This window comes from Melopsittacus undulatus, chromosome 7, assembly GCF_012275295.1.
Source record: "Melopsittacus undulatus isolate bMelUnd1 chromosome 7, bMelUnd1.mat.Z, whole genome shotgun sequence".
Classification (NCBI taxonomy): domain Eukaryota; kingdom Metazoa; phylum Chordata; class Aves; order Psittaciformes; family Psittaculidae; genus Melopsittacus; species Melopsittacus undulatus.
The window spans coordinates 30314940-30459118 of NC_047533.1; positions in this window are offsets into that span (position 1 = coordinate 30314940).

Genomic DNA, 144179 nt, shown 5'->3' on the forward strand with positions numbered 1-144179 from the left:
GCCTGGAGAAGGCTCAGGAGCGACCTTATAGCAGCCATCCAGTACCTAACGGGGCCTGTAAGAAAGCTAGAGAGGGCATTTTTACAAGGACATGTAGGGATAGGACAAGGCGGGATGATTTTAAATTGAAAGAGGGGAGATTTGGATTAGATATTAAGAAAAAAATCTTCTCTGTGAGAGTGCTGAGACACTGGAACATGTTGCCCAGAGGGGTTGTAGATGCGTGATCCCTGGAAGTGTTCAAGGCAACCTGGTCAAGTGGAAGGTGTCCCTGCCCATGGCAGGGGGGCTGGAACTAGATGATCTTCAAGGTCCCTTACAACCCAAACCATTTTATGTAAGTTAAAACCTATACTGATTTTAAAAAGCCATTGTGCCATGTACCTGCTGGACCAGGTCAATTGCATTGCTTCTGTTAAATATGAAGTTAGCGAGATTTTCTCCTTTCTTGAATCCAACTCAAAATACCCTATGAACTATTTTGAGCAGATGACCTACATAACTGAGAAGTACAAGTATCATCAACAACGATTCTGAAGAGCAAACACAGCAAAAATAGTTCAATAATCTGGATTTTCAACCCTGTTTATGGTACAAAGGACCATGTATTTAGAAAACACAAATTCAGATTAATTGGTTTGTATGTGTTTCCACTAAATGCACATAATTACAATTCGGAAAGTGAGTTTTCAGTAGTAGCGGCCTCCATTTACCAACATAATTTGTCTGTTCAAGGCTTGTAGGAGTAGGAAGATGGAACCCATAAATTCCAGACAATGCTGCCCAGATGAACTGAAGAGGACTGATAAAACAGAGAAATATGGCTAACAGCCAGATTTTTATACCTGAGGCATTCTACTGCTTGCGGCACTGATTTTAGACATATCACCAATGTACTTCTGCTGATATAACTGCACTGATTTAACAAAGTACTGCTAATTTAGAATTGCAGAAAGCTACTATTCTTATAGTACTTTTCAAGCAGTGCAAATACACAGGGGTTAAACCACACAATCCTACTTAACATGTTACCTAGAAATATAAGAAGAGAGGTACAGACAGAACACTTCTTTAAGCAAAAGTTGTTGAACACCACAAGCTTGCTTTGACTTACTCAGTACCTCTATAAATCTGGCTTAGTGTGATTAGCTGCAGTAATACTCCTAACCCAAAATAAAGCCTCACATTTTGCGTCTCTCACTGCTGTGCCTTCACCAACAGTCCTTCTTTCCTGTGACTAGCAACAAAACCCAGTGCTCACGGATAGCAACCTCACAACATCTTTCTTCACAAAGAAGGGCGGTTGCTGTGGAACAGGGAATTAACATGTAATATTTTAGAATTAGCAAAGGAGCTGATGGCTTAGTAGATAAATGTCAGTCATCATTCTTGGACTGATGTAATTCTGGGTTTACAAATGACATTATTATACATGGCTGCAGCCAAAAGTACAACAGGGTATTAAGTAGGTTTCTGTAAGCTCTTTAGATGTACAGAGTAGTTCAAAATAAAGAATGGTACAACTTCCAAGCCATGTTATCCAGGTTTCTTTTGAAGGAAAAGAGAAGGAAATGAGAGTGCCTTATGGAGAGACCCTGGAACTTCCATGTCAAAGTGAGAAAAGAATCTATTTTTAACTGGGTGAACTTTTTTTTAATTATTTAATTCCTTATTTTTGTCCTTTGGATTTCTAGCTCCTTAGAGGACATTGAAACAGCTATGCTGGACATGATAAAGTTTATATAAAATAACGTGAGGAAAACTGATTTCACAGGAAAAGTCTCTTGTCACATTTCCACCATAATACTTTAAAAAGAAACTTGTTCATGGGCTAAGCAGGAACCTGTGAAGGCAAAAATTAACCTCCAAATATTTAAGGGACATAGTAAGAAAGCATGACTGGGACACCCAAATATGTCTTAACATTAGACTCTGGAAGGTTCTTGCATGTGTTATGCATTGCCTCCAAGTCTCACATTCAGACCTATAGAAACAATCTAGCTTACAGCAGCATCACACACTAACTTCTTCCATTTCAGAAAGACATGTAAATCTCTAACATCTATTTTTTTCAAAGTGCAGAATACAGTGGCAGAGGAAAACACAGCAATATTTATCCCAAAAGTCAGGGAGAACAGGAAGATAAACTGCTTTTTTCTCTTTAACCAAGCCTTCAGATTTTGATGTATTTTCCATTTAAAGAGTGTTGAGCTTAGCAAAGCTGTAATGTACAATGTCAAAAAGCTCGGCCACAGGTTAGTACTGTTTCTTGGTAGTGATAGTACAAGAATGATTTCGAAAATGTACAGCAAGAGCACTGCCATTGTCTTGACCTTTATTCTGTGTCTGCTGAACAACTATATCTCATATATAGAACTCTTCCAGCCTCCTGAACTATGTCTAGTCCTTATATGTACTGGGAGATGGAGAGGAGACCTCACAGTAAGAACACAGAGAAAAGGAACTTGCATGTATATTACTCTAAAACTGTTTCAGTTTGACCTTTCATGAAGAATGGTTTAAAGGCTGAATTCTCTGACTGGGAATGCAAAAGTTCATTGTCTTTATTGAGTATTGCTGATAGGGCACTAGTAAACCATGACTGTTTCTTGGAAGTACATCGGTAGCGAAGAGCAGGAGAGAGCAGGTTTTACATTAAAAAGACAAATCCATTAGTATCCACACTAAGATGTCCAGTGTCCCAAGCAGAGACATGAATAAATGAAGCAGAATATGTTGGATGTAATAGAGTACTATACTTTTCATTATGGAATGACTAACTTAAAACAGAAATATAACCACCTACTAAGTCTCATCAAAGTCCTCCCACACCACACCAAGTATGTGAGTTTCCCTGGCTCCTTCTTTTAAAAGGAAAATAAATGAAAATATTGCAGAACTCCTCTGGGCATTAGTTCTCCCATTATTATCCACATTTTTAACATCTACAAATTATTAACATTTAAATAGGAAGTGATTTACATGTTGAAGACTACAAAATTACTGAGTCTATCTCTTGTTTAAACTCTTGTGGTTTCCTTGTTTGAATTTCTTTATCAAATAATTCATAAACTACATAAATTGCATTGGAAGACTATTATCACAAAACCTCATCTGTGACCAACTTCATGTGGATGTTGAGTAAGTAGGTTTATATCACCAGGAAACATAAAACCATAAACAGACTATAAATATCCTTTCATGAACTGAATAAAGAAATTCAGCTAATGTTTACAAGATGAATCAGAAGTACTGTACAGTGTTGTCGAGGTTTAAACCAAATCCGCACAGTTCGCTCACTCACTCCTCCCCTTGCTCCCCCAACTCCCGGAGAGTTAGAAAGGAGAATCCAAAGAATGTAGCCCCCACGGATTGAGATAAGAACTGTTTAATTGCTAAGGTATAACACAAATCACTACTGGTACTACTACTACAAATAATAATGATAAAGCAAACAACAAGTGAAGTGAATACAGCACCTCACCAGCCACCGACCCATAACTCACTCCACCCTGCCCGGCCGAGCACCGAGTGATACCTCCTCCATCCCCCCAGAGCTCCAGCCCTTCTGGGTCTCTCTTGGTTACATCCTGGGTATGACGTGCTATGGTATGGAATACCTCTCTGGCTAGCGTGGGTCAGGTGTCCTGTCTCTCCTTCCTCCCAGCCTCCCCTCCTCCCTGGCAGAGCATGAGCTCAGAAAAGGCCTTGGACAAACCAAACATTTGAGCAGTAATTCAAAACATGCTCGCTATCAGCAACCATTCTCAGCCCGAAAGTCAAAACACAGAACTGCACCAGCTACCAAGAAGGAGAAAAATGCTACGGCTCAAACCAGGACAAGTGTTTAACTTTTTTTGCATATTAAAAGTTATAATTTCTAGACGCTTAAACACATTATTAAAAGTAACATCCTGGGATTGTTTCTCACTGAACCAGCATCTTCAAGTAATAAGAAATGGTTTCTAGGTTATTTTTCATTCCATCGTGCTAATCATCTAACTGTTATATGTTCCATTAAAAAACAACTTTCTTCCAGAAAAGTATAAGTGTTTTACAGACTACAGGAGTATATATCTCCCACAATCTAATTCTGTACACAAATTGTGGTTACTAAACAACATAAGAGAAATGGTTTTAGTATATGTTAAAGGAACTGTATGCCAAACAACTGGACAGATGTGAAGGTCAAAACCTGTGACAACCTATCCAGTGTCAATGAAAATCATAAGTCAACAACTGTACCGCAAACACAAATGTCTTTCCACCCTTCTTTCTGAACTAAACTGAGATATTTTCAAGTAATTAAATACAAACGGTTCAAGTTCTGAATACATTAAATGCAAAGTAAATTATCATATTTTATACACATGTTCAAATTGCAAAGCCCTATAAAATATATAATACTCGCAAAGCCATAGTTTCATGTATGTCCAAAATGTAGGTATAGACAAACATATATACTTTAGGTAACAGAAAGTGCTTCACAGCACTAAACCCAAGAGTACAGTGCAACTAGGATAGTGCTATTAAATCTGTGTTTTCAGTACTACTCCTTTAAAACAAAAGCCCCACAGGCTTGTGAATTAAAAAGTCAGGGGAAAGTTCTTCTATGCATCTGAGACAGAAGAGACAGATCAAAGGAAAATCAGAACAGCTCAAAATCTCTGGAAGAGTAGTCTGTGTTTTCAGTCCTGATCTGTTTCATCAGAAATTCGTGCATGGACTAGTAAGCGGAAGCACACCTACCTTCATTAGCAGGTGTTGCACACATGATACGTGTTCAGTTTTTCATAAAATAACCTTTAAAAATCTACATTCATTGTATATATTATATATATAATTCAGAATTCCTTACATACAGTGCAGCAACTAACACAAAGATTTGACATTTAGATTTAATGCCTGATCTGAGATGTATAAAAGCCTTATATTACATATTTTCAATATCATTATTACATATTATTATTAGAGCTAGCACATTCTTTCTAGTAGTATTATTAAGAAAATTATCATTATTCTTTTTTATTCTTTTTAGCGTGTATTTGTCATAATGGACAAAACCCAGTATCATGAAGGACAGTGTCCATCCCATTTCCAAAATTCTTGGCAAGTGATTCTATGACACCCTGCTGCCTTAACTGACATTCTCCATACGAGCCTTCTGGGCAGTATAATGTGGAAGAGAGCTCACTCGACACCTCAGGACCTACAGCTGCCTGCTCACTGCACACAGCTGGCAAGGGACTGTGTTGGCTATGGGGAAAAGGAATAAAACACTGAAATTACTTCCACGCTCTGAGGGTAGGTAGAAATCAACAAAAGCTGTTCACGACTTAAAGCAATGTTGAAGCTGCTCTTTATTGAACCCAAGTCCAGCAAAGTCACCAGCTTGGAACTGCTTTAATCCCCAAGAGCTTTCCGCTCTCCCTCCCCTCCCCCTTGTATTCTTACTGGTGGGGAATTGACTGGGCTGTTCACACCGGGTAAAAAAAACAAAATTGCAGGTGCAAGATGTTGGGCTGTTTTGCATCACTGTTTGGCACAAGGAGTCCAGTTCTGGTTGGGAATCCTCCAGGCTGCCGCGGGCCGGGGCGAGAGGTTCGGGGCTGGGGCAAGCGGCAGTTCTCTCATGTCCCCTACTCCCTGCCCCCGTTTCAAATCACTCCCCAGCAGCAACGCGTCAAGAAAGCACCTGGGAAAGCCGGAGAAAACGTCGTACCAAAGTGGCTCGTCCCAGAAAGCTACCCAGATCCTAACAGCATCTGAAAAAATGCCTCTTTTTGAAGCTCTTGTGAGGGGAAAGGGAAGAGGCGGGAAGGATGAAAGTGCTGATGCTTAGGAGCAGTGCCACTTCTCAACTATGCTGCACTGCTCAAGGTCGCTCAGCCTGTACACACCGCAAACATTAGTCTTAATTGCCGCGCAAATGACTACGAGATGAACGGAAGCTTCTTCTCCTACCCCGCTCGCAGCGGGACGTGTCTCCTGGGTTGTAAGAACAATTCACGTGCTGTCCCCTTTTAGCATAAGCATGTTTTCTTTAAAGACCCTTTAAAAAATATCCGTTATATAAAACTTTTCCCCTCCCCCTAATTGGAAGACTCGGCTCCCGTCTTTCCCATACCAGCCGTCTCATGTAAACCCTGGAAAGGCTGGGAAAGGAGGGAGAGGACTCCCGGCTCAAGCAGGCAGGTGTGCTACGTGACCGTGCTTGAAGCGCTGTGAAATCAGCCGTTCTCAGGCAAGAGATTGTTTTATTACCTTCTCCGTCCTGCGCTTCCTTCACGTCAAATACTCAGGGGTATACTTCTGGTGTGCTTTTCCTTAGGGAATTTACAGCGGTTACGAGTGAGACTGGGGGGTGAATCTGGTGTCTCACAGACAACTATGCTGAAGTACTTTAAGATTTGGCTCGGCAGAGCAGGAAAGGAGCCCACGGCAGCACTTCAAGGCTCACCGGAGTTTGCCTCCCCAGTTGAGAGCGCTCCTCAGCCACGGAGAAGCCAGCGCCACGGCTGGGTGGGTGGCCAGGGGATGGCTGGGCTTGAGGCGGGGAGGAAGACTTCCCCTTGCTCTCCCATCGCTTCCTCAGCCCGTGACGAGGTGCGCGTGTCCCCCCGCCCAACCGGCTCGTGCTCGGCCGTCGCTCCCCTCCCGCCTGGCGGTCCCGCTGCTCCCAAGCTCCCTCCCTCTCCTCCGCTTCACCCCCTATAGATGGATAGAGATATTTATGCTATTAGTAGTATTATTTGAGCCGAATTCCGCTCCGGGCTGGTGGGGGGTTTAACAGCAGGTGTGGCAGGCTCTCCATCTGCGCAAAGGAGCATGCTCAGCGCTCTCAGGCATGCTCCTTCAGCGGGGAGGGAGCCAGAGCTGGGCCGGGGTGAGTGAGGGGGGAATCCTCACACTCACACCATCCTAATGCAAAGTTTTATTGTTCAAGCGGCCCCTGATCCCCCCACCCCCCCCCACCCCTTCCAAGAGGAGGGGACCCTGGCGCCGCGCCGAGGGCGAGAGGGGAAGGATGTTCCCCCTCGCTCCCGGCGGGGTGGGAAGGAGGAGGAGGAGGAAGAGGAGATGCCCAGGCGAGAAAGGCTTCAGAGCCAACTTCTGCCGGGAAACCCGCAGGTCTGCTGCCGCCTCCTCCCGGGGCGAGACCACTGCTGCGCCTTGACACTGCTCCCAGCTTTGATGCAACGCTAAGAGCACCACGGGCAGCACCAGCACCATCATCACGACCATTATCACCGTTATTATTATGAATATTATGACAGTGCTTTGGGCCGAGGAGTGGGAAACAGCACTCGGCTCTGGCAGATGCCCTCCGGCGCTCCCTTCCCCCAACCCCTGCCCGCGTCCGCAAGAGCCCCGCGCACCGCTCCGCGCCTCCCCGCGCAGCCCCCGCCCAAGCAGCGGCGGAGAAGACAGGAGGGGGTCCAACCCAAATAGTAACGACGGCACCCGGCGGGTAGCCTACCTTGAGCTCCTCCGTGTCCAGGTTTGCTGATATGTCCATAGAGCGAAACTGAGCGGAGGGGAAACTAGGGAAGTTGTGCCCCACAAAATAAATAAAGTAGAGGAAAAAGAGGAAAAAAAAAAACCAAAAGACAAACCCCACCACACAGCACCAGACGCAGGCGGCAATCTAGTCTCTCAGTTTCCAGCCTAAACTCAGCCTTGTCCTCCAAACCCTAGCAGCTGCTCTCAGTCTCATTCTCCGCGATCACGCCTCCACCGGTTTAAATAAATAAATAAATAAATGAAATAAATAAATAAATTTCACTCTTTTTTTAATGGATTTTTGTTTGCTTGTTGGTTGGTTTTTTGTTGGGTTCTTGTTTTTTGTTTTTTGTTTTTTTTTTTTTTTTAATAAAAGACCTCCCTTAAGGATTCAATCTCCAGGTGATCTCCGGCGAAAGGGATTCGCGTCCTCAGGCAGCGGGAGGAGGAGACAGAAAAAAAAAAATCCGCTCAGTTTAAAGATTATTTTTTCTTCTGCAATAAGCTCAGAAACCGGCGAATCGCTGCATCCCGAGGAAAAATCCTGTTTCTCCGGACAGCATCATGCAGCAGATTTCGAGCGAATGTGTTCAAAATGAAGAGAATAGCCTGTGATAAAAGCCTTTCTCCGTCATGCCTACTCTGGTAGCTAATTTAGCACCCTGTGAGTGCAAGACATTAGCGATGAACAATTTTGCTGGCAAGATAACAAAATCCCCCAACTCCTGCATAGACTCGGAAATTCTTTGTAGCTAAAGGTATTTCCTCAATAATAACACTAGGGAAAAAATATAGGAAAGTCTGTAGGGGATGGTCTTCTTTGAAGGTTATGCTAAGAGTTGGGAGGAAAACAGGAGGTGGATCTGTTTGCAGAAGAGAGGCAGAAATTCCCCCCTTCGCTCCTGTTTTACTGTCCTTCGCCGCCAGGTGACTGACTTCCCTCCTCACGGCCCGCTAGAAGGGGATTTCTCCAGCTCTCCAAAAGCAACATTTGCCTTTCTGAGCAGCCCAGCCCCCTGAGCTTAACGTCGGCGGCTGGCAGCACCTCCCCGAGGGCGGGCACGGACACGGACCCACCCGCGCACTCCCCGCGCTCGCCAAATGGCTCCTCTCGCTAGTCACACGTGTTCTGAATAACAGCCACGCTCACCGGCGTAAAACCCACCACTGCCTTCCCACCACTCCCTCTAAAAACCGTGCGTGTGTGTGTGTGTGTGTGTGTGTGTATGTGTAAAAAATATATATTTTTTATATATAATTTTTATATAAAAATATATACACACACTGTGTGTGTGTGCAGGTGTGCCTAAACAAGGTGATGTGAAACTTCATCTTCATCTCTGGCTGTAAGTGCACGGGTGTTATGCAGCTGTTGAGTATATCATTAATGTGCTGCAGCTTTGTTGGAGCAGCATTTCTGATGGCACATGGATTAAGTCTTGAGTCTCTCTCAGGGTGTTACTTTACTAATCTCCTTTTTTGAAGGATTCACTGTCTTGCGGCTCTCGCATCACTCCAGAGAGGATCAAAATTAGATTTAAAAATTCAAATTCCTCCCCACTGAAATACTGATTTTATCACAGTCCTTTATCATAAATCTGTCAGTTGCAGTTTTGGAGAGCAAGGTTGTGATTTTTGTTCCCCTGCTATCAGTCTTTTGGGGGCCTTATTTATTTAACTCCATGAATGACAAATTCAGAACTCTCACTTTCTGCTTCTATCACCTCCTTTCTACACTGCTTTAAATAGAAATGGTATTCCTGATAATTTGACATATGTAGACAGATCTAATATTCCAAAGTGGATACTCTGTTTCCAGTTCAATATAGATTTGCTTGGAGCTTCCAAAACTTCAAGGTTAACATAAGCTTGAGGGCTGAGTGATGCCCAGTGGTAGACATTTCTGAAGACTGAATATAGCCCTCATCTAGAAAACTAAAGATGTGATGCAGGCACAGGCAAAAGACAATTCTCTTCTTAGCACAAATTGTATATGACTTCCAGATCCATTGTGAATGTACTTTAAGTATCATTATTATCATTAATCTAGAGCTGAAATTTATAAAGATTAAAGACGTGGCCTGGTGTTCCCATGTGAGCCAACACACTTGTGTCCAAATAAAAGAAGGGCAAAGTGGATACTAAATCTAATTGCTGTAAGACCTATAGAAATTTGTGGTTTGGTTTTTTTTCCCTGACAAAAAAAACACCACCCTACCCCATTCATCCCCCAAACAAAAAACCTGGAGAGACTTCTAAGAGACCAATCTGAAGGAAAACATCTCAGAATGCACTTCTAGGGTCCCCCAAATGTGCCAATATGCAGTACTGGGAAGAGGAGAGTGTGACACCAAGCAGGGCACATAGTCTGTGAGTACCTTGGTGCCCTGGCTGGTGCCAATGGATAATCAGAAGGCTCCTGATCCACTTCATACATCCACAAGTGTTTACATGTGATCAATAGACCAACAAGCAACTGCACAAAATGCAGCTTTATAAAAACTGAGGGCCTGCAGCACTGTGACCTTTATCCTGTCTTGTTGCTGATGCACCGCAAGACTTTCTTGGATGCCTAACTCCTTAGTTTGTTTTCGTATTGGTACCAAGTGTGCTGGGATGAGATATATTTGAGAATCCTCTACTGAATTTTGCTGATAGTGGTCAAGAGTTCAGGGGAGAGACAAGGGAAGTTGACAGGACAATCATATAAGCCTCATTTCCTTAGAAAACAATACAAAACAAATTGATTTTGACAGTTACTTTAATAACACTTTAAAATACATTTCACTTTTCATAGGTAATATAATCTAACAAGCGGCTTTTTGTTGCTAAGACAGGCAGTCCAAAGTTAATTAATACCAGACTTCTAGTTGCTTCAAATATCTAAGTTTTTATATCTTGCGTATAAACTGTAAGACCTCTCTTTTCCCATTGCAGGGCCCTAATTCAGATGACACCCCTGACATTTTCATCCTCATTATTCATATATGGTCCTATGTCTTAGTCATTGCACACAATGCGAAATTATTATTTTCCTTAAAGAGGGCTTTCTGTTTCATTTAGCACAGTTAACAACTGTATTCTGCATAAGTGTCAACACAAAATTTTACTATACGGGCAAATATTATTATTAGCATTAATAGAGGGGAAAACTGAAACCAAGCCAAGAGGCTAGATTCAAAGAGGAACCAGTAAATTCTGAAGCAAATCAGAGCCTAAGCTCTAAAAATGAGGCCTGAGCCTGGTGCTTGCATAAATGAGTGTGTGGAAATGAAGAACACAAAGCAAGCAGCTGCCTGCAAACTCACCAAGCTCGGACTTTGACCTTAGGCCTTTTGTGCAGCAGGTCAACAGGTGAAAGACCAGCGAAAGAATTGGGTTATTTTGTATACATCCAACTGCTTTAGCTACTGTATCACTTATATTCATGTATTCATCTTCTTCATTCAACTGCTAAGCCTTCCAGCTTTTCTTTTTTTATTTCAACTAACAAACCACTGTACAAATGTCATTCACTGCCTAGTGCTAGATCTTTCTCAGTCTTCCTATGCCAGGCATTTCTGGTAAGCATAATTGAGGATTATACGTAGGTTATAATTAAAGGTTGTATTGTCAGGATTTAATGAAAGACTCTGTGAGAGGATAATCCTGGAAAAAATAAACATCCTTAAAAAAGCTAAGTGCTTAATTTTGAAGTACTTGAAGAGGTTAAAGTCAAGTTTGGGTTATTTTTTTGGTATTTAGTCTTCTGAGATATTTTTTGGTTGCTTGCTGGCCTCTCTCCCTCTTCCCCCTTTTATTGAGGCTAAAAAGACTTGCTTTCCACAGATTCTTGCTGTACATTTTCGTAGCAGAGTTGACCCCAAAGTACAAGAGCAGGATAGAGAGCAGATACTGGACTTTGCTACAGTCACCCAGGTTAGAGCAGGATTTTATCCAATACAGAAAATTTGCCTCCACGACTTGAAAAAATTTAATTCTGCAGTTATAATAAGACTGCATGCAGACAACAGGGGAGCATATTTTTCTAAGTAAGGTCTGCAAACACATCTTTGTAATCATAAGGTATTAGCAAACTAATGTAAGTACTGCAGCCAACTCCCCCTATGATACTTCAAAATGGTGAACAAGTGCAGCTCAAACCTATGCTGGGAGCAGTGAGAATGTACAACTTTTCAGCAACAAATCATGCTTTTAAACAGGCACAGTAGTTCCAGTAGATAGCTCTCATGGTTCCTTTATTTTTCCGGAGATGCCAAGATGGGCGTATGTCCCATACAATATGGCACAGAGTGCTTTGTCCTCTAGTCTGCCCATTCATCTTACCTTTGATGGTGGCTTTTTCTCAGATTGAGGGGTTTCCAAGATAAGGTTGCCTAGAAGACCTTCTTGGGTGGGTTTGTATTCTCCAAGTACAGATAATTTACCAGGTTCTTTTAAGCTCTTGGTATAGCCCATGAGGGGAGGTAAACACGTCTAAAAGCTGACTTATTTCATAGAGGTCTGAATCATCTCTGTAAGTAACTCTTTCCTTCTGACTGTACAGGGAGTTCCTGAAGTTCAGTGGCTGAATCTGGGACCACATGCTCAGTAACTTAATACAGATATGATTGAACTCAAGCCAGCGTTACACATATATATCTGGAAAAAGATGTCAATCATAATGAAAACATGGAAAATGATGGATTCATTCATAGTGAAGCCACAGGTGTTAGGCTTTGTCATTTCACATCCTTTTAAAATAGAGAGGACAATTTTCCTAACATACTGTTAGTAAGAAAGAAGAATAATTCAAAAGCCGATACAGTGGTTTTGATATATTTCATAGATATTTTCCATTCTAAAAAAAACCTCCAAACCCACAGATCCAACATCTAAAGCTTAGGATACAGACTTCAGCACCAACTATGAGAACATATGAGTACTACTATAGCTCTTAAGCAGAATTACTACATTTTTTCCCAAGATGTAAGAGAAACCTGTATACCTGAAAATGTTTTATACTGCTCTACAATGTGTAATTTATTTTTTTTTATTAGTGAATGTTAGGCTAACATAGGTATATGTATGTTACATTATAATTATCTCTTAGTAAGAGTAGAGTAGCATAAAATTGGAGATTTTTGGGCTGAAGTTAATAAAATACCAAACCGTATAGTAATCCAAATTGTAGCCTACCAGTCTGGATATTCAAAAAGGCAACACTGTTCACACTTCCAGTTTACAGAGTGCAACATCTCTGTAGCTCAAAGGACTTAAGGTATTCTAGCAGTTTATAATCCATATGCATAATTCTTTTTAATGTATATGGATTCCTGAATAACTGAACTTCCTGGCAAAATTACTTATGTATATCTGGGAAGTAATGTGAGCATTTTAAGTAAATAAGCAAATAGATAATTATGTTGAGAAATCTGTAAACCTCTAGTTATTGTTAAAATAAATGTAATGAACCAGAAAAAAAAATCACACTTTGTATAGGAAAAAACACTCATTTTCTAGTGCACCTCTTAGAGAAGCTGGTCATTGGCATAGGAAAGATATAATTTCAGAGTATGTTCAGTTTTAGCAGGAAGTAAATGCTTTTTACAACAATGGTATTTATACTTAAGCTCTCGAGGACAGAGACCTTTTCTTTTTAATATCTAGCAAGTACCATGCAAAGATACATGTATACATTAATATTTAATATACAAATATTAATAATACCTCCAAGTGAGGAGCATACTTTCTCACAAAATCATATTAGATTACAGCTCTCAATGTAAATATAGCATTCTTACAATTATAACTAGAGCTATTCCACAGTAATACCAAGAAAGACCTGAGTGCTGTGTGTTTGCAATCAGTACATATTTGTAAATCAGATTTCTGAGGGTATGAGATTTGTGTGGTTTGAGATTTGTGTGTGTTTATACGTGTGTATGGACATCTCTCTGAGCCCCATTGGTAACCTTTGAACCTAATAATCAACTTCAACCTGCATTAAGAGAGGTCTTAAATAGATCCTCCCACCTATTTGTGAAAGTAAACAATAGTGTACAGGAGAGAACAAAGACCAGGCTAATACCTTCACTCCAGGGGGGATTGCAGAGGAAATTCGATGTACCTTAGTAGGTATCTAAAAATCTGCAGGAAAATAGGTAAGTTTAAAAAGCTTTAATCATGTATTTATCAGGCATGAGAGAGTCCCTATTCAGTCAAGCTTAGTGCCCTTTGCTGATCCTCTTGTGTCTAGCAATGAAAAATTCTTGACAAAAAATTATTTTGCAGTTATGTTTATCTCCTCAGTGGATTCTGTGCTGTCTAATTAGGGGTGAGCAACCTTAGTACAATTCAGTTAAAATGTCAATCAGCCATAAGGCAAATCTAATGGAAAACAGGCTTTATTAGGAGCAGTGCTCAGACAACTTCTTTCTATACAATTTTTTAATTATATTGCTATACTTACTACGTTTATATATGAAATTCCCATTGTATAACATTAATATATACATATATTCTATTGTATCTATCTCAATGTTTTCAACAGCCCTACTTCTATCACTACAGATTGTGAACAATAGCATGTTAATTGTATTAGAGAATGTTCGAATCTGGTTCTGTTTCTTATTAAAACAAAAACAAGGCATCCAAACCAAACCAATAAACAAAAACCTCATAACAACAACAACAACTAAAGAAGAAAAAGTAGCATCTCTGTTACTGACCTGAATGCAGCTGGCTACATACTGTAGTCCTATGAAATGGCAAACAGCCTGGAGTTCCCATACAAATCTTTTTGGACAATAGGAAAAGCACATAGCTCATTCATTTCTTTTAATATACTAGGTTATGGGTCTAAGTTACTGCAGGATGCATATTCCAGCATACTGTTTGAACTTAGTACTTGAACTCTGGGTTTGCTGAAATGATGTATTCACATAATCATATCCAGAAATCTTGGTCATTTTTTTCTTATTCCTTTACATACAGAGTAAAGTATAGAAAAAAAAAACAGATTCTATACATTTCAGGCAGCATTTGCAAATAAATTAAATGTAGGAACGCAGCATTATTTCTGGTCAGAGTCACCCTGCATTTAGGAAAATATTTAAGTGCAGAAGCATTGTCCATAACTGGCACAATGCGCTGCTTTTTGGAAGAGGTATCATTAAGTAACAGCAGTTCATCAGGAAGGCTGCTGCTAGCCCTTCCAGTGCATAACTTATTCCTCTTTTCAGTGCTGTGCATATTTGAGGGCATCAGCAAGTCTTAGTGATGGAGGGAGACACTTTTTGGTTTGAGAAATTAAATCTGGAAAGAAGCCATTTTGCTCAATTTCTGTGAGGCATTGCTCTTAACGTAAGCATTAAGGAAACACTGCAGTTTCACCATTCCTTTCAGAGTCATGCACACACTGAAAATTTCTTGAACACCTAGAGACAGATGAAGGTTCCCATACTCATCTTAATTTACGATTTATGTTCAGTAAACCTGCAACAGACAGCGACTGGATTGTTCTGAGGGTTTTAGTTCACTGTGGACTCTGCTTCCTCAGTCCACCAGCTCAAATCCTACCTAGACTTAATTAATGGCTATTGATGACTCTTTAGAGAGGTACATGCTAGGCACTAATAAGCACATAACAACTACAGAGCTGACCATTACTACCTACTACTACCATACATCTAATTGCACCAAGGAGGCTGCTGTCTCAGAAAAGCAACATACACAAGTTATGACTGAGTAGCACAGCTCATTTCAGACTTTTCCCCTTTTGTACTCAAATGATATAAAATCTTAATGATCAAAAGATCTGTCTTAAGATAAACTAAAGGGATATAAGATGCCAAGAGAGTTCAGGAAAACAGTACACAGCAACTCTTATAGCAGTCTGATGTTTGTTCACAGCATGTATAAGTTTTAGAGGATCAGGGTTTAGATGAGTTGAACTAATAGGCAGAAATAAAGGAATTTTAGGTGGTGAAAGAGCAAAACTACAATGTCTATGTACTTGTTAAGAACTTTCTCCATAACTGTTAAGGCAGCACTTTCCATAAATGGAGAAAGGCTTAATTTTCAGCTTATTTTTAATACTTATTGTGTGTTCTCTCCCCTCCAATAAAAGGAAAAGCAGATAATCAATATTGCTGATTATAAAAATAGGAGGTTTATGATTGAAGATGAAATGTGATGAGTTAACCTTTTCAAGAAGGCTGTGTTTAAATAAATTATTAGCATCTGTTCTTTTATCTGCTTTTTATGAGCCATTCGTTCAGGTCCTAATATATAGAGTGTGCATCGGGTTATCTCTGACAGCCAAGATTGATAGTAGTACTTGTTCATTCTTTAAAGAGTACAAAGCTTGATTGTGAAAGTTAAATCCAGGAATGACAGAATATTAACTGTGCTACTAACTTCTCAACTGATGCTAATATTTTTCCATAATCCTAGCCTACTTTTTCTCACTGCTTTTCCAAAGGATTAATCTTGCCTCTTTGTGTGAAGAATATTGGCAGAAGCTCAGATTTGCAGGAAACAAAATTGTGAGGCATTTCCAAAGGAAGGTATTGTGCTAAGGAACAGAACTTAACCCCAACCACCAAACAAAACCCTTTTGCAATTCAAGATGCACCTTGTCTAAACTATGTATCCAAATGATCTCTCTACAGATTTTTTTAAATCCTTCTACTGCACTCACATTTTTTGCTACTCCTTTTTATTGCATCATATTTAAATTCAGTGCTCTAAATCCAAGGAATATATTTTTTAATTTTTTAGAATGACTAAACAAATAATAATAGTACTAAGAATACACCAGCGCTCTGAAATATATTCTGCCTTTATGCTAGTACTGAAATGTGTTACAAGCAAATGTGAAATGATCTTCTTCTTTGATATTCATACAACACAAATACATGGCACCTTCATGAGTTCCTCCGTCTGAAACACTAAAGGTGCTCACTGGAACAACTTTAAATATTTCTAATGATGTCAACGGTTCCAGCTATTTTGTTATGAAACTTTGGCCTTCTTGACAGCTGTAAGAGCAGCATCCAGCCTGTATTTTGTCAGCATCCCACCAGATGACCTGCCACCAGTGCTTGAGTGGCTTAGCACCATATTTTTCCTGTTTGCACTAGTAAAATGTGCTGTTCAATAAGTCCAGTTGAAGATAAATGTTAATCATCTAAAGATAACTCATATGAAGATAATTTGCTTATCTTTTTTTTCATGTAACTACAGATGGAGCAAAAATGTAGAAGGAGGTTATTTTTATGTATAATACACATATGTCTTCTGGAGCTATGCCAGTGAACATGTGATCTCACACATAGCTAGGGCTCCTGTGCACAAACTGATGATGAAAACGTGGTTGTACTTAAGGTAGTGAGGAATGAGTAAAGTACAGAGATGCTCACTAGGAGCAGAAAAAGAATAATTCTTCTAATTGTTGAAGTTTATGTTAAACAAAGCCAGATGCCAGCAACTTCTTTAGCTTTATGTTGATTGGCACTAAGAACATGAAGGGACATTTGATCATAACTTCATGTCCACTTTCTACTGACTTTAAAAAAAAGGCTAAAAATACTAAGAGTCTGATTATCATGAAAATTCATTTTTGCTTATTGAAAAAGATAATAATCACTGTCAATATGTTCAGATTGTAATTATGTGTTACATAACTGAAATGTGAGAAAATAGTTCTTTTTCAGGGTCTCTTTTTCCATTTTGAGGTGGAAATATAAAAAAGGTTATTTTGTGTCATTACTATTTTTCAATATTTGAGGCAGTACTTTTCTAACAATTGTCAGATATCAGATGAAAATCAAAACACTCGTCTCAGAGAAACACAAAAGCATTTTATTTATGTTCTGTTACACTTCATTCTTCTTGCCAGATTTCAATATTTTGCTAATAGATCTCTATGTTAGATGACTAAGCTATTAAGTTACTCATAACAATACATGGTGAGTCAGCATATGTGATTTCCAACCTGTTCTATATTTTATAACTTGGACTCTAGATTTAAGCTCACACAGGACAAAAGGCAAAACAACAGCAGTTTGAACTGCACAGGTTTTTTCCAAGATGTTAAAACCTTTTGGTTAGTTTTGAGATAGACAGGTAAGATAATTCTCCCGGAAAGGGGACACAGTTAGCATGTGCCACCATAACCTCCTTTACAGGAAAGATACTGTCCCATCTTTCAGTTATTTCTAGCTATTCTCACATGAGAAATCTTGCAGCAGATGTTCAGGGTAGAAGTCCAGCTTTAAAAGAAAGAGGAAGAAAAAGAAATATTCAGACAGTATCTTGTTTTTTTCTTGCTAAAAGCAGGAGTATTTCCAATTTTCAGGGTCCTTTCAGAAGATGAAGGAAATAAAGCAGCAGAAGCATAGCGGTGCCAAATTACAAAGAACTGGCTGTACAGGCAATCCCATTCTTCACTCCCTCTGCAGCTGAGAGGTTATGCCATTTGCCCTTTCAGCCTACTGAGCATTGTGCTGTTCAAAAGACTCAAATTTGGAGTCCTTTTTCATCAGAGCAGATGCAAACCAGCACTATATGCTGGTATTTGCTAGCATCTAATATTTGGGGCATTCCAGGATCAAAAGCTGCCCCTCTCTTATGGGGCATGTGGGCTTTTTCATTTTTCACTGGAAAAAAGGAAATACAAAACAACTTTTCTATACTGGGACATTGAAGGATTAGGTGACTGTGGCTGTCATGTCTAATAGATTGGTTCATCATCCTAGATCATAGATACTTGTTCTATAATGAAAATATAAGCACTTTTATATGACATGGGTAAAGAGAGCCATGCATTGAATGGGATAAAGTGAAATGGCAGCAACACATTTATGGGAACTCACAGGTTGCTGCTAGTGTATCATGCCTCTCTAAAACAGCATGGAAAACTCTTGTCCTGGGTTCAACAGTAGCAGTCATTTTTCTCCTTCTTAGTAGCTGGTGCAGCACTGTGTTTTGACTTTCAGCCTGGGAACAGTACTGATAACACCAATGTTTTCAGTTGGTGCTAAGTCATGTTTAGTCTGACCAAGGACTCTGTGAGTCTCATGCTCTGCCAGGGAGGAGGGGAAGCCAGGAGGAAGCAGGGACAGGACACCTGACCCAAACTAGCCAAAGAGGTATTCCATACCACAGCACATCATACCCAGTATATAAACTGGGGGCAGTTACCCAGAAGGGCTAGATCACTGCTTGATTGGGCTGGGTATTGGTCAGTGGGTGGTGAGCAGTTGTATTCTCTTTCCTTGTTATTACTGGTGATAACAGTAGTGATTTGTGTTATACCTTAGTTAGTGGACTGTTTTTATCTCAACCCGTGGAAGTTACTTTCCCTTGATTCTCCTCCCCATCCCTCTGGGAGCAGAGGGGGGGGGGGGGGAAGAAGGGTGGGGAGTGGACCAGCAGGCTTAAACCATGACAACTTTATAGACTTTGATTGGAGCAAACAATGATTAAAAGCCTGACAATGTATCAAGAAAATAAGGAGATTTTTAAAACCTCCACTTTTAATGTATGTTCAATACTAAAGAAGTTTCTTAGGGAACTGAGGAGGATGGCAGTTGGATGTGCCTTTAAAAGGAGTATGTGCAAAATGAAATTGTTGTCAAAGAAATACCTTAGTATGCTTTTATTGAAGTAAAATGTGTGTTCGCCTGTGTCCAAGATGCTGATTTCATTGCCTTCTCTGATGCTCTTTCACCTGCAAGAGACCTTTGCAAGGGAGGGATACCATCTCCCCCACCTCCAGAAAATAGAGGGGGGTGGTTCCTACATTTTGATATTCCAGGAAATGTGGTGTAAAGTGGCCATTTTGCATCTGCTCTGGTTGTTTGTAAATAACTGAATTTAAAGTGAGGGGTACTCAGGATAAGGGTGGTGTCTGCATTGCATGTTGAGTCCAAGAGATGTGTTTTCATTAACAAAGAGCCTTTAGATAAGATTCTCTAAAAAAGCTGCTTTTGTAAAATGGAGAGTGCTAGAAAGTGTGTGTCACTGCCACTGTCACCTAATAGAGGTTACGTACTGATAGAAGGAACAAGGGAGCTGGCAGAAGCCTGTCTCTCCCTGTCAGTTCCAGGCTGCAGGCTTTTATGTTCATTTGTAATGCAATCAATAAGGAATAGCTTAAATTGGGCTCTGGAAGCTTGATTTTATAGTTTGCTAAATTTCTCTTTTAAATCTGTTTAAAATAAAAGAGAAGTTTCTATGGAAACCTTCCCTTTTATTCAGAGAAAATATCTCCAAGTCTCCCAGGCACTGTCTGCCTCACACAACCAGAGCTGGCTGGATCCATGCCAAGAGCCACCACGCTCTTCCAAACCTGCAGTGCCGACGCAGCACCGGGCAGCGTGGCAAGCACCTGCTGCCGCCTTGTGGTACCAATTAATGTAGCCTCTTCCATCACCTACCATAGACCAGGAGGTGATGCCCCATATTCATATTCTTACAGGTCCCAAACCAGTTGGCAACAAAGGGAGTTCCTTGCTGGCCTGGGAAGCACCAGCATTGAGCTGGATGTATCCTTGCTGCCATGCAACACTTCCAGGAGGACAGGTGCCCAGGCTGAGTGTGCTTGTGGCTCTAGGTAGTGGGAGATGCTGGCCACTTAAATCTTGCTAGGAGGGTAGGTGTCCTCCAGGCTTCCAGGACTTGAAATTGTTTGTCCAGATAATTATTTAGATAGGGGGAACACCAAAAACCAAAACCCAAACAGCTTTCCTGAGATAACCTCTGTTTCTAAATTAAGAAGTCTTAGGGTCTTTTTCCCAAGTAATGAAAAAATATCTGTTGAGATCAAAGACAAAATAAAACCTGAATTAATTACTTTGTTTTTAAAATATTGTTATTCATTATTGTCATTAGCATCCGCTGATAAGGAGTTTTTCTTCTTTTCCCTGAACTCAGAGAACTTAGGGCAGTTAGTTTGTTTGGAGGTCTGAAAAGCTCTTTCTTCCTAAGCTTATCTCCCCTCTCAGTTTGTGATATTCTGAGGGTTGGGTTTTTATGCCTATTGATGCAAACTTTATGCATTGCTGCTATGCTCAAGATCTTTCTTCAGCCTGCACTCCCATCATACTGCCTCTGGCCAGACTTTCACATTGTTGTCCAACCCAGGAACTGGTTTGAACTACCTGACAGAAATTAGGCTTTAAGAGTTTTTTAAACCAATCTTGAACTTACTGTGACTGTGTACTCATCAGCTTCACCCACTGTTCATTCAGTCTGAGCCATAACCATTATATATGGAGAAAAAAAAAAGCTACAAAAATCTGTTCCGAAAGAATCTATACCAGTTGTTACCTTAAAACTATAGTGGAATATTTGTAGAAAGACAAAAAGATAAACCATGGTTGCTCATAACTTTGATAAAATTTGTCAAAGGTAACGAGCTGTATAACTATGCACAATATTTTAGAATTGTGCTGCATTCAATTTCATGTAATTTATTTTCAGCACAGTGCATCATTACATGAGCTATTGAATAAAGAAAATAATTCAGTTTTGCACCCTTTTATTTTTAAAGTCAGGAGTAAAACATGTTTGATTAGAGACATGCATACGATACGATACATATAACACATACAATGATGAAAAGATATGCATTAATACCAGTATTTTTCTAAACTTTATTTCCCTAGGGAAAACAGAGTTGGTAGCTCAATATATACATCCTTGACTTGCCTGGATGACCACCCTTCATCTCTTAGGTGAATACTGCCAAGAGAAAAGTTCCTGTGCACATTCTTTATCCATTCCTGTGCAAGTCAACTGCCCTAAATTAACAAAAATGAAGTATTTATCTACATGAGGAAAGGATTTTTTATTATTATTTCAGTTTTAGGCTTTATGTAATGATTCTTGAATAAAAGAGCTCAGAAAATCATCTGATTACCATGGGATTTTTTCTTAATCCCTCCGATGAACTCTGCATTTGTTCTGAAGCTCACTGTAAGGTAGCTAGCATAAGGATGATATAAAACAAGACTGTTCAACATTTGTGACAACTATAGCCGGATTTTATTATCGCAAGTTGCTCATGGACCAGAGAACAAACAAACTTTATAATGTGATGAGTCATTTGGGGGATAGATTCAACCTTTGTGCCAGGAATTGGACAGCAACATTGCAATACATTAAGGGCTCCATTACACTGTACCATGTGAACAATAGCTGGAAGTTGGAGTATTCTTTATGCATTTAGTAAAATATGTAGTAGTTGTTTCTGCATAAACACAAACAAAATTAAGGAAAGAAGTGGCAAACATTAAATCATTATTATTAGCACATAGTCTGTTATTTTTGCCTGTCCTATTCATGCATACCTGTCTAATGACTTTGTGATTAAAGCTGCCAGAAATAATGTTCTTTAACCTCACTGTCATCAAAATTCACTCAAATTGTGTCATTTTTATTAAAGATTATTTTAATTTTTCTGTAAGAGAAAAAAATTCCCATTAGATAATGGTCAAAACTGAAAAAGAAATTGCTATGCTTATCAATCCCACATCACAGGTATGTTTAATTAGTTCTTGTCCTTTAGAGTCCCTAGATGAAAGATCAAAACAATCAATTTCATAGTTCAAAGCCAAGATACAGCACTGGGATTTGCCAGGGTAAGTAAACTGCTCAAGAATACATGTATGATGATACAGAGAGCTGGTTATCACCTGAATGCAGGAAGTTTCAGAACACTCTTTATCTCATTCAAATGTCCTTACAGCTTTATATTCACTCCAAACAACAGAAATGCCTTAAGACTCACTGGAATACTGTATCACAGGGCTTGTGATAACTCCTGCATTTCTCATGTATAACAGCACTTTTTCATTGGTTCCCCATATCAGTGAGAGCAGAAAAACGAGGAGGAGGGAAACCTCTCTGGACTTCTTTTACTTCAAGTACATGTGAAATTCATACAGAAATGCTGCAGCATCTTTGCAGAGGAAAGCACTCAAAAAACTTGGGCTCTGCTTCCTTAGCCTTTACCTTCAGTCTCCTGCTTGGAATCTTCTAGCTGCTCATTCCTCTGTTGTTAAAGAAATGAAGGGAGGGTTCAACTTCTGCAAGCAAAAGGCTTTAATTTTTACTAAGTGACTTTGGTTACCACAAAAAGTAGAGTTTGATGGACATAGATGTGAAGATTGTTGACCACAAAAAGAAAGCAGATTTGCTTCATATCCAGTGATAAGGCTTTCATTTGCTTTGCCCTTTTCTTCAGCAACAAAATTGCGACAATGCAGAGGGATGACAATTTGCAAATCCTACTGCAGGCTAAGGCATGAAGATGGACACTCCCCTATGTTACCATTACTCTTTTCTGAATCTCCTCTTCAAGCTTTTAACTGTACTTTTGTATGAGTCCTTTGCTTTACATTGGGCAACTTCTGCAGGTTTTCCTACCCAGAGAAACCCTCAGATCTTCCTACCTTATTTTATAGGCATCTCCCCAGCACCCAACTCGGCTTTTGGCCCTTCAAAATACTTTCTGTTCTGCCCTTCTGGCTTTGCAAATCACGACCTCTGTTTGATTAGACAACACTTGTTATAGAAAATATCATGTCCCAGCTGTAATCCCATTGTAAGGGCATTTTACAAAATATGTGTCTTTCTTATGTATATACAGCTAATGGATAATGGCCCATTATCAAGAACCTGTGACTTTGTTCATAGGTTTTCTTCCAGTAGTGAAAGTCAGTTATTGTTGTTAACACACAATTTTCTGGAGCATTTACATAGAAGCAATTAAGGCCATATTCATATAGGCAATTATTGTACCTAATGGGTACATAATAGGTATTTAATAGACATTTAGGCACCTATTATGCTCCCCTGTTCAAAAGAGCAAAACTATCAGGTACTTTACCCAGACCAAATAGAGGAATTGTCATGATGACTAGGACTAACATACATCAGGATCTTCATTATTATGGGCTCAAATTCATTGTTCTGGACAAAAGCACACAGGATTTCTTCTGTGCTTCTTCTGAAGTGGTTCTTTTCAAAGCAGATCTAGAGGAATTTGTGCAAAGTCCTGGACTTGGTCCCTGTATGACAGGACCTGATGTAAGGAGCAAGTAACTTATCACAGTATGTCACTAGTTTCTTTGAGTAGATTGAAAAAATCAAGTTTTTTCCCCTAACATTGCAGCAATCATGCACCTCATTTATCTTAAGACAGTTTATCAGAAAACTTTCTTCAAGGACATTACCTTGTGAAAAGTCTTTTAGAAACAAAACTCAGACAAGAATATATTGCTATTATTCTGATAATAACCTGAATCAAAAGAAAGACATAGTTGGTCCACATAAAAAGACACCATAATCCTATCCCTGCTACCAGTTTTCTTGCTCGATGATGTAAGCCAACTAAGTGACCCTGAGGGAGATTCAGTTTAAGCAGAGCAATTTTAAATAAATTGCTAACAAAATCCTATTATACTTTCAAGAATTTATTTTCTTAAAAGAAAATTATTATGCTGCTTCTAGCTCCTATAGAATTCAAACTGAATACAGGGAAAATGCTCTTAGCTTGGAGTTTTTTGTACCTTACTGGTGTTCCCAATATTGCTATCTAAACTCAAAGTACAGGTCTGTGGTTTATAACAAGAAGTTTTTTGTTTAATTTAAAATATGAAATGTGATGTGAAAATTATTGAAACTTCTTTTTATTAAACACTTTTAAATTTACAGTCTGAAAAGAAAAATGTAAAAGCTATTAAAAGCAGAGTTGTAAAAACTTTTAGAGTAACCTTTTTTTCTTTAATATACAAAATAGTTCACAAGTAGAAACTGCTTTGGTAGCTAGTAGAAAATATGCACTTCTTTATAACAGAAATAGATTACAAGATTAATTAGTCACATTCCCAATGCATTCATGCCTAAAACATTTTAAAACTTGAACAGATTTTACCTCTGGAACAACACAGGGAGCTGCTCACTCTCTTGCATCCTCCCAACCTGCCTGGTCATGCAGATTTAAAGTAGCTGCCAGGAAATGGGCTGCCATCCAGGGAGCTAAACAGAAGCCTTTACACTGGAGAGCAAATATGCCACAGGTCCTTGGCAACGGTCAAATAGCTTGAAGGAAGCATTTTCATTGGCAAAAAAAAAAATACAACAAACAAACCAATCAACCCAAAATAAAAGGAACAAGCCCCCAACAGTCCAAAGAGTGTCTTTTAAAGATGCAAAGTCAAAACAAAAGAAAACAAACCCAGAAGCTAAAGAAATAAATCTCCCACCCTCCCCAGATTAATTATCATCAAGCTCAGGCAAGGAGTTGGTCACTTTCAGTTCACAGGTGAAAATTCAGGCTCCCCCCTCTCTGTGCTTTCTCTGGCAGGTACTATGTGATGCCTGGCAGCAGCAGTACCTGTGTTCTCACACTGCCTTTTCTGGAACTAGGAAACAGCTACAATGATTTTTCTTGGAAAACGTGCTGTACTAATCCCAGCCATGGGATCAGGCTCATTACGAATGGAATGGAGGTAACCTTTTGCTTAAGCTATGTCAAAAACAACCTCTGTGTGGTTTTCAAGTACATCATCCTTACAGAAAACCATAGTTCTGATGATAAAATATTTAAACCCAGCTCTCAGAGGACCTCTAACTCTGCCTGTGGAACCCCACAAAAGCTCTCAGACATTTTACAGCTTTTGCTAAACCTCCACAGAACTGTTTTTTACTGTTTTTTGGTTGTGAAACTCTACACCATTCTTTTTTAGTTGATGCAAGCTCAGTCCTGATAGCAGAATGCATGATTTTAAATTGAAAGGTGAAGAAGAAAGTCTGAGCTTTTAATGTTCTGGTAACAACTCTGATTTGGCAGCTTGCAAACCAAATACTGGAAGCCAGGAGATAAAGCAGATCATAACAAAGCCCAACAACCTAAACTTTAAGCAGAAACAACACGTTTCCAGAACTGTTTCTATTTTATTCCTTCTGACCTCTTTTTTGACTAGAGAGAAAGATGCACAGACTCAGGTTAGAAGAGTCGCACCCCCCGGAGAGCCAGGCAGTTCATGCATCATTGCAGTGAGGAAAGCAGAGCTCATGAACTTCTTTGTCTACTTCATATTTAGGTAGCAGAGAGTAACTCTCGAGTCTTAGTCAACTGAAGTTGAAAGTATTTTTAAACAACTCCTAACTTCATACATCCTTGATTTGTTTCTGGATTCTGGTCACACCCAAAGTACTTTTAAAAGTCAAAGGTATACTGATGCAGAAACTAAAAAGTAGAATTCATATTGCATGTTTAGTAGATGAAAGTAGTTGTTTCTGTTATTCAGTTTGTCCAAGGAGAAATGCTGTGGCATGGTCCCCAGGAAACATAACCTCATATCTTTTTACCACATTCCTAATGGTCTCATAATTACAATAATCAAAATAATCACGTATTTTGATATTAATAAAAGGTGTGCTGGTAGGCCTTTCAGTGGCAATCCTATTAAGCTATCCTCATCTTACCTGGGGTTATACTTTCCATTTATGTATGTGTACTAAGTAAATTGCAGTCTCAATTGAATATGCTACAATCCTTAAATAATACTGTTTTTCATTTAAACTTATAATCATTGAATGATTCAGGTTGGAAGGAACCTGATGATCACCTCGTTCCAAACCCTGCTGCCATGGGCAGGGACACCTCGCACTTGACCATGTTGCCCGAGGTTCTGACCAGCCTGGCCTTGACACTACCAGGAATGGAGCATTTACCATTTCTTTGGACAACCCACACCAGTGCCTCACCAGTAAAGATACTGATCATTTACCCAGGATGATGCATATAAATAAATAAATAAATAGAAATTAAATCCTGCCAAATCATCCGGCTTTATTGCCTTAGTAGAAATTTCAGAAAGCTCCTCTGATTTTTTTTTTGCAAAAATTGCTGTTCATAAAAGATAGAACTGTAAGCTTGCTCTGTGTCTACATCTACAGTATTTGATATTGAAAGGGTTTAGGAGTAGAAGCTGGTATCTGTGGGACTGAAGCGTAAAAGAGGATGTGGGCCTGATGCATACAAAAGGAGGCAGTGTGGGTTAAAAATCTACTTGACAAATACATGGTAAAAATAAATACAAAGACTTCTGCTCAGGAAATCCAAGATCCGCAGATTGCTGGGAGTATGGGAAAGAACCATTGCATGTTGGCCCTGTTCTTTTGTTTGCTTGTTTGTTTGTTTCTTTGTTTTTCTCCAGGTGCGCACTGTTGGGCTATGTGGTAATTTGAAAACTAGATATATGAGAAAGAACAGCTACAGAAGTAAAATGCTAATGACCAGGTTGGATGAAGCCTTGGGTGATATGGTTTAGAGGTGTCCCTGCCCATGGCAGGGAGGTTGGAACTAGATGATCTTGAGGTCCTTTCCAACCCTAACTATTCTATGATTCTATGACAGAATGAAGACTGTTTAAGACTATATATTATCCTGCACATTGCTTATCAAAACTCCTCTTAAAACGTGAAGAAGCAATCAAGCAAGTAATTTATTGTACTAAAACAGCAAAAGAAGCTTTCAGAAATGAAAAGAATTTCTGCAAAAATTAAAATCATGTCCAAGAAAAAGAAAGATATAAAATAACATGAAAATCTTTATTCACTAACTCATATCTTGCGGGGGGGTTGGACTAGATGATCTTTTGAGGTCCCTTCCAACCCTTGGGATTCTGTGATTCTGTGATTTATTTTGCTAAGTGTAAAACCCTTATAATAAAGGGCAAAAGAGATTTGAAGGAACAAGTTGTTAACTGCATAAAAGTTACCAAGGGAAAATATCTTTTTAAAATTCATCAGAAATAAAAATCCAATCAGAAATAAAGTTTAATTGTCTACTGAAATATACTGACTGATCTTGAGAAAGACAAGACCATAGTATAAAAGTTAAATTAATTCTATTCATTAATACACAAAGAATGAGGGGAAGGAGGGAGAAACTGTCGCATATTCAAGCATCAGATGTCAGAATAATTCAATAGAGTACATTGTAGCAATGCATCAATACAATACATTTGTTATCTAGGAGAACAAAAGAAATTCAAATATTAAATTGCTGAAATACTGACTATGGTAAGCAATCTGTCAGTCAAATCAGCTTCACTGAAGGGCAGCAAGAGATATCCAGATATTCCTAGACAAAATCAGTGCATGACTTCAAAACTGAGATTATCAATAAATCCTATGAGAAAGTTAGACTTACGAGATCGTAAAGTAACTATACTGCATTGGGAAATGTCAGTAGGCTTTATACAAAGGCAATGTGATTTGGAACATAGTTTTTGTTTTACGTATCTGCTGGAGTCCTTTGATGAAGTCAGTGGTGTGGGTAAAAAATACATTTAGAATAGTATGCTAAAATCTACAGCTGACTGTGAAGACCTGAAGAAATATCTTGTGATATTAACTCTGTAAATGGAAGTGAAATGGCAAATAAAATTCAATGTCAATGAATACAAAATAATGTGTTTGTTGGGAAAAGCACAATAACCCTCCTATAGACACACAATAATGAGCTCCACAAAATCTTGTAGTCATTATGAGTAGATTTCTAAAAGCATCAGCTGAATGTTCAGAAGCAGTTACAGTGGTAAATAGAACTTAGGAAATATTAAGGAAGTAATAAAGAACAGAAATTTTCATTATGATACTATATAATGCCTGGTGAGTCTATGATTTGACTTGTGGGTGTAATTCTGATCAGCACAATTAAAAAAATGCAGCAGAACTGCAGTTTCAGTTTCAGAGGTGGAAGATAAGTCAGATCAGAAATATGGAGATTAAAAAAAAACTTTACTTTGGAAAAGAGATGACTGGTAGGAGGATAGGATTACGTAAAATCTTAAACAGCCCAGATAATACAACCAAGGAAAGTTTACCCTTTATATCTCATCACAAAATTGTCAGGGAACAGGCTTAAAACAAATTAAAGAGAAAATCTCATTCATTCATAGTAACTAAAGACAATTAAGTCACAATTACCACAAAACGACAGAGCTCAAAAATAAGTCTAAAAAAGGAATTAAGGAATTAATGTATGATAAGTTTATCAATAATCAATAAAAGCAAAGACCATGATTAAAAAGTTTTTAAATTGCTGGTTACCAACAACTGGGTGACTGGACCAGGAGAGGTGCAACTTCCTTTATACTTGCACTCTTTTTATAATTTCTCTTGAATTGTTCACTACACGTCACTTCTGAGACTGTGTGAGGTTGGCCAGGTTTGATACAAGAGTGATTCTTACTGGCATTTGTATTGTCTTTTTTTGAGCTGTGTCCAAACCCATACTTTTTGGTGAGTAAATATATTCTACTCATCATATTAAAGATGTGTCGATAGACAGGAATCTGCAAAAGTGCTGTAGTAATTGACCACAACAGTTCTTCCTGACTTAACATTTAAGAATCTTCCCTGTCTTTTCTATAACCACTCACAAGACTCCAAGATGCAAGTTTTCCTACTGTAAAAAGCATCCAATTTGGTCTGTGTTTTTTTAGAAAATAAACTTGTAAGACAGAAAGCTATGTAATTCATTTAAATAGGGCTTTTGTGAAGCATCTGAAAGAGAATTTGTTTTGACAGATAATTTACCAATCACATTATCTAAAGCCTATCCTATTCCTTGCTGAATTTTGTTTCTGATATGGTGGGAAATAAGCCACTGAAAAAGCATACCCTTCATTTGTCCTATTGAACTTATTAAATAAATAAGAATGTATTGAAATAATATGAATTTAACTAACCTGGAAAAATTTCATCCTGTAACAAAAACTTGCATAAATTCTTATAAAGTAATATTCTATGTTAATGAAAGAAGGGTTTTCTGTATATGATTTTTTTCTCAGACTTTTTGTATTGTATCAGATTGAGTTACTAAATGGCTGTCACACTCTGTCTTAGAGATAGCTTTATTTTAGTGATGAGCATTTAGTTTCTGAGCTGGATGATGCCTTCCAAAACACAGACGTGTGACTACACACTGGGAGAAAAGGAGGTTCTTATCAAATATGTTGCTGTATCTCCATGTTTAAATTATGAGTAATTTCAAAGAAACATAAAAATATGGCTAATGAAACTTAAAGGTCACACACAAATAGTGGGGAAAAATAAACTTCATTGGTGATGACAAAAAATTGCAAAAAATTACTTGATCATTTGCTAAGCTGGGTACTAGCAAAGAAAATGTATTTTAATCCCACCAAGCATGTGGCTGCATATCAAGAACAGAGGAGCAAAATAATTCTTTGCAGAGCAATGACTGTACCCTAGGGATCAGTGAAAAAAAATATTTTGGGACATAGCAAGAAGGAAGGAGGAAATAACATTACTTACACAGGAAGCAACTATGCATGCTCCCGCTCCCTAAACAGGTGAATGTGATCTTTGACTGATATAGGAGGACTTCAAAACTAGAGAGATTTTTATACTAGCATAGCAATTATTGGAACCATCCCATGTTATATTTTAGTAACAACTTTAATGTTAAACAAAGGTCCACATTTTTTAGTCTTCATAGACAGATTGGATGGTACAAGATTGTGCTGTCTCAGCCAGAAACAAATTATGGGTGTGTATAATTCTTCTGTTAAATTCATATTTTACATAAATCTATACAGAAACTGTCATTTTTTAGAGATCATATGCATAGAACCTATCAAATAATTTGACATGGATATTTATAAAGAATTTATAAATACATTATCTCCTCTTGTTTTTATAATATGTATAACCTGTATAGATTGTTTCTATCATGCTACGAAATGGTAAAATCCTACTGAAATACAGAAATATACATTTCTGGGACTTTCAATATTTAAAAAGTAATTTTATGCTATTAAAAGGAAGTGTCAGGAATCCTTTATGAATTGAATAACATATTAAACCAGTTTTTCCTAGTTTTCATTGCTTTGATATTGCACTGCCTCACATGTCTATACATTTTTCCTTCCCTATGTCAATCATCACCAGAACTTACTGATACTGATGAAATGAATACACTGCTGCAAACTCTCCTCTGGTGGAGTCCCATCAGTGATAGCTGTTGATTAAGAAGTGTGTGTTGTGACAACTGCAGCAGTATCACATAGCCACATTTCCTTCTTTTTGCTTTTTGCTTGGGCTCAACTGCTCTTCAAACCAGCTTTCTTATCATAACTGAAAGATTTCAATTTTTTCTAAAACAAAACTAGCAATTCAACCAATTTGACTTCTAAAACAGTCTCATATCCTCATTGTTTTTGGATCATGAAGGCTTCCAGATGTAAAAATCTCCAATTCTTGTGAGAAAAAATGAACTCTTTAAGTTATTGGTATCCCCGTAGACTTTTGAGTCTACAAAATGACAGTATAATGTACAGTGTCTGAATTTAGCATCTGAATATCATAAATCATAGCTACCTAAAGTGTGTTTGAGACTTTATTTGCTGAAGCTCTGAAGAGAGCTGATTCTGCAGAGCTAGATATTATACACAATAGAGAGATTCATAGGATAATCATCTGTAGTGCAGGAAAATATCTGTTCATTACTGTCTTTATGTATATGCTCACAATCACAAGCTCAACTGCTATTATATGAAATACATTCTTGGTTTGATCAAAATAAAGAGATAAAAAAATGGTAAAAACACTTCAGCACCAATTTGTATGACCACTTGTTATTTATCAAATTAAAATCATGTTCATTTTTCCTTGCTGCTCCCCACTAAGGCAGCAATGCTGAGGCAGCATCAGTAGAGTCTTTAACAAACCTTTCTCTGGAGCCACATACGATATTGAGTCTTGCTCATTGTTTTGCAAGTATTGGGAAAAGGTAATCTACCACCATCTGAATACTATATGCTGATATCCGTCTACTCAGTTCTCTTTTTACTTATTTCCCTGTGCTCATTTCATGTCTCTTACTAAATAAAATAAAGTTTCTGAATAAACATCAGTGGACTACAGGATTTTCTATGGTCAGAAATTAAACATATTTTACTCATTATGTTGAGTGTATTTCCTTAAAATGTTTTTAAGTTCAAAGAACAAACTAAGATCTCATTCTGATACCTTTAGTGTTTACTAATTTATATTTGCACTTTAAAACTACAAGTATAGGAAAACCATTAAGGACAAACCCTTCAAGTTTCCAGGGCTAATTTTGAGACTTTCCCTGATTAATTGAAAAAGTGCAGGTAATAACTTTGGGGTTCTTTGTGGATCTCCACAACAGATTAAATTTAAATATTAGAATAAATATATAAACATAAACGTAAATAGCAACAATAACAATAGTAAGAGTTATAATGTTTGGATTATCATTCTTTATACAATTCGACTGGTTGTTAAAGGTAAATCATGGGAAACAATTATGATTGCAATGTCAATAAGCAGTCAAAAGCCAAGAAGCTGGCTGAAGCTGTAATGTTTCAGTATAGGTATAGGAAGAAAATATTTGCATTGTGTATGTTGATACAGCATTGTATATCTCTCCAAGGTTAAGTAGGAAAGATTAGATTTCTGGGTTGCCTGGATACACTATGATTTTGCTCAATGATGATGCAATGAATCCAGATTAGTATGGAAAAAGAATCAGGAAAGTATATGTTCCATTTCTGAAATACTGGTCAAGTAAGCATACCCCTGCTTGCCTTCATTAGTTCCAGGCTTAACACCAACACAAGATTTACTTCCCTTTCAATGCTATTTTTATTTATGTTTTTTTTCCAGCTTGTCTCTTTCTATTTACAGTCAGTAAAGCTTAGCTGCAAAGACTCTAGTAGTTCCCCTTATACACCTACCTATCTGGGTGAAGGTTTTAATGAAGCTGTATGACAGATTAAACACATATTCCTGATTCAGTTTAAGCGAGTTACCTAATCCAACCCCATTACAGCAGTTCAAGAAAATTATATTTTCAGAAATAAAAACAAATTACCTTTCCCATTCATTTTTGGGTGTGGATGCACCATATAAATGGCTGTGTGTCCACAGGTTAGGAGATTATACAGCACCTGCCACGTGGCTTGGCAGGGTGATTTTCTAAAGGTGACAGGAAGAGCTGACCACCAACTGGAAAACCTCAAAAACCAATTTCACAGGAAATTTGCAGAGCCTAATTCTCAGGATCTGATCACAAAACATATGCCTAAATCCCATGCACAGCAAGATCTGGCAGGTATTCTCAAGTGTAATAGCCACCAAATAGCACACAAAGTAGTTGTACAGTAGACTTCATTAAGGTGCACAGTAGGTTCTTTCAGAAAGTGGCAGCCGGACAGGCCACTGCTGATACTACCACTGTTTTATCTAATTATATCATTCACTCAATCTGGGAAGACCACAATTCATTCGCTTCACCTGTCAGGAGGGATTAAAATTCACACTTTATGCCTCTTCTGCAGGTGCTTCTTCATGACTATTTTATTTTGTATTTGTGGTGTGCTTCTGAAGAGCCCTTCCTTGTATCTCCATTTAGTGTCCTTTGGCTAGCATTGTATTTCCAGTTGTCCTAAAGTGTGTTTTCTTATACACTTTTGGGTGGTGATAAGCCAGAAACTATTCCAGGAGCACCCCTGTGAATCTGAAAAACATGTACATGTCAGCCCTTAGCACTGTTTGCTCTATTCACATCTACTGCTACTGGGATGTATTGCTTAGTGTAGCCTGAGAGGTTGGCAGGCAAATCCTTACACATGACATGAAATCTTTTAATGTCACAGCAAAGAATTCAGAATTTATTTCACTGGGGAATCACAAGTGTGCATACACAAGATTGTGAGATAATGGTTCTTGTACTTCAAATAAAGCTGTGATCTGAGCACCTATTCCTTTCTATAAGAACTGTCTGTCTGTTTTCATAGTGTTAATTGTAAAAAAAGTGCTGGGTTAACCTCTGAATACTTTCTGTTTGACTAGCATCTGCCATGATCATGGACTTTCATGTAGACTGTAGTTTTGTACCTCTGTATCAGCTAAACAGCATCAGCATCAGGATCTCTAATCATGCCTCTTTAAGTCAGATATGATTATTACAGAATGTAAGACACAAACCAGTAATAAGGTTATTGTAATGATTTGAGGAGTGATGATAAGCATTTCCAGACTATTTGCAGGAACATGCATTCACTTCCAATGCAGTAGGATAGTTTGAATTTTCTTCTCTTTTTTATCCAGAGTTTCTCTTTCTAAATGTAAAAAAAAAAAAATAGATTACTCAAAATTTAAAATATGAATTCTATTCATGTGAGAATAGAATAGACTTTGTGATTTCTTAAAGTGAGAATAGAGTATTTCAGTTGGAAGGGACCTACAGCAATCACCTAGTCCAACTGCCTGACCAGTTCAGTGTTAACCAAAAGTTAAACCATGTTGTTAAGTCAATGTCCAAATGCCTCTTAAACACTGACAAGCTTGGGGCATCAACCACCTCTCTTCCTAGGAAGCCTGTTCCACTGTTTGACCACCCTCTCAGTAAGAAATGTTTCTTAATGTCCAGCCTAAACCTCCCCTGGTGCAGCTTTGAACCATTTCCATATCCTATCAGTGGATACCAGGGAGAAGAAACCAGTGCTTCGCCTCCTCAGGAAGCTGTAGAGAGCAATGAGGTCACCCCTCAGACTCCTTTTCTCCAAACTAGAAAAGCCGAGTCCTTAGCCACTCTTCATAGGACATTCTTTCCAGTTCTTTCACCATCTTTGTTGCCCTCCTCTGGACACATTCAAGGATATTCAACATCCTTCTTAAATTGTGGGCTGCAGAACTACGCAGAGTATTCAAGGTGAGGCTGCACCAATACTGAATACAGCAGGATAATCACCTCTATAATGGCCTTTTAAGGAGGTAATAACTTCTCAGACTACTATCTACATTATAGGACTTATCTGCCCTGACCTATTTCAATGACTGACATTCAAGTAAAATATGCAGTAAAAATTAATTTAATAGAGGTTGTAGATAATCATAAATAGCAAATTTGAAAAAAAAATGTGACAGATAAGAAATAGGACAGGCACATTGTCAATCTGCTAAATGCATTTTGCTGTTGTGCAAGCTCTCAGCATCCAAGAAATATATCTATTCACTGCTGCAAAAATTAATAACTTGGCTTGCAACATCTTTCTACATTAAGAAAATACTACTACTCAGTATGGCTTTTTTATTTAATTACAGTCAGATCACTGAAAAATAGACTGAAAAGGCACAGGTATAAAGCTTTTTTGCTATGTTTACTCTTTGCAATACAGAGTTACTGCCTAGGATTAACTGATGATTAATTAATGAATCAATATTTCATCCAGACTGTTCTTGCATCTTTACAATGGGAGGAGTAATGAAGTTCTGATACAGCAATTGGAACAGCTAATCACTGTGTTTTTCAAAGCACTGGTTCAAATATTCCTTGCATAGTTATACGAATATAGTAAGTTGGAAACAGTAATGAGTATTTATAACTAAAATATCATATTAAACCATTATACTGACATTCTGTGAGAGAAGGATGATCAGCTCAGTGCCAGACCTGAGAAAAGTAACCCATCTGAAATAGAAATGGCAGGAACTCTGGAAACACTCTTCCTACTTGATGCTTTGCTTTCTAAAAGTAAATCGACATCAACTGATGTGATCTAAATCCACTTATACATAGTCTTCATGGTTGACCAATCCAGCATACTGTAAGCTTTTGTACTACAGCCTACTTGACAGAATAAGAGTTACTTCTGAGATTGCTGGTTTACATGTGCAGAATCACTCTCAATACTGCAGTCCCTTAGGAAAAAGCTTTTATCCCATCAGAGACTTCAGTTCCAGCCTTAAAAGTAGTTATCCATACATATGTATCTACATCTGCTTATGAGTAAAACAAGACCTCTTATCTCCACAATGTGCAAATATTGAAATTAAATGCATTATTTAAACCAAATATTAAATTAACTGTGTTTAATTTCATGGTTGTGTATATTAAATTATTAAACATTTAATCTTCTTCACGAAAGTCAGAGAGGCATACTGTCACTTTCTCCAGTAAAGTAAACTGAAAATATAAGACTTTAAATTGAATTTAGAATTTTTAAAGAAAACCTAGCTTCTAGATCGTGACAAAACCCCAGTGATTGATCAAAAAATTTTGCATGAAATTGTACAGTTCAATGAAGATGCAGATTTACTATAAATTATAAGTACTAAATTTTCTTGCAACTGAACTATGCCTGCCTCCCCAAAACACCATCTAAGTTAAATGCTAGTTTAAAAAATGGTGTAACAAAGCAGTAATATTTTCATTGGCTATTCTATTACCATGTTAGTTGGAGAATGTAAATAAGAGAAGTCAGAAGTCACTATCATTTTATCTATGTAACACCAGGGAATTCCAAGGGATGGAGACTTTCAGGACCTAGTTAATTATTGTATTATACCTTATATCCAGAAAAATAATCTATTAAGAAAGCATTAATGGAGTAAAGTGTAACATCCAATAATCCAAAAAAGGTGGACTTGTAAATCTTAGGCATATTGTTTTTCTGCACATGCATCAATTTAATAATTACTCCATGCACTTGAGTTAAAGGAGAATCTGTAATACACTGAAGGATTTTTAAAAAATGCAAATACTCCCCCTTAATAAGCTACAGTGCTTGACAGGTCTCTGGAACTACTTAGAGTGTAAGAGATGCTGGGCTACACACAGCTAATGGAAACCAGTGGGGTTTAGGGTTAGGTTATTCAGACCAGGCAAATAAAAGTAGACCCTTTAGACTACAAACAGTGGTCCAGACCAGAAGCCCTCAGGAGATGAGAGCAAACCTGATTGCACATACCTAGTTGCAGTGTGAGATGAATTCTTCCTGGTCTTCCTAGATCTGCTAGCTTGCCTAAAATTATGATTGCTGAACATCTTCTAATGTTCTAAAACTTGTTTTAAACTTCATAGCTGACAGTGGCTTATGTGTAATATTTCATGCTTTTTACTGTTCAGTAAGGATACCTTTAAAGAGCAGTGGAATATTCTCTACCTTCCCCTATTTCTTCCTTTTCCCTTTGTCTCTTTTCTCTTCTCTTCCTTTTTCTCACCTTCATTTTGAGAAGTGAAAGAAGGAGAGCTAAGCCAAGGAACTGAAGCTTTCACTTTGCCCTGAAGCCAGGGAGATTTATGGTCATCCCAATCTCCATTGGTAATGAGCTTCCAAACCCAGGTGCTGCTGCTGAGCAAGACACCTTCTGCTCTTATGGGCTCTGCTCTCATGATTGACAGCTTCATCGCTCCTACGGAAAGCAGCTGTCAGGGAATAGCTTTCTTGCAAAAATACCAACAACCCCCAAAACAACCAGACAAATAAAAATGTACTCTTCAGCACATCTAGAGGTAACACCTTGGATAGCTTAACATGTATTTGAGCAGAATAGAAACGAGTGTGTGTTCTTTTAGAACATTTGTCCTGAAAGTCATATGATAGAAATAAATGGGGAGCTTTTTGTGTGCCTTTTTTTTTTTTTTTTAATCAATGAAATATGCTGTTATGAGCTGGAAGAAATACATACTTATGTGGGCCAAATCCTTGACTAAGAAGATGCTATTTTTACATCCTCATTTCCTGAGTGCAGCTGCACGTCCAAGCCAAAAGTGGGAAGCCTGAAAAAAAAGTCCAGGGTTCAGTTCCTTAATCCACATTTAAAAGACTAATAAAGAGCCATTTAGAGGGTTTGTCTGCAACTTTGAGTTAATGGAAGTGTTCTAGGTTTGTGACTCTGAATACTCTTTCAGGCACCCAAACTTGTTCCTGAGAACAAACAGTGAGAAACCTCCCTCAAAACCATTGTTTAGATGTGAATTTCTTTAGATGTTTTGTTGGGGTTTTTTTACATTATGGAAGTTGCTTCAATTTATCACTGAAAGACTACATAAGATTTAGGGGTTTTTTACATAACTTTTGCCTATTGGCACATTACAGCCAAACAAACTAAAGATTGAACTGAACAACACCCCTTCCCAATCTTTACTGCTGCAAATAGCTAATGAAAATGTTTGCTGTGCTTCATTTTTCATAACTTCTGTTATTTCAAACAAATCACTTAGTGTTTTCAAGGTTATTTATCTTTGATTAACCATTTTTGTCATGTTTTGTACAGAAATTTTTAATGCTAAATTCCCAATGCCTTCACACCCTTTACTATTTCAAATTATTATTTCAAGCCTTTGCATGGCAGACACGGACCCCAGCTGCTTAGCTGTAGACAGTATTTTCTCCAGCAGCAGCAGGAGCAGCTGCTGGCTGCTTGGCAGGCTCAGCAGCCAGCTGCAGGGCCAGGGCTGCCAGCACCACTGGGGCTGCGATGCAGCAGCAATGCACATGTGGGCTGCTGCCACGCCGCCAGGCTCCTATAGTCCTCATGCTTCAGCAGAAGACTTTGTGCACTTCCCTCTTTTTCAGCGCAAGAGTCCTCAGCAAGCCGCTAGATGACTTTTTGTAACTGGTGCAATTAAAATAGGGTCACTGCCAGGTCTTCGTAATTCCCTTCCAGAGTCTCAACCTTAAAGACTCACCCTCGTTGAATGTTAAACTTTCTTTGCTTGCTAGGCAGGCAAGCATAAGCAGGCTGTATGGTAAGCCAGAAAACCCTGTTGTTTATGTGCACTCTCACTCATAACCCATGTATTTGTGACTATGTTTTCAATGATGCCTCGAGGAGCCGGGATGCCTGCGATTCACTGCCACCTGGAGGAGGAGTTCAAGTTAAGCTGGAAGAACATCTCTACCTTCATTTGTGTTTTAACTTCAGAATGGCTTTCAGATTTCATTTGACACACTTAACAGACAAATTAGACTGGAAGCTGAGTTTAAATATCCATAAAGGTGTACGCATGCATGTGTGTGCGTGTTTAAATCATAATTTATTAAAGCAAAAAAAAAGAATTGATAAAAATAAAATATGACTTCTCAGTAAACCATGTCCACATTGATTTATTCCCTTAATCATGTAGTGCAACCACAGCTGGAATTCTTTATTTCTCCACTTCACTAATTTTAAAATGGGCCTATCTATTTTGTTATTATGAGTAATATTCATGTGATATGTAACAGCTTTAACGTTTTATAAACTGTGCTGTATTTCTGTTTACTTAGTCTTTTGCAAATTCAAGTAGTTTTGGCAAACACTAAAGCTCTGTTTTGTCTTTAGGATTTTGAATATTCAGATCGTGAAAAAGTCCAATAGTGTTTTCTAGGATGATAACAGGCATTTCAAGAAAAAATATTTTCTTAGCATTCCTACATTTTTCTATTTACTGTTTTCTCATATTCATCTTCCCCTCGTTCTCTGTCCTTAGTTCTTATAATTTGTGTTTATTTTGGGGAATTATGAACACTTGCAATTTTCTCTTAGCTGGTGTGTCATAAGGGAAGAAGGACCCAAGAGTTACATTTAAGGTTAGTTGAATCTCTTCTGCCTAATTGTGGCAAATAGTGGAAGGACTAACTGTTCCTACTCACCTGGAACTTGGGGGCTGACCTTGCACCCTTCCTTCCTCTGGGAACAATGATCTATGGCATGTTTTAAGCAGATATCCTCATATTGAATCATGCCTGAAGAAAGCCATAGCACAAAGTGCCTTCACACAAAGTTAAATATATCCTCATAGAATGGTTTGGGTCTGAAAGGACCTTAAAGATGATCTAGTTCCACTGCTCCCCTTTCCCCCTCCACCCCCATCCCCTCCAGAGACAGACACCTTTCTCCAAACCAGGGTGCTCAAAGCACCATGCAACCTATGCTTCAGTGAAGGAGCCTCCAATTACTTCCCTTTACTCACTTGCTAATAGAGAGATTGTACATCAAACAGCTGAAAACATGAAGAGTCTGGAGAACTTCTGGAGGTCAGACTTTGTATCAGTATGTGTGATAATGGTAGGAACTGAGGAGGGAAGAGGTGAGGCTTTTTCTTTTTTCTTTTTTTTGGGGGGGAAGGGAGCATGTATGGAATGTTATTTCCTAAGTGGAATGTTGTTGCCTAAAGCTAAATTTAGCAGAATATGAGACTTAGTTGCTCTTTGGAAAATTTCTAAGGGATCTCAGCTAAACACAGGCAGTTCTTTGGCTTAACAAATTTTCATCTTCATGGGAAGACATTGCTAAAGTATGCAGGCAGGGACCCTGGTCTGAGGTTTGCTGGACAGAAACTAAGAGACAATTAGCAGAAATTATGGACATAATATAACAAACAAAAAAAGGGAGAAGCTGACAAAAGTTATCAATGGTGCTGTGAGGATTACCGGCTTCAGACTGTTCAGTGGGAGTTATATGAGAAATGGCCAGTCATTGCAGATAATTAGAAAGGAGCAGTGAGGACCTTGTGTTGCCAGCAGTCCCTAGGTAAGTAAGTGTATTAGTAATACCAATCAGTATTGTCAAGATAACCATATGAGCGACATCAGTAAGTTGTGGTAATAGAGTTGATATTGCTGAGGGAACAGTAGCAGAAATACCAGACTTTGATACAAATGTAACAAAAGCCAGTAGGAAAAAAGGGATTATGGTTGGCTTTTTACTTGGATGGATTCAAGAACAGAGAAAGGGGAGGAGGTCAAGGTGTTTTGGGGGAGGAACAAGAACTGGAAAATGGAGAAAAGGGAGGACAGAAGGGTCTGGTCTTGTGTAGCTGATTGTAAGAATGCCTTTATTAACACTTCTTTGTGCCTAAGGCTATAAATAACCTATACATGTGTGTTTGTGCACTTACATCATGTAAATATAAAGTTAACTCATCTCTTCTTTCCCCTAAAGGTTTTCAATGTAATAAGACAGCAGAAGAAGATGATTTAAAATCTAGGAGGAGGAAGCACACTCCACAAAGTCTTGAGAATGCAAAACTGGATTGCATTTTATAGGTTTGATAGACAGCATGTCTCCTGATAAAACAGCAGCTGTAAGACAGACTGATTTATAAACAGGAGAATTAGAAATCCAAGTTTGCCAAAATGGAGGTGGTTAGACAGCATTAATAGTTGATGTTAGGCCTCACATCTTGGAGATAAGTTTTATAGAGTACTTCAACTTTTTATTGACCTTATTTATTTATGGTATAAGATATATCTTATTGCATATAAGATGAATAAGATGAATAATACGATGAACCTATCAGTGGAAAGGGCATTTTTTTAACGTCATGTTAAAAAAATTTTCATTTTCTTTTGAACACAAGTACCTCATAGGAAGTATTTAGCTGTTATTTCCATTGCATGTGTTTCCTGACATAGGCCTAAAATTAGTTTCTTTGAAAGCATTGTCTAAATTTAAATTTGTTATTGTCATGAGAAGTCTTAAAATACAAATAATTTAAAAAGGGATTTGAAAATATTTAAGACTTCTAAATACTGTTGATATCAAGGAGTAGCAAACTGCTTCCTCTAATCTTTAAGCCCCTAATGTTTGGTTGTTTTATTTAACTTTTCCATTACTTATTTTCTTAATGTGAGTTGAAATAACATTATATCTACTTGAAAAATCTGTACCTGTAATAGCTGTGTTAGTGTTTTTTATACCCAAGACCTGGGTGTCTTGGATATAAAGCATGTAAAGCACTTCTCAGATTTGAGGGCTATGTTTCTGTTAACCACAAGTAGAAATATAGCTAGTTGTCTCATTCAATTTGTATGTGATATTCTTTTCACAGTGAAGAGCCCTTACAAAATGTAGCACATTATTTACAACTGTTTGTTAGTCTCTGGTTACAAATGTCTCATGGCTGGGATCAGAACAAACAATGAAGGTCAGGACTAGAATACATTCATGTTTAAGAATGCAATACAAAGCTTGAACTTTCATGTGCGGGAGGGGGTGCCTCTGAAGTCTCTATCTTAGCATTGTACATTACTTTAAGAGTCTTGTCTTACAGACAATATTTTGTAAACAGCAAAATATTTCTTTCTGTGTTACCTTCTCTAGAGTGACAGGCAACATGGTTTTATGGAGGTGAATTCTGGCCTGGAATTCAAGCTATTGAGGCAACTGTCTGCCATTTGAGACCACAAGGATTCAAAGATGTGGATTGTTATGTAAATAGTTAATATTTCTAGGAAACTGAAACTTCCTCCAGTTTATATAGAGAAGGAAACATCCCAACATTTTTCAGATGAGGAACACAAATAAACCACTTTTGTTTGTATGTATATAAATAAAAATATAGAAAATGCATAAACTAAGACAATGCAATGGTAAATTACAAACTTTATGACCACCATCAAAACATCTATTCTTTTAATTTCTCAGTTACAAACTTGAAGTTTTTATCTATGTAAAAGGCAAAGTCCTGGAAATAAATATACATACAACTTTACTGAGATAAGTAAACCAATCTACTATGATGGAACTCATTAAAACAAAAAAAAAAGGTACATTTTAGTATGTTCAGTTTTCTTATCCCGTAAGAGACTGATTTTTCAAACTTTCACAGAGGTTAGAGGTTTCATGATCAGAATCCAAAACAACCACTCTGGCCATAACTGTAACAAACTGCTGGTTGGTGGAGAAACACAGAGAGAGGGAAGAAAAATATGGAAGACTTTCAGGAGGAATTGATTGTTACAAAAAAATATATTTTAAAAATGTGTTTGTGGAATAGAACCCAAGTATAATGTACCAGGGGACAAGTATATATGAAAAAATGCAAGCACAAGAATCCTTAAAGCATTTTGCTGTTCAACACACTTTAAAAGGGATAATACGCAGAAGTCTAGGTAACATTGCAAATCTAACTTTAAATTGATTAAATTCTTGTTTCAGGTAACTGGTTTACGTAGTCGTTTTTGGAAAAGAGAAGTGTGCCTAGCTTCCAGGAAAAAGTCCTTAAAAAATATGAGAATTTCTGAAAGTGATACATGTGTTTATATTTCCAAACTTAAATGTGTTCTCTGAAGCACAGAGACCACAGGGAGGACCAGACTTCTAAGACAGATTTCTGACCAACTAGAGTTTTATTATTTACTTTAGTGCAATTTTTGAGTTCTGTAGCAAAGAAGGCAGTGCCTTCATGGGGCACCATCTAATATAGACTATTTCTTCTAGGAAGTTTCTCTTGCCTTTAGCAGTGTGCAAATGGAATTTTTTTAAACAAATAAAATGAGTGCAAGCTAGATTGTAATCCTTTTATTGAATTTCTAGATAAATGTTTTCTGTATTTCCATTACAAAAAAAAAATCTATATGATGTATAACAAACCTCTTCCTTTTTGCAAAGTAGAAGCATAATTTGTCAGGTTCTTACTCATGTCAGTTCTCAGTAATTCCAATTAAATAACATAGCACTATTCCCATGTGTAAGGCTTTGTCCTGTTGTCAGAAGACTGAATCCATAGTTATATAAATACACTTGAAAAGAGGATATTTTTCCCCTTAATTTGATTATGCTCTACACTCTGCTTTTTGTTGTTTACAAATGCCATCAGTCAGTAAATTTTGTCATTAATTTTATACACATAGCTATATATGTTAATTCAAATATATGTTAATTAAAATACTTCTTGAAGCCACATCTGGCTAGCTCCAGTGTCTCAGCCACTGGACATTAACTGTAAGGAATGTAAATTAGATCATAGAAGAGCAAAGAAAAGTAAAATGCAGAAATGAACAGAACAGCATTCTGCCTCAAAAAATTACCTGAAGGGGTTTTTTTTCCTACTGAGGTAAATTATAAATGTTTGGACCTGTTAATAATGTTCAAGTGAACTGCTAAAATATGAAAACTGAGAATGCTTAATTTATTCTATTTGTATGTGCACAGATATTTAAAAATAATATGCCATTTCCCAGTAAGCATTGGTTGACTGCCTATTTATTGATATTTCTTTTGGAAGGTAATGGAAATTCTCTTTTGCTTATGCAGCCAGAGCTAATCAGTTTTTTATTCTCTATCAGAGATATTTTTTAAAATTCCACATGTAATATTTCAAATATAATACTTTTAGGATATGTTTTATTGGTTTATGAGAAAGGATTATAAGACAGTTATCAACTATAGAAGAATCAGTGACCCAGAAGACTCTCTTTGTCTTGTGCATCTTGATAAACATACCAGTCAGATTACAAGAAGTCTGGTTCCATATACTTAAAATCTTGCTAGTTAAATAAGCACTCTTCACAGAGTTTAGTATTTTTCTCAGTTTTTCAGTATGCAAACATTGAATGCCATCCTGCTGTTCTTATTCTCAGAAACAGTTTCTGTTTCATCAAGCACACAAAAGGATCCCAGCCTAGCAATATACCCTCAAGTGCCTAGTTTCATTTTCTGAGAAGTTCTATTGATTTCAGTGAATGATTTGGATATATAAAATGACTCTCAAGCTCAAGTACCTGTAGAAACTGCGATCTAGGGAAAGAATCATAGCTTAAGAACATTTCCTACACTGCCCCTGTAGTTAAATTCTATACATAATTTAACATATTCTACTAGTACAGCCCATATTAGTTAGTTTCAATTAGCTTCTCTATTATATCTAGCATCAATCTAGATATACACAGTTATATATCTTAAATGTATAGTATATTATAGTATCAGAGCATAACTCACATGGGAAGGGTCTTTTGAAAGTCCCTAGTCCAACCTCTTGCTAAGGAAGCAGGGCTAGCTATCACATCAGTTCAGGTTCCTCAGGGCTTTATCCAGTCTTAGTCTTGAAAACCTCCAAAAATGGAGCCTGCCCAACCTCTCTTGGTGACCTGACCAATTTTCTGCATGGGGAAAGCATTCTTCTTTACATACAGCCTGAACCTCTTATTTCAGTTTATACCCATTTTTCCTCATCCATACACCACCCATGAAGACTGGCTTCATCTTCTCAATGACCTTACTGAAGGACCTTGGGGGGCTGCTGTTAGCTCCCACACAGTAAAAACTCCTCCAAGCTGCTCAGAGGGCTAGTGACAATTTGCTTGCTGTCCCCTAGACTTGCATCTTTTTTGTACTGGAGGGTCCGAAGCTGGGGGTAATGTTCTGATTGTGATCTGAGTGCTGCCTGAAGGGGGATAATCCCTTTCCTTGACTGATTGGCTATGACCCTGATAATGGAGTCCAGGACGTTGGTGGCCTTCTATACTGCTTGGGCACTGCCTGTCAGCACCCCCACAGTCTCTTCCACAGAGCTGCTGCAGCCCAGCAGTTCCCAGTCTGTGTCATTGCAGGGGTCTTTACAGGTGCACGACTTTGCTCTCCGAATTTCCTAAGGGTGCTGTTGGCCCATACCTCCAGCCTGTCTGGGTCTTCTGGATGGCAGCCCTGCACACAGGCATATAAGCTGGTGCCCCATGGCAGTGTCATCTGCATATCTTAGAAACATAGGAGTCATGGATGCATTTAGGTTGGAAAAGACCTTTAAGATCATCAAGGCCAACCGTAAAGCTAATACTGTCAAGTCCACCACTAAATGATGTCCCTAAGTGTCACATCTACATGTCTTTTAAATACCTCCACGTGTGGATGTATTTGTGTGTAGAAGTGTATATACATGCACATATTCATACTTACACATATTATAGTTTATCCACCAGTCTATCAGGCATAATGTCCTGTACATAACATTTAAAAAATAACTGTGCATTTTTCAGGCCTGATTAAGATGTGCTTAAACTTCTGTTGAAGTGTAGCAGTGCTAAAGTAAATTAGACCTCAAAGTGAATAAGAACCATGTTTCAAAATTCACATGCAAGTCCATATCGTTAATAGTCTTCTCTAAATGTTTTCTTTTCACCTCTATGCCTTGTATGGAATTTTACTTCAAAAAATGGTGGGTTTGTCAGAGTTGGTGGAATGATAATTAGCTCATCTTTGAAGAGGAAAAAATTAAACCTATGAAACAGCAAAACACAATCATATCTATCAGAGATAAGTAGGTATTTCTTATCTATAGGAGTCTTTATGTCAAATCATTTTTTTCTGAAAGTTCATATATCCGTATAGTTTTAACCCACAAGCAATCATTAAGTTTAATGGGCTACCAGTGTCCCACTAGGAGAAGCCTTTACAGAACATTCCCAACATGAATTTCTGTGGAGGATCATGAAACATGTACTGCCCTGTAGAAGACAAATCATAAGTGGAGGTTTTCACTCTTCATAGAAGATCTCTAGCAGTACAGTGAACAAAGACTCACTTTAAACAGCTTCCAGCAGAGTTGAGCTTCTCATGCTACCTTACACATTCATCCTGATTTAAAAAACACTTCCTTACAATCTGTCCTCAAATCCTTTAGAAATTTCCAAGAGCCCTTATAGGTTAATTGTATTCAGGGATTTAAAGCTGTCCTATAGTCTTCTTCATGTAGATAGATGCAATTATACTTACTTATTTTATTTATCTTCTAGAAGCATATTTTTCATATTTGATCACATTCTAAACTCTCTCTGTCCTCTCTTATGTTCAGTGATTTTAAGAAAGGAAAAGATTTCTTGTAATTCTAGCTAACTGCTGCAAAGTTGTCTTAAGGCTTCTTATCATCAGCAGATGACCTGGATTTTCAACAATTCTGCATGGATTTTCTTCCATCAAGGAACTGCTTGTTTTGTTTTCTTGGTATCTCCGAACAATGCTGAGTAGAAAACAAAATGAGATACTTGTTTTCCTCTTTCTTTTTCCCCTCAGCTGACTGTCAAATCATGGCTCATGTTACTTACGTGGCAGTTTCTTACTCTGTACAACCCAGAGGAAAATAAAGAGGGGACAAAGATTTTTCTGGAGCTTGGAGATGGAGTCTGTACAATGAAAACAGACTTTCCTTCAGATAAAGAGTCAAGAAGAAAGGTTATAAATGTGGTCTTAAAGACTATTATGTAGAGTTACTAAATGTGCAAAGCAACATTTAGGGATTTGCCTCCTAATAGAGATGGGTCTGCTAACCTATTCCACAAGCAAATTAGAAGCAGTCAGCTATTGACCAAAGGAATGTTCCACCAGCTGTAGGGATCACAAACAGCTCCTGAGCATTTTAAAAATGAAAATTATAAAGTCAGTCATTCCAAGTTCTGAAGAGTGTCGATAACTTGTAGCACATGTTGTAATCACGTTATGGAAACTAGCAAATCAGCTTTGAATACAGATCAGAAGATTCTTTGTGTAACTGTATGTTTTATGTTCTGGTGGAAACTTATATTTAGTGTAAAGAGCAATAATGCCATAGATCTTATTAAAGCTACTCTTTAAAACAGGTTGAAAATAATCTAAATGGTACACAGAATTTTTTTGCTGTTCCTTGATATTAGTTTCTTATTTAGCAAAAAGAACACATGATATTCAATCTTTAAAGAATATAAGAACTATAAGTGTCAGCATGTTAAATGCAGGAATACAAAACCTCTAGAAAACAAGCAATTCTGGCCTGTATTTCAGTAAAGAGTTAAACACTGATGAAGAGGACAGAATTACAAAATTAAAGTTGGGTTTGTGTTTTTATGTTTCTCCATACTGCATTTAAAATGTACATCCAGCTGCTTCATTTTTTACCACTTTCCCACATCTCTCTACTTGCACAATTTAACATAATTCTGTTCTTTTAAAAAGTTTTCTTCACTTTTCCATGTAATTTCTGGATTTTTCCTCAAGCTTTTCATATCAAGCTGCAGTTTGTGGAATACTTGATTTGCTGTAGCACTTTCCAAATCTATTACTTTATGTTTTAGTTCTTTCTTCATGACTTCACTCTTTGTGCCTAATCAGTCTATCAGATCATCATAGGTATTTTTAGACAGCTGGTATCTAGGCACCCTATTACTATTAAAGATATTAGAAAATTGCTTTAAAATAATGCTATATAAAAATAAATGTTCATCAGGAGGAGTTTTGCTACAGAGATACAAGAAGTGCTGACAAAGGGCTGGTCATTCCAGCTCCTCAGCACTACAAACCAGCTGGACAAATAGCCTCACAATTTAGTGAAGCAGAAAATCAGGCATAATTCCATGTTTTATGTGATGCCTCTTATATACAAACAGTGATAACAGGCATTTTCCATCAGTGAGTCCAATAAGGCACACAGAGGTAATAATAGCCTGAGCAGATATTTGGAAGGTGTATGGGGAGAATCTGATCATCCACAATTATGAAGTTTGTCAATGAGGATGAGACATGGTTTCATTTTCTCACCTGTGCCATGTCTCTCCTAGGAGAAAACTTTTGCCACATCTTGCTCACATGACTAACACGGTAACACCCTTTCCAGTATGGAGAAAGCTGAGTACAGCCTGACAATGCACACGTGGGTGACAAGGTCTAGTGTGAGGTGTCCCTGTCCATGGCAGGGAGGTTGGAACTAGATGATTTTAAGGTCCTTTCCAAACAAAATCATTCTATGATTCTATGATACAGTGCTGTCATAGCTCCACAAGAGTAGTAGATGGTGTTACACTACATGGAGAAGCCCTCATTTGCATATCATTATTATCACCAGCTTTCCCATGCAGAGTGATGAAAAGTATTTATAATTTATCACCAAAGCAACTGACTGCCTTGCACAAAATCGATCCTGATCCTTCCTTTTGCTACTAGGACTGCAGCTGTAAAACTTCCTGATACTCTTCAACTTACCAGGCCTCAGGAAGGATGGGACTTCTTTCATGATTTTGCTACTTGTAAGTACTTCATGAGAATATTACAACCCACCCTCTTGCTGCTTTGTCTCTGAGATGAACTAAGAGAAGTTCCTGTGGTGATGCTAGACAGATTTCTTTTCTAAACCTGAGTTAACTACTGCTTCTCATCTCCACTTTTCCACCCTGCAAGAGATTAAATGGAAAAAGGCATCATGGGTTTGTGATATCAGTGAGTAATTGTTTCCTGATAAAATAGCACTCAACAGCCTGCCAGTGCTGATTGGAGGCCAAGAGAGATAATCTGGCAGCCCTTTTTGGTTAGGATAACTCTGCTGCTGCTGCTTCCTATATATTTATTTCATCAGAGATGCAGGCAAAGAGTTACAATCCAAGTGTAAAATCAGACCCACAAACCCTCAGTCGGAGGGGGAGTGTGAGTTCAAGAGGACCTGAAGCACCTCAAAACACTATCAGTTCATCCAGTTCAATCACAAGGAAGATAACATCTGGCAGGATGAGGTTCCCAACACCACGTCAAGTTATATTTTGACCACAGACGCACTCACACAAAAAATTGATTCAAACAACTTAAAGCAAATGTCACTGTCAGCTCCTTACAGGTTTTAAAAGTCTCTGAAATCTCACTACAACATATCTTGTTATATTCTCAAATTGAAGTAGAGAAAAAAAAAAAGCTTATCTTCCTTTTTCTGCTCTTATTTGATTTTCCATCTTTGAATGAAATTGTTATTGAACTGAATTAGCTGGAAACAGAAACAAAGAATATATTCTTTCTGTACCTGAAGAAGAAACATCTGACAAAAAAAGGATTAGTACTCCAATAAAATAATTCCAAATATTAAGCTAATAATTTCTATTTAATTGACATTAGCATGTAGAGGAAATACTTCCTGATTGCTCTTTTTTTAATTTAAAAGACAATTTAATCTAAGTTTAGAATTTTATCTGCCTCCCACTTTTTTTTTACTATCTATTCATTTTTACATTTGTATATATTTATTAAAACTTCCTTGTTGTATTTATTAAAACTTCCTTCCTTGTAATTTTTGCTGTTTTTTTTTTTATTAGGAGTTTGGTTTCTGTTTTGTTTTGGGGTTATACTTCCATATTGCTATTTCCCCGTTTGTTGCACCCTGAAACACCACCAGAATTAAACTTGAAACTTATAATCTAAATTTGCCCTTTTAAATATAATAGAGCCATGGACCATTGTCAGGTCTTCTGTGCAAGCGGTCTTGAATGGCTGAATTAATGGTATATTGAACTTTTCCCTATCCTTCTATAGGCCCCATTCAGTGCCCATGTGCTCCTAAAGGAGACTGTCTGTTCACTCTGGGGTGGATATTTTCAGTACAGAGTGCCTGACATGAATATGCCATCTGTGTTGCAGCACCACAGGGTGATATTTACCTACACCATAGTATTTTCCGGGCTATGGTGGAAGGCCATGTAGGAGACTTGAGGCTGCAGTGTCTGCTGGGATAGTACAGAAGACTCTAGTCTAAAAGGTGACAAACTTGGTTATGCCTTGCCATAATTTCTTTTGGAAAATAATGTTTTGGATTCAGGAAGTATGTTTAATAACAAAAAGAGTGAGCAGCCAGTGGTCCCATGCTTTGGCTTGCTCTCTGACATTGCTTTATTTAACAGTTTTAAATGTAACTCTTTGGTAACAAGGGCATACTCTGAAATAATGCTCTTTAACAACTATGTGATGTGCAGGAAAGATAATCAATGACTTTCTGATTTCTGACCTCCTTGAATAGGTAAGTTTGGATTGGCACTGATCAGTGTGTTCCTTATGTTGACATAATCTGATTGAGCCAACAACCCTGAACTGGCTGATGCTGTGAGTATGTGGTGGTGATCACTGTTAGCCCTTTGAATTCTCCCATCTTGAGCGAATTCTCCCATCTTGAGCATATTTCTGCCTCATTCATCATGCAGAATATTTGTTTTTGCCCTGGTTTTGGCAGATACTTTTCAGACTTGGTATAGGTTATTAACATTAATGACTAATGTTGCACTGATATAGAAAGTGTTATGTCTCACTGTGTCTTGCAATAGTGTGTGCAGTATTTCAAGTATTTCAAGTACATAGTACACTAGTTGAGAATTGGCTGGCTGTGAGTCAGCTTCAAATGCTCAAAGTGTGCCCAAAGATCTTACAATGCTCTCCTTGTTCAGATGTGGGATTTAGGCACTCCATGCCTTGTCAAATGTCTCATAGAAATTCTGATCTACTAGTGCTTGTTCTTTAGAGTTCATTTAATTAATTCTGTCACCCCCTGTGATTTCACAATCTAAAACAATCCACATACTGTTGCTGTTGTTTTTAGGCTGATACAGAAATTGGTCTGTCTATCACCCAGCAATTCTGTACTTGCCTAAAGATAAAGGCAAATCTGGCAAATAATCCATATACACACTTGTTTTTTTTAAATGAGGTTACACTAAACATGCCTAAGACATGCCTAAACTGCCAGCTCTACAGATCACTTTCATATAACAGAAGTTACACAAACTGCCCTTTTCTGCTTGTATCATGTCCTTCTGCTTGCAAAAATAAAAGCATTTGTGTTTTTGCTTCTTGATCCTTTCTAGTTTTTATTAAAGCATATAAATTTTGGAGATCTAAAGCTAAAACTAATCCCATCCATAATGGTTGCTCAACTTGTTCTGCTCTCAGTAATGGACTGCATTAGTTTGCTTAGATTTTTTAATCAGGTAAGTCAATCACTGTGCGGGAAGGTACAAAACCAAGTGAATAGAAACACAAGATATGATGGCAAAGAAAATACTTTTTGTACACGCATAGAAAGAACAAAACATAGTCAGCAGAAAAGCCTTGGAAGGCTACATACAAGCGAATGGTTATGGAACCCAACATGCTTCTTTAGGAAAGGGCTAAATACAACTTTGTAATATTGGGAAATTTTAATATGCCAGAGGGAAAGCACTCATCTTTCCTCATGTGCATATTACTTAGGAATAACCTCTATAAAATGTGTACAAGCCCCTTTGGTGATTAGTACTGAAAAGAACAGGAGAGGAAGAGGTACCTTTTAGTGGCAGCAGGAAAGCTCTCTGATATAATACTGTCATGGGTTCAGCAGTAGCTCATGCTCTGCCAGGGAGGAGGGAGAGATAGGGCACCTGGTCTGGGCTAGTCGGGGAGGTATTCCATACCACAGCACGTCCTGCTCGGGGAGGGGACTGGAAGCTGGCCGGAAGGGAAGGGGTTAACACTCCGGGCTGGGCTCGGAGAGGGAACTGTAAGCTGGCCGGGAGGGGAGGGGTGAGCTCTCTCTTCCAGGCTGGGCTCCTGTCGGCGGGTGGTATTGTATTCTCTCTCCCTGTTTATTTCCTCTAACATTGATTTGTTAGTGGTAGCAGTAGTGATTTGTGTTATACCTTAATTGCTGGACTGAATTTAACTCAATCCGTGGGAGCTGTATTCCTCCGGCTCTCCTTCCCACCCCTCCGGGAGTGGGAAGGTGGGGGGGGGGGGGGGGGGGGGGGGGAGTGAGGGAACTGTGCAGATTTAGTTTAAACCACGACAAATACAAACCCAGATCCATTATTTAGGCATCTCTATTAGATGTAAACAATGAGGCTTGTAAAACTGTTATAAAAGGCTGTAGTTGCACTGAAACAGATCATTTTATCCATCCACTGGGAAAGTCTCATCAGCATATATTAAGTTTCTCTTTGTGCTGTTTCAATTATACTACATTTGATTTCCCCTTTTCTCAGTAAACTGTACTTTCAAATTTAGGGCTATATTAGCATCCTCTTCAGCTAACATTTAAGTATGTTTTAAAAGTAGATTCCTCCCTTTACGCTTTTGTTTTCTGCCAGTTGTTTGTGAACAACAATTACTTTGCTCAATCACATCCTTATTTATTATCTCCACCTTTCTCCCTAACAACTAAGAGGGCTCACAGAAGCTACATAAGGTCATAGTAGACATGAAGAAGCTACAAAAGGCTGTAATGGGCAAGTGTTGGTGGACAGTACTGAAATACCAAGGTGTCAAAGATTACCTGCAAAATGAGGCAGATTGGTAAATGCAGGGATAAGAAAAATCAGGGATAATGGAGAATTAACCTTGAAGTCATAGGCTGTACCTTGGGGCACAGAAGTAAAAGAAAGGTGTGCTCTTATAATATCTCAGGTGGTTCAACAAGTGTGTTTCTTATACAGCCTTATAAAAAGATGTTGGCTACATCACAGCATTAAGAGAGAAACACTGAATTTCAAATATGCAGAGTAAGTTTGTGCAGGTTTTCTCATTATAAAGGATATTAAGTTTGGGACTGTCAGAAGGAGTGAGTTCTCTGATCCAGATGCTTTTTAGTTGAGCTTCTGAGGTTGAAGGTTTTTATAAAGACAGTGAATGGCTGCAGACCTGAATGCAATCTTAACATTTAGAGTCTTTCAATATGCGTGCTAAGTGTTTGGCCAGCAAACTCTTTTCATTGTTTTATTCTTTCTTGCACAGACCATAGAAGAAATGATTCTGGCATTGCTGGAAAATTTCAATCTTTGCAATTTTAAAAGCTGGATACTAAAGTAAGGCATATATCAACCTACATTGTAATTATTTTGTCATGACTATATATTTTGCTTAGCCTTTTAAGAAACATTATAACTTTATCTTGTATCCTTGTTAATGCAGTTCCATTAAGTTTTGCATTTTCTTACTTCCTAGATTCTGTTAGAATCTCTTTCTTAGCTCATTTATTACACCACTGGGGCCAGGTGATATACATTTGCATTTAAGAATAAAAGACTTAAGTTTGGTAGTATGTATCATCCCACAGAGAATGAATCTGGACACATACATCCATGCATGAGTGCATGAACATGCTTATTGCCTTGATTAAATACTGTACACAGTAATGTGATAGGAAATTCAACTTCAGAATCTCATGCGCTGTATTGTTCAATACTGATAATATGTATTCAGATTCACTACTATGAAATAATTCATGCAATTGAGTCAAAAGCTCATGTTCTAAAGTTAATTTAGACTAGGTTAAAATATGAATTGTTACATTTCTATTTCCTCTCTGATGTACTTAATTCACCAATTTTTCAAGCAAAAGTTACATGCATGTCATTAAGGCTTCTGAATATATGCTTCTTTTCAAGATGCCTATGAACTCTCAGAAACTGCTGGAAAATGGGTATAGAACAGCTTCAGAAGAAGCTCAAAACATCGAATTAATTGCTGTTCATTGTCTTTGTGCCAGTACTGAGGGGGGTAAGATGAGCTGTATTTTGTGCCTCTCCTGAAATACACCATGATTAATGACAATGATGGTAAAGTAAATCTTTATTAAAGTTACCAGTTAGACAATTAACAGAAACAGACAAAAATAATTCTTAAAAACATGGGTGAAAAATGTTTAGATTCTTGCCTTACTATTCATAATCACAAAACTATTGTCCTGGCTTTAACAGTCTTTTACCAATACAATGCTCAGGGAGAGTTGCTACAGCATTATCAGTAAAGCATTTGATACTGTCTTCCACAGCATCCTCATAGATAAGCTAAGGAAGTGTGTGCTTTATGATCAGGTAGTGAGGTGGATCAAGAACTGGTTGAAAGGAAGAAGGCAGAGAGTTGTGGTCAATGCTGCAGAATCTAGCTGGAGTTCTGTGACTAGTGGAGTCCCTCAGGGGTTGGTGCTGGGACCAGTGCTCGTTAATATTTTCATCAATGACCTGGATGAGGGAACTGAGTGTACCCTCAGCAAGTTCGCTGATGACACTAAACTGGGAGGAGTGGCTGACACACCAGAAGGCTGTGTTGCCATTCAGCGAGACCTGGACAGGCTGGAGAGTTGGGTGGGGAGAAACTTGATGAAATTCAACAAGGGCAAGTGTAGAGTCTTGCATCTGGGGAAGAACAACCCCATGGACCAGTACAGGTTGGGGGTTGACCTGCTGGAAAGGAGTGAAGGGGAAAGGGACCTGGGGTCCTGGTGGATAGGAGGATGATCATGAGCCAGCAATGTGCCCTTGTGGCCAAGAAGGCAAATGCCATCCTAGGGTGCATTAGAAAGGGTGTGGTTAGTAGGGCAAGAGAGGTTCTCCTCCCCCTCTACTCTGTTGGTGAGGCCGCATCTGGAATATTGCGTCCAGTTCTGGGCCCCTCAGTTCAAGAAGGACAGGGAATTGCTTGAAAGAGTCCAGCACAGAGCCACAAAGATGATTAAGGGAGTGGAACACCTCCCTTATGAGGAGAGGCTGAAGGAGCTGGGTCTCTTTAGCTTGGAGGAGACTGAGGGGTGACCGCATCAATGTTTACAAATATGTAAAGGGTAGCTGTCGGGATGATGGAGCTAGTTTTATTTTCAGTGATATCCAGTGATAGGACAAGGGGCAATGGGTGTAAACTGGAGCATAGGAGGTTCCACATTAACATCAGGAAGAACTTCTTTACCGTGACAGTGACAGAGCACTGGAACAGGTTGCCCAGGGGGTTGTGAAGTCTCCTACGTTGGAGATATTCAAGGCCCGCCTGGACAAGTTCCTGTGTGATGTACTCTGGGTTACCCTGCTCTTGCAGGGGGGTTGGACTAGATGATCTTTTGAGGTCCCTTCCAACGCTTGGGATTCTGTGATTATCTTCCAATAGCCACCCCTCCAGCTCCCCAGAGTTTAAATATTTTGGAAGAGCAACTAAAACCAGAAAGAGCCATACATGAATTACACTGTGTACCAACAGTCTCACCATTTCAATGCATACAGCTCATTTCCATGTGTTGCTGTGTGTTACCAACTCTCCCAGTGAATTTTCTGTGTTAATCCACTGTTCATACATACACTTTCATTATTTATGTAATAATAATATCTAGTTGCCCTCTTGGAGATTAGAGTGCTATAAATTCCTCTAATTAAATGAGAAATAACTTCAGCTCTTGGAAGGTTACCATCGAAATAGAATAGATGGCAAACTGCAGAAGAAAGGAAGCAATTTTAACTACATATTAAAGATGAGAAACTGAGGCACAGACTCAGGAGGTGTGTGAATAATATTTTCTGGGGGAGAGCTGAAGGGAAAAAGCCCCACATTTGTACCAACTGAAAACTAACTTCTTTTTGGTCAAAAAATTAAAAGTATTTCTTTTATATTGAGAAGTGTGTTTCATTCAATTTAAAAAAAAAAAAAAAACAACACCCAAATTTTGTTGTGGAAAACCATGGAAAGAAAGCATTAAATATACAGGATGCCACTCAATTTCTAAGTTATAGAGCTCTCCTAGAATGAATTTTCACTTTATCTTAGCTCCATTTTACCAGTCAAGCTCCTAGTCACAGTACTTTTGTGTATGCTGAGGGATAATGAAATGACATAATTTTCTTTTTTTTTTTTTTTTGTTTCTTTTGTTGACTTCAATTCTTCTTTATATAAATAATCTAAAAGATAGAACTCTGTTGGTTCTAGTTATTAGGGTTAGTATCTCTCTCAGTGCATATGTAAGTATTCCATGTAGGATGGAATGTCTTCAGTAGAAAGGAATCTAAACCAAGGTGTTATGCAGTACCTTAAAAGAGAAGATACCTGTTCAAATTCTTCCAAGATGAGGAAGGAATTGAGAGAGGTTCAAATGATTTCCAGGAAATTGTGTGTTATATAAATGACAGAGTTTACATACTAATGGATTAGAGAAAGTAGACTGTTTTCTCTTACTGTCATTAAAAACATTTCAGAATTGTCAGCATAAGCTATTTTGATGCTTCTGAAAATCTTATACCATTCAACCTCCTCCAAATGGCAACTTTTGATTAAAAACATTCAAATCTTTTGGTGACAAATAAGGCATTTTGCTCAAGTCACACTTGAAGTTTCTGGTAGCAACGGATTATGAAGAATGTGTTTCTTTTCTCTAGTCAACATCACTTGTCCACTGACTATTGAGCTCAAGGCACAGAAAATGTGGCATATAACTTATAAAATAACTGCAATTTCACGAAGCTTCTCGTTATTCATATTCCTCACAGACACTAGGTTTCATTTTCATTATCTAATTTTCTGTTCCATTTGGATTTTTCGTGTCATATCAGAAAGAGACATGTTTGACTCCAGAACTAGAATGCAGCATGACTAAGAAGAGAGTAAGAATCCTTTTTAACTTCAAAGTTTTGAATGGCATGAAATTTTGTTTCCAAGGAAACTATAGGTTTTAATTTGGTAGAGGCTACACCACAAAGAAGGCATAAAAGCCATCTTGTAAATAGTCTCTATAGATGTAAACGCTATGTACAAAATTCTTTGGTTTAGTAATTTTCTTGTTCCTGCCATGGAACAGAAGTGAAGCTAATTTCATTCTTCCCATATAAATGAACCAACAAAGACAATAGTTCTCACCTGTCAAAATGTGAAGAATATCAGAATTCAATTATTATCTTTATCTACGAAAGATGAAACTAAATCATGGAACTATTTCCAGTAATCACAGTGAGGCCCGTTCTCCTCTATGGAAATACTGAAAATCCATAATAATTCCATCCTTTTGACCACAATCACATTCTTGTCTTTATTCACAGATTTTACATGCTGGAAAAAGCTACCTCCAGTAAGAACCCATGTCACTCTACTAAGTTTAGTGTTGTACCGATTCATATCAGCTACAATGTTCACACTTAGATTATGGCTTCTCCAGTATTATTCAAAATAGGCCTACTTTGTCACTAAACCCAAAAAGCCTAAATGTAAAAAAAAAAATACAATGTATATATTCTCTGCCATTTTTCTTACCAAAAAAGAAAGAAAAAAAGACCCAGTAGTTGATCTTCTCTGCTAAGAGTATACTTTTTTTCATACAAAACTTCTCACTATTACTGTTATAAGCTGCTGTTAATTCCAGTTTGTTTCTTCCCCAACTGATTCCCCAAGCCAAATCATGTGACATGATGTTACCGCAATAATTCACAAAATTATGAGTCAGTGCTTTCATTGGTGGTACAGTGCGTTGAGATTATACAGTACACTTTTGTCTTATTGCTATTTTTCCTTAAAGTCTGTTGGGTCCTTCAGTTTATTAAGACCTCAGATTTGGTGAACCAAACACTCCTATACTGGAAATACTGCAGCAGTGCAGATTTACACCATTTCTGAGTCAACCACTCAGTATTAACTTCAGGTTCCTCTAGTGATTGCTCCAACACCATCAGCCGGTTACTGCTTGACACAGTTGCATGCAAGTTTTATTTCAGGCATACATCGACATTAACTATTACTTTGATTAACTCAGAACAGCAATTGCTGTCCATAACATGAATTAACCTTATGCACAAGCAGTAACTAGTGAATGAAGGTCTTCAGAAACTCCTGTCCTTACAGCTAAAATCTGACCTCTAAGCTGCTGACATTTTAGTGATAGATACCAAGCCCATTTATCATTCAAGCCAAGAACCTTAATCATTAGTAGCACTGGGAATAAACATTCATCATGAAGGCTTTATTGTCTGCAAGGGCTGTTTTTATGTGCTTAGTTTTAGAACTCTCTTTAAAACAATTTGGCTGGCATTGCAGTGGGAAAAAACACTGCCTTTCCATTAGATGGCAAGAGCTCTGTTTTGAAATCTGGCATCTAGATGATACCTCTCTTTATCAGGCTTCTCTGATAAAGATATAAATATTCTTCTGAAAGTAATGAGTTCCTAAGACAGAGAAAGTAGAAGTCATCAGAAAGCAAAGAGAAATTTCAGTTGTTGGGTTGGTTATGTCTGGAATGCATATGTTTCCCTGAATACCTTAAGGAAAGATACGTGCCTTCGACCTGTGCCCTTCTCATTGGAATACACTCAAACAATAAAAATCGATTTCTTATAAAGAGTTAAAACGATATTTCATTCTATGCCTTAAAAGGTATTTTGTGTTAAGGATGAAATTGCACTTTTACCCCTAAGTAGACTGTTAGAATGACCCAGATTTAAGTCACTATTCCAAAAATTGTTGATCAGGATAATAAGCATCAATTTTCTCTCCTTTTTTTGAAATTCCTGAAAAGTGAAAAAACAAATGAAATACTATCTTCAGTAGATGAAACCACATTTGGAATGGAAAGAATGACCCTAAACCATTGCTGCTTTCTGTGCTCCATTTGGCACTGCTGATAGGTTACATCACATTAGATGGTTATTGGAACTTCTCCTTTTATTTTTTCCTTACAAAAATGTTCCAACCCAGACAGTTATATAACAGTATAAACAAACAAAGAAAACATAGCCTCAAGGCCTTGAAAATAAAAATCGTATTTAAAGGGAACTGTTTTAACCTGAGTCTCCATTAAGGTCTTATGCAACAGCTCACAGATAACTGAGATACATGCCCTAAAAAACAAGTCATTATGTGAGAGATTTTTAATTCCAAAAGACTGATTTATTTGGTGATCTCCTTGCTCCTTTCTCCATTACCTCAGTGCATGTCTCAAGCTTGGCACTGAAGAACAAAGACAATATTTTTTAAAGTGTCTGTAAGGGCCTGGCTGTCTTCTTGGCTTAATTAGCAGTGCACGTGGGGCCTCATTTCATGCAATACAGTGGCCTTGCATAACACAATTATAGAATCATAAAAGTTAGGGCTGGAAAGGACCTAAAGATCATCTAGTTCCAACCCCCTTCCATGGGCAGGGACACCTCACACTAAACCATATCACCAAAGGCCCTGCCCAGCCTGGCCTCGAACACTGCCAGGAATGGAGCATTTACTGCTTCTTTGGGCAACCTGTTATAATGCCTCACTATCCTCACATAAAGAACTTCTTCCTTATATTTAACCTAAACTTCCCCTGTTTTAAATTTGAACCCATTACCCCTTGTCCTGTCACTACAGTCCCTAATGAATAGACCATCCCCAGCATCCTTATAGGCCCCCTTCAGACACTGGAAGGCTGCTATGAGGTCTCCACGCAGCCTTCTCTTCTCCAGGCTGAACAGCCCCAGATTTATCAGCCTGTCTTCATACAGGAGGTGCTCCAGTCCCCTGATCATCCTCGTGGTCCTCTTCTGGACGTGATCCAAGAGTTCTATGTCCTTTTTATGTTGAGGACACCAGAACTGAACACAGCGCTACAAGTGAGATCTCATGAGAGCAGAGTAGAGAGGCTGGATCAACCCCTTTGACCTGCTGGTCACACTTCTTTTGATGCAGCCCAGGATACTGTTGGCTTTCTGGGCTGAGAGCACACACTGAAGCCGGCTCATGTTCATTTTTGCATGACCAACACCCCAAGTCCTTCTCCTTAGGGCTGCTCTGAATCTCTTCTCTGCCCAACCTGTAGCTGTGCCTGGGATTGCTCTTACCCAGGTGTAGGACCTTGGACTTGGCTTGGTTGAACCTCATGAGGTTGGCATTGACTACCTCTCAAGTGTGCCAAGGTCCCCCTGGGTGGCATTCCTTCCCTCCAGCATATCAACTGAATCATACAGCTTTTTGTCATCAGCAAACTTGCTGAGGGCACACTCAATTCCACTGTCCATGTCGCCAACAAAGATAGTGAACAGGATTGGTCCCAATACCAACCCCTGAGGAACACCACTTGTTACCACTCCCCATTTGGACACCAAGTTGCTGACCATAACTCTGCATGTAGCCATCCAGACAATTTTTTATCCACTGAGTGGTCCATCCATCAAATTTATGTCTCTCCATTTTAGAAACAAGGACGTTGTGTTGGGACAGTGTTGAACGCTTTGCACAATGTAACTTTATGTGAATACAAATTCCAGTGAGGTATTCCTGTGAGCACTGTTCTTTGCTACAATTTTAAATGCTTTAAAAAAAAATGTTCTGCCATTCATAGTAATTTTATTAACATTTACCATAGCTATAAATGAAACAGTTAAAGAGCTGGAGGCGTTCTTCTGAAATTACTGTCAGCTGTGAAGAATATGGTAAAGCTTGTGAAAGTGATTTCAAGACCAGCTTTTGAAAAATATGAAGAGTATCTTGTCCTATACGAAAGTGGGGAATAATTTTTGTGGAAAATGGTTTGAGAGGAGATATGTATCATGATGGATACAATAGGATTCAGCCATTTTGTAATCATGTAGAGGTAAAATATATTAAAGTAAATGGGAAAAGCAGATAGAAATTGTTATCAATCTCTGTTGCTGATTTTGTTTAAAAACAAAAAACAGATCTTCACCCAGTTGAAATGTCTGTCCTTCTGCTGCTATAAGGATGGTATCCCATTTATAGTTGCACTATTCTAGAGCTTGCTCCCAACAATGTAAGTGATAAAAATAACTTCAACAGCTCAGATTTACTCTATTTTATTCTCAACTGCAAATAAATCACTTCAGTTCTTCTAAAAGGAGTCAGTGTAGTAGCACGATGTAATGCTCTTCCCTCACTCATGTACATGTTAACATAATACAGCCCACTGTCTAGCCAGGGAGACAATGCATGTGTCTCACTAGTCCTGGCTGTCACACTTCCTCAGTCCCAGTCAGACTGTTTGTACCTGACTGTGGAAAGTGACTCTGAACTATCCAATTTTTTTTAAGTGGTTAGGCTAGGTCATAGACAGCAAAGAAGAAGCAGCACTGCACGAATGTCAGTGTATAGATCTCACAACTTGCAATCGTGATGAAAAGGAGTTCGCTGATCACAACAATAAGTTCTAACAATAATGTACATCAAATACATCAAAATGGAAAAAGCTTCTAATATATTTCATATATTATATATTTAATATATATTTCATATATTAATACTACCGGCAGTAGACTTTTTCAGGCCCCTTTAAAAATTTTAGCTGTGCTATAATAGTTATGTCTTCTATCTCCATCTTAGCAAAGAAACCTTTCAGAGAAATTGAATCCCTAGGGTTTTATAAGAAAGTTTCTACCTTTCATTTAGGAAGTCAGAAACCAAATGACACAATGTTTATAAGCCAAAGGGAAGAAGTATGTGCTGATCTTATGCCTTCAACCTCCTACTTTGCTGCTGCAACAGAGTCAGAGAGTAAAACACCAAAAATATGCCTAGAAGTGATACTTAAAGAACCCCCAACAAAACACCCAACCGAGAAAAGAGTTGAGGTTCACTGCCTGGAAATTTCAAAAGTTAACAACAGTTTACCTGTTTGCAATGCCATTATTGAACTGTCATCATGCCCTCACAGAAAGCATTTTCAAAAGCTCCTGATCAGAAGAGAAAGTGACACAATGAAAACTGCATATATATGTGTGTGTGTGTATGTGATTTTTTTATTCTAGTGAATTTTGGCAAAATGCTAAAAATAGAAATATTTTATTTGCAGGGTATCTGTTATGTAGGGGGCGGTTTACTCTAACATTATTTTTGTGCATTTGTGTAAGAGTTCCATCATTTAAAGCAGAATTTTATATGAATGTAATCAACATGCATCCTTTTTCTTAAAAAGCAGTGCATCTTTAATTTGTGGAAGGAATTAGAGGACTTGATTTTTTTTTTGTTTGTTTTTTTGTTTGATGGTATATATTCACATATTGAGACCGACAAGCAGACCAAAAGTTTACTTATGTCTGTATGTCCCTCTTTAGCTAATAGCAGAATGGGAATGATACTGCTAATTGCTACTTATCTTTCTGCAACAACAGTAACTAACATTAAAATACACCTTTAGAAGAGAAGAGACTGAGTTGATCAAACAATAGCAGAAATAGAATTTACGAGTGTTTGTTATGAAGCTGCTTTTGCTGATATTCTTTAGCATACAGCTTAGTGAAAATCAGGATAAATTGCAAAATTATGAACCTGCAGTTGTAACAGAGCAGTTGTACCATTGTTCTGAATACAAGTTTGTAAATACAGGAATTTTCTGAGGATCTTTCAAGTGTTTTCAGCAAGGGCTGTTCACACAATCATTCTCCTACATTTGTAGGTTTAGGACCAATGGCCAAATGAAAATGTGCTTGTTTTAAATAAATATTACTAAGCAACAGGGCTTGAATTAAAAAAAAAAAAAATCTTTATAAAAGCAACTATATGAGTGCAGAGGTTACAGTGCATAAAGTAAGAAGATTGGAAGATAGCAAACTGTTGAGATAGAGGAAATTAACTCCTAGAGGTTCCAGCAATTCTCTTCCTACACACGCTAAAGGTTGGGTATGATAAAATTAATCAAATTAGATAAAAAAAACTCTACACCCTGTTTAACTTGAAATACAATATTTGCATGACATCCAAAATTCTCATAACAGTAACAACAAGAATTCTTAGAGTTTATGCCACAAGAATGCTAAAAAGACATACGGAGACATAATTTAATCATTTTAGGAACCCAGATGGTTGGATCTCTCCTTCAAATATAAGACTTCACATATGTAAGTAAAATTATAAAATTAAACAACACAAACACAATGCTCCTGGGAACCTGTACCTGAGGTAATATAACCTCATATTTTGTAGTTTTTCCTGGGTTTTTGTTGGTTTGTTGTTTTTCTTCCCAGTGTGAAAAAAAACATGTAAAAACAACGCATGAGGGAAGAGAGAGGAATGACTTACTTGAATGATTTATAGTTGTACACATCTGAGATTTATATTTAACAGAACAGTGCCCTTACAGTAAGGTACATCTGCATTGCCCTTGAGTAAATCACTTGTGTATTGGTAGACTTGGAATGCTTACTATGTTGTTATTAATTTAATTAATCATAGAATAGTTTGGGTTGGAAAGGACCTTCAAAGTTCATCTAGTCCAAAACCCTGCAATGAGCAGGGACATCTTCAACTAGACCAGGTTGCCCAGAGCCACATTCAGCCTGGTCTTGAATGTTTGCAGGGGTGGTGCATCTACCACTCCTCTGGGCAACCTGTGCCAGTGTTTTACCACCTTTGTAAAGAATTTTTACCTCATATCCAGCCTGAATCTCCCATGTTTAATTTAAAACCATTACCCTCATCATATCACAACAGGCCCTGATAAAAAGTCTTTCCCCATCTTTCTTATAGGCCCCTTCTAAGAATTGAAAGGTTTCAATAAGGTCCCCCCCAGAGTTTTCTCTTCCTCAGGCTAAGCAACCCCAACTCTCTCAGCCATTTCTTATAGAAGAGGTGTTTCATAGCTATCATAATTTCTGTGGACATTATCTGGGCCCTCTCCAACAGATCAATGTTTTTCCTGTACTGAGAACTCCAGAGCTGGATGCAGCACTCCAGGTGGGGTCCCATGAGAGCAGAGTAGAGGGGCAAAATCACCTCCCTCAACCTGCTGGCCATGCTCCTTTGGACCCATCCCAAGATACAATTGGCATTCTGGGTTGCAAGCACACATTGCTGGCTCATATCCAATCTGTCATTCACCAGTACCCCCAAGTCCTTCTCCTGATGGTTACTCTCAATTCTATCTTTCTGCAGCCTGTATTGATATCAAGGGTTGCCCTGACTCAGGTGCAGGACTCTGCAGTTGTTCCCATTGAACCTTATGAGGTTTGCATGGACCCATCTTTTGAGCCGGTCCAAGTCTTTCTGAATAGCTTTGTGTCCCTCGGGCATGTCAACTGCACCACTCAGCTTTGTGTCATCTTCAAACTTGCTGATGATGCACTCAATCCCACTGTCTACATCACTGATGAAGATATTAAAGAGTACTGGTCCTAGTACAGACCCCTGAGGGACACCACTTGTCACTGGTGTCCATCCAGACATTGAGACATTGACCATTACCCTATGGATGTGATCATCCAGCCAATTCTTCATTCACTGAACAGTCTACCCATCAAATCTATCTCCAGTTTATAGAGAAGGATGTTGTGGGAGACTGTGTCAAAGACCTTACAGAGGTCCAGATAGACAACATCAATAGCCCTTCCTTTGTCTACTTATGTAGTAACTCCATCATAGACAGTCAGTAGGTTGGTCATGCAGGCCTCACCCTTGGTGAAGCCATGCTGGGTGTATCAAATCACCTCCCTGTCCTTCATGTGCTCTAGCATGGCTCCTAGAAGGATCTGTCCCATGATCTTCCCAGGCACAGAGGTGAGTCTGACAGGCTGCTAGTTCTTAGGGTCCTCCATTCTAACCTTGTGATATTGCCCTTTTTCCAGTCACCATGGACCTCACCTGACCACCATGACTTTTCAAATATCATGGAGAGTGGCTTAGCAACTACATCAGCCAATTCCCTCAGCATTCTGAGATGGATTTCATGAGGTCTCATAAAATTATATATGTTCAGTTTCCTCAGGTGGTCATGGACCTGATCTTCAGTTACAGAAGGAGGGACTTTGGTCCCCCAGTTCCCTCCTTACAGTTCATCCACTCAAGAGGTATGGGAAGAGAAAGTGAAGACTGAGGCAAAAAAACTTGCTGGGTACCTCAGGCTTCTCCTTGTCCATTGGTCCCAGTTCACCAGTCTTGCTCACCAGTGGTGCACACTTTCTTTGACCTTCCTCTTCTGGTTGCCATACCTGTAGAAGCCCTTGATATTATTGTTTGCATTCCTTGCCAAATTCAGCTCCAAACCCCTCCTCACCCTGACCAACAAACCACATTCCCCATTATTCACCTCCCAGGGCAGTGTCTCATCCATTCAGGGATTGTGCTGTTGCTCCTGGCATCACCTCTATGAGCCAGCTGCTGAGTCAGCAGAGGTGCCAGCCCCTGGGCAAGTCCTGATAAAGACTTGGGGCTTCCTTTGTGGCTCTTGCCATTCAGGAGCAAGCCAAGAACGTGTTTGGGTCAAACCTTGGCATATTTCTGAGTTTTTAGTGTGCAACAGTCTTTCTATGTGATCTGTGCTCATTATTCCTATCCTTTGCCCTCTGTGTAACCTCTCCCCTCCATTACCAAGGAATCTTCTTGTGGCATATGTGAAGTTTTCAGAGCAGTAATTGTTTGTATGGATATTACACTGAATTATACATCAGTCTCTAATTTAAACTTTTTCCCTCTTGTTATCTCTATAAACACTTGGTCTGTGCTTTGCTGAGATACTATAGCTAAAAATGTTGCTGCTGCTGAGCTGGCATTGGTGTTTGCTTTCACATAAATATGTTCTCTATTAAAGCTATTGAAGCTTCTCATTGAGACTGTTTTTTTTTTTTTTGGTTGGTTGGTTGGTTTTGTTTTTTGTGGTTTTCATATCTCTTTTAAAGTATTTTTACCTTTTAACAATTTGGTGGACATTCATCTACTTTACTTGTTTCCCACATTTTCAAGCCCACTTCCTTTACCCTCCCTTTCAGACATGCAAATTAGCTGTTGGTTTATACTGTAGTTTTTGCAGTAGACCAAAAGCTACTTAAAACTATGCATGTAAATTTTCTTCCTATCTAATTAGAAACATAACTTGAGGACTGTTTCAGCTCTTTTAGAAATATTTACTACTCCCAGTAAATAAAACTCAGCAATAATTCTTTGACTTTGGAGATTTAATTTCAGATATTATTCTGATTGAAGTAATTTTATACATACCACAAATACATGTGTTGATTTTTTACTTTACCTTTAAACTCAGATGTTCTGACATCTTCCATTTAGTTACAAAAATGCATGTCACATGCACTTTTTCATGCTGACACTGATTTTTATCTCTTCAGCTGGCACATCATACTAAATGTCTTTACTTTTTTCCCCAATAATGCTAGACCAGTAACAAGATCCACCTCTGTATGCTTTGATTTCCTGACTCTATATTCAAAATGAGCAATTTTTACTTCCTTAGAATACATGTCATCCCACAGTTCATTCCTAGCAGTCAAGTTTGAGTAGGCTTGGGTTACTTTAGCATTTTTAAAAGACTGTCATGCTTCAGTATTTTTATTTGGATTATGCAATGATTTAGGATCTGTGTCTCTTAATTAATCTTGAGTTTATGATCTCATTTTTCATTATAAGAAAAAAGCCATGTATTCATATGTCTTGTCTTCCTGATTTTCATTTTCCATTTGAACTAAAATTATTAAGAAGTTCTGACAGAGAATAACAGTAGGTCAATGATTAAATGTTAAAGTAAGCTAGATGGTAACTCCTTTAATAGTGCTCAGAGGAAGATGGGAAAGTCACCTTAGAAAAGAAGTTTCCTAGTAAATGCCTATCATTCCCTGCAGCAGGCTTGTTAATGAACTAGATCACAGCTGGAATACAAAGTACAAGGCTAAACTATGGCATTTGGTGGCTGAAATCTAGACAAGTTCTATGTGGTAATTTTTCCCCTTCTGAAAATAGTGTGTTTTTTTAAAAAGAACCCTGGAAAAGAAAACCACATGATGATGTCTGTGGTTTGCTCTGCTTTAATTTTTAAGCAAAGCTAACCGTAGCTGCAGAAGTCTACCTGCTTCAGTGGGTTTTTTTTTGTGCATAACCGAACAGACAAACTAATAGTTAAGGTGGAAGGGTTTGGTAAGATATAAAATGCACTGGGATGGAACTTGAAAAACAGTGTTGGATTTCCAGCTGAAATTCTTAAAAAAGATTGTGCTGAAAAAAAAGATCTCTGTATTCCCCACTAGGCTGAGCATGCCCTCACCTCCCCATCAGAGCTTCAAAACAAACAGCTGCCAACTGAGTCCTGGGTCTCCTGACAATAATTTAATGCAAATAAATATAATGTTAAGGAAGACCCATCTTCAGTACTTTTTTTTTTACCATGATATCTGTCTATGGAGTGTACTATTACCTTATCTTTTAACTTTGTTATCATAAATAATTTTCATGACAAGAAAAGAAATAACCTCTATAATAAGTCATAAATTATAAATTAGTTGAACCACACATAAATGCTTTTATTTTTCATTACTGTTTTTTTAAATAATCGATTTTAAATAATTATATGCATCTCTCTTTCATTCCCTTAGTCTTTATACTTATGCCATACACTTGTTTTTTATATAAAGCATTCCTAGATACAGTTTTAATGTTATTAGAGAAGTTGTTTGAAGATCATTCATGATACTAATCATAACTCTATTAAAATTTAATAACAATCAAAGTCTAAATGTTTCAGGAACAAAACTCTTTCACAAATCTGTTTATGGGCAAAATTCTGCAAACTGCTACAGGCAGGAATTTTTCCTCTTCTTATTTGTAATAAATTAACTTGCATCTCTTTTTTCTTTAAAAAAAGAAGAGATTCTAGAGGTCCTGCACTGTGCAGATTACTCTATTATAAATACTCATTGTTAATAAATTTAAAGCAGAACATTATGTGTAAAGGGATTAAGATGTTTTTAGGAAAATATTTAAATTATATTTAGTTATAAAAAGGAATTTGAAGGTACACACCCTATTTGGCCTCATATATCCATCTTGTGCATGATATGCGGCCATACTTTCTACATTATTCTTAAGTAGAAGATATGGAAAGTTGTCAATACAGGCAAATATGACAACACATCCAGGTGATGTGGAGCACAAGGTAATTGCTATTGCATTTTTACACTACAGAAAATCAGTCAAGACAAAGGAAATGAGTGGACACAAGCTCAGGAATATTTTTTTATGTTGTTTGTTGATGTCTGCAAAAGAAGAACAGAAATCTTGCCTAGAAGGTAATGAAAACGGATGTGTGTGTGTTGCAAGAATTAAATACATCATCGGCTATAGTATTCAAGACTTTCGTAGTTAGTTCAGTTAGCACTCAAATAAGAACATCCATTAAAACAAAAACAATATTAGATGAGAATTTTTGATCTGAAATAATTAACAACATGAATCTGGTAAAGATATTTTAAGGAAAAAAAAACCCTTAACTTTATTTGGAAAGTAGAATAAAAGTTATTGCCCTGTCTTTTTGCTTAGTGGAAATAATGTTAACAGTTCCATAAAAAATGCCTTTTTAAGGATGATTTGTGAAGTAATGGTTAGTAGTTGTTCAATTACTTGCTGGTCTACACAAACAAATGCTCATGGAATTAAGGGGCTGATATTTTTGAACCTAATAAATTACTGATCTCATACTTAAAGTATCAGATTGCAGTTCTTTCTCATGTAAATTTAAAATTTAAAAATGAGGACTAGCCTAAGTTGAAAACATAGACTGAAAGGAAATTATTACCTTTCCATAAAATTAAGTTTTTCCTACTCTTCGATTAATAGTCTTATCCTTTACGATGACATTTATGAAGCCTGTTTTGCTATTTATCTTTCTTTGTATTCAAAATCATATTTTAACTCTCTTTAGTTCCACGAAGGCATAGAAACTTCGCAGATATGAAAACTGTATCGGTCAAACCTTGATTAGCTGCTTTTACTTTTTTCTTTCCTTCCTGGAGGATAGTCTTCTAAGGACACAGCTATTTTTTCCCTGAAGAGTGAAGCATCTCACAACAATCTACTAAGGGGTAGCTAATACTACTATCTTACTATCCCAGATTCTAATCACCTTTAAGCTTCTCTGAGAGGTTAAGCTTCTGAGTTCATATAAAATTAAATCAGAATTTTATATTGCATAACAATTTTCTGCAGTGAATAAAGAGGTGAGCTAAAAGATATGATCCTACTTGCTCTAAAAATGACAAAACAAATTAGTCTTTCTCACAAATCCACTATTCAAATCTATTAATTTTCATTACTTGGCTAAGTTTATTTACACGACAGAGATATGCAAAGTTCCTCTGATTTTTTTCTTAGCTTCTCACTGCTTAGTTTCATACAAAGAGAAGTATTCAGGACACAGAGCAGTTAACCTTTAAATTGGGGCATTAGCTATTTAACTCTGTATTCAAGATTATAATAATGTCAGGAATTGCTTCCTATTTGAAGATGAATGCAAAAGTGGCAGCTTGATGCATTGCAAGTTTCACTATTGTAATTGCATTGCTGAGATGAAAAAGATATCTTAGTTGACCTAGAAACGAGGGGTATAGTGAGTGACAGTGGACATCTCATAGCAGTCTTAATGGTGATCTAGCTTTCACCTGCATCCTGCTGGTCTTTGAGATGTTGGCTAAAAGCTTTATTTCCTTTTAGTAGGATAAGATGGGGAAAGGATAGAGAATAAAGATTGCATGTCTTGTTGAACTCCATAGTCATAAGACAAGTACTTTCTCACGAAGACAAACAGGAGGACTGGAAAAATAGAAGATAATGCGGAAAAAGTGCAACAGAAAGAGTGAAAAAAAAAACAAAACAAATTAAGAAGCAAGAGAAGTAAAGCTAAATAGTTATCTGATGAAAGGGTGTAAAAAATACAGAAAATATCATGTCACCAGTTTTAGTCATTGGAAGAGAGGATCCATTGAGTAGGGATTCAGCTAGAGATAATTAGTAAGTTTCAGACATGGCAAACCAGAGGAATAAAGAAGGGATGCAATTCATATTCTGCGTTTCAAGATCTGTAGTCATATACTGAACATATTGAAATCAATACATTTCAGGATCCTTTATTAATAACAACTGACAATCTGAAGAGGATGCAGAGGACAAAAGATGCAGGTATACTTAGGTATAACACAGAAGGTGAGAAGGAACCTCGTTTGCAGCATGGGAAAATTCAATGATTACCATGTATGCTGGGGTAAATTGAATTACAGGCACAAAAATGCATATGCCCAGTGATTGCAGATATTTAAAAAATGACAACTTAGGTGATATTCAGTCACATTTTTCCAACTTCTGTCAAAGCTGATTAGAGAGTGACAAGCTCAAGGATTAGTATTGTAAGGAATATATTACTACTGGGACCACTGATGGAACAAATGAAGGTTTTTTGATGGATTGATCGTATCTGAGGTATTAGTCTTTTAGGATTGAAGCTGGCATGAAAGAACTCCTTTTACTAAAGAATATACAGAATGGCATGAGATAAGTTAATGATTTCCACTTTTGGTTGTAATGATCAAGATAACAAAAATAAGAAAAATGAGGGTACACTGAGGAATTCAAGAAAGAAAATGTAAGCAATGTGGAAGATTTGTTATAGTAATGTGGATACGAAAGACATGATGAAAAGAAATTGCAAATAAGATTTAAAAAATAGGAAATATATATATTTATAAAAAGGTAAAATTGGTGATGTCTTATTGCATGGTAATGATAAAAAAAGATTCTAGTAACATAGAATCACGGAATCTTAGAATCATAAACAGCTCAGGTTGGAAGACCTTAAAAGATCATCTGGTCCAGCTTTTTCTAACCTTTCATGGCAAAAAGAGGCTAGATGAGATTATCTAGCATCCTGTACAATCATACCTTGAAAACCTCCAGTGATGAGAACTCCAACACTTCCCTGGGGAGATTGTTTCTGTGACTTGTTCTCACTGTAAAAAAATTCTCTTATATTAAGATGAAACCTCTCCCAGTGCCACTTGTACCTGTTGCCTCTTGTCCTCTCCGTGTGACTTCTTTCAGTGAAAGAGACTCTGTAGTTTCCATTTATGAACTGGAATATTGTGATGAGGCCCTCCTGAACCTTCTCTAAACATAGACACTTGAAGATCTGTTTGATCATTTTGGAGTTGAATAATGAAAGATTATATGATGATATTGGTAGGAACTGCAGGAGGTTTTGTGACGATTCTGTTTCTATGTAGATGAAAGTTTATCAGTCACTGGCAGCAATTGTCAATATGAATGGAAGGAAAAAGTGTCAGGTTTGGACAGAAAACTTCACAGCTTTATAGCTCAAATTAACAAGAATAGACTGCTGATTAGAGGAAACTGATAAATTCAGCATTAAAAAATGAAAATTTGAAAGGAAATGTTTTTAGTTATTCTTGAGACTGCTTGGCTGAAAATTAGCAAATATAGTCCTTACATTTGATGGAGAGTGTGGGAAAGAAGATAACATGGAAGACGATACTTTTAACAGTCCTATCCTGCATGCAGTGGTACTGAGAAAGATTTCAACATGGAAATAAAAACAAAGTTTAAAACCTATAATGTAAGTTTATCAAAGATAGTTTATTTTAGAGTGTAATCTTTGGCTCTGAGAGAACAATTTATTTTTAAGACAATGAGAGACCTTCTCTCTCTTCTAATAACCACTTCGTAAAGTTTTTTATATGGTGTCACACAGAAGACTAGCAGTTCAAAGAGGGAAAGCAGGGTTAATGAGTAACTTAGGGGAGAAAAGCAAGTTAAATAAAGGAGAGACAATAGATTGTGTAGAAAAGACAATTATCTGGCTGTGAAGGTCTACCTTTATAAGAAAGACCAAAGGTAAAATTGTTGATTATTTGAAGCCACATGGCCATTGTGTAGATAAATTCCAGGATCCTGGACAGAAAACAACAGATTATCCTGAGATTTGTCAAAATATAAATCAGACAAAATTTTAACAGGCTAAACCCTTAGGAACTAATCTGAATTTACTGCATAAGTTTCAGTTCATCAGTTAGAGAGTTCCCAGTATATTTTTCATTTCCCTGTATATATGTCTATATTTTATATATGTATACATGTACACACAAATATATAAATTACCTTTTTATGCAGCTATGAAAGGCTTGAAAAGCATTAAAACAGTTGCAGATGTACAAATGATTGCACACTAAAGAGCAGGATGTCTGTGGGCCACTGTAGGACTAATGAGGATCTATGCAATACATGTAATACCATGCTGGGAGGATGAGCAGATCATGAAATGGACTAATATAGCATGCAAAGATTTAAACATTTGGCATCTTACCTTGAAAACATGCTTAGTGTTTGTCTAATCTAAATACCTATTAAAATGCATAATAGATACATGACAGAAGACAGTATCAAATAGAAAAACATATGGGTATACAGGATAGTCATCATTTGCAATCCCTGGTTGCCAGCTGCTGAAACCTCCTGTGTGCTGTTTAATCACAAATACACAATGTTATGCTCTTTATTTGCCAGACAGTGGAATAAAAGACACTGAGTGACAGAGTTGGTATTTGACCAAGCTTTGTGGCTGGACAAGGTTAAATGAGCGTTGACTCTGGACTGATGTTAGAAATAACTTCTAAGAAGTCAGTTGTGGTCACTGAAGAAGAAGTCTCTGCAGTGCCAGTAATGGCTAGTGGCCAGCAGAAGACAGATCCTGGTAGAAGCCACCAGCGAAAATACCTGGTTTTACTACTGACGGGGAAGCATTAACATGCTTGTTTAGTACATTTGTTGACTAATTTTTTTCAGTTCCAAGACATTCATGTACAAAAGAAAATTCCATCTGATTTTGGTACAGAGGTGGGGAAATAGGAGAACCAGAGAACTGGTGATCTCCTGTGAGAGTACACAGAGAGGCTGGTTTATTTGATCTAGCAAAATGGAAGTCTGATGGTGAAGACTGAATGCCCCAGGGGCTACACACCAATTGTGGGGAAAACTCTTTAAAATTCAAAGGAGCAAATTCAAGGCAAGAAAAAGTAGATGTAGGTGTTTCAAAAAAATAACTTTGGTTGAAAATTAAGAGTGAAAAAAGTTTCCTACTTTCAGAGCAGTAACCTTCCAAAGCAAGTTTAACTAAGAGTGGCATGGAGACAAGCCGCTTAACAAACTTTGAGGTAGACCTTCATAAACACAAGAGTAAGTGTTACAGGGATAGCAAGATAATTCAAAGTTCTTTTTACTGCCGTGCTCTGTATTTCTGTGCCAGGACTGTTGTATATTCTTTTCCTCATAACCTTACCCTTTACAAGTAAATAATTTGCTTCATTCATACTGTGTTCAAAATACTTACCTTTTGTTTAAAACTCAAACCAGGTCCATACCCTTGAGTCTTTGTTTCTGTGATACATCTATTGTCTCTTTCTAGCTGGCACAAACCAAAATCCACCATTCAGTCAAGTCAGTGGTGAACAAAACCAAAAAAGACAGGCAGCAAAGAAATAAGGAGCAACCTGTAGAAAATCTTCAGCTTAGGATATATTACTACATGGAAAATCTGGAGGTGCTAACACACTCTTCTGTAGTCTACCATAACCCCTGAGGATAACAGAAAGCAAGAGGCTTAGTATAAATTTTATCTTAAGACTATGAAGCTAAACATTAGACATGTAAAACTATTATGATTTCTGTGATGTTGCCAGATGAGTTTTCTCTTGCTATATTTATTGCAGTCTTTCACTGCATGTGGAGATGACTAATGCACATGCATCTATGTAACAGGTTCTTTGTCATATTGCTTACCTACTGGAAACATGATGATATTAAGATTAACAACCTCCTGATTAATGCTAGAGAGCACATTTGCAGTCAAATGGTCTATATCAATGAAGCGTGTGGAGAACATTTTGTACATGAGGTCAGCAGTTCATGCAGTGGCAACACTACTGACATAAAACCATCTGTTATTCACCTTGTGAGCTCTGTCACAGTATTTCAGGAAGCTTAATCTTATATAAAATGGTGTTTCTCATGTCTTAAAATAGATGCTTATATAACGGTTTGGAATTTTCATGTGGGCAGCCAACCTTCACCACCCTGTGAAGCAGAGTGTAATACAATGTGATCTCCACTACATGACTGCAGGCAGAGAGTTACAGGAAAAGGTCAGTGGACATTTTGCCTATTATTCAAATGAAGATACAGATGCAGAAATGAACTGCTGTGCTGCTTTATAAAATGAAAGTCACCATTAGCACAGTATACGACAGTGGAGGTTTTGCTGCTTCCACCATTTCTGACTTAATCTTTGGAGACAATTATTTCTTACTGTCTTTAGGCACGATTTATGAAACAGATTGCTTTGAAAAACAATCTAATTGACTGTTTTCATAAACAAAGAAGTTTCTATTGATTTCTTTTTTAAATATGCATGATTTCTTTTTTTCTGGAAGTATTTAAGGCCAGGTTTGAAGGGACTTTGAGCAACCTGGTCTGGTGGAAGGTGTCCTGGCCCATGGCAGGGGTATTGAAACTAGATGATCTTTAAGGTCCCTTCCAACCCAAACTATTCTACAATGATTCTATGATTAGTTTATTTTCATAAGCAAGGTTTTGAAGCAATTAATGACTGATTTTTCATTATTAATTTGATAATCAGTTCAGATTTAACCTTGCACTGCTTTTCTAGAAGAATGTTGTTGGGTCATGAAGGTGCACAGCTTTGTAATATTTCATAGAAGTCTGTGGCAGATTTTAGGCTAGCAATTATTTACCAAGAAGAAGTAAATTTAAGCATAAAGTGTGCAGATGCTTTGCAATCTGTTCTAGCTGTATTCATGATCTCAGTTGCTGTAGCTGGTCTTTTTCTATATGTGTGTGAGAAACAGAATTATTATGGGGCTTGTTAATTAAAAAAAAAAGTCTGTATATAACACAAACAAGTAGGTACTAGATTAAAGTACAAGTATATAGCAGTGAATAATGCAGGTCATTGTTGCTGAGGTTTATAAAACCTGCAGCTTCAATGCCAGCTCTGTGCCTTCAGTTTTATTCAAGGATCTCCAATGAGACCCTCTCCCTGAAATCCCTGCCATGAACTCTGGGGTTTAGTTGTGTGGGACCCAAGGTCCAGCCCTAATGTGGCTAATCTGTATTACCTTTACCTAGACAGTAGAGAAAGAGCCATGAGACAGTTTCTAGAGATAGGAAAATGTAAAGGTTGCAGAAATAAAATTGCTGAGACAGGATCATTAATAAATCAAGAAGAAAAACAACAGAAAGGAATGGTATAAAGCCCAAAAGGAAAACAGGGAATCAAGTTAGCTTTGCTGAGGGTCATTGGATCAAGTTATCAGTACTTCTAGCTAATGGAAAATAGCAGTTCAGCAACATCAAGGACCAATCCCATCTAGATAGCTACAGAAGAAAACACTCTGCCTGGAGGCCACCTTTTTGGCATGTGTGCTGTGTTGTATGGTCTTGGTGTGCTCTATCAGGGGAGGTGATCATGACAATGCTTGGCCAAATACTCCTTCAAATTCCTTTATATTTTAAAGTTGTGCATACCTCACTTGCACCTGGCTAAAGATGCCTGGACAAAGAGTCCCAGATGAAGGGCTGTGTGGAGGGTAGGTGGCAATGCCTGGTAAGGCTCAACTCCTTTGAGCACATGCCTTTTTGTCTGTCAGGCAGGATCTTAGTCAAAGAAAATTGATAGACCTTTTCTCACTGTGCCTTATCAAAGTGCAGACTCAAAGGGCAACAGGTACTTTTATATTTATGACTCAGCTGGTGCCACACTGCAGCTTTCCTGTTAACCACCCACAGTCTAAGGACTTTTCTGCCTGAGCTCAGCTATAAAAGCACTGCAAACCTTTATGTTTCAAATGTCGTGAACAGTGGCTTTCAGCACTGAGCAAGTAGAATTGTTTCTCATCTAGAAGGAGAGAGGGGCAATTGTAGAAAAATACAATTTCAGTTAGCACATTGGTAAAATATGCTGGGACTGAATATTGAAACTTTAAATGAAACAAAAGGAAAGATGTATATACAGTTTTTTGAGCAATGACTGTTGAGCATTGGACATATTTCTAAATGATAAAAAAAATGGGGAGAGGTAAAGAAATTATTGTAGCAGGATAAATTGGTAACTGAATACAGCATTACACCTAAGGCTTGGGAGCCTGGACTAAAACGTGGCTGAAACTTTGCCTTGTTTATTACAGACAAACTGCTGTAACCTGCTCTAAAGCAGTATAGACATGACATAGTCTAATGTATAATGCACTTCTGTGAATTGATGTTGACCTTACCCTCGGCATTTGGCTTTAACATTTTCTTTCTTTCCCTTGTTTCATTAATAATGAAGCTTTCTTCCTTTGCAATTACGATTGGTAATTGATTACACACCCAGAAGAAGAATACTTTTATTTTTTGGACACTCACTGGGGCTGGAGGCTTTATTTTTTGCCCATTTGATTAATGCAATTATAACATATATATATGCCTCATTAACATAGCAGATGATCTACTTCATTGTCACATTTGAAAATGTCAATTTCCAATCCAATCTTAAGATCCCTCTAGTATAGTGATTTATCTTTATGAACAGATATAATTAATCTAAAGTGTCATAGTAACTAATAGCCTTTGCCACTTGAGTGTCTTCTCTTTGGTGGCATGATACATTCTCTATTGCACAAATTACCCATGTAATTCTTTTGAAGAAACAGAAAAAAAAAATATCAGTAAACATTATTAGCTAATTTCAATATCTATTTTTGGGAAAGGGTCTTGGTCTGTGCTTTCTGATGCACAGAAAGACAACTGTGTCTCATTCAAAAATTGTAATGACACATACGTCACGTTGGCCAATCTGGACTTTGAAAGTGCAGACAATAATATATCATGGTTGAAAGTTTCATTATCCAGCCAAAATAATTTTTTGGCTTGAAAATAAAAGATGTCCCATAATTTTCAATAGCTACATGCTTAAAACCACATTTGTTTATTCCTTAGCTTTCATACAGAGAAAATAAACACATTATTGGAGCTCCTTATCTATGGTCAGTGATGAATAATCAATAATTTTGTGATAAAACTTTCCACCTAGAAACCAAATATGTATTTGTCCAGATAATGTGACTCAAAGTGGCGGCATTATGTAAAATACTTGTGATTATAGCTTCTTACTACAGATACCTCTTAAAATTTCTAGATTATGGCATAGAACCAGCTTAAAGATTAGGGTTTGTCAATAGCACAACTTTTTGTGTCCTGCTAGAGATACCATGCCTCATCCCTAGCCACACTTTATGCCACTGACATGCTATAGCCGATAAGGAAAAAGGGGGCCATTCCCAGCCAGAATTTTGTCCTTGTCACTGGGTAAAAGCACATGGAAATGGGTTGACTGCCAGTGCAGAACCTTTCCATACACTGCCTGCATCTTCCTTTCCCTTTTGAGAGCCACAAATAGGATTTTAGAGTTTTGGTGAGGGCTTTCCTATGGAGTGCCATAGTAACGTGTGTAAGAGTCAGAACTGATATGTCCTCTACAGCATACTGATCTTGCCTTTTCCCCATAGCAAGGAATAAATTTAATTCTTTCAGCATAGAAACCTGAATACAGTCACAACTCAAGAAGTTTGTGTTCTGTCCCTTTTATAGAAAAGGATAATTTTTTTTTCTTAATATGGTTGCCCTCAAAGACCAAAGCATCATATCTGTGTGATCACAAGCCAAATATTTTATTTCATTATCCTGTGGGATATTAGCTATCATAATGACGTATATGTACACACACACACATATACATATATATTGTTTTGCTGAGTAAAAGTTTTTCCTTAAAATTAAGAAAAATGCATTAAACTGTAAAAATATATCAGTGGTTTCCCTAGTATTTTGAATATGTTGTTGATTTTAAAGTATTTTGCCTTATTTATAAGACCTCTGGCAATACTGGGCTCTAGTTCTTCAATTTTGCTTTTCTTTCTTTTGCTATTGATATAATTTTTAGGTTAGAATACCCTGATTCATGATTTTGTCCTAAATATAATTTAAAGACTGTGGGTGTCTGAGCTTTTAGTGTGTGTTTTCACAATGAAATGAAATTCCTATTTATGTTTGGAAAGTTGGTTGTGGCTTTTTAAAGCAGAATTTGAAAGATATGTTTTCTGCGTTGCTCTTACTTGGGATGCAAAACTTCATGGGACTCTGAGAAAGGCACTTTATAAATGAAATTTACTATTATTTGTTTTCTTCACAACAAAAACTATGGTTAGTGACAACTGTGTTGCGGCCTTACAGCTCCCTGTGCACTATTATAATGTTCCACACTTTTCTTTTGGGGCTCAAACACCTTATGCTTAGGTTAAGCTAAACACTTTTGGTTGACTAATTGACTGAAGTTGGTTTGGCTTTTTTATTAACAAAACGTTTCACAAGAAGTTCCTGTATACAAACAAAACAGGATATATTTGTAGAACACAAATAGCTTGAAGTAGTTTAAATATCAAGGTCAGATGTTTAGCTTCTGTAAATATTGTCATTTTGTTCATTTAAAAGAAGCTTTGTCTTTTCATAAATGGTAGCCCTTAGATGCTTGTCCCTTACCCAGAATGTATCAATGAGGAGTTATCACTGATAGTGGGTAGACCTTACGCAGTGAACAGGAGTCAGTGTGTATGTGTGATTGTGAGTGCTAGAAATTAGTGGGAAATTTGTACAATATTAAACTTTTGAGACAGTTAAAGCATATTCAATGCAGAAGTTTTAAAATTATGTTTTGTTATTTCATTATTGCTTAACATAAGATGGCAGGGAATTCAAGGGTTCCGTTCTAATATAAATTCCTAACAAAATTATTTAGCTCATCAATCATAACCTTCCGGTTTATGGATTACTTCTTAATGAAGTAGCATTATTTGTTATGGCTGAAATTATCTGGAAGATTCTGTTAATTTTGTGAATCTTATATGATTTACTGTGTTACAACTGCATAGTGTTGTAGGCTGCATGACTAGTTAAAATGAGTTTACGAAGGCTGTGTTAAGAAAACTGAAAGACAGGGTAAGCAACTGGCACAAGTCAGCCTTACGTGTTCTATTCCACAAAATTTAGAAACGGATAGGACAATTTTTTGGGTAGAAATTGTTTAACTGCCTATATTCAGTGTAGGGGCCTCTGTGTAATATAGGAAATGCTTTCCTACCTGATAAAAGAATTCTTTAAAAATAGTACAATTAACTACTTTTAAAGAATTATTAAACTATAAAAATTAATAATTTTGTTTGCAAAAAAGTAGGAAAAAGTAGATTCATAAAACTTGTAAGAAAGTGATACAGATTCTGTATCTTTCTCTACCCACCTAGTAGTTAAGGCATTCATCTCAGTTGATAGAAGCACAAAATCAATTTTCTCCCCTGCTTGAAAGGGATTAATCCCACATTGTAACAAGGACTCCTTCCCACAATACTATGATGTATTTTGGAGGGGCTTATTCTCAGCATCACCCCTTGACTGTGATTCTGTAAATATTCCATATGTATCAAGAAGACTAGCTCTAGAAGCTGATGTTGTTAAGAGTGTCTCAGTCATTCCCTCATGCCTGACAGGCTTTGCCTTCTGAGCCTAGTGGCCTACATTAACTGCAGATGCATAGCAAATGCTGCCTTTTGAATATCTTCCAGCCTGGTGATTCGATCAGAGACATGAAAATCTCACTCAGAACAAGAATTTCAATTAAATACGTCCCACAAATACAAAGAGTATGTGAGAGAAGGGTTGTCATCAGCATTACCATCTATATCCTTCAGTTCTAAGAAGGATATTCTATGAAGAATAGTTCCATGAAGGCTCTTTCTTTTCAGTAAATATTTTCAAAATAGAAATACATTACTGTTTTTCATATCACAAAAATATTTCATCCCATCTACAGCTATTATTGTTTGCTTCTCATTTTAGAATTTTTATGTGTATATCTACTTTTGTGTGCGTGCGAGATTTATGTATATATGCATATATATGTACGTAAAAAATCGATATGTATATGTTCGAATAAATATTTTATCTTTTTTATTACTATGGTTTATGGAATATGTGTTTTCTGTTTGCTATGTTTTGCCCTGACAGATTCCTTTAAGTGAGGAATGCTTGGATTAACTGTAAGCCTCTGAAATGAAAGGGAATTTGCACATTGTTATTCACTTGTTCCATTGCCACCCTCGGACACAGCAGGTACCAGCTGATTGTGTGTGGAAGGAAATCTTCCCTGGGACAGAATGTGTCTCACAGAGGAGACTGGGCATCATAAAAAATACGAGAACTGTAAAAGGGTGACACAAAGCCAATTCCAGGACTTGACTTGATTGGGGGGGGGAAAGTGATGTTCCAGGAAGCAGCCAATATGGTATGGAGTTGTGTGTGGACTGTGTGGCCACAACACAGGAAGTCCCTGAAAGGGCTGGTGGGCTGAGGGAAAACATGGACAAAGGGTCTGCTCTTCAGGGACCAAGTTTTTGATGCCTTTAATTGTGTCTCACAGAACTCCTCACATGATTTTCTGTTTTAAAAGACATTTTTAACATTATTTCATTTTTTTTCTTAAATAAAACCAGGATTCTGAGCTTAAAAATCTTGGTAGCTTTTTGGATGTGGCAGGCTGCTTGAGTAAAGCAGTCAAAGCAGTGGCAAGTTAATGTGTCATCCGAATGTCAAGACAAGAAAATACTTATTATCTGCTGCATCCCAATTTTATTAGTCTCAAAGCTATATTAAAAGACACACAAGGAACCAGGCACAATCCAAATCCCTTTACTTTAGGAAAAATGTAAGAAGGTGGTGGGCTGAAAGGCCTCAAGACGAATGAAGTCTATAAGCACTTTGGGATGAGTGTGTCAGAGTAGGAGCTGGCTAGGCTGATAGCAGCACAAAAGGTCTGAGTAATACAGGTGCATCAGCAATCAGCCCTCTTTATTCTAAATGCTTCATACCCTTAAGAAATTACATGGGACCAAAGCAGGAGTGAAAGAGAGGGCTGTGTAGTGGGAAAGTGGGGAGCAGCAGTCTAACAACTCCTCACCTAAACTAAATCACAAAAGACAGATCACAAGCAGCCAGACTGAACATAATCTGATCTCATTCACCTACAAAGACACACAAGCTTTTGGGAAGAAGGCTTTTTTGAATTATTGCCTTAAACAGCAATCAGCAGTGTATTCAGAACCTGTGACCAAAGCCAGTCCCCAAGGGTTGGTTAGTGTTTGTCTAATACAGCATTCAAAGTGTTTTTATTACAAACCAGAAGGCTTGCTCCTCCTGAGGGATAACAAGGGAAAGCAGGTGCAGGTTGCATGTGGAGATAAGTCTGAAAAATCAACAGTGACCCTAGGAGATGTGTAATTGCGTCCTGGTCCTTGGCCTCAAGATGAAAGTCTGGTGAAAGCTCAGGGTCCTCCCAAACCTTCCAGGGTGTGCTTAGACTTCAGGGACCCCTGACACCTTGTGGCCATGCAGGATGAGCAAGGAGCCAGAGTGATGCAGCATCATGAAGTGTTTGATGGAAAGCCTTCTCCAGCTGTGTGCCAAAGGAAGCATTCTCAACATAACCTCTAGGCATCATTGGGGTTTCCTGCTCCCAGCCTGCAGTGCCAAACTGCTGCCTGCAGCTGTGGATGTGGTAGTGGCTGACCCACAGGGGAAGTTGTGTCACTTTTTAGTCACTGATATTTGAATTAAAACCCAATAGCAAGTCAGTCCTCACAGACATTTCTCCCTGATACATTCTGCCACCTGTTTTAACAGCTGCAGAAAAAAACACAGTCCTTTTCCAAACATGTATGCAAATATCTAGTATATCCACCTTCTGTAGCTGTTTTAGGCTAATTCTCTGCTAGTGTTCATGTATAAATGTATACATATCTTTATATAGGAGTATATAATTTAGAAGGCTAACCTTCCTTTAAAAATATTACCAGACACAGAAGAGAAATGCCACATAAGTTATCATAATTACACATCTTTATATACAAATAAACATTGTAAGGTTTCTGCTGGATGAAAAAGCACACAGTAAAAGGAAAATCTGACTGCTAATGGTACACTTGACTGAATGATAGCTATGGAAGGGAGCTCTTGATGGAGGCAGAGGAGGTAGTAAGAAAGAAACAAATTTCTGCAGTATCTGAAATAAGAGTGAAGGAGAAAAATAACGGTTACAGCTGAACCCAGGACAACTTGGTATGTTTTTTTTTTCATTCGAACAGATGCTGTTGTTATTTGGCAAAGTACCCCCTCATAAGGTCAATTCTAAAACATTAGGATTACATCTTGATTTATGCTTTTATTGTTTTCTGCATATGTAAAGCTGTGGCCACTTCCTTTCAGTTAATGTGCCACTAGTTTAATGACCTGTACTAACAAAATTAGGGACTAACTGACACTAGTTATTAAAAACAAGAGTAGAGCTTTTTATATACTTTGGAATAACTGCAATAAGTAAACCCAGTAAATCCAGACTAAACCCAGAAATTTATGGTATACACCTATCTACATATAGCTATTGTAACCCAGGAAAAATTCTGTTGTAAGCCTGAGTTCTGTGTTTAATTCTATGTTTTAAGGAGTTCATAAAACTGCTGCCAGTAAAAAACTTCTCCATTTTGAAAGCTAACATTTCATTAATAGCTAAGAGAAGCATTTCAGTTCAAATGTTCCAGTTTGATGGATCTACACTTCAGGGGTTACTTTGTCTGTGGATAATTCTGTTTTCTCTTCTACTTTTATATTACTACTACCCAAGTGTCCCAGTTAGATGGCCATTATGCTGGATACCATACATTCATATATATTCAAAACATGTACATTTTTCCATCATCAACAGCAAAATGTTGTGAAGATAGAAGAAAATTATTTACAAACAGCAAAGATATTCATAAACCTCAAGTGCAGCTAATGGTAGAGAAAAAAACAACCAACAAACAGCTGCTAATTCACAATATTACAATTCACCTTGAGAGGAGCAGCCCTGACATCTTCAAAATAAGGAAACTGGGGAGACTACTACACATCTAAATAGGTGTCCACATCTATTGTGGTCATACATTTATTTCAGTCTTAATACCCTGTGAGTTGGAAAGTTAGTCTGTTACCTTGTTAACTTCCATTCTGAACTGCTGCTGTTCTGCACAAATTTATTTCTTGCATTTTCTTGTGGCTTTCTTCTCTATTCTTCTCCATTTGGGCTGAAAAGAGAATATAGACTTTGGTTATAAAGATTTCCCTCAAGTTTTAGCTTTGACCCAGGATGGTATTCCTCTTCTTCATATTCATTACATAAATACTTGGTGGTTTTGGTCATATCTATTAAAAAAAGTATTAACCTTGATTATCAAGCTCCAGGAAATATTGGTTCAAGGTGAGCACAAGCAGGCTTTCAAGATTTTGCAGAGAATCTCGGAAGGGGACTGACTTCATCATTGCCCTGAACACAGCAGAAAAGGACAGACCAACATAATTAGATGTTTTTTCACTTCTGTGACTCCAGGCTATTTGCAGTGTAAGCAAGAAGAGTGTTTGACCAAGTCTTTCTACCTGTTGGGTGCAGACATGTTAACAGCTGAAGTCATAATACAGCAGTAATGGCTGTACTAATGGCTGTATTACATATTAAGTGTGCCTTGTACTCTTTGACAGGAAGTCATTTTTTCATAGATATCAAGGAAGAAGGTTGTTTAGTGAGAAAGGAAGATGTAAATGGTATAGAACGCCTTTTAGCATGGTGAAATTTTTTATCATTTCAACATGTTATATGGAATAAGGAAAGTGAACCAAGTTCTAGGGCAGAGATGAGGAAAAGATACCCAACTGCCTATTCCTGACACTGGAGGGTGAATATGCTAGCAGATTTGAATTAATCAAAGCTTATTTAGACAGAGTTAATGCAGAAATCACCTTTCTGTAATTAATACTGCATATATTGTGTTTGTGTAGTTATAGCGTATATTTGATACTATAAAGTTAGATTATATATGGACGAACATACACTTCTCTGTAACTCTCTCAGAAATAAGAATAATTTTTCCACTGGTAAATACTTCCAACAGAGCAACAGAGTGTACACTTAGATTATAGGGTAAAAATAATTTTTCACATTGTCTTCAGTGATTATTGTATTTAGCATGCGAACAAATATTTAAATGTTTGTTCATGTGAAGTGATATTCCAGACCTTAGGATATTTTGATATTTATTCAAGCTGAATATCTCTTAATTTTGCAGAGATGTTAAAATGCCTTGCTCTTTATAATTAAAACCTAAATATGATGGATACGTAAAAATCCCATGGATAAGGTAAGTGAAATTTTACTTCATACAGGGATGGTAAGTATTGTCTAGAGCAGTGGTTAGTATGAGAAAAAAGTATGCTTGCCATGATTTAGAAGAAGAAGGTATCAGGGAAAGATCTTCCGCTGATAACATGAAAATCAATTTACAAGTAGCTTTTAAAGCCTGGAAGTAGGTTATAAACAGAATTAAGCTGTTGCAACACAGGTTCAGAAAGCTCAGGAGTAAAGTGCTTATCCACAGAGAGAAAAGGTAATATACTTATGCCATATCAAAAATGAGATAATAAAAGTGGTCAACACACAGTTTTCTATCTGCAGAAAGAAGGATGTAAATACACACTTGCACAGTAAAACCAAAGAAAATCTGGATTGACTCAGGCATAATATATGCAAAAGAGAACATCAACTTTTATTTAGCAAATGATATAACTCCCACGACGACCAAAATTCCATATGTGCAGTGGTCAAAATAAAGTTGGATGCCAGCAGTTACTCAGTGTGTTATGTAAGACATTCAGATATTTCCTCTTAGCAGTATAAATTGTTACATTCATTTGATGGATGAAGGCCTCAAAGTGGTTTCCAATAAATAAAGGAAAAGGAAATCAGTTAAGGATTATATAATTCCTGGCCACACTAATAATTCTCACCATGACCCTTCTCTTCTGGTTTTGTCATCCAACTAAGCAATAATAGCTAGCAATAGTTCTAGCAGTAGTTAGTCTCTTTTCAGAATTGGACCAACTCTTTTGCCTTAGACCTGAAAAAGGATTTGAGAAAAAAAGACAGATTGGTATTGTTTGTTACTTGTGGAACATACCTGCTATCTCTACTCTGACATTCACGGATAAAAATTATCACATATTACAGCTTTAACATCTGCAGAAAGATACCATTACAAAGATGTGTTTTCTAAACCTCAGCAGATGGGAAACTCACAAATTTCCAAGTGCTAAATTAAGCTTGTAAACAATCACGAAGGATTTTTACTTAGTCTTGCATATGACGAGACATATGATCTCAGGACTAAAGCATTCAGACCATTTAGAATATGTCCCTGTGAAAAATAAAGATGATTGTTATGTATAAAATGTATTCTAAAACTCTCACCACCAACATCTCTGGAATGGAAAAAACACTAGTAAAATAGAAGGAGTAAACAGTCAGAAATATATTAGAAATAATGTTTACATATTAAATAATGTATAAAGTAATGTATAAGTAGTGCTAATGTTAGTATGCAATTGGTATACTAACACTATACACTAAACACTGGAAGATTTCTGCATGTCTTTTCTGATATAAATCCAGAGTAATTGTAAGCCAGCTACAATAGATTCAGTCTAAGATTTCTGTTCAAATAATGTAAATCCACACACTATTTAGGCCTCTACTGGGACTAAATAAATGCAGTGTATAAATAAATAAATTTAAAAAACAACCACCACCACCAACAAAAAGACACCAGAAAAGGAAGGAAAAATAAATATGTTATGTCCTGGAACATAAGGAAACATCAATATGACCTTTATTTTACAGACCCAGTTACCCAGCCTGATGATCTTTGGAGTTCTAATATTTGGCAGAGATTATTTCTGTAATGATTTCTATTGATGGTAAAAATGTAAATAATGGTATGTGGGAAAGATTGTGTCCAATTCAATATTGCTATATACAGTATTGTGCATAGTTAGTAGTAGTATTGCCTGCAGCTAGAATTTTATATTTTAAATTCCTTTTGACTTACCACTCCTAGTACTTAGAATACATTCTGGAGCTACACTATTGAATTTTAGACTGTCATTAAATGAGTAATTTCTGTCTATACTAATACAATTTTGTATGAGAGGACCTGGAGAAAGTTTATCTGAGCACCTTGTATGGTGACTGTAAAACTGATATATCATTCCCAGCACCAGCAATACAATCCATTACAAATGTGGAATAAGAATCATTTTCTGTTAAAATGCATTTTTTTTCCAAACTCAAGACATTCATCAAGGCTTGCAAATATAGATATTATATGAATGTTGCCTGACTTAATTTTAAAGGTCATAAACAGGTTTATCACCCTTAATATTTTTTATGTTTCTGTAATTAAATTATATTGTTCATGTGTTTTTCAGACACTCCTTGTATGAAACCCAGGGACGTATAATGAATACTAGGTATAACGGCAGAATTACAAGATGACTGGAATGAATGCTGTATGAACTGTACAGTTTCAGGATGAGTTAATAAAATTTTCCTTCAATGATATTCATAATTATTACAGCTTTGCTACTTCAGGAAAGAGTGAACTACTGAAATATGGCTCAGTTTTGACTCAGCACTTGGTCAAATATATTGACTTTAGTAAGTAAGGGCACCATACATATTTCTCCCCAGCAGAATACACTGGACCGGCAATGAATGCACCTGTCAGTTTCTGTCATGGTACTCTGCTGTGGGCCAAAGTGCAGCAACCCAGGGACAGAAGTAACTTTTACCAAATGGCATATGTTCCTCAAGGTGCTGGGCGACTAATTCTAGCTCCATTCCCTTTCTCATCCTTTCTGCTATGAACCCCAGAAAGAAACAGTAAACTGTCTTTTCTTGTTGCACATGTGATAGAGGATCCTGTAAGAGGATGGTGAGGAAGTTCCAAAATATCATACTGAAAACTGTTTCTAACTCCCCAAACTAAAATCAATTGACCAAGTCCTCATCAAGAAACTTTAACAGGATCCTCTTTGTGCTTAATGGTTCCCCTTCTGACACACATGAAGAAACAAAAGATTCCGTATCTGAAGTATAAGATTTTGGTATAATACTTTACTGTACCCAAATTTAGGAGGTGTTTTGTTTGTGATGTAAAATTGAAAACTGTGCAATAGTCTGAATGGCATGCTTGAATAGAGGCTATTACAGTTCTGAATTTATGAATAGGAAGTGGCCTCCTGCATAGCTGCTTCTGGGATTTTGTCAATCTCACGGTTAGAAGTCTTTTTCAAAGATACTCTGCTTTTGTTAAAATACATTTTTTCTTTCACAAGCTGTTTTATGATTTTATATATGACTTTTCCTTCCCAGTATTTGTATTTTCTATTTGTTTACTGAGAACAATGCAATGCCCTTACAACCTCTATTTTTTTGCTACACTAAACAAGCTTAGTTTTCCCTTCAGCACTTCAATAGTCCTCTGCAGCTGATAGGGTAGAAATTAATCTTTTTTGAATATAGCTGATCAGATTTATATACGATATATCAGATGGAACTTTAAAAGGTCCTTGTACAATAACAGTAATATTTTGTAGTATCTAATAGAATTATCTTACTATCTAAGTCTCTACAACTCCTTCATGGTGTATCAGTTTGTTACATATTAGTCATCCCATAAACAAGACCTATGAAACTTGGAAGATCTTTAAACTGGTTCCACACTGGCAGGATTTTTTTTTTAAATCCTATCCTATTGTTTCCAGGTCATGAGCACTTACTGGTAAAGGCCAGTAACAAAACTATTGTCTGCCATATTGCATTAACTTTGATTTTGTAATAATAAATGTCATCCTATTTCTACCACTAAGCTCTAATTTTTGAATACTCCAGTTCTCCAGTGTATTAGTGATGTCTGCCAACTTAGTAATCAGCAAATTTCATAGCTAAAGTTCTTTGGTTTATGCTAAAACAACTAATGTTAAGATTTGTCCTAGAACCAAATCTTGTATAACCCCACAAAACACCTTTAGCCTGTTAGTTCCCCTATTCATACATCCTATATGATGTTTAGAGTTCTCCCTCCATATCCTGTACACAGTTTCAGGTCACAGTTTTGCACTTCTGAAGTTAGCCAGTAATTTCCCATGCAAACATGTATGTGACTTCCTCACATGGATTAAATATGCAACCAATTATTTCTTAAAAAAGACAATGTGCTTATCCATCATTATTCACTGTTGGTAAACACATTTTGCATTTTATTACTTTTTCCTTTAGCTTTATTCCTTTAAATTATTAAAATCTTCATTGGTTCTGTCATAATTAGAAGACTTTTTTTCCCTCTCACACTCAGCATGGAGTGCACTAAATTCTGAGTCTTCTTTCCACCTGACTATAAACAATTCAGTTACTTTTAACCATCAAGGTTTCTCTGTCCTTCCTAATAGCATACTCCATATCAAAAGCTGAGATAAAATATTTATTTAGCTTTTCAGCAAAACTTATTTTGGCTTTAAAATTTATTTAACATATTTCTTCTTATTCTCTTTTTGTTTAAATAGCTGCATTTTTTATTATTGTTGTATTTATTATATTCAAGATCAAATAGGTTTTTGGAGTTTCTTCTTAAGCTCTGCATTTTCATCTTTTTTTATTTTGTATCAGTGCTGCAATTTCTAACATACTTTTCAATACATTTGGTCTGGAGTGTTTTTTTAATAAGTTGGGTTTTTTTCTTCTTTATTTGAAATATACTTTCCAGAAAGTCTCTTAAAGCTTTTATGCTGAGGTTTCTAAGCTCTTCAGTTTAATGTCATTCCTAATTCCTTTAATTTCTCAAAATTTTCCCATTTGAAGCCAATATTAAGTTGGTGACTGAGACGGGGGGGGGGGGGGGGCACAAAATTACAAAAATGGAATATATGAATCTTTAGAATCAGTTTTAAGGTATGTTAAGTTTGATTGTTTTGTAACAGTAGCAATGGAAAATTACTGAGGTGCATGATACACAGACAAAAACCCAACAGAGTACAGCTAGAGAGCATACTGAGAATTCTTGAATAAGATAAACCATTATAGTTGATGTAGTTTTAGGACCTATGACCTTAGTACAAAATGAATATAAGAAAAACAGGCTAGAAGAACAGGACTCAAGGATAAGGAGTATCTGGGAATGGCAGGTGTCCAGGATGGGCTGCAGTTAAACTAACTGAGAAGTAGGACAGGAAGATTGTTGTCTCTGCTGCTAATGAACCAGTTAAACTGGTATAAGCATCTACTGCATGTGCTTCAAAAGGCTGCCAGAAGTGATGAAAATTGTTGGAAGAAGTAAACGACCCTCAGAGACCACCACCACAATTTTGTACACATGCAGGGAACTTTCTGGAAAATAATGCAATCCATAAATAACCTCATGAATATGTATGTATGCCGAGGGACTATATGAGGATGGCTTGTGTAGTAACACAGCGACACACATTAGGAGGAGCTATCCTGGTGTCTCCTGGCCTCACAATAAAGTATACCTACTTGTCAGCCTGAAAACTTTGCTGGCAAGTTTGTTCCTGGAGTTTTCTCCGAATCAAGACCAATCTTTATTTTTATTAGGATAAAACCTGAAGTGGGATAATTTCCAGCTGGCTCACTGACGAACTGCAGCAGGCACCACACCTAAGAATACCCAGACTACATTAATGGTTTTTGTTTTCCAGTGTCTATTTGGACAACATTTGTAACAGGGAGAAATGTCTTAGTAGGATATAAATCTCTAGAAACTGAATATGAAAAGATTATATAAAACAGAAAACAGAACTTTTCCCCCCTCACCCCCCCACTTACAACACCCTGTCATGAAGAAAAATTTATGGAGAGAGTCTAAAAACATTCTTTTAATCAACATTATCAACATAACAACAATAAGCAGGTAAGAGTAATTGCAAGCAGAACAAGAACATACTTTGGAAAAAAGGAATACTAAACCCTTAACTGGTGTGCCTGTTAAATGTATATTCTTTCTGAAAATAATGATACTTGGTTTTGATGGAAGCTACACAGAACTAGAGAAAAATATTGACCCGTTTGCTGTCAAAAGTTGTAGTATTGCCAAGACCAAGATGTTTCCATGGAAGTATTCCAGTTTCAGACTTTATTATAAATACTTACTCGGGGAGCTGAAGGGTCTGGTCTTTCCACATGCTAAGCAGCATTAGTGTGAGTGGAATATCTTACAGGGTTTGATATTAAAGGAACTATACAACTTTCTATAATATCTCAGAATAAAATTCCAGTTCTAAGTCTCTGAAGACTGACAGAAATGAGAGAAGAGGTTCTGTCAAAGTAAGAATACAAGCTAGATACTGTGTTATGAATCCATGATCCAGAAGGATAGTCAGTCCTGTGCTATTACATTTATGGCTTGTGGGGGCCAACTTCCCTTAGTCTGAAAAGGTAGATAGGTACAAGAATCTACAATTTTACCAGTCAAGACAGATTGTGCAAGGTACAAACTAGAACCAAAAATATAGTCTGACTGGAGCTTCAAGAACAGAAGAGCTACCCTGGAAAAGAGATAAAAATTGCATACAGAATATTTTTCCACTGAGAAATACTAGTGACATTCTTTCTTTTTCTTTTTTATTAAATAAAAACAAAAAAGTAAAATCCTGTTATAAACATCTGAAAAATAAAAATTGGAAAAATACTTTGTAAAAGGAAATGTATGAAAATCACTAGTGGTGAGGAGATGATGCATTGCTTGAAAATACTTTGATATAATTCTGTGATTAATCTGATGCTTTTAAGGCATTCTATAAATCAAGCAAGTAGTTGTTTTCTGGAGCAGTGGATAACCATGGTATCATCTCTAACACTGTATAGAATGTGCTGGCTTTTAAAATAGTGTCTTCCATAAAAGCAGGCTTTAGATCATTACACTGTGATTTAGTAGAATCTTATTCCATGAGTATTCCCATTTGGCCAGATTATGAACAATTTATTAGCATTCATACTCATTAATTCACATGTTTTGTCCCACCTAAAGTTTTCAAATTGTGGTACTATGTCAGTTTTGCTGCAAGTGTAATATGGAATTAATCTATAAAAGCACTGATATAAACATCTGATTTAGAGTGGTGTGGCTGTATGTTCTGAACAATTTAGAGTCTGAGATAAAGTATTCTGAATCTAGGAAGATATTTCTTGCAGCTGCGTTGTGTACTTTTTGTAGGATGTACAAACAGTCCAGACCTCTCGCCTCACATGCTACTCAACCAAATCATACTATGCCAAGTGGGCATATTCTATCCACAGAGGTGACTCAATTAATTCTAGAACTTTGTAGTCTACAGCAATACAAGCATTGATATATCTTTATCACATTCCCATTAGTTCTGTTGACAGAAACATTGTCTCCCCAAGTTTACTCTCTTACAAACAGGAGAATCCTATCAATAGGAGGGATTAATCTCAGTAATGACAGATTTTCAATTGCCTTACATTTCTTAACATTTAATCAGCACTTGTTTAATATTAAATGAAGAAAAATAATTTGAGTGATGAAATTCTTCCATTTCCTTTATTCCACCACACTTCAAACCTGTTTTGTTTCCTCATAAAATAGATCATTATTGCTATGCAGTGCAAAACAACTGATGAAAATAATCAGACTATGGAGCTTAACAACGCATAGTGAAGGATGTTTTGTTTTATTTTAGAACGCCTTTTATGACAACATCCCCTCACAGAGCATATTAATTAAACAACTGATAATGTCACGTTGTAAAACACTGAGGTTCTTGGTACTTTATAAGGAAGTAGCACTGAAAACTGAACTGGATTTATCCTATCTCAATATAGTCTTACTGAAAATACTTCAGTCAGATTCTCATTATTACTAATTCTCTGAGGTAACTATGCAGTATGCTCTATCTAACTTTGTAGACAGACAAAAAGATGAAAGTGAAGTCTACTCAAATGTCTCTAGCTTTCTGATAATAATGATTTAAAAAAAAAATTCTGATGTCATGTTCACTATATTGAAAGAATGCCTTTATGTTGCTTCAGTTCATTACTCTGTGCTGATCTTATCACAAGAATGTTATTCGCTCCTTTCTTTGATAATTAATATTGATTGCATGTTAGTCTGTGAGCAAGTAAAATGGCCTTCAGTCCCAGTCAGTAGAAAATCTACTTAGAAATTTAATAGGTATTTCTTTTCACATCTTTAAGCTTGCTTAATGGTGCATCTCTCTTGCTCAAAGCAGTTCTTATTATAGTTAGAAGGTGATAAGTAGAGGAGGCAACTAGTTTTATCGCTGCCCATCCACAATTTCATTTGCTTGCTAATGCTTCCACCTGAATCTTTCCAAGCTGCTTCCCCTGAAAGAACATATAGCATGAGAAAAAGAAAGAAAATGTGAATGGATGTTTTTGAAACCCCAACGACCATTGAAGATTTGTTGTTTGATTATTTGCATTTGTTCCTTTCAGTGTTCTGTCAAAACTACTATATTCTGACAATGGGAGCACAAGCAATATTCTTACTTTTCAGGAATGTTCCAATAAGACCATTTTATTTAAAAAAAAAAAAAAGAGTTCTTGTTCTGGTGAAAGTAGAGGAGGACCTGAACTAAAACCCCAGCTCTGAAGATTCCTGAATTGTATTAGCATTATCTGACTCCTAATTTTTCATCTCGATTCCATCATGACATTTTTGGAAAATATATAGCTTACCATACAAAGCAACAATCTGAATAAACTAAACTGGTAGACCACATGATTTTTACATTACAAAGAGTAAAGAAAGGGAGACAATGTGAAAAGACAAGTAAAAAAATTTACAATATTATGAATTATGGCATAAAATGATTAGTACTGGAGAAATATTTTATTATTAAAAAGTCTTATATATTTTAACTAGAAAATCATCTAGCTACATGCATTTGCAAAGCAAGTCATGCACCTTATGGTTTTATAATAAGAGCTTAGGAGTTTGATAAAGATCAAAACACGTGCCTTTGAAAACTGAGATTTAGTAGGTCCTAAAATGATGTCTGTTTTGCTAAGCATAGATTTGAAACAGTCATAGAAGACTATGACACTTGATTTTAATGTCAGAGAATGGTAGTCACCAGTCAAGACTACATTAAAGTATATCTAAGTAGACAAGAGATATACAATGAAAAAGAATATTAATAAAAAATAGACTTTAATATTTTGTTTACCACCAATGGCTATTTCCTCACAAGAACACTATAATTTTACAAATGTATTTTATATTAACCTATATACAGAAGAAATCTAATGAGTACCCTGCAGGTTTGCGGTGACATTTACATCCCTAACAGTGGAGCATGTCTATTGGTTTTTTGTGCATGAACATTATTAAGGTCCTTTCTGCCTTTGACAGAATAGCTGATTCTGACTTTCCCACAAATGTCGATCAGCTGAGGGATTGAATCAAAGGCTATATTAACGTATAGCTAGGCAGAAAACTATCCTGATAGAACATAGAATAAATGACACAGGTAGAGAAAAAATGATACATCAACATATAGCACGGATAAAGGGTTTTTTTTTGAGTGGAAAGCATTGATAGATAGGCAATGGAACACCTGGTTGGCCACAGCTCCCCAGGGGCACTCTGCAAATAGCTGACCTAATTGGAGGTGCTGAGATTGCTGTTAAAGTCAGCAATTGTCAGCAGTTTCCAAAGTAGTATGTAAGGAAATTTGTTAATTCCAAATTGTGGTAGAGTCAATTCAGACATTGTCATTAGCAGAAATTATTTATGTTCACTTTACTGGTTTTAAGTGCACGTTATTTTCTTTTACTCTGCTAGCAAATTGGCTAATCTGCCAGAAGGAATATTCACATGTGGGAGGAAGGAAAGAATAAGGGCTGCCTGTCAGCTGGTGTCATGCAAGAGCAAAATGCCTGCAAGGATACAGTCACAACAGAAGATAGGTGGCCCTCCGGCTATTTCCATCTTGGTCACGGCCTCCAAAGCACATAAAAATATACTGAACCGAAAGTGTCAGGTGAGGACCATTATGCTTTTATGAAGCATCAAATAGAAGAAATCAATGTATTTTCTAGAGAAATTTAATGTTCTACATTTACCCATGGGTTTTTATAGCTAGAAGGGGCATTAAGAATATCCATTCTGAGTTAGCAAAGACCACAGAATTTCAGGGAGCTCTTTGTTATCTGAAAAACACCTTCTGGATGAGCTAACAGTTACAGTTTAGAAAAATAGCTGTCTGGATTTCAATTCTCCACAGAGTTGAGGGTATACAACGTCTATAAATAAAACTTTTCAGAGATTAATTATTCTTACTGTTAAAATATGTGTCTTATTTCTAGCCTTGATTTGTATAATTTTAGGTTGATTCTTGATATGTCTATCTGTAATATTAACAGCCAGAGAGCAAAGAGTCAGATCTTCTTCCAAGCCCTCCAACTCAAATATCCCTCTGTCTTGGAAAGAATAAATTTGAATTCTTAACTAGCACACCTCTATTAAATAGATTTAAGACTAATAAATAACTCTTCAAATTCTATCCAGTGCAAAAATATCTCGAATCCTATATGCAAGAATAAGACAAAAATATAAGAGGTAATGCATGGATGTTCAGAGACTAGAATATTCTTACAAGAATCTCAGGTTTCAGAAGAGATGTTTTTCTTTAAATAAATGCCAAACATTCATCCTGATTTTAGTTAATCCTATATAGTGTAAGCACATGATGCATGTACTTATAGACACATTTTTTCCAGAACAAACCAAGACAACTGTGGGACTGAGCTGTAATGAATAGTATTGCTAAAAGGATGGTGAATCTATCTATTAGGAAGCTGACACCATCCTAAGATAAGAAAAATTGACAGGCTTTTATTGGGACATAAGATATTAAATGTTTTCTCATTTCTCTGTTTCTGGTTTTCACCATCCACATATTTACTGTCTGAATCCAGACATGGAAAAGGGCATCAGATTACCTCTGTGCATTGACGTGGCTGTGTGTCAGTCATTGGCACTGCAAGCTGAGAGACTGAAATGGAGACTTTTCACTTTAAAACACTGGGTTATGCAGGGAAAATATTATAAAATGTAATGTAATGAAGTGAGAATTCATAAAATGTAGGCTTTTATAGTAAAAGTGTAACCATTTTTGTGCAGAGCTACTGAAGTATTAATACTGAAGTCTATGGGTCCAAACGAACACAGTGTGAGAAGAAATACTTAAATCTTTAAAGTAAATAGAATTTGAAGATATATAGCAGTAGAAATTTTTACTACCAGACTAGAAATTTTTAAAGCAAATTTAAAAGAGCTTTTAGATACCTATAAGCTCCTGAGAGAACTGAGATGAGGAAGTTCGAAAGTCACACCCCTATTTGGAGAGAAAAATGCACCAAATTTCATTATTTGGATTTCAATTGATAAAGCTAGTCTCAAGATGAGTGCTTGTAGTGGTGAAAGTGTGGGAGCTTCAAATGCTTGAATCTAATGCAATATAACACATAAGAAAGCTTAGCCGTATAAAGATTCTTCATCTTACAACAGTATTTTTACCCTGCTATCTGAATATTCAGGAACTCTTCTTAGAACAAGAAGTTTAGCCTGAGAAGTAGAAGATAAAGCTACAAATCAGCTGGTCATTTTTTTTTTAGCCAATGAAAATATTGACTGAGGCATCATTTTTGGAATTTATTCTTCAGATTTACTTGCATTCCAAATCCACTGTTATTAAGTAAAGAGCTTATTGAATTCATAGTTAAACAAAGGAATCTGCTCAGCATACTTATCTCCAGAATTTATAAGCTTGTAGCAGGATTAGTGAAATATCATTATTTGTTCCATCATTATCTTATGTCATAGAGAAAGCTATTCTTTTTAATTCATAGTTATCTATTTCCTTCAGTCCCAAATAGAATATCTTTCTGCCAGTTGTATAAACTGATATGAAATTGTTCACAGCATTTTACTAAGTAAAACTACAAATATCAGTGCCTGTAATAAGTAATCCCAATGCTCTCCAACAGAAATATCTTTTGCTCTCTGAATTAGGGTGCCTTATCTGCCTTAATTTCAGATTTTTTAATTTTTAAATAGTGTGATATAAAAGTGAGCACTGAATTTCAGTACTGTCTCACTGACGTTTTGAATGCTGAAAATTAGCATTAGTCATTCCATCATGAACTGTAAATCTACTGTCACGTGTGGTATTTGGAAAGCTGGTTCCTGGCTCAAGTGTCTTATCATAAAACAGTTTTCAATTCCATATACTGACATTTTAATTTGTCTGTTCTTTACTGCTCAGAATTAAGCAAGGGGCATCATTCCAAACTATTTCTCCAATATCATTTAGAAGCAACATGCCTTTTGACTTCTGAATTAAATTGCAAATCTCTCTGCACACACAGTATTTTGCAGTGCTGAGTTACTCCTTACATTAAATCTCCGGTTGGTTTACTTTGCCACTGAGAAAATGCAACCACTTGCTCAGCAAAAAGGAGATTACTGTGAAACAAATTACTGTTTTTCAAGAAAAATAAAGGTTTATGAATACCGTGATTCAATGTAGAGCTTCATCGCTATTCTAGAACCTGCTGGTGAGCTCAGAACAAAGCATCTCCATATATTTATATTTATATTTAAATACATAACAAGGAATATCAAAGTCAAAGTTTCTTCCAGGAATGAAATGATGTGAAATTGCTTAGTTTATTTACTTCTCACAGTCATGTTCTATGCAATCTATTATGCCTACCATATGTGCAACCCTTAAGCATCTCACCAAAGACCTTTCAAAACTTTGTATCTATTACCTTTGGGCTTAACCCCAGTGCGTGTTTTTTACCAAAAAAAAAGACTATGTGCTTAGGGACACATAGATTGTAATCAAAGGTGGTATTTTGTAATCATGATAGAGTGAAATAATTAATGAAAAAGAACGAGGAATGGGAAAAGTTGGGCCACCTCATTTCAAACTGCAACTCAAAATGTTATTCATCTTTACAGAAAAATCCTGTGAAACTTTAATGGTAATGCAATAACAGCTTGGTCTTGTTAGTACTAGAGTCAATACCAAAGCTGTAGTTATTTTTCAAGGGAGTAGAAATAAATGCATATGCTGTATCTCTAAGTCACTTGTAGATAGAGTAATAGCAGTGTATAACTGTTTTCCTTCTAGAATTCTGAGACAGATCCAAAGTTGGGTCAATCAACTCTCTCTCCAGTCAGGAGAGCTCCATTCACTCTGTTCTCTGTTCTCATCAGACAGGCACTAAATGGTGTCAAACTGCTTGGGGCTTATTTAAGCTCTTATAGGCACATGTAAGACAAATCCATATACTTTAATGTCTAAACATTGGTCTTATAGCAAAAACAGTCATACGGAACATGATCTTCCCCAGAGTTTATACACATAAATTGAGAAAAAAAGTTATTTGTTAGTTCACATACATACATGAGGCTGTAATCGCATACACAAGTTCCTGCAGGGGAGACAAGGCATCAATCATAGATTGGTTTGGGTTGGAAGGGACCTTAAAGATAATCTAGTTTCAAGCCCCTGCTACACGTTCCCTTAGACCAGGCTGCTCAAAGCCTTGTCCAGCCTGGCCCTGAACACTTCCAGGGATGGGGCAGCCACTACTTCTCTGGGCAACCTTTCAGTGTCTCACCGTGCTTATAGTGAATTTCAAGGACATTGCCTGTTCTGTGGTCACCACTCATGTATGTTGCTAATCTATTTTAAATGGAACTGCTTTCAGTAAAAGCAGAGAATGTAATGGAGGACATGAGACCAACTTTAAAAACTGCTCCCCACCATTCTGTTTTCTAGTCTGCTCTATACAGATTCTTTCCTTTGTATACTTCAACTCAGTGCAATTTATGTGTGGTCCCACAGGACTGCCTATAGCAGAACTCAATATGCATACTTTTGTCACCTGTTTACTTTTGAGCTATTCTAAAAAAAAATCCATGAATTTATGCATGTGAAAATTGTAGCAGCCCTATTAATGAACTGGAGGTAGATGAAAATGAAAGGGACCTCTTAAGTGCAGCATAGTGCAGCATAGGGCTGAGTCAACCCTGAACAAATTGACTACTTTCTAAAGTTTGATGGACTTTCAACATCCATTACAAAGTGTGGTAGAGATACATGCAAGAATCTGTGTGATCTCAGAGACCCTCAATTCAAATGCAACCTCATTTTGGGTTTATGAAAACAATGATGGCTGTGGCTTGGCCATGCACTAATACAGTTATATAACTGTTGTTTAAAAGAATGCATTAACTGATTTGCCATTATACTAGCAATTCACACATCTAACCTTTGTCTGCTCCTGATCTGGTAAAATCCACACGCTGCTGTGCTATATCGTATATTGTTACTGGCTTTGATTTAAATCGTATTGTTTCTACTTTTTCTGACATGACTACTGTATAAAAGTGATATTCACACATAGGAACTTGTCTGAAGCCACAAGATATTTTGGGTGGTTTTGGTTTTTTATTTGGTTTGGGTTTTTTTTGACTGAAACTTTCAGGTATTCCAAAAGCTTAATTTTAAAAATACTCAAGCAGGATGTCGAAGGCTGAGCCAAACATCGGTTGTTGGTTTCGGACTGCAGGAGACATGATAGAACAATTGGAGACCATAAAGCAGAAGAAAAGGTTGCACTGCATTTCTTCTCCTTTGCATAAGCTGTAATTCAGATTGTTCTGCATGAGTTCTTTTACTGAATATTGTATCACTGAGAAAAAATCTAAATTATATATGTAGTCACATTCATGTCAGAATGTGACATTGAATCAATGTCTGTATGCTAAGGTCTTACCTGTAGGTATGAGACAGTCAATATGGTATGACACACTCATGTATAAACTGCAAATGTTTTAATGGGTAAATATCAGTCACTTAAAAGAACAGACTTCAAGCCGTTGCTATTTAAGATCTTAACTGTCCCCTTGGTAAAGAGACAGGAATTTTCTTTCACCATCTAATTGTTCTTCCATGGAAGAGAGAGAAATAAGATCAAGGAATGGATCTGAACACCTTTAACTCTGAGGCTCCAATGAAAGTCTTCACATACAAAATAGCAAAAGATGCATATTGCCCCACCTACTCCACTCACACAAGTTACTTATGACTGTGCTTTACAGAATGCATTGCTCTGTAACAAACCTACTAAGATAAAAAGTAAATTGTAACTTGTCAATATTCAGATAAAGCCAGAAGAGTTGTCTTCTGATTACTGGTAAGATTGGGGCACTCCACAGAACCCCTTTCTTCATCAGTCTGTGATGGGTTGACTCTGGCCAGTGGCTATGCCATGCACAGCCTCCCTCTCCCAGTGCAACAAGACAGAGGATAGTAAGAGCATAAATGAGAAAACTCGTGTCAAGCTAAGGACAGTTTAATAAGGAAGGAGGAAAAACAAAAATACACCCAAGTGACACAAAGGCTCACCATCTCACACAAGCAGACGGATGCCCAGCCAGCCTGCAAGCGATGGCTACCTCCTACAGATTACCCTCTCCCCAGATTTTATTTTTGAATATGGTGTTATACATTCCTTTTGTCTATTAGGAAACAGAGAAAGCTGTGAGGCTGTGCAAACACTGTTTAGCAACATCCCAAACATGGTGTGTTACCAACACTATTTTAGCCACAAATTCAAAACACGGCACAATAGGCACCACTATAAGGAAAATCTACTCCTCCCCAGCCAAACCCAGTATACAGTTTGATTCTTTCCCTTTCCAAAATTAATTCTTGTATTTCATCTTAGCACACCCATTTTGTCATTTAGCCAGGCTAGCAGGGAATCAATAGCATCCTAAAAGGTTCCAGGCCCATCTTTTCCTTCTGTAGATAACCCACTTATATCTAGATGGGTGATAAAGATCACTGCATCAAGGTGTGCATCTCTGGTTAGGATAAATTATCTTCTCCATCAGTCTTGGAAATGCTTCCAGAATTTAATATAAAAATTAAATGGACTGCTAAAACTTGCATGACTCCTACAATATAGAAAAGACAGTTGGCTTCTGGAATCTGGGAAGCCAGAAGCATCTGAAGATATCACTAGGTAAGTCAAGTTTAGTTACATATTGGCCACTACCCAAGCCCAGTAGCATTTCATTAATCTGAGGTATTGGATGCGCATCTGAACCAGGTATTACATTTAGCTTCCAGAAATCAATACAAAAAATCAGATATGCTGGTAAGGTTCCGGAACTAATGTAATTAGGCTGCAGCATTCTCTGTGTAATGCTGTAATGACTAACTGTAGCATCTCCCATAATTTGCCTTTTACTATATTCTAGAACTATTCAAGATCTGAGTAATTTGTAAAGCTCTTCCAGGTTCAGGTGTTTCTGCTATAAAAGTAATCACATCACATTAATTAGCTATCTAACTTTTTCATGCTGCCCGAGAGCTGAGTAATCCCAGATGTTATTTCTGGTCCTTTCATCAGACTTCTGAGGTTCCAGCTGCTTTTGAAATAAGCTGCTTGCCACATATCTTCTATGTCTACTGCTGTTTCAGGGTAGTAACATGATAAATCTGAGCCCTTCACCATTTTCTCACTAGCAAATTTCTTTGCTATATTTCCCTACATGCCCATAACTTCAAAAGCCTCTGGACCAATTATTCATTTTCTCCAAGGGAAAACAACACCCGATTGCCCATTTCTGTATCAATATCTGGGTAATCCTATTAAAGAACTGCTCTGAGTACTGCTGCTGACTAGATTTTTGCTAGTGAAAGGATAGAAAATGTTTTGTATTTTCTTCTGTCCTAGTATGTGCTCTAAAAAATTCTGATCAGTGGTCCCTTGTTTCTCCCAGGATGGCTGAAGATGGGTCAGTAGTGCCTGGAGCTTCTTTTCCAAATAGTAACATGAAGGGTGAAAACACTGTAAAATGTTCCAAATTTTGAAGATCTTACTGATTCTGGCATTTGTCAACCATCTGCTTTTGAAATGTTTTGTTTAGTGTGCATTGCACCATGCATCAGGCACCATGTATCAGACACAGTATCAGGAAAAAAAAAGAGAAAAATAAACCAAAAAGAAAAAGATTAAATCATGAATACTAAAATAATTGAGAGTACGTATATATCCAAAACTAAAATACACACAGATGCTAGAGGAACCTGATGTCAGTGCAGCATAATAAAAGCTAAAGGGGTGTCAGAACAGCCTTTGCAATGGTGTTGCAAGTCCCTTTGGCCTCAGCTACCCCACGTTTGGCACTCAGCTAATGTGCACAGATCCCTGGGACCATCTGCTCATTTTCAGAGCGACTGTGCCCTTTCAGCCTTTGGCACCACTGGTGGACTGGTAGCAATTCATTCCAGTAGGCTCCAGGATCTAGTAAATCCATTTAGGGATGCAAGTACTAGAAATAGGATGTGTCAGAACTGAGTTTTGTAAATCTAAGTCTGTGACATAGCCTGCAGGCACCTCATTTACATGATACACTTTTCTTGTATGTTTCCTGTTTCTTGTCTGTCTATACACTCTAAAGTTATTGTATAGCTGTTGCCTGTTGCTAGTGACATGTAAAGCTGGACATGGTTGTTCATGGAATTTGGACAATTTTAATAGTCTCAGTTACATGGTTTTCTGTCCCGTTAAATACTGGTAAAGCACTTATGTAGCAATGACATCATCTTCCAAGACTTGTTGTTCAAGGGGTTTCAGATTTCCATCAGATTATTTCAAGGCAGAAAATAAACCATCTTTACTGTCTACACCTGGTAACACTAAAGAGCCAAAAGACTGTGATAGATAAAAAGCTGAATAGTGTGCTGGGAAGAGTTATCCATCTCATATGCCTTCAACAGAAGTGTTAACTGAATTCCACTAATGGTGCCAAATTCCACCTTCAATTATACCTGTGAAAACTAATGGAGAGAACAGTTCTTGCAGACTTTGGCCTTGTAAACACTTTTTTTTTTTTGCCAGTAAGTATATGAGAGCCTGGAAGGACATACAATGTCTGAGACCATGCAGGGCTGCAGCTAGGAGAATTTTATTCTTTAACTTAGGACCTGGGAAAATATAATACAGAGTCAGTGATTATAAAAAAAGTCCTGTCAGTGCTACAGCAGCATGACAGATGTCAAGACTATTCTACAATGCAGGAAATAAAGATTAGTCTATTTCTTATGGTCACTGTATTCCAGCTTAAGTTAAATAATATATGTGTCATGAACTCAGCTCACATTGCAAAACCTACATTTTTGGAACTATTATATCATTGTCAGGTGAAACATTGTTCGGGTTGTTAGGTGAAAGCAGAATAAAACTTGCTGGTTTTAAGAAATGGCAAATAGCATGAATATATTTTGTAGCCCCTCTGAAATATATCTGAAGAGGATATTTCACAAACTCACGTAGAAAAGAATGAAAAGACTCCTGTGCTGCCACTAAATAAGAAACTATACTGTAAATCTAAGATACTGTTTTAATGATCAAGGGGAGATTTCTTGAAGATACTATAAGACTGGAAATGAAGAGACACTTACCTGCTAAATAAGGTCAAAAAAGGAAAAATGGCTTCTGCAGTATATGGCTAATACTTTGCTATCACATATTGCTGAAATATTTCATTTCAAAGTTACCTAGAGAAAATATTTATGAAGTTATTTACATTTTTTGTCTGAAACTCCCATGACAGCACTGCAGGAAAGTTTTGATGCAGTTGCTGTATCTTTTCATAGAGCTCCACAATGTGGACTTCAATGATTTTAGAACACTTTTAGCAGGCACTTAAAAAAAAAAGAAAACACATTATATCAACTTCTATTGACAGTTGCAAAGATCTGACTGCAGACACCCTGTAAATCTAAACCCCAAGTGTTTAAAATGCAATAAAAAAGAATTTCCACATATTATTTTTAGAAGAACATGATTTTTGAAGGTGTAAGTTTGGGAGTGTTGAACAAACAGAACTCTTCCATTTCCTGGAAATCAATTTTATTTTACAGAAACATTTGTACTTATTGGTACAAATGTCATATAGAAACAGCCAGTTACAGACAATAATAGAATAGAATAACAGAAGATAAGCTTGTGGAACACAGATAAAGAATTATAATATTGAGAATAATATTGAATTGCAAGCTCCAAGACACTACATAGGAGTAACTTAGAGAGATATATATTCAGATAGATATTCACAAATGAATGATCATATGGAGCCAATCACACTCAGAACAACCAGGGAAAAGTACATGGAAAGAGATATATATATTCAGCTTGCAATCCTCCATGAGAAGCCTTCTTTGTGCACTGATAAACACTACCACTTCTGCTATTCCCCAAGGGGACTGAGACATCTGTGCTGAAGGTTGTCTTTGACAGTCACAGCCCCAAAGCCCTGCACCAAGCACTTATGGAACAGCCAAGGTATGAAAAAGAGCTGTAGGAGCCTTCACCCATATAGTCCCTTCTCAGTGTTTTGTCAGCTGTATTTTAACTCCTGTCCTGTCTTTTCTTTCTTACTTGCTGCCTTCCAGGCATGTATGTGCCTAATTTTCCACATTGTTAATCCTTGCTTCACCTCACCTTGCCTTGCTGATTTGATTTCCTGGTTTGACTTCAGGCCTGCCTTGTTGCTAGAAGCTTTTTCCAGTGGTCCCTGAGCTGTGGTTGATCCCAATTACTGCTGTGGGACTTACTCTGTTTTTCTTAAGCTCTTAAGGACTGTTTTGCTTGCTAGTGAGCCTACCTGGACATCATTCTTAGTTCCTGTCTTGTCCTCTGTTGAACAGCAACTTAACTTTGTATGTTCTCTACTGCCTTCCCAATAGGTGCTTCTGATGTCTATAAACAGCAGTCTTTACAGAGCCTACTGAATCAGTGGTGAGCCCACCAGGCTGCAAAATAACTAGGAAGATACTGAAGTTTTAGTTCTGCAGTGCAACTTAATGCAGAAGTAGCTCTTCTGAGTACCAATATGTAAGTAATGTGGCAACAAGCAACATGTTGAGTGTACCTAAGATATGCTGCAAGATGGAAAATGATAAACATTAGCATAGAATTATAGAATCATAGAATGTTTAGGGTTGGAAAGGACCTTATGATCACCTAGTTCCAACCCCTCTGCCATGGGCACAGATGCCTTATGCTAGACCATGTTGCCCAAGGCTCTATTCAACCTGATCTTGAACACTGCCAGGGACGGAGCATTTGCCACTTCTTTGGGCAACCTGTTTCAGTCCCTCACCACCCTCAGTAAAGAACTTCTTGCTGCATCTAAGAAATAGGACTTCAGTTACCTCTCTGTTCACTTAATAAGTATACAACACAGTAGCATGGCAAAATATTCTTATTTTAATTAGTAAAAGGAGATTCCACAAAAGCCAATTAACATTTAAATTTTATAGTCATATATATGGGTCTACATAGCTACATAGACCTTTAAGGGCTATATATAGATGTAAGAGATAAGGGATTTATCAATTAGTCTTTGCCATTATTACATACCTAAATGTTTAAGGGCACTTCAGAATATGCCTTTTCTGGATGCAGAGCTGATTTCTGAATAGAAACAAACTTCTATATAAAACCTTTAAACACCGATATTAAAGCTATAATGTATATCCCAAAGGAGACAGATTTTCTGTCAGTATTAGAAAATTCTGACTGTTTGACATAATTATCTCCTGTAGATATTTCCTTCAATGCCTGGAAATACTTAAAACTTCGGAGACAAAAAATGTGGTCAACCATTGATAGGCTTTTAATTGTAACATTTGACTTCTAGCAATAAGTACTCAGTAAAGTTTAGAAGCTATTTACTTCCCTGTTATGCTGTGTGGAGGCTCCCTTTAGCTACTTGTCAACTTAAAAGTTTCCATTACTGCAAGCTGTCTTTTTCTAAGTGGAAAAGACACTCAGATATAGAAAGCACCTTGTGTGTTTTAGAGTTGTCATCTAATAGTAAGTTTATTAAAGCCTAAATAAAACCATATTAACAGCTGCCCATAGCACCAGTAAACAGGCATGAAATTCAAAGAGAAGCAGGAATCTGAACAAGTTGTTTATAGTCTCTGCAAATATTTGCGTGTTTCACTTCAGCTGAATTTTGCTTCTGGTTAAGAAACTGCAGGGATCAGTCATCATTAAAACTGCAGAAAGCAAGCTGAGCAAGTCATTGCAGTATTAGCCTACACTCACCCAGCTGAAACCACAGCACTACAGCTGCTGTCATTTCTTTTCTTTCATCTGTGCCTCTGTTATTCTTCAGTAGGACACCCGCTGCTTGCTTACATATATCTGTATATGCACATTGGAGATTACGCACTATCATGCTCTATTTCTCTAAATTTTTCTTTAAATAAAAAAGCTCTGAGGTTTTCTAGATGCATGGCTTTCAAGCAATATAAAGCTTGGATTTATAATGTCTATAAAACTCATATTTTCTCTGATAGGTGTTTCTCAGTTTAACTAACATGTGCATATTGGCTAAAACGAGAAGTTCACTACCTGTTGGTTTTATTATGTAGTACTGGTGTCAGTGTAAGTGTTGTTCGCTTACCAGAAAGATTCAGATTATCAGAATATGAGAAATGTGGTGAAACTCTAAGTTATTGAGTGGGTCAGACAATGTTCGTAAAAATTATTTTCCATCAAGAAACTATTAGTCTGGAGCAAGTATAGGAAATGAGCTACACTGCATCTACTAGTCTGACAAAACCTTCTCGTTTTCATGAGACAAGTAGTTCGGAGAACTGGTATTATCCTATTACTACAATAAATTAACTTCTATATAAAAAAAAACAAAACAAAACAAAAAAAAAAAAACCCAGTTATGTCAAAAGGGTCAACTGAAAAATGAAAATGGAAAGAATAAACATATTCAACTACCTGACCTTAAAAATTCCATCACAGCATTTATGCCTTTCTGACAAAGGCACTGAACATGTTAGTCAAATCTGGATAGAGAAGTGGGTGCTACCAGCCTATATTTGCACTGAGGGAGGATTCCAGGGTTTTACTTATTGGATTTTCTCATAGTCCCCTTCAAATGTATTTATGGGGATTGTACTTCTGTATATCTTGCAGAATCCGACATGCTCAGTGGACTGGATCCATCCTTCCCACACTAGGAGAACCTTGTATATTAGGGAATATGAGGGAAGGTTCAGCTGCAGACAACCAGTTCTGGACCAGTTGACTAGGATTTGGACTACAAAAGCCATTAGTACCATTGGAGTGTTTGATGTTCTGACCTCTCTGGTTTTGGCTAGGACATTTATCTCATTTGAAGGTTAGGAACCAATGTCTTTCTCTTTTCTCTCTTTTGAACACTGTTGCAGCCTGAAAAGTTAGAATGATGCTGCACTTGGCTTTCTGGTCATGTTTCTCATGCCAGCAATCAAAGCAGGCAAGGAACTTGCACTGGAAGTATAGTGTGGCTATCAGGGAGCCAAAATAGGCATGCAGACAAGACCTGTATGTATGTGTACAGATATTGTAAATAAGCTGAGGCATCTGTGTCAGTACTGGAGTATAAATTTGTAATGGCACATGGAAGTTTGTTCTTACAAAGATGCTGTAAGTCTAAACTAACATTCACCATGGCATTCAGCTGGATTAGAAAACTGAAGCCCAGAATTGCGCACACTGTATTGAGAGACAGTTGATGTGTAACCTTTCAGATTCTCTATTCTCTATCTGTAAATACTAATAAATCTAGCTTCTAACTTTAAACTACTTATATGAAAACACAGATATTCTTTATTGTTTGTGTCTCTGCTCAGTAAATGAATCAGTAATTGATTTTTCTCTAAATATGTACATATTTCAGAGAAGTCAGTACTAGGTATACAAATGCAGGAACTGGAGTGATTTTGTCATCAACAGGCTGGGTGTATGACTCTTACAGCCACATTATTCACCTTATGTGTAGCACAATGTTATCAACATCCACTTGCATCCTTCTGAGCCACACATCCCCTCAAGAACTCAGTATGGTAGTTTTCCCCAAAACATGGTAGCAGTGTTTCATGATAGAGCAATCTTAACCCAGCATATTTCAGAAAATTAGCAGCCAAAAGGCTTAATACTATGCAAAACTGCTTCAAAAAAAAACTCAGAAGGGTTTTTCTTTTTCAATATTTGTGTCAGGGACTTAAGCTCTGCAAATTTAGTATGAAAGGCACTAGATAGCACATTGTCCCCTGAACTAGCAGAAGTGGGAAGAAATAACAATCACAATATAACATATAACTTAGTTCTATGTTCAACACTGAACCATACTGCATAACTGTAAAAGCATCAGACTGGAAACTGTCAAAAACAGGGGTAGGGGCAGTTCTGACTAGTGTTGTAAAAGCCTTTCTGTTATTGTTTTATATTACACATTACACTAATCCTTAACATCATTTTAAAAAAGCTACTTTCCAGGCCTACCTCCAAATTCTACTGAAGTGATCCCATAAAATGGCTCTAGCTATTCTGGAGATTTTTCTCATTATTAAAATATGATTAGCATATAGAGAGTAACAGAATATTAAAACAGTCTGAAAATTTATATATTAGAATAGTTTTTTCCTCACAATCTGTTTGACCCATTTTATGTGTTTCAAAGGAGAGTACAGCAGGAAAGAAATTCATTATGGATATCTGTAGCACACTTCATAAAGCTTTTAGGATGTTTTCTATTATTGTAGAAAATTCTCTCTTCCTAATAGTGTGAATAAGATTTGACAGGTGCAACTAGTAATGGCTAATGTTCTTTCTCTCATTTTAAAAAATCACTGAATATTTATCTATGCTTTGAATTCTAATTATCGAATTAATGGGGTACCTAACCTTCTGATATTACTTAGACACAAGAGCTACTCACTTCTATGCATTCAGAGGAACATATTAACTAAATCACCAAAAGTTCAAGCTTACAAATTATTCTTTTGCATCATGCAAGTACATATATCTTAACTCTCTTGGAGCTTTATGGTTTTTATAGAACTTTTGTTCTATTTCTCCCTTTACTGAGACTTTCTAATCTCTCAAACAGGCATATTTTTGTTATTTTATTATAGGGTTGCGTTGTAAGAACTTGTCTCTGCGTTCTTTTGTTGATTTTTGCATTTACTGTTCTAGACAGACTGACTTACTGATAACTCTAGAAAATTACTCTGAGAAATAATAGCCATCCACAAAGAAAAGTGCAAAAGTGAAAGGGGAATAGTTGAAGGGTTTTTTAGGAACTGAGGCTTGGAAAGGAAAATAATAATCTTGTAAGGATAAGTAATATGGGAAAATTTTTAGGACTCCAGGGAGATGGACACACAATATAAAAAAACAGAGGAGTTTAGATTCAGAAATAATACTGCAGGACTGGGGATTTCTGAGAAGTAAAAACTAATATGACTTTTGGGGTATTCCCGAATACTTCAAGAGCAAAATGAGAGAGCAGAGCCCCAGCACAGATGAAGGAAGGATAAAAGAAGCCCAGCCTTCACAAGACAGAGGCTTTAAGAAAATTTTGGGATGAAAGACATGTTTACACATAGCTCTGTGAGCCTGCAGTCCTTCCAGACTTTAAACTAGGTTTAAGGGACTACTGAGATACATCTCTAGCTAAAGGGCTGAAACCTGATGAGCAACAGAAACAAAGGGAAACAAAGGGAAACAAAGTCATGATCCCACCCTGGGTTTGAACAATGTTGCTGTTTGGTGATACTCTTACAAACTAACTAATTGAGCTGATCGATATGATTAGTGACAATATGCTTGATCTGTTTAGATAACTTGCATAAATACAAGCTTTCTATCATGACTCTGAAAGGATCAGAGATTATTTTCATGACAAGTATATTTAAGTGAAATGCTGGGAGGGAGCATAGCTTTCAGCAGGAAGCCTTGAATTCAAATATCTGTTATTGAAGAACTTAGGTTATTGAATTTATTTTCTTTGATTAGTCACTGGAATGAAGATGTATATAAAACTATTTGTTAATGTTATTTACACTATTACCCATATCTTTCAGCATTAGATTTTGGGAAAATTTGACTTGTAACTGAATATAGTGTACTGACACTGTCCTGCATCTTTTGCAGGAGTTTTGAATAGTTTTAGCAGTCTAGCAAAGCAGCACTTACCAAACTGGTCTTATGATACGAGGACAGGAAGAGCAGACAAGGTGTTCTTATTCATCTATCATTGTTATAGAATCATAGAATCATAGAATAGTTAGGATTGAAAAGGACCTTAAGATCATCTAGTTCCAACCCCCCTGCCATATGCAGGGGCACCTAACACTAAACCATATCACCCAAGGCTTAATCCAAACTGGCCTTGAACACAGCCAGGAATGGAGCATTCACAACCTCCATGGGCAACCCATTCCAATACCTCACCACCCTAACAGTAAAGAATTTCTTCTTATATCCAGTCTAAACCTCTGCTGTTTTAGTTTCAACCCATTACCCCTTGTCCTATCACTACAGTCCCTCACCAGCATCCCTGTAGGCCCCCTTCAGACACTGGAAGGCTGCTATGAGGTCTCCACACAGCCTTCTCTTCTCCAAGTTGAACAGCCCCAACTTTCTCAGCCTGTCTTCATATGGGAGGTGCTCCAGTCCCCTGATCATCCTCGTGGCCCTCCTCTGGACTTGTTCCAACAGTTCCATGTCCTTTTTATGTTGAGGACACCAGAACTGAACACAATACTCCAAGTGAGGTCTCACGAGAGCAGAGTAGAGGGTCAGGATCACCTCCTTCAACCTGCTGTTCACTCTCCTTTTGATGCAGCCCAGAATACGGTTGGCTTTCTGGGCTGTGAGTGCACACTGAAGCCAGCTCATGTTCATTTTCTCATTGACTAACACCCCCAAGTCCTTCTCCACAGGGCTGCTCTGAATCTCTTTTCTGCCCAACCTTTAGTTGTGCCTGGGATTGCTCCAACCCAGGTGTAGGACCTTGCACTTGTCATGGTTAAACTTCATGAGGTTGGCATCAGCACGCCTCACAAGTGTGTCAAGGTCCCTCTGGATGGCATTCCTTCCCTCTAGCGTATTAACAGAACCACACAGCTTGGTGTCATCGGTAAACTTGCTGAGGGCACACTCAATTCCATTGTCCATGTCAGCGACAAAAATATTAAACAAGACCGGTCCCAACACCGATCCCTGAGGGACACCACTTGTTACTGGTCTCCAGCTGGACATTGAACCGTTGACCACAACTCTTTGAGTGTGACCATCCAGCCAGTTCTTTATCCACTGAGTGGTTGTCGTGGTTTAAACCAAGTCCCCCAACTCCCGGAGAGTTAGGAAGGAGAATCCAAAGAATGTAGCCCCCACGGATTGAGATAAGAACGGTTTAATTGCTAAGGCATAACACAAAGCCCCTACTGTCATTCACTACTACAAATAATAATGATACAGCAAACAGCAAGTGAAAAGAATACAACACCCCACCAGCCACCGACCCATAACTCACTCCACCCTGCCTGGCCGAGCACCATGTGCTCCCTCCTCCATTTTCCTCTCCAGCTTCTCTTTCCCAGTATCCATCCTGGGCATCACATGCTATGGTATGGAATACCTCATTGGCTAGCCTGGGTCAGGTGTCCTGTCTCTCCTTCCTCCCGGACTCCCCTCCTCCACCTGGCTGGAAAAAACCTTGAACAAAAACACCCTCAAAACATGCTCAAACCACGACAGTGGTCCACCTATCAAATTGATGACACTCCAATTTAGGGACAAGGATGTCATGTGGGACAGTGCACAAGTCCAGGTAGATGACATCAACTGCTCCACCTCTGTCCATCACTTTTGTAGCCCCATCATAGAAGACAACCAAATTGGTCAGGCAGGATTTTCCCCTAGTGTCGTGGTTTAAATCAAGTCTCCCTACTCCCGGAGAGTTAGGAAGGAGAATCCAAAGAATGTAGCCCCCATGGATTGAGATAAGAACGGTTTACTAGCTAAGTCATAACACAAAACCCCTACTGCCATTTACTACTACAAATAATAATGATACAGCAAACAGCAAGTGAAAAGAATACAACACCCCACCAGCCACCGACCCATAACTCACTCCACCCTGCCCGGCCAAGCACCATGTGCTCCCTCCTCCATTTTTCTCCAGACCAAAGAGGTTTCAACCGTTTAGCTTGTTTAATTGCAGCACATGTCTCACACTCATGAATAACCTGGGCGATAGTGGAGTGAGTTATGGGTCGGTGGCTGGTGGGGTGTTGTATTCTTTTCACTTGCTGTTTGCTGTATCATTATTATTTGTAGTAGTGAATGACAGTAGGGGCTTTGTGTTATGCCTTAGCAATTAAACCGTTCTTATCTCAATCCGTGGGGGCTACATTCTTTGGATTCTCCTTCCTAACTCTCCGGGAGTTGGGGGACTTGGTTTAAACCACGACATTTTTGGCGCCCGACGTGGGGCACGAGGGATTGAGATAAGAACAGATCTGAGCGGATTTATGGTCTCTTGTCACAATGCTGATTTATTGGCTGTTAGAGGTTTTTCTCTGGATCTCGCTGTTTCGGGATTTTACCGGGTACTTTGTATATGGATTGGATGTGTTTGTGTTTGTGTCGGAGGCTTGTAATACGGTGGGGCTCCGGCAGCAGGGGGGGATGGACGTGGCCGTGGACTTGGACTTGTACCAGGCCGTCCTGCTGCTCTTCGCTGTCCTTGTCCTTATCCTCGTCGTCGTCTGTGTGGAGCTGCGTGAAGCCAGGAAGGAGCGGCCCCGGGAGCTGCCGGCAGCTGAGGCTGCCAGGGAGAGCGGCACGGGGAGCCAAACGGCTGTGGCAGAGCAGCGGGAGCAGGCGGGGGAGGAGCGGAGCAGGGTGGTAGCTGAGCAGCGGGATCAGGCAGAGGGGAAGGTGAGTCCCGCGGCCGTTCCCGACCCTCCGACGGCCGAGAGTGTCCCCCGGAAGTCGCCCGCCGACCCCCAGCAGGATGCATATTGGGAAAGAGAAGGCTGGAGGGGTAGAGCTGTGGAGGAAAATGGAGGAGGGAGCACATGGTGCTCGGCCGGGCAGGGTGGAGTGAGTTATGGGTCGGTGGCTGGTGGGGTGTTGTATTCTTTTCACTTGCTGTTTGCTGTATCATTATTATTTGTAGTAGTAAATGGCAGTAGGGGGTTTGTGTTATGCCTTAGCAATTAAACCGTTCTTATCTCAATCCGTGGGGGCTACATTCTTTGGATTCTCCTTCCTAACTCTCCGGGAGTAGGGGGACTTGGTTTAAACCACGACACCTAGTAAAGCCATGGTGGCTGTCACCAAGCACATTTCTCTTTTTCATGTGCCCTAGCATGCCTTCCAAAAGAATCTGCTCCCAGATTTTGCTAGGCACAGAGGTGAGACTGACTGGTCTGTAATTCCCCGGGTCATCCATTTTCCTCTTCTTAAAAATGGGAGTTATATTTCTCTTTTTCCAGTCATCAGGATCTTTACCTGTCTGCCATGATTTTTCAAATATGATGGCCAGTGGCTTTGCAACTTCATTCACCAGCTCCTTCAGGACCCGCGGATGGATTTCATCAGGTCCCATGGACTTGTGTACATTCAGGTTCTTAAGATGGTCTCGAAACAGATCTTCTCCTACAGTGGACCCAAGGTCTAGGTTTTCACAGTCCCTGAGTCCGCCTTCCAAGACTCAGGTGCTGCGGTCAGAGCCTTTGCCAGTGAAGACCGAGGCAAAGAAGCCATTCAGAACCTCAGCCTTCTCCAAGTCCTGTGTAGCCAGATCTCCTGAAAGTTTCCGGAGGGGGCCTACATTGTCTTTAGTCTGTTTTTTAGCCGCTACATACCTATAAAATCCCTTCCTATTATCTTTAATGTCATTGCCAAGTTTAGCTCCAATTGGGCCTTAGCTTTCCTAACTTGGTCCCTAACTACCCTGACAACATCCCTGTATTCATCCCAGGCCACCTGTCCTTGTTTCCACCTTTTATAAGCCTCTTTTTTTCTTGTGAATTTTCCTCAGCAGCTCCTTATCCATCCAAGGAAGTCTCCTGGCCCTCCTGCTGCACTTCCTTCTAGTTGGGATGCAACACTCCTGAGCTTGTAGCAGGTCATCTAGTTCCAACCCCCCTGCCATGTGTAGGGACAACTCACACTAAACCATATCACCCAAGGCTTCATCCAACCTGGCCTTGAACACTGCCAGGGATGGAGCATTCACAACCTCCATGGGCAACCCATTCCAGTGCCTCACCACCCTAACAGTAAAGAATTTCTTCCTTAGATCCAGTCTAAACCCATGCTGTTTAAGTTTCAACCCGTTACCCCTTGTCCTATCACTACAGTCCCTAATGAATAGTCCCTCACCAGCATCCCTGTAGGCCCCCTTCAGACACTGGAAGGCTGCTATGAGGTCTCCACACAGCCTTCTCTTCTCCAGGCTGAACAGCCCCAACTTTCTCAGCCTGTCTTCATATGGGAGGTGCTCCAGTCCCTTGATCATCCTCGTGGCCCTCCTCTGGACTTGTTCCAACAGTTCCATGTCCTTTTTATGCTGACGACACCAGAACTGCACTCAATATGCCAAGTGGGGTTATGCAGCTCAAAGTTGTTCAGGTTGATTGGACTAAGATGTGGATCAAGAAACACATCTTGAAACACATCTACTTGCTTGTGTTAGTTACACAGATCATGCCTTCCCACCTCCTGTATTTTTCCTCCTAGTAATCCTTACAAATCAAGTTAAAATGTAAAACACAAGGTTTAAAACTCTCAAATGCCAATTTTAAGGTTTGGACAACTTTCTCCTTTGCATCATGTGTTTAATAAAAAAGGAAATTAAGACACAGAAAGTCTTAAGAGAGTTGTTGGCTACTGAAGAATAGCAAGGGTTTTTTTCTATAAACATGGATGCTAAATATTTTTCCTAATTCAAAAGTAAATTCTGAAATTCTGAGAGACAGGCTTTGCAGAATTTGTCAAATAACAGACTTTAAAAAGTCCATTTCTTCTTTTAAGTGTTTCTTCTATAACTTAATCTGACAATTCTTAATCTCATAATTCTGATTATTAATTTCTCAGCTTTAGAGACCTCAAGGAAAATTGTTATATTTGCGTTAGCAGAGCCAGCGCTGAATTGCTTTTTAAATTTTTAGGTGTATTTGCATTCATATTTTATTTCTAGCTCCAAACCTGAAGTCATATGAACTTCAAAAAAACTTCAGGATTTATGGTTTTAGTTAAACAACTCACTACAGTTTCTTTGCTATGCATATTTTGGACTTCTAATACTTGCCAGCAGCAATTGAATAAGATCAAGTGTTACAGATGGACATCACAAAAGAATTTGTGTATAGACCTGTAGAACAGATATTTTGGTGTACTACAGAATTCAGTCTTGACAGCCCTGGTGGCAATACTCAGCCCACAGTTATGCTTAAAAGAACATAATGAAGAACAAGAGCCCCAAAGATGTGGAGTTATTATGGAGATATTATGTGCTGAAAGTCTATCCCAAGAATATTATTTGAACATCCAACTTTCCATGAAGTTTTCTGAAAGTTTATTATTTGATCTCCATTGTACCCTACTAGTCTTTAATTCAGTGTGATGACAAATGTGCTGGACAGACATAAGAAAACTGCTGGCATAATTATCTTTTGCATATACATGCAAATCCCACTCATGTGAATGACTTTACAGAGGATAGGATTTGGGTCCATGTTCATAATCCTGTTTGCATTAGAAACAATTAGCTTTGGATTTAGAAAAGATGTTTATGTTTAAAAATACAGTCCTTGAAGAGAAAGTCCGCATTCTTGAATACCAAGGAGGAAGAGTAGAAATATATTATTTGTGCTCTGCCAAGAACTGGGTGAGAGGAAGTAGTGTTCATATAGTGAAAAGGAGTTAAAATTTTGAGGGCTTTTTTTGTAATGCAAATCATTAAAGGAGGGAGAAAAATTGTTCTACAATTTTTTTCTTCAAAGAGTTCCATGGCTTTGTAGAAAGAACCACATAGGACTATTGTGCTACAAAATCCATGAACATTAATTCAGCTCCTGAAAGTGTCTCTTCATGGTGCAGGAAGAATGATCAGACTGTCTTTCTGTGCCAAGCACCAATTCCCTCACCAGACTCCTTCATAAAGGCCCGGTTCATCCCTTTTCCCTCTTCCCCCTCTCAGCTGGAGCCATTCAATAGACTGAAGGAGTTGTTGCTGTCTGTTTTGGGAAGTGGCAGATAATAGATGGAATTAGAACCCACCAACATTCTGAAATACCATAGCTGGTGCTTAAAGTGATGTGAAGTGGGGTATCTTAGCCTTCTGCTTTCTGCTGTTATTTTTAGAGTATTATTCCTTTTGTTGAGAAATAACTGTGCCATGATGTTTCTTCTTTCAGACACTCTAAGTGGACCTATATGGCCAGGACCTTCTGCAGTTGAGTTAGAAGACACTTTTCTCACTGTGGGAGAAAGTGATGGTCACCTCCCCTGCAAAGGTGGTGTAGTCTGTACTATGCTGCCACTGAACTCACAGGTGCGGGACTCTCTGCAGGAGTCAAACTCCCTGTGATCACAGAACTTGGCCAAGCTGTGACACAAATCAGCCATTAGCAACCACATCCTCCAGTTTTACCAAATAACTTGGTGTACCCAACTTTGCCAAATAAAACCTGGAGATAACACTCACTGTCTTTATTTCTGCTAGTTAGATAGAAATTAAGACTTTGTTCAGTGAGGAACAAAGTGTGACCTGAAATCACCTGAATGCTGATTAAGACAGACATTATCTCACATCATAACACATTGAATATTAGAAGAGTTATATGTACTAAGTTTTATTGTTTTTGATTTGAGAGAACTAGAAAGAATTAAGTAAAATGGCTACTAACAACCTTGTAATACCAAAGGCAGTAAGAGCTGTATAGGAAAGGACTGGAAGAGAAAATGCTTGGAGAAGAATAGTAAGGGGTGGATAAATGAAGAAGGAGCAAACATTAGCTAAGTAACTCCAATTTCTCACTTGCCTCTTCAAAGTTATTTTTTTCTGCCAGCATACTTTTGCTACGTATCAAATGAATTTCTATACATAGATCTCCCTTCACTGTGTGGTACTTAGCCAGGAACCTTAGGTAACTGTTTCATATCTCATTGCATAATTTCATTGCTAGACATGTTTTGTTGTGATATAGATCCTTGATTGCAAAGATACATCACATTTCTGCCATTTTATTTCTGTCTCATAAAACTAGAATTTCTAGAACTTTTTGAGAAAGAATATCCTTAATATAGGAGAACAGTGAAATCTTAGGTGGAGAATTTTTTCTTTAACAAAATAACTTGTTTAGGATGCTGTTTCATAGTATTTTGTTGCTTTAATATTCCATACCTTCAGCAAATGCTGACAGGCATTTCTGGGGCTTGAGTGATAGTCTTGAAACATTCCCAAGAGCCTGGCAGCTATCCATCCCTATAGAACTCTGCTGCTCTCTGAATGTGCCATTTTTCAGCTGTCTATTTGGGAAGCTTCATTTACATACGATCCAGATTCTGGTAATTCCAAATATATTTTCCCTGCTAATGGAAAATAATTTCATCTCAAAAGTTTCTCACATAAACATGATCGGGGAGGGGTGAGGGTGGGGGGAAGAATCCTAACCAGACTGAAAATCCCTCCATGATTTTTTATTATTTCAATCTTTGTCCTCCCTTTTGTTGCAAATGGCCTCCTTAACACATTGATTCCGAACTGAAATGGCATTAGTTAATTGCTCCTTTTAAAGTAAAAACACCTACTTAGTCTCTTTCCCCTTGAAATACTGGGAAATGGCAGTGGAGTTGCAAGAATCCACCACTAACTATCACAGTGTTTGTTAGTGCATGGACATAATTTAATGAGTTTCATTTCTCTATCTTACTAGCGCAAAAAAAAAAAAAAGGTTCATTTAAATTTCAGCTTACTGGGCAAGAAGCACAGGGGAAAGGAGTTTCACTCCTTAGATCAAAGAGGTAAAACCCATATAGATGCTAATCCTAGAATTTCCAGAGGCTGAATATAGGTCCTTAGCGAGTGCATTAATTAACTGTTACTGGCAAGGCTGCAAATGACTGCTTCTAAGACTATATTTTCAAGTTGTCATTTCTCTACAGCATAATGCTCATAGAGACATTTTCTCATGCTAACTTTGTCTCAGTGCTGATAGGGGCGCACTGCAAATGGGGCATCTGATTCCCATCAAAAGTTTGCTGCTGTTTTGTAGATCTCTGTCTGCATGTTTAAACAACTCAATCTTTTAAAAGCCATTGTTAGCCTCCTACCCCATTGACAGAACTGCCACACATCTGAGTTCTCACAAGGAGTTTTTCCTACACCGGATTGCTTTGGATGACCATGAAGATGGTGTTTGGGCTTTCCAGATATATTTCAGCTCTGTGTCCTCAGGTAGCTTCTGTGAATCCAGGAAATCCTGCATGTGTTCACCATGTGTGGTTCAGTTCGAGGGCACATACATCATACAGGGGATGCTTTTGAGAGCTGATCCAGGTTATAGGATATCCATCAATATCTGGAAGAATGGAATGAAATACTGATGTGCTGCACATATATATTGAGACTGGCAGTCTGAAACCCTGCAACTAACTGCACTACTGGTAAGCTGTTGGGATATTTGCCTGCAAAACTGAGACGGCATTAAACAATTTTCTGGCATTTAAAGGAAACTATAGAGGGGAGAAAATTAATTGTTCTCCATGTCTGTGGTACACAGGATGAAAAGGAATGGCCCCAAATGGCAGCAGAATGTTTCCAGACACTGACTATGCTTTCTTACGTGTAAGAACTGCAAAGCACTGAAGTGAGTGGCTTAGGGAGACTGGAATTTCATCACTGGAATTACTTAATGACAAGTTAAACAAGCATCTGTCAGGAGATGGATCCTGCTTTAGAGAGGACACTAGGCTACATGATCTCCCCAGGTTCCTTCTAGGTTTATTTTCTTATGATTGTGTGCACAATAAGTCTGACATATCCCCAAAGTTTCCAATTACAGTGCACGAACAGACCATCTGTGCAAAGCAATCTCAATATGCCTGATGCTTCCTGGAAGCATTTTACTTACTGAAACAGAAACGTAACAGTTCTACCCATTTGTACAAATGTCTGTCCAGAGCCACTGGGAACAAAGTTTTGTTAAAAACACCAATCAAAAAAAATTTTTTTTTTATTTACTTAGCATCTCCTGTTGAATTTGGGTAACTCCTAATTCCCCCAAGAATAGTAGTGTATGTTTAAAATATCCTGCAAATGTTAAGATGTTGTCATGACTTCCCTTGAAAATTACCATAGCATGCCATCACATGAGCTCTTAAGGGAAAAGGTTTGCCTTAGTCAGGCATGTAAAGCAGCATTTGCATGAGTGTTTTCAGGATCAGGTCCATAACAACAATTCTTGATATTGTACAGTTACTCTTGTTTAAGAAATATCAAACTACTTTCCTTAAACATTTCCTCATGGAAGGAGAAAATGTATTTAAAGCTGAATGACAGTACTAGTCGATTATATTTGTCAAGCTGTCTGTGGGCAAAGCAGATGACATTATGGACATTTGAGAGCCAGTGAATCAAATCTCACAACACCCAAGATCACTTTTGAAACTTTCCTGAAATTATAAACATGTCTCCAGTTTATATCTGCAGAGTTTCATTACTCTTATAAACATTAATATTATAATAATTTTGATTTTATGTAATATATGCAAATAAAATTATCAATATATACAGAATAATACTTATTAAAGCCTATCTGGTAAAAATTCATTATAGAGTTAACATAGGAACCTGCTTATTCAAAGACTGGAATTGTGTGAAAAAGCTCAATCTTCTTAACATTAAGAATAACAACAAAAAATACGTGAAGTTATCTCTCACTATCTTTTTTCACTTTTTATTGCTGTTGCTGCTGTTCTTTTGTGATAGTTGGTGGTACTTATTAGACCACATAACAGGTCAGTTCAGAGACCCACAAAAAATTTACCCTCATGTTGCAATACATTTTGTAGTCCTTGAATCTCTCTCATTTCTAAATTAATAACTCTGTGGTAATGTAAGACAGGAGTCAGGGGGAATTTAGTACAGATTTTGAGCCTAAAAGAATGACGTAGAAGGAAGGTGGAGGATACACACAGAAACTATGAGCAGATGAAAGTTTGCCCAAACCAGCTAATATTACTTTTGTGTTTTGTACTTAGAGCTGATCTCGTTAAAGTTTCACACTGTAAATTGGACTCTGCTGAATCAACAGACACAGAAAGAAAGCTAGCAAAACCCCAGAATAATATCTGAGTTTACTAAAAACCCAAAGGATATCAGATCAATCCTTCAGCCCTTGGGCGTTGAAAAAGAGCTCTATTCACAGGAATATGCTGAGAGTCAAGTTTTAGTATCAACATTCGATATGTTGGTACATTAAAAAAATTATTTAAAAAGTTAAAACATTATTTTTTATAATTCAACCAAGTGGTTCTGCTTTTAAATAATTAACTTTTTGAATATGACTGTTCCCTCTACACAAGAAAAGAAGGCAAAGAAAGGTCAAAAGACTGAGATCTGAATGCGAAAGTCTGGGTATGGAAGCTGTGAAGGAAGGGTAGAAGAATAAAACTGGCAAGGGTTAATAGCATCTTTGTCAGAAGGTCATGAATATTACCACACATCTACCTGCAGCTTCCAGGACACTTAGACCAGAAAAACAAAACAGTCTAAAACAAGCAGCAAAGGAAACACCCAAAAAATTGGGCACAGATTGAATCAAACAAAAGGTTGAAGCCAGTAAGAAATGATGGCAAGACATTAGATACCAAAATAAGGAGACAAAGGCCAGTGAGTATGAGCATCATGCTCATCAGCACACCATCAACAGAGGTGTCTTGTGACTCACTGACTTGAGGATGGAGACAGAAGATCACAGCCACTGACAACTCCTAATGGGTGCCAACACCAGCACATTGTTCCCAGTTGAAAAAGAACTCAGGAAATATGATGAGGACTTGAAAGTCAACATGTTTTTTTTCTTCTGCACCCTGAAAGAGCCTTTCATCTGACATCTAGAGCACTCCTGGGAAAGTGGTTTTGGTCCCTGCAGTAGATGAAAGGTGGGACTTAGTACTTTGCTTCCCTGGGACTGTTAGAAGGGGGATCAGAAGCACCTTCAGCGACATAAGCATTGGGGAAATGGAAGCGAAAAGGAGGAAGGGAAAGGAAATCTTTTTTCACTGGATTATTTTGGGTGATGGATAGAGGGTTGCCTTAGTGCTCTAAAATAAGATGCCCAACAGAACTTGAAGGATAGTTCCTGTACCCAGTGTTTCCTATTAACTCAATGGCTTCCTGCTCAGCTTGCTGGGTAGCTATATCCCATCCCAGAGCACTGACTTGCCTCCAGGCTGTGTTGAAATTTAAGCTCCCTAAAACAGGTCTTGAGTTCAACAGGCATCACTTGCAACATTTTCATTAAGAAAAACCCTTTTATTTTTACAAGAGTCTTTAATTTTTTTTTTTTACTAGGTTTGGAAAGGCCCTAAAGATCATCTAGTTCCAGCCCCCCTGCCATGGGCAGGGACATCTCAAACTAAACAATGTTAACCAAGGCTTCATCCAACCTGGTCTTCAACACTGCCAGGGATAGAGCATTCACAACCTCCATGGGCAACCCATTCCAGTACCTCACCACCCTAGCAGTAAAGAATTTCTTCTTATATCCAGTCTAAACTTTCCCTGTTTAAGTTTTAACCCGTTACCCCTTGTCCTATCACTACAGTCCCTAATGAAAAGTACCTCCCCAGCATCCCTATAGGCCCCCTTCAGATACTGGAAGGCTGCTATGAGGTCTCCACACAGCTTTCTCTTCTCCAGGCTGAACAGCCCCAACTTTACCAGCCTATCTTCGTACAGGAGGTGCTCCAGTCCCCTGATCATCCTCGTGGCCCTCCTCTGGACTTGTTCTAACAGTTCCATGTCCTTTTTGTGTTGAGGACACCAGAACTGCACACAATACTCCAGGTGAGGTCTCAGGAGGCCAGAGTAGAGGGGCAGGATCACCTCCTTTGATCTGCTGGTCACAGTCCTTTTCATGCAGCCCAGAATATGGTTGGCTTTCTGAGCTGCAAGCACACACTGAAGCCGGCTCATGTTCAGATTCTCATCGAGCAGTCCTTCTCTGCAGGGCTGCTCTGGATGTCTTCTACTCCCAACCTGTAGCTGTGCCTGGGATTGCTTCAACCCAGGTGTAGGACCTTGCACTTATCATGATTAAACTTCATGATGTTGGCATCAGCCCACCTCACAAGTGCGTCAAGCTCCCTCTGGATGGCATACCTTCCCTCCAGCATATCAACTGAACCACACAGCTTAATGTCATCAGCAAACTTGCTGAGGGCGCACTCAATCCCACTGTCCATGTCAGCGACAAAAATATTAAACAAGACCGGTCCCAACACTGATCCCTGAGGAACACCACTTGTTACTGGTTTCCAGACAGACATTGAGCCTTGACAACAACTGTGTGCTGCCATCCAGCCAGTTCTTTTATTGACTGAGTGGTCCACCTATTAAATTTATGTCTCTAAAAAATCTGTTTCCCTGCTAAAATTTAGAAACATTACCTGAAGTTGTTTGGTTTAAAATCTGTCTTTGCTTTAATTGGTAATATGACATGTCAATTACTTAATGCTGGGAAAAGTGAACATTTGGCTTAAATTAAATTTCCATACCTTTCAATTTAGAGTAAGGATGGTGAGAAAATATGCTGACTCTGTCCCTTTAAACAAAAAATACATGATGCAAAGGGTGATGATCAGAATAGAAGCAGAGTTTAGGTGGGATAAGTTTACAGTTCCAGGGACAAATTCTTAGAATATATGAATCAGGGTAGTTTCAGTAAACAAGACTTTTATGCCCCATCAAGTATTGCATCTGGCATTTCATCAGTAATGGTTCTGTGACTTCTTAGAAAGAACACTTTGTCGTGGTTTAAACCCAGCCACACAGTTGGTTCATTCACTCCCCCTCTTTCTCCCCCCAACTCTCGGAGAGTTAGGAAGGAGAATCCAAAGAATGTAGCCCCCATGGGTTGAAATAAGCACAGTTTAATAGCTAAGGCATAACACAAATCACTACTGCCATTACTACTACAAATAATAATGATAAAGCAAATAACAAGTTAAGAGAATACAACATCTCACCAGCCACCGACCCATAACTCACCCCACCCTGCCCTACCGAGCACCGATACCGACCGATACCTCCTCCATCCCCCCAGAGCTCCAGCCCTTCCGGGTCTCTCCCGGTTACATCCTGGGTATGACATGCTATGGTATGGAATACCTCTTTGGCTAGCCTAGGTCAGGTGTCCTATCTCTCCTTCCTCCCGGCCTCCCTCCTCCCTGGCAGAGCACGAGCTCAGAAAAAGCCTTGGACAAACCAAACATTTGAGCAGTAACTCAAAACATACTTGCTATCAGCAACCGTTCCCAGCCCGAAAGTCATAACACAGCACTGCACCAGCTACCAAGAAAGAGAAAAATGACTGCTACTGCTGAACCCAGGACACACTTGTACTAGGATAGCTCCTCATTATAATCCCTTTAAAATAACTCAATTTGGGAAAAAGTCAGGAGAGAAATGTGTGTCTTTTAAATGCTACTGAGCTCTGTACTCTATGTTAAGTCACTTACGGAGCTGCTGCTGATACTTCCAATGTAATATGAAGACTGAGGCTCTTCAATTGGTGCTCTGTGTTGATAAATTACTGCTTCTCACTGCTCTGTTTTTTATATGTATTTTTTCTTGATAACTTGGAAGTCTTTGATTGTGAAAGATAATTTTTCATGTGTGTGTTTTGTTTTGTTCTGTTTTTCCTTGGTGAGAGAGATTGCTGTTGGTTTTGTAGCAGCAAGCCAAAAGAGAAAGTTAGGTAGTTGCATTCTATAAACTTGTAAGTGGCCAGATAAGAATTCTGTGTCACTCCTGTGTATATTTGATCTGTTCGGGAACTGCCTATTCTAGGAAGACATTAGTTGCCACAAATTAGTAATCATTCTAGTTAAATCTGGAGGGGGAAAAAAGAAAGATTAAGGATATAGTGAACAGTTAGTATGTCTCTGTCAGTCAAAACTGCTATTAGAAATGTCTGTTAGTTGATTTCATTAGCCTTGCTTTCATCCTGTGCCTAACATGATAGCTGAAAATTTTAATTTTCCTTTTAAATTTATGTCATAGGATGAGTTACTTTAGATGAGGTAAGAGGGCATGCAAGAGGTATATTGAATAAGAAAAATAATATATAGCAAGGCCCTCCCACAATAAAAGAACATTCAAAGAATCTGGAAGACAGTGTACCAAGTAGAGTATAAGAAGCCAATTAGGGTTACTTCTGTTACAGGTAGTGAAGTCAAAGAAAATAATTGCATGCTATACTAAGCTGTGATATCTCAAGGCTTGAGCATGGATGCCCCTTCTAATTCCTGATCACTGGAATAACTAATGCTGATTTTTCCAACCCTTTTTCCTACACAATTCTTCCCTTCTCATGATTTCTCAGAGTTTTAAATGTCCAAATGAATTATGCAAGCGAGATTTTCCTTTGTCATCTTCCTTTTGACAGACTTCATTCTTCTATGTCACAATTTTTCTTGCAATATTATACTGACTATTCAAGCGCTCAAAGCAAAAATCAACAGAAATTGGAAAAGGAAATATTAATCTGTATTGATTTTATAGGTTACATGTGTTAAAAGTGAAGTTACAGACTTTGTTCATTTGTCCTTTCCAGAAGCATTCGGGATATATTACTTGAAATTATTGCAGAAACATTGAAAGGCAAACTACCAGTCCAGTAATCCTAAAAAGCCAAAATCCTAACAAGAACAACAGAGGCTACATGACACGGAGACTAAATTCTTTGCTGTAGCAATCAGTTTAATTTTAAAACTGGCTTATCCTTAGTTCCTTCTGTGTCTCTTTAGTAGAAGTGTTAGGGCCTGGGTCTCTGTCTTGCCTTTGCTATAATTAGTGCTAAAGTTCTGGTCAAAGCACCTCTGAACAAGCTGATATACTTCATTGCAGCTTCAGTCTTCAGCAAAGCTAAGTTTCCCTTCAAAGTATGAAACATCAAATGAGTCTTCACATTTTCAGAAACAAACCTTAGTTTGATGCTCCCTGTGCCTTTCTCCACATGACCTAAGCACTCTTTTGGTTCAGTTGAAAACTAATGCCTTCCTCTGGGAACTTCTGCCAAGGGCTGGGGAAACCCCATGGTTTTGATTTCTTATGCTGCAGAAGTACAAGCCATAAAATTTCAAAGACCCTTTAGCTAATTTTATTAAGGAAAATGACATCACTCAGCAGTCCTGAAATTCTAGTTCAGTCACATTGGGGGAAAAAAAAAAAGTTAAAGGCATCCAATAAAATCTCTCTCAAAGTACTTTAGTTATTTAACTTTCAAATCTCAGATACCATAAAAAATAAAGCTTTTCTGATTGCAAGCTGTATGTGTAGAAAATGCTGGCTGGTTTGGGGTTTTTTTTAGCTTTATTAGACTTGTAGGAAATTTCAGTAGCACAGATGAAAAAATGCAATTAATTTGCTGACATAACATACCTGCATATATTTGCACACACGTTTCTATGTCCATATGTTGGCATGTAACTACATATCACTGAAAACTCTCAGCTGAAACACCTATTAGACAATCCTTAAGCCAGTAAGATTTCCTTTGAGTTGCATGAAGCCCTTGATCTGGCAGATAAGCTCAGTGCTATACTGCAGTTCCTTGAAGATCACAAGTAATTTGCTCCAATCTTTGACCAAATTACATTTTCTGACAGCACATTCAATTTATCTTGCACTGAAATTCAGACTTCATTACTTGTTTATTGTTTACAATGTTTAATTTGTATGTCCCTTTTATTGTTCAGCATATTCTCCTCCAAATTCTGACTTTTGTTCACACTTGATTTGTTTTATTTTATGTCCCAAATTTAGTTTTAGTACTGTCCAAATACCTTGCTACTTACCAGTGATATTTATTGCCTGGCCCTTTTTGGATTATGCCAGGTTTTAAACACACTCTGTACTTCTGTAAAGTAGTAACTCAGGATTGCTAGGTTTCCTTTGAGACAAGTAGGCTATAACACTGGTGGCAGAAATCAGAGCAGTGCTCTTAGGAAAACCTATAGGAAAATGCCACTATGCAGACTTTTGCTCCAAGCATTACAGTATCTGTTTTGTCCTACTTAATTATGATCCTAAATGGGTAACAGTGTGACTCGCACAGATTTTCATGCATGTTTAATCTTCAGAGATAAGTAGATCCATATGTGTTACAACTAAAATATGCCACACAATAGGCCGTATACAAAATCATTGTATGAGGTCTGTGAGTTGGTTTAGGGCAGGGGTAAGCTCATGCTTAATTCATTGAGAAGACTCACACCAATTTCAGCCCCTGAGGATAACCAAAATATTTTTAAATTGCATACCACAGCATTTCAAATGCTGTGTGATACTAGAGATATGTTTCTGTAATGTTTCTCATCCATTTCTGTTGCTGTAATGCTTAGTCTTTTATCACTTAGACTAGGAGAATCATTCTTAGTTATTAGCAATGTTGCACCCATAACAGAAAATCAGGCAAATCTGTTTCTTTTCAGTAGAAATCACAGATATACTATAGGCGAGAAAATTGATCACTCCAATCCAGTATATTCTGCCTGACAATTATTGCTATAAGTAAAGAAAAATGTTTTCAGAAGTTTCCTTTCATATCCCCACGAATAGTGGCTGCACACATCCTGAAGCACAAATGTAACTGTAGAATATCTTGTGGTGAATTCTGAACTTGCCTATCCATACATTTGTAAAAAGATACGTAGATTCTAAAATAGATTAATTGCATATTCAGGTGAAATAAAGTATTTCCTTTATCAGCTTTCAGTTGTCTGTCTTGTAACTGGAGCATGGCTTGTTTTGAATGACAGGATGAAGTTATTTTTTTTTAGTTACCTTTAAAAATAAAATGTTTTTAATGTAATTTTTCCCCCCTTCATTTCCTTATTCTCTGAAGTGGCAGGAAGATTTGATTTTCATTTTGTCATTCATGCCTTGTGATATGAAAATAATGCTTTTATTTTTGGATTAAATGTTATAGTGGCAATGTTGATTTCAGAAGCTCCATTCACCCTCCAGTTCCTTCAAGTGTCTGTGCTTGTCATTGCTCCTGCAACTTGCCAGGTTGTCAGCTGTGTCAAACCAAATGATTTCATTGCTGTGTTCAACCTGGGCAAAAATGCTCTATTTAAATATTGGTCTCTCTTCCTCTCTCTCTTTTTCCCTGTGTATGCTTCTGTTTTAACCTGCCCTCAGTCCACGGGGGAATCCAGCAAACAGCTGAACAAAGAGGACAGTGAGCTGTGAGCTTGCTGAGGGAGTAACACTTTATGCTATACTGTTTCCACAAACCCTGCGTCTCCAAATTGAGGCTTCTGCCTGTTAAAGAAGCTATTTACATGACTGGACTTTTTCCAGAGAGTCAGAAAGAAAGTTTCATCATTTATAACCATCTGACAGGTATGGTGATGTGTTTGCATGAACCCCCATTCAGCAAAAGCCTCAGCAGCTCTTATCTCTAAACTTCTGCTGATGCAGTTCTTGCAGGTTGCATGTTAGCTGTAAATGTTGCTTTAATTTGTTTGAGCAGACTTAAACTGATAGTTTTCCTTGGTATAACTCCACTGCTTTTCAGTTCACACCAAGTGCAGATCAGATTCTTACTGCTCTTTCAGCCCTTCAAATACAGTGCACAATTTTAATTTTAAATTAGCTGGGAGAAGGTGATTGTGTGTAGTCATTTCCTAGATTTACACTGAGCAGCTAAGAACCCAGATTGTAGTAAGTGATGCAGTAGATATTTATCTGATAATGAGCTCTAATTTGCATATATTGATCTGCTCAAATGTCCACGAATTTTGTATTTTATTCCACATTCTTACAGCTGCTGTTAAGGCTTTGCAGCTGAAGCAGCAAAGTTCTGCTGTCTTACAAAGGTTAAACAACAGTTGAAGCCTTCTGTGCCAATTTTAAGGAGAACAAATAAAATGATTTTACCAGCAGCTTAGTTCCTTGAGATCTGTTCCTTGTTCATCTCTTTTGCTGAGATCTGCAGTTTTCAGCCTGTTATTTGCATCCAGGATATGTTATTTCTGTCCCATTTCCAGTGCTGCTTATCCTGATTTGTTGCTGAATTCCTTTTTTTTTCCCTGAAAGTTGTAAGCACTTGAATATAATCTACAGAAGCTGCAGATCATGGCTATAAACCATCTTGGGTTTATAACTGCACAGAGAAAGAGTACTTTCTCAAGCTGTGTGGCTTCAAAGATGTTAAAATTTATAGCAACCTGACAATAAGGGTGGTCTGTTTTGTGCTAAGGGCACTTTACAGATTTCTAGTAATCTAATTTTATGTCTGTTTTAGGCTGAAGCTATGTTACTGGAGGTGAGAATCAGTCATCAGGGAAATGAACTAGATCTGAAATCTGGGATTTCTTTCGGTTTTATCATTGAAACTTTAAACCTCAGCTTTCAAATTCATTTTGAGACAAGGAGGGAATGTGAAGCACTGATACATGGAGTTTTTCACTCCATTCTTGGACATTGAGATTTGCAGACACCTGGTCTTTTCTGTGGAATATAACCAGTTTAACCATACAGTGCATTTACGGTAGGGCCAATGTCACACCAGCTGCACATATACTACACGACTTGATTCAACTTGCCCAGGATTCGTGGCATATATATGTATATTCGCTATACATTTGCAGTTCATGCCTAGCTGGTCTGAATCTGCAAGAGGTATGAAACTCACTGCATGCATGCTAAACAGCACCTGTGTACATACCTCTCCTCAGAAGAGTCCCAGCCAGAAGTAAGGCAGACTTTTCTTGAAAATTAGCTGGCATGTATTACAAAATAAGGTTAATGTGGACAATAAAACTAATTTACAAACAGTGTAATTTTGCCTTGTAATTTTAATCTTAGAGCTAGCTGTACATGTCCTGGGTTCAGCAGTAGCAGTCATTTTTCTCTTTCTTGGTAGCTGGTGCAGTACTGTGTTTTGACTTTCCGGCTGAGAACAGTTGCTGATAGCAAGTATGTTTTGAGTTACTGCTCAAATGTTTGGTTTGTCCAAGGCTTTTTCTGAGCTCGTGCTCTGCCAGGGAGGAGGGGAAGCCGGGAGGAAGGAGAGACAGGACACTTGACCTAGGCTAGCCAAAGAGGTATTCCATACCATAGCACATCATACCCAGGATGTAACTGGGAGAGACCCGGAAGGGCTGGAGCTCTGGGGGGATGGAGGAGGTATCGGTCGGTATTGGTGCTCGGTAGGGCAGGGTGGAGTGAGTTATGGGTCGGTGGCTGGTGAGATGTTGTATTCTCTTAACTTGTTATTTGCTTTATCATTATTGTTTGTAGTAGTAGTAGCAGTAGTGATTTGTGTTATACCTTAGCTATTAAACTGTTCTTATCTCAACCCGTGGGGGCTACATTCTTTGGATTCTCCTTCCTGAGTCTCCGGGAGTTGGGGGAGCGAGGGGGGGAGTGAGTGAACGAGATGTGCGGACTTGGTTTAAACCATGACAGTACATAAAATGACTATTATTCTGTTGAGGTTTTCTGGGGGAGAGGGAGAGAAAGATAAAAAAAAAAAAAAGATAAAAAAGAGCAAAAATATTTAAGACTTACGGCTTTGGGGTTAGAGTTTAGCACTGTGAGCCTTCTTGTTCAGAAGTGGTAAAGGTAGAGATATTTTTAAAAAGAAATCACTCATTATTTAATTGATCAATTAATCCATTATCGAGTACATGGCCAGTTAAGAAATCATTATACTGTGAACAACATTTCTGGTTTAATGTCATGGGTTATTGGGAGAATCAGAAGTTTTGCTGCTGGTCATATTAAGGTGCAAATAATAAAAAGATTGAGCTTAATTATCCTTTTAAAAGGTGTCATGAAAGACATAAGCATTTCATTTTAAAATGCAGATACAGACACAATGACAGTGGCTACCATTCGCTTTCTCTAAGAAAATTATTTTTCTTGTTCATTTTGGGAGAAGAGGAGAAGGTAAGAGGGAGAGGGATGTCTGATTGGAGCTTTTCTGTAGTTAAATACTTAACAATGACAATTAGCAGTTCCAAACCCATTCTCTCTCATCAAGCCTTGAGTGATGGGGATACAATTTAGTAGCCTCACTGGAATTTCAAATAGTGTTACCAAATAAAGATTAACCCCCACCCTGTTTTCAAGAAAACATGGTAATGCAACATTTGGTGTAGCTTTTCTTTTTTTCCTTCTAATTCCTATAACATTTGGTACAGAGGAACCACATGGACTGCTTAAGCATTGTTAGAAATACTAATAGTGAGGAGGACAATCTGTAGTGTTATATATATGTTTTTCATGCACACACACAAGCATATTTATTTCACTCATTTCACTTGCAAGTGCAGCTCATACTTTTTGCTTAGGTTGTGGGAAGCATTTGAGACTAATCCAAGATTCTTAACGTGAACACTTATCTGCTTATAATGCCCTCTACAGGGTTACTGTTTGAAGTTTTTTGGAAATGGAAGAAAATAGGTTTAGCATTTTCTCATTACCCATGGGACCCAGATATTTGCCCAGACTTTAAAACTCGCTTAGAAAATTAAGCCAGATGACTGACACAGATTTCATAGGAAAGCTCAAGGTATGTCTGTCCTACAGCTTGCTATATGAGAAAATGAACATGAGCCAGCAGTGTGCGTTTACAGCTCAGGAAGCCAACCGTATTCTGGGCTGCATCAAAAGAAGTGTGACCAGCAGGTCGAAGGAAGTGATCCTGCCCCTCTACTCTGGCCTCCTGAGACCTCACCTGGAGTATTGTGTGCAGTTCTGGTGTCCTCAACACAAAAAGGACATGGAACTGTTGGAACAAGTCCAGAGGAGGGCCACGAGGATGATCAGGGGACTGGAGCACCTCCCATATGAAGACAGGCTGGGAAAGTTGGGGTTGTTCAGCCTGGGAAAGAGAAGGCTGCGTGGAGACCTCATAGCAGCCTTCCAGTATCTGAAGGGGGCCTACAGGGATGCTGGGGAGGGACTATTCATTAGGGAATGTTGTGACAGGACAAGGGATAATGGGTTGAAGCTTAAACAGCAGAAGTTTAGATTGGATCTAAGGAAGAAATTCTTTACTGTTAGGGTGGTGAGGCACTGGAATGGCTTGCCCAGGGAGGTTGTGAATGCTCCATCCCTGGCAGTGTTCAAGGCCAGGTTGGATGAAGCCTTGGGTGATATGGTTTAGTGTGAGGTGTCCCTGCCCATGGCAGAGGGGTTGGAACTAGATGATCTTAAGGTCCTTCCAACCCTAACTCTTCTATGATTTTATGTGGACACTATGGAGACTAATGGATGGTATGTACTATAGTAGGAACCACCTAAATCAGTGGAGGATGAGTCTCACAAGAAACAATACAACTGTTGCACTTCCTGCAGAAATGCTGACCAAAGCTGGTTTTGGTGCCCAGTAACTCCATGAATCACCTCTCCTGTCCTGAATGACAACCATAATAGGTAGATCCCAAGTCAAGGACTATATGAACTGAGTGGACATCTTATAGGAGTGGCCCATAGACTAGGATAATGGCATCTATATGAATCAGGAGAGGAAGTAGACTGGTGATTAATAAAAATGTATTGGATAATATGATACCTGAACATGATTTAAATGGTGTAGAATAACTGGTGGAGGTTGTACTGCCCTTGTTGGGATAAATTTAGTTTTCTCCTTAGTTGCTGGTATGGTGCTGTATTTTGGATTTTTGAACAAACAGAGGGATGTTTTATCTATTGCTGTTCAGTGCTTGCACAGCATCGAGGCCTTTTCTGCCTTTCATGTTGTCCTGTCAGTGAGTAGGCTGGCGGTTCACAAGAAGTTGAACAGGTTAATAAACTACACTTCATCTAGACATGAGCTAATATCCTGTGGCCTTAATAATCTTGGTGTCCATTGCTCAAATGAGTTCTTTAACTCATTTTATGACATGTGTCTGCCTTCACTATATATTCAGAATATACAGGCTGGGAATAATTTAGCTAAAGGAACTATAAACTCACAAACTAAAATATTTGAAATTAACTTCAGATAAATTTTAAAAGGGTTGCGATTGTTATATGTGGTGATGTAAACTAAAAAACTTTTTCTTTTCTCTTTGTAGGGATTGTTTTAGAAAATTAGTAAAGTAGTTGTATGAACAGTAAGTCATTAAAAATACTGCTTTCCTTATTACTGATTTTTGTGAGATTTTTCTTTTTATCATAAGCCAGTTACAATATCTTCCTTTGTAACCATAAGAGAAAGCAGCTCTACAAAGACTTACTTAATTACATATAGACTATTACATTTTTATTAGGCTAGAATTACCTAAGAATGTAAACTATAATTTCTATTACATCTCCATAAAGGGAATATTCAATATAGTACTAAAGATTGGGCAGTAAGAGGCAGCATTAAACTGCTCTAAAGCAAAAGATGAATCTTTTAGATGTCTTTGGAGATAGCTCATGAAAGTTATATTTTTTTCTTGATTCAGCTGCATTTCACATATGCCTTTTGGAATGTGCTTCTAAAGGGGTCAGTCCATTGGGTTTAGGGGAGAATATAAGATAAAAGAGAAACCCATTTTACTCTTGTAACAGGCCAGTGATCGAATCATGACAGTCTGTGTGTTTTGTTTCACAGGCAAAGATTTAGTGAATCAGCAGTATCTTTCCTAATGTAGTATTAGGGATTATACAACAGTGAAGGCCTGACAGAATAGGTCAGATTAATCTTGCTAGGGCCCGAGCATGCTCACTAGTAATTGAAGTAATCATTATGATCTCTCTTTAAAAGCTACAATTCCTTTTGCCACTGGCAAGTACTTTCAAAGATGTTGCTAAACCAGGAAGGATGGTTTTCTTGCAAAACAGATGTATATTACCTCACAAGGGGCTATACTTTGCCCAGAAATTATGCAGATATATGCAGAGAGAGAAGGGAGTTCGCTTTCTCTCTTCATTCAGAGCCTGTGAGGCTTACATAAGGACATTGCATAATTCTAGCCTTAGGACTTTGTGGAGCACAGGGATTTCTCCTTCACTACATTTCTAGGAGTGTGAGACTGTCCTAAAAGGAAAGTGTGAGAAGAAGAGCACTTCTTCTAAGCCATCTATGTCAGCTTGAAATATATAGAGGACAGAACATAGGTGATGCACTTTGGAGATCAATTACCCTAGCAGTGTTCAAGTGCCTTGGCTTTATGGCTAAATACAATTAAGAAGGTAACTTATATGCAAATTATCAAAACACACTTGATTTACTCATTTGCCCTTGAGGCATTACTGAGAAAAACCCTAAGTTAATAGTAATTACCTCTAGAAACAAACTAAGCAATGTCTCAGCTTATTCCCAAGGGCATATTCCCTGCATCAGTCTCTGAACTGTGAAGCCTTTAAGCTTAGCCATTAACACAAAATTTAGATATTGATTATGAACCCTTTAATTCTGGTCATAGAGTTGCTCATCAAAATCTACCTATGATGTTTTGTAGTTGTTTTTAAAATTGAGATGGTCTGGACCTCATTATACAGACATAGGAATAATCTTTTACAGTGTGTACCGTTGATTTCTTTAAAAATTGCCCACTTGTACTTTAAACTCAGACATAACAAATGCTTCAATTACATGTTTCAAAATTCACTAAAAGAAATTTAATTCCTATCCAGGCCTTGTATAAAATACAATCCTAATGAGGAATACTAAAGTCTTGCATTCATGTTTTGTTTTGGAGATACTAATGCTGCAGTTTCATTCATTTCCTTTTTCTGTACAGGACTTGTTCTTAACTAGGCTGTTACCACTTCTGTTCTTCATTCAGGATTACTCTGATGTAGAAACAAACAGCTGACAAAAAAATTCCTGTTAATTCCACAGGGATTAAACTCTATTATAATCACTAGCAAGCTCTTATTATGTACCTGGAAGCTTCACCTTTAAATCAGACAGATCTATAAAACAAAGAGCCTAGGTATTAGGACTTACTATTACCTATGGTTTTAGATTTGGCCACAGATAAAAATATCATCATATGAATTTTGGTTTTTGCAATTTGTTGCATTCATTTGTTTCTCTGCAAAATACTGTGCATTTGTCTATTCATAAAGCTTCCATCTTTAAGGAAGTATGTGAATTGGATGACGAACATTTTGCATGAATCAGTGCCGCGGCCAGGTGGAGGGGAGAAAACACCGATACGATGTAGATTCACAAAATGCTCCGTTTATTGATTACAAGGCTGCTCTTAATATACTGTCTTACACGCAATCACGCATTACTTGATTGGCTGCTTCACTTTGCCCACGAGAGGTACACGCTCCACTTTGCCTCTCCTGATTGGTTTCACACCTTCGCTTCAGCTTAGCGTTACATCATGCTTCTGGCATCTTGTTATTGCGTTCCTGTTTTGCTGACCTTGACGCTTCTTCTTTTAGCCTGGGGTCAGAGGTTCACTTTCTCACAGCTTGCTGTAGGCCTGTTAAAGCGCCCATGCTCGACCCCCAACATCTCCCCCTCTTTTTTCAAATAAAGCGTTAGTCATCTGCTGCATGCGTTGCATAATACATTGTAACAAGCAAGGTCCAAAAAACAAAATTAACAACATAATCATTATTGGTCCGCTAAACATCATGATTAAACTCCTTAACCAACTACTTATTCCTAACGATTTTAACCAAGAGTCTATAGGATTTGTTTCTACAGTATTTTCTTTAAGTTCAAACAATTTCTTGTGAATAGATTCAGAATGATCAGAAAGATTCATACAACACATGCCCAGAAGCATTCTAATGCAAAGGGGATGTGAAGCAGCTGCAGAAGTAAACTGTACAGTGTTAACAGTCAAGGAGTTACACTCCCCCTTTTTTTTTTTTTTTTTTTCTGAGCAGACAAAAAGCCATTAATTGCAAAGCTTTAACTCCTTATATACTATTGCTTACACACACCTACAGCAATTTGGCATATCATGATTGGATACTTGTCTTGAAGACCCTTAGTGACTAACATATAATTGGTTAAGCACAGGTGTGAGAACTTGACCTCGAACGCTTGCCAACAGTCCACAGTTCTCATAACTCAGTGAATTACAGCTTCTTCTTATCTTGCTTGCTTAGGCTTCCTCGGGCCTCTCACGGCCTTGCTGTATCCCTCAGAGTTATTCAGAGCTCGTGTACCAAATATCCATTTTCCTGTGAGAACACTGTCTCCACGTCTTCCCCTTTTTAGTTTTACTAAAAGTTTTTTACAATTTGGTTTGTCTGCTCTATCACTGCTGGACTTGTGTAACATTACAACCCACTACTCTAGGCAGCATTATTTCAGTAAGATTAGTCTGATTTGAAGTCACTTGAAGTCACCTTTATAACATATGGCATACCAGTGAATCCTACACACCATGTAACAGGATGGAATAATGAGGATTTAACAGATATGCTCAGTATACTTTTCCATTACCCATGGTCACACATAATAGCACAGATATTACAAAGATTTTACAAAGATTTCTATCATTGCTGTTTCTTTATGTTGTTCTGCGGCTTTATACTTTTCGCTGGCAGTCAGTATGGTCCTGTTGATAGCTGTACACAGCTGGGCCTACCCTTTTTCTCCTGTATGGGTCTCTGATAACAGCGGAGGCCATCCTTCACATCAAGGTCTGGCATGGCATGTGTCTCCACCGCTCTACACCTGCTGGGTTGCAGCCAGCAGCAGAGCTAAAGGTTCTTCTTGGTTGCAGACACAGAGGCCAACCCAGTCTTGCCCTTAACTGTGGCAGCAGGCATTTGGTCAATCTCAGTCCTTGCACCTTGTTGTCAATGCAGAGTTTCACCTGCTTTACCCAGTAACAAGTCACTACTACAGCAAAGCACACACAGATTTACATTAGCAGAGTAACTGATAGTTACCAGAGCGCATCAGCATGTTGAAGATGCTGATGGCAGCGAGTGACTAACCAAAGAAATTTCTTACCAGTGGAGTTCTCCCACCCTCTTAATTTGTTCCATTATCTGCTTTATAACACTATCATAATCTTAGAATCTTTCTAGCTTTTACCTTAGCATTTTCTAGCAGCTACTGCAAATCTACATGCTCTAACATCTCTTTCACAAGTGACAATTCCATACAATACAAGGTATAGTTTCTTATTAGCAACTGGCTAGTAAATACAGGTGGTTTTATATGCAAAATCACAACCTCTAATAATAGCTACTTTACAAGCACGCATATTCAAGGTGTTAATTTTCAGTTGCCCTCAAGTGATTTTTTTTTTTTTTTGATTACACATGCATATTGTCTGGAAAACAAGCTTTAAGCAATATACATCAAAACTACAGGCATTAATAACAGCTAGAATGTGTTATCATTACCTTTTTTTTCTATTTTTTTTTCTTTTTTCTATTTTTTTTCTATATTTTTTTCTTTTTTTTTTCTATCTTTTATTTTTTTTTTTTTTTTTTTTTTTTTCAAAGTCGCTCACCCTGCTTTGCACAGCTAAAACCACCGGCCTATGGGCAACTGCACTTTTGCATTAACCTTTTCTCGCCCGAAAGGTTAAACTGCTACCTGTTAAAACTTTTACATGAACCTGACACAAAAAATACACAGAACACTGTCTGCCCTCATTACAAACATACACAGACACAGACACGCATGGGATCCCACAAGCACACTCCACACAACTACAGTAATTGAAACACAAAATCCAGACAATCATTGCTCCCACTGCACAGTCCCACATACAGGATGTGGCACAAGGACCCTGTAAAGACTATCAGGAAACCAGCTCCGAGAAGCATCATTGCAGTGCGAGGTGGCAGGCTCAACCTTAGCAGGCGTCCCCGCAGAGGCTCTGCCTCCCTCACATCGCATGAGGCTTGGGCTTTTTTACTGACCAAAATGAACACTCGTTCCAACACAGGTGGCCAGCCTATGTTGGAAGAAGTTGCCAGCAATATCTATAAAGGTCTGCAAGGGTCAATAGAAACATGGACATACTTATGTTTACCAACTTCAAGTACATGAGTATCACAGAGAGACCGTATCAAAGGAGTTGTATATGGGGTCCCAACTCCACGGTCTGACACATTCTGCCCGATACCCCTGATAAGAGCATACAAGAGACCTTCCCATCTCAGGTGGGAAGCACACACACCACGGGAAACCGTGCAATACATCCACATCCCCCACCCATCTCACTTCTCCCTTTACAGCTACCCATTTATCATGAGGATATGGGGGATATAAATCAGGCTTCTTTTCCGGATGAATAGGCTCCAGGTCAAAAGCACCATCCAGGTCAGCATCGGCATTATCAGGCGTCAGGATCTCAGGATCAGCAACAGCAAACTGATGAACGTGCACAGGCTCCTTCTCGGGGTCAATAGGGCTCAGGTCGAAAGGATCATCTTCATCCTCATCTTCAGTCTTCACAGCCATGGCAGCAACCAGCGGAGGTTTGGGGGGGAGGGGGGGCACACTGGTCTCCATGATCTAATTTTTTGACTTTAACATCTCTAAAACAGTTCTCCAAATGACTAACAAACTTTTCACAGCATCATTGCCTTTCGTGGCTGCATTCCACAGCTTAACTCCTTTCACAGCTTCATTGCCTTTCGTGGCTGCATTCCACAGCTTAACTCCTTTCACAGCTTCATTGCCTTTCGTGGCTGCATTCCACAGCTTAACTCTTGCCCCATTCCACAAGGATATCTCAAATCCGGTAGACTCATAAATCTCTGGGTAATGTGTCTTCGACCATTTCAACATTAACTTTAGGTCTGTCTCTTTAACGGTTGCTCCCTTCACCTTAAGAAGGACTGAAAACATCCATAAATCAGGGGCTTCTTCCTTAGTAATTTTCTCCCAAGTCTCGAGATTAAAAGCTTCACCGACTCCCACAGTTCTTCCCCTATCTTACGCCATTGATCTTTGGAGAATAACTGTCCCGTATTTTCTAACAACCCCCTTCGTCGGCACCAAAATAAAAAGTCCACAAGTTCCCGTCGGGGTATCGAGTACCCTGTTTTCTTCGCTACGCATAGCACTCCTTCTATCGTAGCCTTTTCTATCGCTGATACAGCGAAACCCATCCCGAACCAGACCGCAGTCTGCCTGACTCACCGGTCAGCCGTGGCCACGTAATTTGAGCTCTTTTCCTGCCTCTCTCGGGCAGCCTGCCTCTCTCGGGCAGCCGGGATCTCCACCTTCTCTCGTCCGCGGTCTCTCTCTCTCCTGGTATCACGTCGGGGTCACCAGAATGCCGCGGCCAGGTGGAGGGGAGAAAACACCGATACGATGTAGATTCACAAAATGCTCCGTTTATTGATTACAAGGCTGCTCTTAATATACTGTCTTACACGCAATCACGCATTACTTGATTGGCTGCTTCACTTTGCCCACGAGAGGTACATGCTCCACTTTGCCTCTCCTGATTGGTTTCACACCTTCGCTTCAGCTTAGCGTTACATCATGCTTCTGGCATCTTGTTATTGCGTTCCTGTTTTGCTGACCTTGACGCTTCTTCTTTTAGCCTGGGGTCAGAGGTTCACTTTCTCACAGCTTGCTGTAGGCCTGTTAAAGCGCCCATGCTCGACCCCCAACAAATCAGAATTGAAATGAAATCATCTTCAATTTTCTTATGATTGGCAAACGTTTCCAGATATTTTCTTCTAATACTACCTGTACTAATTTTATAAGATAGTATAAGGGAAGGTACCCAGTTAAGGTTTTAATGTCTACTGAAAAAGGGGTTTGTTAAAAGTGTTGATTTTCTTCTGATTTGTATGGTTAAATCATCCAAGTAATTGGATACATTCTTACATTTTAATACATAAATGACAACCAGAAGCAAAGGAACAGCAAGAGTTAATGACTGATATTAATTTACAGCCTTTGATCTGTACAGTTTTGGATAGTTTTGACTGATTACCATTGATTAGTTTGGCATGTTCTTATGTGGTGGCAGAGTATAAAACATAGTGGGTGAGGTGGAAGCCATGAATTGGTGATACCAACCTCCTGATGTGCAAGATGTGTGTGCATTGTAGTGTAGTCACTCATGATCTGTTAAGTATTACTGGGGTCTCAAATAGCTGCACGAAGTTCCTTTGAAAAGACTTGTCTCTTTACATTAGATTCCTCTGCAGAAAAGAATATTTTGTGCTCTAGCAGGTGAGATCTACATAAGAAGAAGGAGCAACCATATTGCTAGACAACATAATACATGTGGTAAAAACTCATCTATTGATTATCTGCTTGCTTACTTGATGAAGGGTACAAGTAACTTTCTCTTTTTAATACAGAAGCAGAATTATATTTTACTGCACTGGGCTACTGCCACTCAGATTTTTTCCTCACCAAATGAAGACTCTACCTCAATTTATATACCATTGTTTGAGCTGATTATATCATATGAATTAAGTAGCTTTGCTTGCCATGATGCTCTACTCAGACTTCTGATTGTAGAGTTCAGCACTCAAAGAAGTAGATGCATATTATTAAAATCTGCTAATGAAACTAATTATTAGCATCTACCCTGAAACACTCTGATGAACACAGATGTCATTTAACTGCTGATACTTAATATTCATAGGGTTTATACTTGTGTCTAAGGCCAGAAGGGAGGATTAGATCATCTACTCTGAGCTTAAGTATGGTATCTGCCATTGAATTTCAGACAGTTTATGCCAACAGCTTATTTTTCTTCAATATACATTTGGTCTTGTACCAAAAATCAACAGACTCTGCCTTTTCTCCTCAGTTTGGATCAGTGAATGAATATCCTTCTTTTAAACATGCATATCCTTTTTCTACCTTGTTTGTCTGGCTTCTAGTTATTATGGTATATTAAAACCTTTCTTTGCTGAGATAGAAGGACCATTAATGCTAGGTATTTGCTCCTCAAGGAAATACTTATGCATTGTGTCAAGTCACCTTTCAATCTTCTTTTTGCCATGCTAAACAGATTAAGTTTTTAAGTCCCTCTAAGGCATTTTCTCAGCACTCAGTGATTTTTGGTTTTCTTTGCCTTTTCCAATTTCTTAAATGTGAACAGCAGCAAAATATGTAGTATTCCAACACTGCAACCAGCAACATCAGCCTGATAGATTAAGTCTACTCTTTTCTTACAGCCAAAAATCATATTACATTGAGGATACTGTGAACTGGTTTTCTCTTGTAAATTCTTTTCAGGATTCCCTTGTCCATGACCAAGGACAGCAATTCCTCCTTACAGATGTATAAAACATTGTTTCCTTGAATATCTGCAGCCTGTTTATGTGATCTAAGTGATTCAACAAGACTCTTTTGTTATCACCAGCCTCCAGGTTTTGTCAGCAGTGTGTCTAAGGACTTTTTTTCCTTAGAACAGTAATAAAAAATTTTAATAGTAGAATTCAGCTGCTCTCTGCAGAGGTCAGCTAGCAGCAACCTGCTTTGATGACTCTTTATTAACAGATTTTCTGGTCTATAACAAATAACTGTTCTAGATCACTTTTATTTAAGCTACCTAATGATTTATTAAAAAGCATGTTGCATGTAAAAGGCCTGTCAAAAGACTAAGTTTGTTAGATTTACAGTTACCTTTATTCACCAAAACTGTAATTTCATCAAAAACTGAATATAATCCGTGTGGATATATTATATCCCAAATAATTACAAAACTTCAAAGATTTTGATGAATTTTTAAACACCTGACATTGTTATGTGCCTCCCTGCCTCAATTTCAGTAGGACATTTCTGATTTTATGGTTGACATTCCAACTTTTTTAATGCAGAGTGACATGGTTTAAACACAGTCAGTCACACAGTCTCTCTCTCATACTCCCCCCCCCCCCCACTTTCTTGCCCTCCCCCTGCTCACAGAGGGATGGGGAGGAGAATCAAAAGAATGCAACTCCCACGGGTTGAGATAAGAACAGTCCAGTAACTAAGGTATAACACAAATCACTACTGCTACCACCAATAATAATAATGATAAAGGAAATAACAAGTGAAGAGAATACAACACTTCACCACCCACCAACAGATAACTGACCCCACCCTGCCTGACCAAGCACTGACAGATACCTAATCCAATCCCACAGTGAACTAGCCCTTCTGAGTAACTCATTACATCCTGGGCATGACGTGCTGTGATATGGAATACCTCTTTCGCTAGTTTGGGTCAGGTGTCCTGTCTCTACTTCCTCCTGGCTTTCCCTCCTCCCTGGCAGAGAATGAGGCTCAGAAAGTCCTTGGTCAGACTAAACGTTTGAACAGTACTAAAAACATTGGTGTTATCAGCACTGTTCCCAGGCTTAAAGTCAAAAACACAGCACTGAGCCAGCTACTAAGGAGGAAAAAAGACTGCTACTGCTGAACACAGGACAGGAGCTTCTTCCTTTATATTCTCTCCCCTGCAGTTTCTGAGCTGTATAGTAAAAATACATGATGTTGCATTGTTTCTCTTGTATTATGCTATATATTGCAATTTAACACAGAGAATTCCAACAGTCAGAAGAAAACAAAGGGGAAAAAACCTTACAAACAAAACCAGCATGCTAGTTTATCATGTGTGCCTATATCATCACAGCTTATAGTCAAGAAGTAGCTAGACAGATTTAGAAAGCAGTTGGCTATAGTTCCATATTTTGTTCATTTTTAATACTAAATATTAAAATAAAAATATGCCAAGAGAACACTGGGCTTGCAAATTGAAACTAGTACACAAGTAGGGAAATACCAACAGGAAAACTTCCTTCATACCATTGTTTTCAGAAGTCTACCACATTTAGATTGAGATTGTGTAGCAAGAAATTGCATAGTAAGTCTGTAGTAAAGGCATCTTACACCATCAGCATCTTAGTTTGGCACAAATTCTGTTCAAATATGCAATACCAAATGAAGCAGCAAAATCACTCTGTATATTATAATGGTAAATTAAGAGATGTGTTCATGTGGATGTTAATAAACAGCTCAAATACATTGCCCTGCTAATGTGTTATTTTTGACTGAGTATGTCAGTGCCTCAAAGGAAGTGAAGGTGGCAGTGGTCTCAGCAAAAACTGTCAGTAGTGAGCTGCAGTGCCTGCACTGTTCTACATATCTGCAATCGTACCATGTACTGGCTCTGGCAAGCCCAGGCCATGCCCCTGTCAGTGGACAATCCTGAAAGTATTTGCACCACATGAAGAATCAGTGGGAGGCATTGTTAATCCCCTAGAATGACCTGGCCAAGTAAAATGGCCAGGGAAGAATTGATAAACAGCTGATCTTGTAACAATTTATTACTTCTCTTTAAAGTAGGGCTAACACGAAATGAGATTAAGATGCTTCTGTTACAAGTCCTACCAAAAGTAAGAGTGGATGGACTATTCACAGCAGATCTGCCAATGAGCTTGATTTGGCAGAAGAAACTAGTCTGCATAGCATCTATGGATGACTGACATGGTAGTGTGGTGGACATAAAGCAGTGGAAATGGTCCCTGCCTAACGTTACCCAGGAGCAGTATCGGAACCTAAGGTACAATACCACCAGAACGCAGACTCCTTAAACATAAGATTAAACTGTATCAACCACAGCTTTGCATTTTGGCATTGGACATGGAGTTAATTGGAGTGTTGTGTAGTGGTTGGTAGTAAAGTTATGCTAAGTGGCAAAGTGTGTCATTCTATTTTCACTTCAAAGTGTCATAGGAAGCCAGAATAACTATTCATCCTCACTGTAAATTTTACTAACCAACCTCCTTTAAAAAACAAGAGTGGGGAAAGTGGCATTGCAGTTGTCTGACCTTAAGGGGGAGTGATGGTAGCCATCAGCTAATACGTAACATACAGAAAAAAGAAAGTAACTGGGAAAAAAATCACAATAGGCTATCATTATTCCACTGGAATGAAAAAGTCTGTTCAAAAAGTTTTGGCCAGAACATTATCTGTTATTAGCAACCCAACTAAAAGGTCAGGAACATATTTGTGGGTGACATAAAAATTTGCCATTTTCCTGATCCTCTACAATTTTCTAAGCCAGCTAAGAAGACTTTGCTGTCTGAAAACAGAGAGCAAATCCAGACATATCAATCAGGAGTTGAAAACTAAACAAATATAAGTGAGGAAAAAACGTTCAAGAGCACAAGTTTTACAATAGCTGTGAGCCTGATCTCAAGAGGTTTATGGATTAGGAAACTGCTACATTTGTTGTAAATAATTTAGCCAGTATCATGTATAGATTATAATCTAACACAAGTGATTTAAAATACATTGTAATTTATAGTAAAAAATAACAACCAACCAAAAAAACTCCAATATATAATTGCTCGACTTTAAGCACCTGTAAGAATGAAAAGTACAAATATTAGGTAGGTGGAAATATTTTCCAGAATGGGTAGCATTATTGAATCTGCCTTTCAGGAGGATGATAGGGAAGGAAAGAAGGTGGGAGGAAGAGGAATTTGACCACTCAACAGAGCATAGCATGCAAAGTAGTTTTATTTAAGCCAAGATTACCTAGCAGCATATAGGAGACTTCAGACTCTGAAAACAGACTGTGAATTCTCTACTTACTATATGTTAAGGGAATTAAAAACCTAAGTTTTTTTTTTACGTAACTCTGCTGTTTTCTGTTATTGCCTGATACCATATTCTGTGACTGGTGTGCAGAGAGTTATAACTGTAGCAGTTACACTGCAGTTAAATAAAACAGGTGATCTTAGTATTGGAGGCTTAACTGCTGTCAGCCTGAAATTGTTTTCACAGACTCTGAGGTGGCTGTCAGTAAAGCCTACAAGATTAAGATGCTTACATCTCACAGAACAGCCATAAGGAAAGGACATCTACAGGAAATTCCAATTTCCACAGGAAATTCCAAGTAATTTCTTTTGACTCAAAGATTAGATATTTAACTTTATAGGTAATGCTGCAGTTAATAAAATGTAGATATTCTGTGTTGCAATAGTAATAAGCACAGGAATCTGAGTAAAATATGCAGGTACACTTGTCTTGAAGGTTAGATATCTATTGCAGCAGTGGGAAGACATATCAGCAAATAGTACCCTGTCCTTCTTAACCTGTACCATTCAGGTGTGACACGGTCACAAATACAGTCTTCATTTAAATGCAGACATAATAATGATGGGGCTTCAAGAATGAATGGTTTGAGACTGACTGACCCAAAAGTGGAATAATGTGCAATATGCCTGTCACAGATATTATGTCAGTGTAATTAAATTGGAAAGTATAATTAATCTAGCATCCCAAATAAATTTGTGCAGGTAATTTCAATTTATACCTGTCCAAAGGCAATGTAACAGCCTACTAAATAGTGATAGTAAAGGATTTGCCCTTTGCATTGGTTTAAAGGTCTTTACAAGGCACTGTCAGTTGAGGATTAGGTACACAGATTTACTTAAGTACCCCTTTGGGATGCTGCTAATTTATCTGTGACAGGTATGATTCATCAAAATATTTGTGAAGAGCAAATGTGTCTGAGTGAGTTTAGTACAGATCATCAGAAATGTGTACCTGAAGATTAGTGAATGTGATCCAGCGTGGTACTCAGCTTGCACTGTCTGCAATTGAAAGGCAAGCCTGGGAAGAAGACACTGAAATTTAAAATTTAAATGCTTAAAAATGTGCCTTCCATTAGGAGTAAAATGAACATAAAGCAAATGTGTTAATTCTTAATATGTTTAAGGACAAAACAGCTGTTTTAGATGGACAGAAATGAATGCATATGATATTTCATATGGATGCATTATGGTAGTGGCAGGCTGTGAAAAACTGTGAGTTTCATAATTTTTTCATTATGCTTTATTTATATTCCCAGCTTTCCTAATTCATTCGACGGTGTATAAAGATTATTTCTTCCACTGTTTATCTTTCTAAGGGACTGCAGTTTTGTTGCCAGTTGGGAAAGGACCTGAAGTTCACTTCAATTACCTCTAAGATCCCTCATGAGTTGAAACTTTCACACTAATCCTGGAATGGAAACCAGTACGTAATTGTCAATAGTTAAAACTTTAAAAAGCAGGTCAAACCATGTTTGGAAATAAAATGAGTGCAGGTAAGAGTATGAGAGTTAGTTTAGGAATATCTGATAAACAAAAGAACAATCTGTTTCAGGCTTCTTAGCAGGAAGGTATGTGCTACCCACTCTACACAGCAGAGTAAACAGAAGCAGATATTCTTTCCCATTGAAGCAAAACTTGGAGCTGAAGCATTCAGTTTACAAGAAAACCCTTGTTGATTTAGGCTGAGGTCCTCTCTGAACTGAACTGAGCTTTCTCAGTCTTTTCAAGCTTCCCATGCGGATACATGGAACAGTTCAGCATATTGAGCTTGTTTCTTTTTTAAGTGAGATATAACTATACTATAAACATACAAAAAATCCCCTTAAAAATAACAACTAATGCAGTGCTACTCTTCTGCAGACAAAATAAGTTTTAGTTCCCAGTTTCCACATTCCAGAAAAAAATCTTAATTTCACTTTATTATTTCCAGTGTTCCCTAGGACATCACTATTCTAGCACTTTATTTACATGATCTATTATTTGTACAAACCTTCTAACTTGTCCCTAGTGCTTTTCAACTGTGTGGTAAAAAGATTACACTTTTTTTTTTTTTTTTACTGATGGATCATTCAGGTTTGTACACTCACG